The sequence below is a fragment of the Agelaius phoeniceus genome, chromosome 28 (assembly GCF_051311805.1).
Source record: "Agelaius phoeniceus isolate bAgePho1 chromosome 28, bAgePho1.hap1, whole genome shotgun sequence".
In the NCBI taxonomy this organism is placed as follows: domain Eukaryota; kingdom Metazoa; phylum Chordata; class Aves; order Passeriformes; family Icteridae; genus Agelaius; species Agelaius phoeniceus.
In genome coordinates this window covers 1815904-1956000 of record NC_135292.1, presented here as the reverse complement: position 1 = coordinate 1956000, position 140097 = coordinate 1815904, and the positions used below count along the sequence as shown (strand labels likewise).

General features: G+C 51.1%; 5 protein-coding genes, 2 long non-coding RNA genes and 3 pseudogenes across 19 annotated transcripts; 3 read left to right on the top strand and 7 right to left on the bottom strand.

Annotated features, from left to right (window-relative positions):
• Positions 1–20686: 20686 nt before the first annotated feature.
• Positions 20687–22338, bottom strand: LOC143696071 (uncharacterized; annotated as a pseudogene). Its single transcript, XR_013185494.1, has 2 exons — positions 22206–22338; positions 20687–21736 (listed from the first exon to the last, which is right to left on the bottom strand). The product of XR_013185494.1 is annotated as an uncharacterized LOC143696071 (transcript).
• An 8850-nt stretch (positions 22339–31188) lies between these two features.
• On the top strand, positions 31189–53853 carry LOC143696073 (uncharacterized; annotated as a pseudogene). Its single transcript, XR_013185495.1, has 3 exons — positions 31189–31368; positions 31840–33050; positions 50944–53853. The product of XR_013185495.1 is annotated as an uncharacterized LOC143696073 (transcript).
• LOC143696074 (uncharacterized) lies at positions 34295–88316 on the bottom strand. 5 transcript variants are annotated; one of them, XR_013185497.1, is made up of 3 exons: positions 88153–88302; positions 40928–41440; positions 34295–38870 (listed from the first exon to the last, which is right to left on the bottom strand). It is a non-coding gene; the product is annotated as an uncharacterized LOC143696074 (long non-coding RNA). The 5 variants fall into 5 exon arrangements; XR_013185498.1 differs by lacking the exon at positions 88153–88302 and adding an exon at positions 49792–50070; XR_013185500.1 differs by lacking the exon at positions 40928–41440 and having other exon boundaries at positions 88153–88316.
• Positions 54863–55987, top strand: LOC143696072 (serine/threonine-protein kinase pim-1-like). The gene is made up of 2 exons (XM_077191286.1): positions 54863–55591; positions 55817–55987. Exons 1-2 carry the CDS (start codon positions 55342–55344, stop codon positions 55918–55920), a joined length of 354 nt encoding a protein of 117 aa, XP_077047401.1. The 5' UTR covers positions 54863–55341; the 3' UTR covers positions 55921–55987.
• On the bottom strand, positions 70988–74697 carry LOC143696070 (uncharacterized). Its single transcript, XM_077191285.1, is given in 4 exon segments — positions 70988–71986; positions 71988–72428; positions 72588–72653; positions 74541–74697. Coding segments are annotated over 4 exon segments (831 nt in total). The 5' UTR covers positions 74550–74697; the 3' UTR covers positions 70988–71671.
• On the bottom strand, positions 78183–80589 carry LOC143696061 (uncharacterized). Its single transcript, XM_077191273.1, has 2 exons — positions 80556–80589; positions 78183–79893 (listed from the first exon to the last, which is right to left on the bottom strand). Exons 1-2 carry the CDS (start codon positions 80571–80573, stop codon positions 78640–78642), a joined length of 1272 nt encoding a protein of 423 aa, XP_077047388.1. The 5' UTR covers positions 80574–80589; the 3' UTR covers positions 78183–78639.
• A 110-nt stretch (positions 88317–88426) lies between the features above and the next one.
• LOC143696065 (uncharacterized) lies at positions 88427–90907 on the top strand (annotated as a pseudogene). The gene is made up of 2 exons (XR_013185493.1): positions 88427–88610; positions 89080–90907. The product of XR_013185493.1 is annotated as an uncharacterized LOC143696065 (transcript).
• Positions 90908–91799: 892 nt separating this feature from the next.
• LOC143696077 (uncharacterized) lies at positions 91800–99065 on the bottom strand. The gene is made up of 2 exons (XR_013185504.1): positions 95603–99065; positions 91800–94299 (listed from the first exon to the last, which is right to left on the bottom strand). It is a non-coding gene; the product is annotated as an uncharacterized LOC143696077 (long non-coding RNA).
• An 11795-nt stretch (positions 99066–110860) lies between these two features.
• On the bottom strand, positions 110861–113772 carry LOC143696062 (maestro heat-like repeat family member 5). The gene is made up of 8 exons (XM_077191274.1): positions 113358–113772; positions 113022–113170; positions 112639–112783; positions 112267–112460; positions 112047–112184; positions 111659–111773; positions 111331–111468; positions 110861–111130 (listed from the first exon to the last, which is right to left on the bottom strand). Exons 1-8 carry the CDS (start codon positions 113427–113429, stop codon positions 110861–110863), a joined length of 1221 nt encoding a protein of 406 aa, XP_077047389.1. The 5' UTR covers positions 113430–113772.
• LOC129132346 (atypical kinase COQ8B, mitochondrial-like) lies at positions 113411–136748 on the bottom strand. Of its 6 annotated transcripts, XM_077191266.1 has the most exons (13): positions 135750–136748; positions 135107–135173; positions 133913–133990; positions 133031–133135; positions 131258–131343; positions 128302–128442; positions 127460–127541; positions 125023–125116; positions 120871–121012; positions 119563–119670; positions 118107–118172; positions 116673–116759; positions 114884–115237 (listed from the first exon to the last, which is right to left on the bottom strand). In XM_077191266.1, the coding sequence occupies exons 1-13, from the start codon at positions 135894–135896 to the stop codon at positions 114893–114895; spliced, it is 1548 nt and encodes a 515-aa protein (XP_077047381.1). In that variant the 5' UTR covers positions 135897–136748; the 3' UTR covers positions 114884–114892. The 6 variants fall into 6 exon arrangements, with proteins under 6 accessions (XP_077047384.1, XP_077047381.1, XP_077047382.1 ...); XM_077191269.1 differs by lacking the exons at positions 114884–115237; positions 120871–121012; positions 127460–127541 and adding exons at positions 113411–113675; positions 113794–113943; XM_077191267.1 differs by lacking the exons at positions 127460–127541; positions 131258–131343.
• Positions 136749–140097: the final 3349 nt, after the last annotated feature.

Genomic DNA, 140097 nt, shown 5'->3' with positions numbered 1-140097 from the left:
TCTTCTTCTTCTTCTTCTTCTTCTTCTTCTTCTTCTTCTCCTCCTCCTTCTTTTCCTTCTCCTTCTCCTTCTCCTCCTTCTCCTCCTCCTCCTCCTCGTGTTTCGGTGGTATTGTGTAATTGGATAAAAAAGTCCCTTATGTTGGGCACGGGTGCTTGGTTATTGGGTTAAAAGTAAAAACAATTTAGGTGTCATTTCTTAATTGGACAGTTTATCCTCAAAAGACCTTGCAGAGAGAGAGATGGGGCTCCATTTTTACCTTGTTAGCGAAGTGCTGCAGAACTCACAGCTTGTGAGACTGTTCTAGAGACAAGAGCTAATTAACACCTGAATCCAAACAAGAAATGCTGTCTTGGGATTTCATCCCGACCTTGGCAGAAAAGAAGCAAAAGAATTGACTGTTACCCCACGGAATCTCATGGAACCAGGTGTCCACTGTTTCACGGTGCAGCCTCAGAGAGTGGTGAGACCCTTGTGTCACCATGGAATATCCTGAAACCACGGCTCCCTTGTGACAAACCTGGGCTTTATGAAACCAAGGACACCACTGGGATGCAATGGAATCTCAAGGAGCCAAGGGTCAGCTGTCAACACATCAGCTTCTCAGGAAACCAAGGCAAACACTGTGACACAGAGAGGGGCCTCATGGGACCCAGGAGACCATGGTGACACCGTGGTGGGATCTCATGGAACCAAGTGTGAATTGTTACAGGAGCCAGGAGACCATGGTGACACCGTGGTGGGATCTCATGGAACCAAGAGCCCAGAGTTTCACGGCTCAGCCTCATGGAGCACTGGAGACCATGGTGTCCCAAAGGGAACACATGGAACAAAGGCTCCTTAGTGACACAGCAGGGTCTCATGGAATGCAAGAGATCATCCTGATGGAATGGGAACTCATGGATTCAAGGGTCCACTCTTTTGCTGCGTGGCTGTCGTAGCGGCGGGAGAGATGCGACACACCATATGCGTGAATAGCAAATCCCGAAGTTTATTGAAACTCCACACATATTTATATTAGTGTTAATGAAGCTTATACATATTGCAAAAGCCGAGCTCATTATTGGTTAAAGCACACTTAGATCAAACACACCTACTTCTATCTCTTAACAATTATTTTGCTTCTATGTGTACATTCTTCTAATTTCTCTACCTTGGGATAGCTACATTTTCTGGCAAGCAATTTTCTCCCTCGTCTTCCCGTTTTAGAGAAGGTCACTGTGACCTTCGTCAGTAATTAGGCACCGGTTGCTCAGTTCCCAGCTTGTTTCTCTTACCCTTATCCATCGGTATCACATCGGAATGTCCTTTCTCAGCTAACCAATTCTCCAAAAAGCTCTCTACATCTCCCCTGTTTTTCTGTTGAACAAGCATAGTTTGATTAAATGCAGTAGTTATCATCTTTCGCACCATATTCTGCAAGCATATACAAAAACAAGGCAAAACTAATACTAACAACAAAACTACAATAGCTACTACAATGCTAACCTTAATAATTGAACGTAACCATGATCCTAAGTTTAAAGATTTGAGCCATCCATCAATACCAAGGCCTGATTCCACCTGTAAGTTCCCAGTTAACCTCCGTAACTCAGAGAGCTGTGAGTGTACAGATCGTGCATGATCAGAGAGATTCATGCAACACATGCCCTCAAATTCATCACAGTGTCCTTTCAGTTTGAGAAGTATCGGTCGAAGGATGATCAGCAGCTTCGTCTCCACCCGCTGACGATCCCCTTCGCTCAGCCGGTCGAGATGTTCCATCAAACACAGCTGCTCGGGTCCATTTAGCAGGTACCCACAAAGGTCCTGTAGGAGTAGAAACACAAAGATATCTGCGGCCCCAATATAACACCTTAGCAGGACTTTGCCATTGTCCTGACTTGGGATCCCTGTATCTCACCCACACATCTTTCTTTACACCATCTGCTTCACGTACATAGTGACGAATCACAGCAGGAACCTTGTTTTCCCCAAAAACACACAGGTGGTTCAAAACAAACAAGCACTTTAACAATCTCTCTTGTGGCTCTCTGGTATCCTTATATTTACTCAGATATCTTTTTAAGGTACCATTTGCTCTCTCAACAATCGCTTGTCCTGTAGGAGAATTGGGGATGCCGGTTATGTGCTCTATTCCCCACATTTGCAGAAATTGCTTTATTCTTTTGCTACTGTAAGCAGGCCCATTGTCTGTCTTGATACGCTGTGGTACTCCCATTACTGCAAAACAGCTGCTGAGATGTCTCTCTACCTGCCCTGCTTTCTCACCAGTCTGCACTGTGGCCCATATAAAATGACTGTAAGTGTCTATGGTAACATGTACATACTTCAACCTCCCAAACTCTGCCACATGTGTGACATCCATTTGCCAGGTCTCATTTGTGCTCAGCCCTCTTGGGTTAACTCCCAGACCTAAACCACAGCCTCCATTATGATGACTGCATATAGGACAGGCTTTGACTATTGCCCGTGCCTCCTCCATAGATATTTGAAATTCTCTATGGAGGCCTTTTGCATTCTGGTGGAACATGGAGTGTGCCTCTCTGGCTATGGTCTGTTTGGGAATCGGAGTTGCTTGTGTGACTGAGACTAATTTATCTGCTCGCATGTTACCTTCTCCCAGACCAATATCCCATTTGTGACTTCTGATATGGATAACACAAAAGGAATGCTTTCTTAGCCTAATTGCTCTCTGCAGTTGCATAAACAGCTCGTGTAACCTCCTGTTTTGAACCTCTTTTATGGAGGCATCCTCTATTCTCTCACACACTCCCGCAACATACAAAGAATCTGTTACAATGTTAAGAGGTCCAGAGAAATGCATCATGGCCCATACAACAGCCAAAAGCTCCATCGTTTGTAAAGTGTCCACCTCAGTAGCTCGGAGTATATGATGATGCCATTGTCCCTTTTCTCGCCAGGTCACTGCAGCAGTTTTAGATTTTCTTCCTGCATCAGTGTAGGCAGTTGTAGCATCCGATAAGGGCTTCAGTGATCTTTTTGGGCATTGAATCCAACCCTATTGTCCTACCCAATTCAATGGTACATTGGGAATATCATCAGTGGCAGTCACGCTACCGGCTCCCAGCAGGGCCTCTTGTAACTCCATACTGTTTGCCAGATACCAGGTCAATGTATCCTTTTTCATTGGTATCTGTATCTGATCAGGTTCCTTTCCCATAATCTGCATTGTCCGTTCACGACCCTTTTTAAGCAGATCAGCTAGACTTTCAATTTTCTGAAGAAGGGTTTTCTGTTGTTGAAGTGGAGGAGATATCCATTCTAAGGCCCATGTCTCCCCCGTTTTTCTGTTATGCTGAGTAAGTGCACCCAGTAAAAATCTTGGCCCGCACCAAACCGTCAGCTGTATAGGAAGGTCGAGATCACGTCTCCGAACACTGCCTTGTGTAACACAGTCCAATATCTGCTGCAGTGTCTCAGCCTGTTCAGGGGCTATACGAACAGGCTGTGCCGGATCAGTCCCCTTCAGTAAAGGTCGAAGCTCGTCCAAGAGATCATTAGGGATACCAACAATGGGGCGTAGCCACTGTAGATCCCCCAGTAATTTCTGAACATCATGCAATGTATGTAATTTGATGTTTAATTGCAATTTCTGAGGGGTAACAATTTGATCAGTAAGTGTCCACCCCAAATATTTCCACGGTGCAGACAACTGAATTTTTTCAGGAGCTACAGTCAGTCCATGGAGCTTCAGAGCATCATGTATTGCCTGAATTTGTTGACGCGCAAAAGGTTCTGGTTGTGCAAATAGAATGTCATCCATATAATGATAAATAATTGTGTCAGGCCAGGCATGTCGCAAGGGCTGTAGAGCTGCAGCGACATAAAGTTGACACAAGGTGGCGCTGTTCCGCATTCCCTGGGGAAGAGAAACCCATTCGAATCTCTTGTCCGGCTCTGCTCTGTTTAAAGACGGCAAAGTGAATGCAAACCTCCGAGTATCTCGAGGATGCAGAGCAATAGTAAAAAAGCAGTCCTTCAGATCAATAATCAAAAGTGGCCAGTCCCTTGGTAGCATAGCCGGGTTAGGTAAACCAGGTTGTAGGGCTCCCATTGGCTCCATCTGTTCATTCACAGCTCGCAAATCATGTATTAAGCGATACTTTCCCGACTTCTTCTTAATCACAAAGATGGGCGTGTTCCATGGACTTGTCGACAGCTGTAAATGTCCTTGTTTATATTGTTCGTATACCAGCATGTGAACCTGCTCGAGACTTTCCCTTTTTAAAGGCCACTGCTTAACCCATACCGGAGTGTTCGTGGTCCAGGTCAATGGGATTGGGAAAGTCCATGCAATGGCCCTTAGCCTAAAGGGTGCTCATTTGTCAAAACCACACCCATCTGAGCCAGAATGTCCCGACCGATTAGACACTGCACAGTAGGAGGCAAAGGTACAACTGACAAAACACCCCATACAGTTTTATCCTCAACCGTCACAGATAGCATGGGTGTCTTCCTTGCAAGTGTCAGGCCTCCAACTCCGGTTACTGGCATAGTAGTTGACTGCAATGGCCAATTGTGGGGCCAAAAATCCGGACTCACAATGCTGGAGTCTGCGCCAGTGTCTAACAGTCCTTCCAAGGTTCGCCTTTCGCCCTGATAGTCCAAAATGACAGTGCGCTTTGGCCGTTCATTTAAGTTCATCGTCAAAAGGGCAAGGCCCCCCGTGGATCCGAATCCATGCTCTCCTCTGGACTGTGCCTGGTGAGGGGGTACAGTCTTAGCCAACTGCTGCAAAGGAATCAATTGAGCTATCCTTTGTCCTTTTTCGATCCGCATCGGTGGAAAAAGAGTATGCACCATAATAGAAATCTCTCCTGTGTAATCAGCATCTATTACTCCAGCTAAAACAAATAATCCCATCATCGTAGCCGAGGAACGCCCTAAAAGCAGAGCCCCCATAGGTAAGCCGTCAATAATGAGTGGTCCTTTCACCCCAGTTGGAACCTTTTCCGGGCGAGTAGTCATCAAAGTCACGGCTGCTGCTGCTTCGAGGTCTAGTCCAAGGCTCCCGGCAGTTGCGGGCTGGGGGCAGGTTGAGTCGAAGTTGTGACAGCTGCTATTTGTGTCTGGGCGCGGCGGCTGGCGGGCGCGCTGGCTCTGCCGTTTCCCGAGCGGCGTCTGCAGATTCCGGTATTGTGGGTGTCCAGGCGGCAACGGCTACACCAAACACTGACGGCGGGACAGTCCCGTCGCGCATGTCCCGTTCCTCCACATCGGTAGCACCTGCATCGGCTAGTGGATGGAGCTCGTGAAGCATTTATTGCAGCTGCCTGGAGCGGGGCGAGGGCTGCCAGTACTTGGTTTTGAGAGGACTCTGCCTGCCTCTGCAACCCGGCCCCTAGCTCTTTAATAGCATCTACTAACATTGCCTGTGATCCCAGCGGGACATTAGCTAATCACTCTAAAGCTTCCTCTATAGACCAATTAGCCCCCAGGGTATTTATCACATTCTTGGTAAGCTGATTGCCGTTTTGAAGTGCGCATTGTTTGAGCATGGACCCTTTCATGAATTCAGGGACTCCTGCTCGTTCAATAGCGCTGGCTACCCTGTCTATAAAAGCTCCGAAAGACTCTTCCGTACCTTGCTTCATTCCCATGTAAGAAGGAATTCCTCCCGGGTCCTTAATTCTGTCGATAGCTAAACGTGCTAACCGCATAGCCTCCCTGCACTTTTCGGGCCCAATCAACGCTTGTGCCTCCATTCTAAGAAACGGCCCGAACCCCATTAACTCCTCCAGGGTCACCCCATATAACGGGTCTCCTGGTTGCCGTACCACTGCGACACATTGCTGACAAATCGCCTGCCAATGGGCATTAAATAAAAGCTGTTGGTGTTGAGTAAAAATGAGCCGTGTTACCGTCCTGCAATCTGCCGGCAGCAAAACCTGAGTGCCCCAGATGTAATCCAGCATTTGTTTTGTGGGTTCACTAGTTACTCCAAATTGACTAACTGTGGATCGTAACTGCAATAACAGTTTCCAGTCCAGGGCAGTTATTGTGGCTTGAAACCCTCCGCCCGGCTGGGGAGAATAGATCACCGGGCAGGCCATTTCCATGCAGCCGATCTTGCCTCCTCATCCCCCGTGTCCATAAATTCTTTAGCTACCGCCGCCCATGCCTCTCTTCGCTGCTGAGCAACGGCCCTTGCAAGGTCACCGTCCGACCCGGGGACGGTCGAACCGCTAAGCGGAGAAGGTGTAGGGCTTAACACCGGGACAGGCGGCGCGGACGGCACGGCTGGAGGACACGCGGGGGGGGGCTGCTGCCCGAAAGAGGAACTGGTAGCGGCGGGGAGCCGTTGTCTGGAGCGGGGGCTGGGGTTGGCGGGGAGCCGCCGCTTATTGCAGATGCCGGTGCCGGCGGCAGACCGCCACCTGAGGCAGGAACCAAAATCGGTGAGGGGGTGCCCATCAAAACAGGCGCCGAAGCTGGCGGGGCCGTGCTGCGTAAAGTAGGCACCGATGGGGGTGGGGAACTGCCGTTTAAGGTAGAAGGCGATGCCGGCGGCAGATTGACTGTGGACGTAACAGGAGGCAGCGGGGAACCAAACCAGTCCCCATAACTCCTGTTCCTTTCATGAGCTGCACTGGCCTGCCGGGCAGCTCTTTCCTCTGCCTGGTATTTTAGCAATTCATCATGAACGACTCGCCATAACTTCCCCCACTTTTTAGCGGTCTTATCGTCATCTCTGACTGCGTGCCACAGCTTATCCCCGAATATACGCCACTCCGACAATTCGTGCACTGTATGTGGATTACGAAAAAGCCCCTGTGCACACCCATAAGCTAACAACCCAGGAAGTTCTTTCTGTAAATCTATTCCTCTAATCTGACGCCCTCGTAAAAAGTCAGTAAATAAATCATATGCTGCTTGCCTGTCTTTATCCATTTTAACGACGATAGCGCGCTTCTTGCGGCTCTATTCAGGTCCGGCAGCACGTAGCAGCCGGGCACTCCTCTGAGCTCATCCGGGGCACTTGACACCTTCCTTTTTCAGCGGTGTTTTTTGCCATCCCCAGCCACGAAAGGACCTGCACTTGACTTTTACGCCTCCGACCGTGGCTAGTCCCGAAGGAACGCGTCCGGGGTCACCATTTGTCGTAGCGGCGGGAGAGATGCGAAACACCATATGCGATGAATGGCAAATCTCGAAGTTTATTGAAAGTCCACACATATTTATATTAGTGTTAATGAAGCTTATACATATTGCAAAAGCCGAGCTCCTTATTGGTTAAAGCACACTTAGATCAAACACACCTACTTCTATCTCTTAACAATTATTTTGCTTCTATGTGTACATTCTTCTAATTTCTCTACCTTGGGATAGCTACATTTTCTGGCAAGCAATTTTCTCCCCCATCTTCCCGTTATAGAGAAGGTCACTGTGACCTTCGTCAGTAATTAGGCACCGGTTGCTCAGTTCCCAGCTTGTTTCTCTTACCCTTATCCATCGGTATCACATCGGAATGCCCTTTCTCAGCTAACCAATTATCCAAAAAGCTCTCTACACCCAACTATGACATTACTCATCTGTAACACTGTGCAATAATGGAGCCTTGTTCCTACCAGACCTGGCAATGTCCCAGTGGCACCTGTGTCCCATGAGGCCCCACTTGGTCAAAGCAGAGCCTTGGCTTAACAACTGACCCTTGTTTCCTTGAGATTCCATTTGTGAAAAACACGTTCACTCTCCTGTGAAAATGTACAAAGTTTAATAAGGGACAATGGGAGAGCAGGACCATGGAGCAAAGGTTATTACGGCCGGGTGCATCTTGGCACTCAGCCAGGAGCACCCTGTTACCTTCAGGGATCCCCTGAAATACCTTTCCCCTTACATCAGCCTGGTGCATATTCATACACCCTCATGCATATCCATAAACTACTTTACATATTCCAGGAATGATTTTACATGGCCCCTCCCAGGGTCTGCCTTTTCAGAGCATGTGTGTTTCTTGGCTGTGGTTTTGGCTCCTTCTCTTTATCACCTCCAGTTTTTGGGCCTTGGTGCACTCTGCCTTCAGACGGGGAGTGCTGATAGTTGGCAGATCTGTACAGGTGTCCTCATCCTGGGTGCATTGGATGTTATCCCATCCAAGCAGGCAGTTTAACACAAGCACACTTCTATCAGCTATTTCACTACTATGTCTAAGCTCAATTAACAACAGAAATAAAAACTATATATTTAGAACAAAGTTACTTTAACATCACACATATAAAATCCATTTTAATATTTGCAAAAAGCCAATATTATGATATTTATCCATAACAGGGTGAAGGAGCCCTGGCCCAGGCTCTGGCCATGGGGCACACGGGGACGCTGCCGGGGGGTCCCTGTCCCCTGTGCCACCCCCAGGGCCCCGGCCCCCCGTCCCCGTGTCAGGCTCTGGGGTCGATCTCGTGGAACATCCTCTGGGGGAGGCTGCGGGGCCGGGGGCGGGGGGACCCGGGGGGACAGGGGACCCCGCTGTGCACGAGCAGGGTTGGACTGCTCTGGGGGGAGCTGTGAGGGGGCCGGGGCAGAGTGACCTCCCCAGGGACCTCACACAGCCCCCATGATGTCACACAGCCCCTGTGATGTCACACAGCCCCCATGATGTCACACTGCCCCTGAGATGTCACACAACCCCTGTGATGTCACACTGCCCCTGTGATGTCACACAATCACTCTGTTATGTCACACAACCTCCATATGATGTCATTCAGCTGCTATGTGATGTCACACAGCAGATTTGTGATGTCACAGTCACCCTGTGATGTCACAGCCTTCTCTGTGGCATCACACAGCTGCTCTGTGACTCTCTGTCACAACCCACATTGTGAGGTCACAGAGCCACCTTCTGTGATGTCACAGCTAGCTCTGTGATGTCACAACCCCCTCAGTGCTGTCACACAGCCCACTCTGTGCTGTCCCACAGCCCCTTGCTGCCATCCCAGCTGCTCTGTGGCTCTGGGACACAGCCCCAGAGGTGCTGCTGTGACACAGCCCCCGCGGGGACATCCCACAGCCCCGGCCAGTGCTGAGCCCCTGGGAGCTCTGTCTGTGCCCTGCTCGTGTCCCTGAGGGGCCCTGGCAGTGCCCCAGCCCTGCTGGGCTGTGCACAGGAGCTGCTCCTGGCCAGAGCTGTCTCTCTGCAGCTCTGCTGCCCTTGCCAGGAGCTGCCTCTGGGCCAGGAGCCCGGCCCAGCTCAGCAGCACAGACACAGCACAAGCACTTTAATCACCCTCTGGGCCTTTGCTGCTCTTTGCATCACACCCAGTCCCTCAGGGTGGGCTCAAAGACTTCTCAAGAGCTCACAGTGAGATTGAAATACTGAAGTTTCTTGTACTTTAAAGAGATCCCTGTGAGGGACAGGACTGAGAAAGTGTCCCTGGGTTCCAGGGAGAGCAGAACACTGGAGGCACTGATGGCAGCTGGGGACAAACAAGGCAAAGGTGTCTCTGGTGCTGAGCAAACCTGGATTTGTTTCAGGAATGCAAAGGGCCAAGGCCTGAGCCCCAGGGCCTGGCCAGGCAGATCCTGTCCCTCCCTCCTTGCTCAGGGCTCTTCCCGGGATGGGCCCTGGCATGTGGGGATGGGCAATGCCAAGGGCAGGAGCGTGGGGCGGCCCCTGCCAGGCTGCTGAGCAGGGACAAGGAGGCAATGAGGCCCCAGGCCTGCAAGGGTCACTTGTCCGCTCCTGGCTCAGGCCCAGGGCCAGCAGCCATGGCCAAAGCGCTGCCCACGTTGGCTCTGTCAGGGCTGTCTTGCAGCTGCTGCCCATCCCTGTGCCCTGTGCAGCCCAGGCTGTCCCACGGTGTCCCTGCCCTGGCCTCTGTCCCTGCAGGCTCTGGGCATCCCCCGGCTGCCCCACCTGGCTGGGCCCTTCCTTTGCTGACAGCTCTGCCTCCTGCCTGCCCCTGCCTGCCCACACAAAGCCTGGGGCTGCTCCAGGCTCCTGCTGGGGATGTGCTGCACCACAGCCCTGCCCTGACAGGGAAATTCCTTTCTCCTGGTGCCACTCTGGGCCTCCCGAGCTGCCCTTGGCGTTAATTCTTTCTCTCTCTGGCTGTTTTCCACTATGTCAAAAGGATCCACCAGCCCTGAAATCGCTCTTTAAACACTCTCATGGCTCTGCTCCACTGTCCTCGGCTCCACCCCACTGAGCACAGAGCTCCTTTGTCCCTATACAGTGCTCATGTTCCCAAGGCCTCCAAACCCCTCCTTGGGACATCTCTGGGCCCTCTCCAAAGTCTTTCCAAATGAAAACATTCAGCTCAGAGTCTAAAGAAATCACCAGAGGACAGGGCCAGCCCGACCTGTCTGTCCTGGCTACTTTTGTCTGGGAGCAATCCTTGGATATACAGAATTTGGGAGGCCAAATTCTAATTTTGGCCATGGTCCCTGGACAAGAAGGCCGGTTCTTTTCCATAGGAATGAAGGAACAGAGCCCCAGTGTTTCAGGGGCAGATGAGAGGTGACCACCAGAGGCCAAGGCCAGCCAGAGCTGGCAGGTTTTGTTTTGTGAGATACCCTTGCAAATAGGAATTATTTTAGGGAGAGTGCCCGTTTTGGCAATGACCATCTGAAAAGTCAGACAGCTCTTTTCCATAGCAAGGAAAGCACAGAGATCCAGTGCTCCAGGAGCTGATGAGAGGCAGCCCTTGACATGCCAAGATCAGCCAGAGCTGTCAGGTGGCCCTTGGGAGGCCAAGCCAGCCAGAGCTGTTCCATGTTCCCTGGGTTCCATGGGGCCCCACAGTGTCCCAATGGTCCCTTGCTTCCATGGAGCCCTGAGGTGTCATAATGCCCCCTTGGTGACACCAGGCCCTGAAGATTGGAATGGTCTCCATGGTTCCATCAGGCCCCACAGAGCCACAATGGTCACTGGGTCCATGGAGCCCCTCTGTGTCACAATGATTCCCTTGGTTCCCTGGGCTCCAGTGATGCCACAATGATCCCCTTGGTTCCATGGGCTCCAGTGGTGCCACAATGATCCCCTTGGTTCCCTGGGCTCCAGTGGTGCCACAATGATCCCCTTGGTTCCCTGGGCTCCAGTGGGGCCACAATGATCCCCTTGGTTCCATGAGGTCCCCACAGTGTCCCAGGGATCTCCATGGGAAGGAAAGAACCCAGCCCCACTGTTGCAGGGGCAGCCACCAGAGGCCAAGGCCAGCCAGCCTTGACGGTACTGGCAGATTTTGCCTGGGAGCAACCCTTGGATATTGAGAATTTCAGAGGTGGAATCCCAATTTCAGACATGGACACTGGAGGAGAAGGATGGTTCTTTTCCATAGGAAGGAAAGCACAGATCACCGCTGGTGTCTCAGGGGCAGATGAAAGGCGGCCATCAGAGGCCAAGGCCAGCCAGACCTCTCTGTCCTGGCAGCTTTTGTCTGAAAGCAACCCTTGGATATCGGGAATTTGGGAGGTGGAACCCCAGTTTCGGCCGTTTCTGCATGGATAAGAAGGACGGTTCTTTTCCATAGGAAGGAAAGCACCCAGCCCCAGTGTTTGGACAGCAGGGGAGAGGCACCCCCAGGAGGCCAAGGGCAGCCAGACCTGTCTGTCCTGGCAGCTTTCACCTGGGAGCAATCCTTGGATGTACGGAGTTTTGGAGGTGGAATCCCAGTTTTGGCCATGGTCAGGATGGGTGTTTTTGCCCATAGGAAAGTAAAGCACAAAGTCCAAGTGTTGAGGAAGAAGATGAGAGGTGGCCACCCTCAGGCCAAGCCAGCCAGCCCTGTCTCTCCTGGCATCTTTTGTCTAGGAACTTTCCTTGGACATTGGGCATTTTGGAGGTGGAATCTCAGTTTTGGCTGTGGGTGCCTGGACAGGAGGAAGAGTTCCTTTCATAAGGAAGGAAAGCACCCAGCCCCAGTGTTTCAGAGGCAGATGCAGGCCAGCCCTCAGGAAGCCAAGGCCAGCCAGGCTTGTCAGTCCTGGCAGCTTTTGTCTGGGAGCTATCCTTGGATATAAGGAATTCCAGAGGCAGTTGCCCAGTTTTGGCCAAGTTCTCCTTTGGGGTGCTTATTAGCACATTGGAAACAGGGGAATTTTGGGGAAGAATTATGTAAAGTTAAGTTGATTGATTATTGTAATACATGGTGGCCAGGATATGCCTTGGAGAATGGCGAAAAATGGCCAAAATACGGTACTCTGCAATATAACACTATTTCGCAGTTAATGTCATTTTGTAAACAAGAAGGAAAATGGGATGAGGTTCCGTATGTTGATTTGTTTTTCTATTTACAGGGAAAGCCAGAGTGGCAGGAGGAATGTGGATTGATGATGGTTAAAACATCTGCAAGCAGTAAGTGTGGGGTTTGTGAGGAACGTTGTTTAGAACACTTGGCGTTGAAAGAAAGCCTGAGTAGGGAAAATTATACAGATATTGATTTACAGGTAGCTCCAATAGGAACAAGAGACCCTAACCCTATCCCACCTGTTCCATCTGTCCCTATCCCACTGCCTGCTCCTACCCCACCTAGTCCTGAACCTGTCTCGTCTAGTACACCCTTCCCTCTTTATTCTCCTCTCCCATCGTCACCTGATCCCTCTTCCTCGGAAGATGAGCAAAACCTAACTGTGGCAGGAAGGAGAGAGAGAGAATCAACGATGGGGTAGCCCCCAGAACCAGGAGTCGGTCTAACCTTGCCCCAGTTATGGTTAGAAAAGACATAGGCAGACAAAAACGGACTGTAATTGCCCCCTTGTGACAAAGTGTAGGAGTGGAAGGGCCAGTATTTATAAAATTGCCTTTCTTTTCTGCAGATTTAGTTATTTGGAAACAATCAGCCAGAATTCATAGAGAAAATCCTGATAAAATGGCATGAGTATTAAACATGGTTATAAAAAACTCAAAATCCTGACTGGGATGACATACAATAATATGTATATTAATATATTATCTATATGTATATAATTATATATATATATATATATAAATGTATATATATATGTGTATATATATATATATACATATACATATATATATATGTATATGTATATATATATATGTATATAATTATATATAGTATATTAATATATCTAATATATTAATATTAGATACCTTGATGGATTCTACTGAGAAAGAGATGGTACTTAAGGCAGACAAAGAAAGGGCAAGAGAGGACATCAGAAACAGACTCGTAAAAGGGAATTTAGATGAGAATTTCCCAATTGAGGATCCAAATTGGGACCCTAATTTATTTTGCGATGTGGGGAGACTACGGAAATATCAAGAGTGGATCCAAATAGGAGCTCAGAATGCTGTGCCCAAAACTATAAATTGGTCTAAACTACATGAAGTTCAGCAGGAAGAGACAATGTCCAGACTTGAACAACCAGTTTCACCAGGGCAATCAGTGCCAGCAGGTTACCAAGGGGATGGTTTTGGGGGAGTATACCAGCTGACTAGACATAGAGCCAGTAGAACAAGTTAAGGAACCTGTTATAAATATACAATTAGGACATAAAGAGGTCAAATTTCCAATAGATACAGGAGCTACTCACTCAGTATTGAATGATCTGCAAGGACAAATTGGGGACAAGCAAACAACAATAGTCGGCGCTACAGGGAAAGAGGAAAAACGGCCATTCTTGCAACCCCGAGATTTGTGTTTTGGGAACAAAGTTATAACACACGAATTCCTATACGTACCTGAGTGTCCAATTCCACTTTTAGGGAGAGATTTGCTAGCGAAACTTGATGCGGTAATAACCTTTGAAAATGGGGAGCTTATAATGAAAATATCTGAATCAAAGACGGGACAGATTTTAATGATCAAAGAAGAACCTGTTCCCTCTATCCTTAGGGAGGTAGAAGATGCATTGATTCCCTCTGTATGGGAGACAGATATACCAGGGAAATCTAAATTGGCACAACCAGTGCATGTAGAGTTAAAAGAAGGGGCGAGGGCTCTACAAGTCAAACAATATTCCATAAAACCAGAAGCACGGCAAGGAATAAGTAAAGATTATTGAGAAATTCTTGAAATACCAAATTTTAGAAGAATGTGAATCAGAATTGAATACACCAATATTTCCGGTAAAGAAGCCAAATGGTGAATATAGATTAGTGCAGGATTTGAGAGCAATAAATAAAATAACAAAGGACATTTCTCCAGTGGTAACAAATCCTTACACATTGATAACATCCGTAAAGGAAATATATAAGTGGTTTAGGTAATTGATTTAAAAGATGCCTTTTTCTGCATCCCCCCTTGACAAAGAAAGTAGGAAACTGTTTGCCTGTGAGTGGGAAAACCCAGGGAATGGGAGAAAGACCCAGCTCACCTGGACACGATATAAGAACTCGCCGACCCTATTTGGAAACCAACTGGCAAAGGAGCTGGAGATTTGGCCTGAGAGTGGGCAAGTACCAAGAGACCAATACCTGTTGTTGCAGTATGTTGATGATATACTAATAGCTACAGAAGAAAAGCAACCTTTATAAAGGTAACCATTGAGATTTTAAATTCCCTGGGAATGGGAGGTTATAAAGTACCCAGAGGAAAGGCACAAATTGCCCAACAGACTGTGATCTACCTGGGATATGAAATTTCACAAGGGCAATGAAAACTAGGCACTAACCGTATCCAAGCTATTTGTGCTATTCCAGAGCCCCAGAATCTACATGAGCTGCGAGTCTTCCTCGGGATGGCAGGATGGTGTCGCCTGTGGATCATGGACTATGGACGGATTGTGAAACCCCTGTGTGAAGCTCAGAAGATGCAGCCATTCACCTGGGGCAAACCACAGAAAGAAGCCTTCCTAAAATTAAAGGAAGCACTGACAACTGCTCCAGCATTAGGGTTACCTGATCTGTCTAAAGATTTTCAGCTGTTTGTCCATGAAAGGCTGCGCCTAGCACTCGGAGTCCTGACCCAAGGTCTGGGAAGCTGGAAAAGGCCGGTGGGCTACTTTTCCAAACAACTTGACAGCATAAGTGCCGAGTGGCCTCCATGTCTGCGGGCAGTCGCAGCCACTGTGATGCTGATACAAGAAGCCAGGAAGCTCACGATGGGAAGGCACATAGATGTCAATGTACCACACATGGTAACCTCTGTCTTAGAGCAGAAGGGGGGCATTGGCTATCCCCAAGCAGGATGATGAAACTCCAGGTAGTCCTGACTGAGCAGGGTGATGTCACATTAAAAACAACTAACCTTTTGAATCCAGCTTTGTTCCTAGGTACCACAACTGAAGAAGGCCCACTAGAGCATGACTGTGTGGAGGTAATAGAGTACACCTACTCAGCAAGAGAAGACCTGAAAGACGTCCCACTAGAGCAGCCAGAGTGGGAGCTGTTTACAGATGGGAGCAGCTTCGTGGAAAATGGAACCAGATACGCTGGATATGCGGTAACAACAGTCAGTACAGCAGTGGAGGCAAAGGCATTACCACCAAATACATCTGCCCAGAAGGCAGAACTGGTTGCCTTAACCAGGGCACTAGAATTAAGTGAAGGGAAAAGGATAAATATCTGGACTGACTCAAAATGTGCTTTTGGAGTGGTGCACGTACACGGAGCACTGTGGAAAGAAAGAGGACTATTGTCCTTCTCGAGGTACGCACATTAAATATCAGAATGCAGTCCTGCAATTGATAAAAGCAGTACAAAAACCTGAACAAATGGCAATCATACACTGTAAAGCACACCAATCCGGAAACTCCAAAATCTGCGAGGGAAATTGAAAAGCAGACTGGACAGCCCGACAGGTTGCTCGAGAGGTGCAAACAACAATGGCATTGATACCTTTAAAGCTTCATGTATCCCAATTCAATTTGCCTCCAGAACCAAAATATTCAGTAGAAGATGAGAGACCGGCACGTTTGCTAAATGCAAAAAAGAATTCAGAAGGATGGTATGTGACTGCACAAGGACAGATAGTGGTACCCCCCTTGATAATGAGAGAAGTTCTACAAATTAAACATAACGAATGTCACTGGGGAGCAGAGGCATTGGTAAAATTGCTAAAGCAGAGTTTAATTTCGGTACGGATGTTAACAATGGCAAAATCAGTAATGTCAAAGTGTGATATCTGCTTGAAAAACAACCCAGTGCCTAGACGACAGGCACAGCTAGGAAGAATTCGGATAGGAATAGAGCCAGGAGACTATTGGCAGGTAGATTTTGTAGAACTGCCAAGAACTCGAGGATACAAATACCTGTTAGTGGGGGTTGACACATTCTCTGGGTGGCCAGAAGCCCTTCCCTGTCGCACCAACCAAGCAAAGGAAACAGTAAAGTGGTTACTACAGGAGATTATTCCCAGTTTCTGGGTACCCCTAGGAGTATAATCAGATAGGGGGCCCCATTTCATAGCTACAGTAGTAAGAGAGGTAAGTAGATTGCTGGGGATAACTTGGGACCTCCACACACCGTGGAGACCCCAGTCGAGTGGACAGGTAGAGAGGATGAATCAGACACTAGAGAGGCAAATCAGTAAAATATGCCAAGAAGCCAAATTGCAGTGGCCCCAGGCTTTGCCAATAGCACTGTTGAGGATTTGGATAAAGCCTAGGAGTGGGATGTCAGTCAGCCCTTAGGAGATATTGCATGGGAAACCATATGAATCTCCTGAGCCTAACCCTAATGTGCACGTCACAGGAAAGCAGGAAGTGTATAATTATGTTCTGTCTCTCGGGAAAACTTTAGCTCGGCTCCGGAGCATCCTCGTGTGGAATAGACCGCTGACTCTCGAGAACCCAGTTCATAACATACATCCAGGAGACGAGGTGTACATCAAGAACTGGAACGAAGAACCGCTGAAAGAAAAGTGGAGTGGGCCCCACCAGGTACTGCTGACCACCTTTACAGCAGCCAAAGTAGCCGGCGTGGACCCCTGGATTCACTATACCCGAGTGAAGAAAATCCATCCTGGATCACGGCCTGTGTAAACTGTGGAACCAACAAGGCTGCAGATAAGATGTGTTTAATCACTTTGAGAATGCTATCAGTAATTGTGCCAATGTTATGGTCATTAATGTCTTTGGGATGTGGAATGCAAAAAGATCAACTAACCACTCTTCATTCTAGAATGAAGAGAGAGGGACAAGCAGAAACACAGGTGATAAAGGTTTCTAATGCAGTTCAGGCTGAGAATGTAATGATTGGATTAGTCAAAGACTTTGCCAAAATGCAAAACACCTGTAGAATAACTGCCTGTCTGCCAATACCAAAGGCAGCAGGAGACCCAGTAAATTGAGGAATCATAACATCAAAACTACCTGAAATACAAAACAACAAAACAATTGCATGTAAACAGGTACCTGAGTCGAGGCAAGTAGTCAAGGAAACTTGGGAGAAAATAGGAACATGGATGAGACCCATGGGCCAGAAAGACTGTATTCTAAGTGATGGCACACTAGGAACCCCTATGGGAGAATCAGGAGGCATCACACAATGGCAATGCTATTTGCCACACTATAAAAAGATTATAGAAAATGTTACAGAAACCACTCTGGTATGGAAGTGTGAGGCCAAGGATCAGAAAGGTCAGACAGAGCCTTGGGACAGTGCGTGGTCTGTGAGTATCCTTCAAAGATTCCAATGTATGGCAAACACCCCTTGGTGCATTAAGTGGGAAGGCTCCGAGAATGAAACAGATCCAGCAGTAACAAACACTGCCACCAGTAGCAGAACGAGGGCAGACAAAGTAAGTTGGTGGGCATGTAATAAAACTTATGACTGCACTTCTGATGATGCAGAGATAAAGCAGATGCCACCCCTGGCAATAGCCCTACAAACTGGCTGTGCTTGCAGAGGGATCAAACATAAACAAGGCAGAGTGAATTATAAAGTAGTTGTAGGATGTACCAGGAGTACAGTCCGAGGTCCAGGACAATTTCTATGGGCAGCAAGCGATGGCACCTGGACAACACATCTGCCTGTAGATGGGAAAGTAAAGGAAATTACTTTAGGCCTCCCAACCTCATCTCCAATTTGGAAAAAGTCCCCATTTAACGGAAAACATGAACTTGTGCAGATAAGAGCAAGACGAGAAGTTCTAGACAATGAAAATCCAGATGACACTTGGCAAGAACCCTCTGGTGGAGTGAAATTTGGGTGGGCCCTAGAGTCTTTGCTTGGCCCTACAGCAAACTATCAGAGTAGAAGATGCTGTACAAACTTACAGGTCAGGTAGATAGAATGGCAAGAGTCACCTGGGAAGGATTTAAAGAATTAAACGTACAATTACAAGCCACCACAAAAATGACTTTACAAAATCGATTAGCCTTAGATTTGTTACTCCTGAAAGAGCATGGAGTATGTGGATTTTTAAAGGGACGGGTTGGTCATTGCTGCGTTCACATCCCAAATGTAACTGCAGATGTAGAATATGACATCAATCAATTGAAACAAAGAGAGCATGAAGCACAAGAAGAGCAAAAGGATTTGACTACGACCTGGCTAGGCAAAATCTTTAAAGGGTTAGGGTGGAATGTGAGTTCATGGATTAAATCTGTCATTGAGACTGTGATAATCTTACTAATTGTATTCTTAGCAATTTGGTTAGTTCACAGCATCTTAAAGGGAGAGATACAGAAGAAAACATCCTGGAACCAGAAGATAATAAAGGCACTGACACGAGATCCACACCCACCATCTTCTGGTTCTCCAGTGCGTGACAGCATCCATGACAACGTTTACATCAACCATGGACTTGAAGAATGTCAAGAATAAATTGAGAAATAAAGGACTGTATCAAGTGAAAACATTTACACCTATAGTGAAGTGAAAATGCTTTCAAAGGGGGGAGAATGATAGTGGGGCCCTGGAAAAATGTCAAAAATAGACTCTGAAAATGTTAGGCTTTGTGCTTGCCAGATCATGTGAAATTGCACCTGCGTAAGCAGAACATGATAAATGATATAATTGTTAGATGTGATGATTGTTTAGTAATTAAATATAATTATTGTTTAATCATAAGAAGAATCATGAGAAACTATGTTAGAAGTTTGAGGGGGGCCATGAGGAGCCCATGCTTGGCTGAAATCTATGTATACAATAGAACAATATAAGTTCAATCATTAACATGAAAGTTATATAAGGATAGAATATAAAAACATGTTCATCCTGAACCCATGTCGGAGTCAGATTTGGGTTGGTACCCCTGACACCCAGAGCTCTTCAATAAAAGCACCTGCATATAATCATTCTGGTGATTATGTGTTTCTGAACGCTAATATACCCAGTAAACTGTTAAACCCTTCCCAGCTGCTGTGCATGAGGCTCTATGAATATGCACCAGGCTGATGTAAGGGGAAAGGTATTTCAGGGGATCCCTGAAGGTAACAGGGTGCTCCTGCCTCAGTGCCAAGATGCACCCAGTTTACATCTTCCAAGAACTGTTTAGCATGGCTCTGCCCTGGATCTGCCTTTTTAGAGCATGCAGATTCCTTGGCTGTGGTTTTAGTCCATTCTCTTTATCGCCTCCAGTTTTTGGGCCTTGGTGCACTCTGCCTTCAGACGGGGAGTGCTGATAGTTGGCAGATCTGTACAGGTGTCCTCATCCTGGGTGCATTGGATGTTATCCCACCCAAGCAGGCAGTTTAACACCAGCAGCCTTTTCACAAGCTTAATTAACAACAGAAATAAAAACTATAGAACAAAGTTACTTTAAAAAACAGTCCCAGCCCATATTTGATCCCAGTCTGTGTGGTCCTGATCCATATGGTCCCAGTCCCTGGGATCCCAGTCCATACAGTCCCAGTCCATATTTGATCCCACTTCAGGCTATCCTGGTCTGGAGGGTTCTGATCCCCATCCATGTGATCCCAGCCCATATTTGATCCCAGCCCATATTTGATCCCAGTCCGTATTTGATCCCAGCCCGTATTTGATCCCAGCCCATATTTGATCCCAGCCCATATGTGATCCCAGTCCGTATTTGATCCCAGTCCGTATTTGATCCCAGCCCATATTTGATCCCAGCCCATCTTTGATCCCAGTCTGTGGGGTCCTGCACACACTCCCAGGGTCTGGAATTCTAGTTCCCAGCCAGGAAAAAATGTTCCTGCCCTTGAACTTCCTTCCTATCCCTTCAACAAATTGCAATAAAATTATAAACAAAGAAATAATAATTGAAATTAAATAAATTATAATAAAAACAAAATATAAAAATCTCAACTCTTCTTTACAATACTCCAACCATGATTCAAACCAAAGCAACAACTATTACTATAATATTACCAATGCATATAAATAAACAAACTATATATCAAGAAGTACCTTTTGAAAGGTTTAACTCGATGACTAATGTACTTTAGATAAAAATATCTAAAGAATCTACCATGCAATCTAACACCTCTTAGTTAAACAAATCATATTACAAATGTACTAAACACAAAACCAAACACCACTATAATTTCTCAGACATTTCAACCAAAGAATTAAACTTTAATAACATCCTTAAGTACTCCAAAACAACTAAAATTATTTTTAAAAGGTTTATTGGGGGTGCATGGTTTTATTTGGATATTGGTTTTTGGATTGTTAGAGGCTAGATGATTTAAAAAATGGGACTTTTATAGGAATTGAATAAGCTGAAAAGGTGGCACTCTGCAAACAGAACTGACTGAAAATGAACGGGACAGAAATCAGTAACTCTGAAAGTTTTATTTGCTATCAAATACATCCCACACACCCAGCCCCACACAATCCCCATCCCACTGCTCCACATTGGGATCCCACTTCTCCAAGTCCCCTTCTAACCCCATCTCACCCTGGTGGCTGTGGAATGGAGAGTTTAGCATGGGATTGAGGTTTTTTGAGGAGGGAACAAGGAATTTGAGGTAGGATTGAGCCTTTTTGGTCAGAGGGATTTGAGTGGTTTTGAGGTGACAGATCCATCCCTCTTGGCTTTTTGAGTGGAAACACTTGGAGAAGAGAAAAAAATTCAGGCCAAACCAAAGGACAAGCAGGCAGGTGTGTTCCCAACATGGATCACAGGGAATGTGAGTGACCAGGGCTGTGCCCAAAGTGCCTCCTCCAGTGGGGGATGGAGCTGCAGCAGCGCACGAAGCTCTTCCCGCACTCGGGGCACTCGCAGGGCTTCCCTTACCGGTGCCTCCGTTGGTGTCGGGTCAAGGTAGAGCTGCTGGAGAAGCTCTTCCCACACTGGGGACACTCGTAGGGCCTCTCCCCTGTGTGGATGCGCCGGTGCTTGACGAGGTCAGAGTTGCGCTTGAATCCCTTCCCACAGTCGGGGCATTGGAAGGGCCTCTCCTCTGTGTGACTCTGATAGTGCAGGAGAAGATCAGAGCTGGTCTGAAACCTCTTCCCACACTCGGAGCACTCATAGGGCCTCTCCCCAGTGTGGGTCCTCTGGTGCCTGATCAGGTGGGAGCTCCGGCTGAAGCTCTTCCCACACTCCCCACACTCGTAGGGCCGTTCCCCAGTGTGGATCCTCTGGTGCACGATTAGGTGACAGTTCCACCTGAAGCTCTTCCCACACTCCACGCACGTGTGGGGCTTCTCCCCATCATGGAGCTGCTCATGGAGCACCAGCTCCGAGCTCTGGCTCCATCTCCAGCCACCTTCCCGGCCCAGGCTGCCTCTTTCCCCCTCACATCTCCGCCATCTGCGTTTGCAGCCCCTCCTCGTGCGGCATCTCCGGGGCTTTTCCTCCCCGCTGGCTTCCTGCGCCGTGGAGCCGCTCAAAACGGCCTCTGCCACCAGGTTCTGCCACGGGCATTTGTCCTCCCTGCTCTCCATGCTCAGCTCCTGCTCTGGGCGAGGAAGGACAAGGACAGCATGGGATTTGCCTCCGTGCCACAGGCAAGGGCAACGAGATCCCCCCAGGCCGTCTCTGAGGACGCACTGCCCGCTCTTGGCTCTCCCCATTTCGGGATGCCGGGGCTGTTTGGACTCCCGGGCTCCCTTCTCCCCTCATTCTCGGCTCTGCGCTGCAGCGGCTCCAAGGAGTCCCCCCTGCCCCTCTCCAGGCTCTTGAGGCTCCCGCCAATGGCGGCGCTCCCCCCTCTCTGGCCTCCCCACTTTGGCCTCCTGGGGCACACAGGGCTCTGCTCCTCCAGGCTGCCTCTGCCAGCAGCCGCCACCGCCACCCCCCGATGTCCCCCCGAGGGGCCTTTTCCGCTCAGCCTTGCACTTCTTCATTCTCCAAACATCCCCCCAAAAACCCAACCCAGGGACCCCCCGGGATATCCAGGCCGAGCTCCCACTCCCCGCTCACCTGCGCCATGGGGGGGGGCGATGATCCCACAGGTGGGGGCTGCGAATTCAGGCAGGGCTCGAGACCGCGTGGCTCCCGCAGCTCAGCCTTGATCTGCCTTTGTCCCTCCTCTTCCGCCCGCTCCTCCTCTGTCTTATCTCCACCTCCCGCTCCTCCTCCATCCTTCCTCCCTCCCCTCCTTCCCCTAACCCTGCCTCCTTCCCTCCTCTTTCTCCTCCCACTCCTCCTCTTCCATCCCCCGTCCTCCTCCTCCCCTGTCTTATCCCCACCTCCTTCTCCTCCTCCATCCCGCCCCTTCCATCCCTTCTCCTTCTCCTTCTCCTCGTTCCATCGCTGCTCTCTCTCCCCCTTCATTCCTCCCCCTGCTCCTCTCCCCTTACCCCGCCTCCTCCTCCCTCTCCATCCCTGCCCTTCCCTCCCTCCTCCTCCTCCCCCAGCAGCAGCCACACCCTCGGTGCCCCCTTCCCGCAGCCCTCGCAGCCCGCGGCAGCAGCAGCCATGGAGCCGGGCCAGGTCGGCACGGGCAGCGCGGGGCTCTCGGCTGCTCCCAGCCGCTGCGGGCGGGGGGAACCCGGCCCGGGCCAAAGGAGAGGCAAACTGGGCAAACTGGGGGCTGCACATCCAAACTGGGCCTTGCTGGGGACCCTGCCTGGCCACTGCCAGCCCTTGGGGCTCCTCTTGGCACATCCACCAGGGGGGAACGCTCACAGGCCTGGGGGATCCCAGCAGTGGCAGCACTGCCAGGGACTGGGCTGCACTGGGATCGTACTGGGAGTGACTGGGGCTGTACTGGGTTTGTACTGACATCATAGTGGGATCATACTGGGATTATACTGGGATCATACAGGGAGCGAGTAGGAGCCTGCAGGAGGCAATTGAGACCACATTAGGGGCAAATGGGATATACTGGGAGTGACTGGGATGGTGCTGAGGGTGACTGGGAGCAGCTTTGAGCAACTGGGATCATGCCAGGAGCAACTGGGAAGAACTCGGAGTGACTGGGAGCCCACTGGGGGTGATTGGAAACTGCTGGGCTTATACTGGGATGAACTGGGATCATGCTGGAGGTGACTGGGATCATTCTGGCAGTGAGTGCCACTACACTGAGGCTGACTGGGAGTGCTTGGGAGCAAATGGGATCATACTGGATGAACTGGAAACATGCTCGAGGGAACTGGGCTACACTGGGGGATACTGGGAGTGACTGGAACAAAAGTGGGGATGAAAGAGAGCAACTGGAACCATGTGGAGCACAACTGGTTCAGACTGGCAGGGAATGGGAGCACACTGGGCTCATCTCTGGATCATACTGGGAGGGACTGAACTAATACTGGGAGGATCTGAGAGTGACTGGGAGCACACCCTGCACATCATCCCCCAGACTGGGCCTGACTGGGAGCAACTGGGAGCACGCTGGCAGCAAATGGCATCATACTGGGACTGACTGGGCTGATCTAGGAAGCAACTGGAACCATGCTGGAGGCAGCTGGGACCATACTGGGAGAGACTGGAAGCAACTGGTTTATACTGGGACCACCCTGGGAGGGCTGGCATGTGACTGGGATCAAACTGGAGCTTACTGGGATCATATTGGGGTTGAAAGGGAGCGACTGGGATCACACTTTGGGCTACTGGGAGCAGCTGAGGGAAACTGGGATGATGCTGCAAGCAAACTGGAGGAGCTGGGAAGGACTGGGCGCATGCTGGAGGCAACTGGGATCTACTGGGCATGACTGGAGGATCATACTGGGAGAACTGACACCTTACTGGGGCCACTGGCAGTGCCTGGAAATGACTGCAGACATGCTGGGGGCAACTGGGATATACTGGGAGTGTCTGGAACCATCCTGGGGGCACTGGAACCACACTGGGAACAACTGGGACCGTGCTGGGGAGAACTGGGACCACACTGGGGGCAACTGGGAGTGAGTGGGACCATGCTGGGAGGGACTGGGATCATATGGGGAGGGACTGGGACTAGAGCAGGGGCAACTGGGTCCAACTGGGACCATCCTGGGAGTGTCTGTAACCATAGGGGAGTGATGGAAGCACACTGGGAACAGCTGGGCCCATGCTGGGAGCAACTGGGATCCCACTGGGGGCACTGGCATCAGACTGGGAGTGACTGGGAGCAACTGGGATTGGACTGCAAGGGACTGGGATCATACTGGGAGTGGCCACAACCACACTGGGATTATACTGGGTGTGAATGGAACCTGACTGGGGCTTCCTGGGAGCTACTGGGCCCATGTTGGGAGGAAAATGTGACCCACTGGGAGCAACTGGGATCGGCTGGAAGGTTCTGGAACCATGCTGAGAGGACTGAGACTACAACTGGGGCAACTGGGATCATCCTGGGAGCAACTGGGGCCACCCTTTGAGCAACAGATGGAAACTGGGATGATGCCAGAGGAACCTGGGAGTAACTGGGAAAGACTGGGATCATTCTGAGGTAACTGAAACATACTGGGAGTGTCTCTAACCATCCTGGGGGCACTGGAACCACACTGGGAACAGCTGGGATCATGCTGGGAGCAACTGGGACGATGCTGGGGGAAACTGAATCTACCCTGGAGGCAACTGGGCACGACTGGGACCCTGCTGGGAGGGACTGGGACTATTCTTGGGGCAACTGGGATCATCATGGGAGGAACTGGGAACAGCTGGAATTATGCTGGGAGCAACTGGGATCACACTGGGATCCCAGTGAGAGCAGCTGAGTCCATGCTGGGTTACACTGGGATCTCATTGAGAGCAACTGGAATCACACTGGGATTGACTGGGAGTGGCTGGTTTTGTGGATTTTGGGGGTTTGGATTTTGGGGGATTTTCTTGGCATTTTGAGGGGGAGTTTTTCTGGGGGTGTATGGGGGTTTATTGAATTTTTTTGTGGCTCTTTTTGAATTTTTGGGGTTTTACTGGGATTTTGTTGGGATTTTTTGGGATTCTCAGAAATTCCTGGGGTTTTATTGGGATTTTTAGGAGATTTTGGGGCATTTTATTTGAATTCTGGTGGCATTCAGACAGATTCATTGGGGATTTGGGGTTTTTGGGGATTCTTGGTGGGATTTGGGGGGTTTTGTGGGGTTTTTTGGGTGTTGCCAGGATTTCTTTGGGTTTTGGGGGAGATTTTGTGGGGCTTTTAATGGTTTTGGGGACATCTTTGGGGGATTTGCGGAGTTTAATCAGGATTTTTGGGGTTATTGGGATTTTAAAGGATTTTGTGGACTTTTATTTGGATTCTGGGGTGTTCTAATGGGATTTTGAGAGATTTAATTGGGATTTTGTGGGTTTTATTGGGGCTTTCACGGCTTTTAAGGAGATTTTGGTGCCTCTCAGCCCTTCCCCACACCCAGGGAATGCCCCAAAGCCCCCTAAAATTCCACTAAATCTCCAAAAAATCCCTCAAAATTACACCAAACACCCTCCAAAACCCCAGAGAATCTCCAAAAATCCCAGTGGAACACAAGAATATTTTAAAAAACTCCCCAAAAATTCAATAAATCTTCCTCCAATAAACCCTCACAACCCCAACAAAACACCAAAAATCCAAAACCTCCCCAAATCAACAAAACCCCCCAAAATCACATAACCATCTCAAAACCCAATAATTCTCCCCCAAGACCCCAATAATTCCCCAAAACTCCCAAGAAAATCCCCCAAAGCCCAAAAAAAGCCACCCCCCAATCCCCAAAAACCCTCTCAAAACCCCAAAATCCCCACAAATCCCCCCAGACTCAGTGGGGCCGTCCTGGATCAGGGGGCACCGGCCGGTGGAACAGGAGCCACTTCAGGGGGCCCTGGGAGCTTTTTGGGGAGGGGGCACCATGGGAGACCCCCACAAAAACGGGGGAGGGGGGAACCCCTGCAGTGCCCCCTCCCCCCGAAACCCCCAGACCCCGGTTCAGGGTGGGCCTGGGACCCCCCGGGACCCCCGAATCTCCCCCAGGACCCCTCCAGGAACCCCAAACCCCCCAGAGCCCCCCAAGGTTGGCCCAGAGCCTCTCTGGACCCCCAAAAACCTCCCCAGGACCCCCAAAACCTCCCCAGGACCCTCAAAGCCCCCCCGTTCTCCCCAAAATTCACCCCAGACCCACCTGAGACCCTCCCAAACCCATCAGACTGCCCCAAATCCCCCTCAGACCCATAAATCCCCCCAAACCCTAGGATATCCCCTCACACTCCCGCATTTCTCAAGACACACCTCAAAACCCTCCAGATCCACTCACAACCGCCCAATTCCTCTCGCAATCCCCCAAAATCCCCTCAGACGCTCCCAATTTCCCTCAGTTCCCCCTAAACCCACCTGAGAACGCTCCACACCCTCTCAAGCTCCCCCCAAAGCTCTCTAAAGCCCCCTCAGACCCACCAAAGCCCCCTCAGATCCCCTCATTCCCCCCAAACCCACCGCACTCCCCCGTGTTTCCTGTCAATGTCCCCAAAAACACCCAATGTCCCCTCAGACCTGCCCCAAATCCCCCCCAGTTTCCCCCTGGCTCCACCTCAGCCGCTCTCCCCTCACAATCTCCCGAGTCCGCTGCGTGCTCGGGCTCCCAGCAATAGCGACGCGCCCCGCTGCGAACCAACCAATCACGCGCTGTCCATTCCCAAGCCAACCAATCACGGTGCGGCTCCCCTCAGTAAGGCCGCCTTCCCCGCACCTCCGCAGCCAATCAGAGGCGAGCTGGAAGCGGCGCCCCCTTCCCCGCCGCCGCCGGGACCCCCCGGGCTCGGGACAGGAGCGGGAGGGGCCTGAGACGGGATCGGGGGGGGGCGGGGGAGGGTCCGGGGGGTCTGGGGGGGCTTTGGGGAGGGGTCCGGGGGTTTGGGGGGGTCTGGGGAGGGGTCCTGGGGCATTGTGGGGGGACCTGGGGGGTGCGGATGGGTCCTAAGAGGGGTCTCGGCGGGGGGGGAGGGGTCGTGGGAGGGTCTGGGGGGGTTTTGGGGAGGGGTCGTAGGAAGGTCTTGGGAAGGTCTGGGGGTGTTGGGATGGTCCTGGGGGAATTTGGGGAGGGCTCTGGGGGGTCCTGAGGGTGTCCTGGGAGGGTTTTGGAGGTTTTGGGGAGGGGATTTGGGGGCTCTGGAAGGGTTTTGGGAGAGGCTCTGGTGGGGGGCGGTTTGGGGCGTTTTGGGGAGAGGTCCTGGCGGGATCTGGGGAGGGGCTGGGGGAGCCTGAGTTGGGTTTGGGGAGGGGTCAGGGTGGGGTCTTGGGAAGGGTCTGGGGGGTCTCAGGGGATATCCTGGGCTGGGCCCCATTGGGGTCTGGGGGCTCTCAGGGCGTCCTGGGCCAACCTTGGGGGGCTCTGGGGGTCCCGGGGGAGATTTGGGGGTCCTGGGGGGTCCCAGGCCCACCCTGAACCGGGGTCTGGGGGTTTCGGGGGGAGGGGGCACTGCAGGGGTTCCCCCCCCGGTTTTTGGGGGGGTCTCCCATGGTGCCCCCTCCCCAAAAAGCTCCCAGGGCCCCCTGAAGTGGCTCCTGTTCCACCGGCCGGTGCCCCCTGATCCAGGACGGCCCCACTGAGTCTGGGGGGATTTGTGGGGATTTTGGGGTTTTGAGAGGGTTTTTGGGGATTGGGGGGTGGCTTTTTTTGGGCTTTGGGGGATTTTCTTGGGAGTTTTGGGGAATTATTGGGGTCTTGGGGGAGAATTATTGGGTTTTGAGATGGTTATGTGATTTTGGGGGGTTTTGTTGATTTGGGGAGGTTTTGGATTTTTGGTGTTTTGTTGGGGTTGTGAGGGTTTATTGGAGGAAGATTTATTGAATTTTTGGGGAGTTTTTTAAAATATTCTTGTGTTCCACTGGGATTTTTGGAGATTCTCTGGGGTTTTGGAGGGTGTTTGGTGTAATTTTGAGGGATTTTTTGGAGATTTAGTGGAATTTTAGGGGGCTTTGGGGCATTCCCTGGGTGTGGGGAAGGGCTGAGAGGCACCAAAATCTCCTTAAAAGCCGTGAAAGCCCCAATAAAACCCACTAAATCCCAATTAAATCTCTCAAAATCCCATTAGAACACCCCAGAATCCAAATAAAAGTCCACAAAATCCTTTAAAATCCCAATAACCCCAAAAATCCTGATTAAACTCCGCAAATCCCCCAAAGATGTCCCCAAAACCATTAAAAGCCCCACAAAATCTCCCCCAAAACCCAAAGAAATCCTGGCAACACCCAAAAAACCCCACAAAACCCCCCAAATCCCACCAAGAATCCCCAAAAACCCCAAATCCCCAATGAATCTGTCTGAATGCCACCAGAATTCAAATAAAATGCCCCAAAATCTCCTAAAAATCCCAATAAAACCCCAGGAATTTCTGAGAATCCCAAAAAATCCCAACAAAATCCCAGTAAAACCCCAAAAATTCAAAAAGAGCCACAAAAAAATTCAATAAACCCCCATACACCCCCAGAAAAACTCCCCCTCAAAATGCCAAGAAAATCCCCCAAAATCCAAACCCCCAAAATCCACAAAACCAGCCACTCCCAGTCAATCCCAGTGTGATTCCAGTCGCTCTCAATGAGATCCCAGTGTAACCCAGCATGGACTCAGCTGCTCTCACTGGGATCCCAGTGTGATCCCAGTTGCTCCCAGCATAATTCCAGCTGTTCCCAGTTCCTCCCATGATGATCCCAGTTGCCCCAAGAATAGTCCCAGTCCCTCCCAGCAGGGTCCCAGTCGTGCCCAGTTGCCTCCAGGGTAGATTCAGTTTCCCCCAGCATCGTCCCAGTTGCTCCCAGCATGGTCCCAGCTGTTCCCAGGGTGGTTCCAGTGCCCCCAGGATGGTTAGAGACACTCCCAGTATGTTTCAGTTACCTCAGAATGATCCCAGTCTTTCCCAGTTACTCCCAGTTTCCTCTAGCATCATCCCAGTTTCCATCTGTTGCTCAAAGGGTGGCCCCAGTTGCTCCCAGTATGATCCCAGTTGCCCCAGTTGTAGTCTCAGTCCTCTCAGCATGGTTCCAGAACCTTCCAGCCGATCCCAGTTGCTCCCAGTGGGTCACATTTTCCTCCCAACATGGGCCCAGTAGCTCCCAGTAAGCCCCAGTCAGGTTCCATTCACACCCAGTATAATCCCACTATGAGTGTAGCCACTCCCAGTATGATCCCAGTCCCTTGCAGTCTAATCCCAGTTGCTCCCAGTCACTCCCAGTCTGATGCCAGTGCCCCCAGTGGGATCCCAGTTGCTCCCAGCATGGGCCCAGCTGTTCCCAGTGTGCTTCCATCACTCCCCTATGGTTACAGACACTCCCAGGATGGTCCCAGTTGCCCCTGCTCTAGTCCCAGTCCCTCTCCAGATGATCCCAGTCCCTCCCAGTATGGTCCCACTCACTCCCAGTTGCCCCCAGCATGGTCCCAGTTCTCCCCAGCATGGTCCCAGTTGTTCCCAGTATGGTTCCAGTCCCCCCAGTATGGTTCCAGACACTCCCAGTATATCCCAGTTGCCCCCAGCATGTCTGCAGTCATTTCCAGGCACTGCCAGTGGCCCCAGTAAGGTGTCAGTTATCCCAGTATGATCCCCCAGTCAGGCCCAGTATATCCCAGTTGCCCCCAGCATGCGCCCAGTCCTTCCCAGTTCCTCCAGTTTGCTTGCAGCATCATCCCAGTTTCCCTCAGCTGCTCCCAGTAGCCCAAAGTGTGATCCCAGTCCCTCCCTTTCAACCCCAATATGATCCCAGTAAGCTCCAGTTTGATCCCAGTCACATGCCAGCCCTCCCAGGGTGGTCCCAGTATAAACCCAGTTGCTTCCAGTCTCTCCCAGTATGGTCCCAGCTGCCTCCAGCGTGGTTCCAGTTGCTCCCTAGATCAACCCAGTCAGTCCCAGTATGATGCCATTTGCTGCCAGCGTGCTCCCAGTTGCTCCCAGTCAGGCCCAGTCTGGGGGATGATGTGCAGGGTGTGCTCCCAGTCCCTCTCAGATCCTCCCAGTATTAGTCCACTCCCTCCCAGTATGATCCAAATAGGAGCCCAGTGTGCTCCCATTCCCTGCCAGTCTGAACCAGTTGTGCTCCACATGGTTCCAGTTGCTCTCTTTCACCCTCACTTTTGTTCCAGTCACTCCCAGTATATCCCAGTGTAGCCCAGTTCCCTCCAGCATCTTTGCAGTTCCTTCCAGTATGATCCCATTTGCTCCCAAGCACTCCCAGTCAGCCTCAGTGTAGTGGCACTCACTGCCAGAATGATCCCAGTCACCTCCAGCATGATCCCAGTTCATCCCAGTATAAGCTCCGTTGTTATCAGTCACCCCCACCGTGCAGGCAGTCACTACCAGTTGCCCCTGGCATGATCCCAGAAGTTCACAGCTGTTCCCAGTCACTCTCATCATAATCCCAGTCACTCCCAGTATGATGTCAGTACAAAGCCAGTACAGCCCCAGTCACTCCCAGTAAGATCCCAGTATGATGTCAGTACAAAGCCAGCACAGCCCCAGTCACTCCCAGTACGATCCCAGTGCAGCCCAGTCCCTGGCAGTGCTGCCACTGCTGGGATCCCCCAGGCCTGTGTGCGTTCCCCCCTGGCCGATGTGCCGAGAGGAGCCCCAAGGGCTGGCAGTGGCCAGGCAGGGTCCCCAGCAAGGCCCAGTTTGGATGTGCAGCCCCCAGTTTGCCCAGTTTGCCTCTCCTTTGGCCCGGGCCGGGTTCCCCCCGCCCGCAGCGGCTGGGAGCAGCCGAGAGCCCCGCGCTGCCCATGCCGACCTGGCCCGGCTCCATCGCCGCTGCTGCCGCGGGCTGCGAGGGCTGCGGGAACGGGGCACCGAGGGTGTGGCTGCTGCTGGGGGAGGAGGAGGAGGGAGGGAAGGGCAGGGATGGAGGGGGAGGAGGAGGCGGGGTAAGGGGGGAGGAGCAGGAGAAGGGATGGAAGGGGCGGGATGGAAGAGGAGAAGGAGGTGGGGATAAGACAGGGGAGGAGGAGGACGGGGGATGGAAGAGGAGGAGCGGGAGGACAAAGAGCAGTGGAGGAGGAGGGGTTAGAGGGCAGGAGGAGAGGGAGAGGGAGGAGGAGAAGGAGGCGGAGGAGAAGAAGGAGGCGGAGATAGGACAGAGGAGGAGCGGGAGGAAGAGGAAGAGGAGGAACAAAGGCGGATCAAGGCTGAGCTGGAGGCGCCGCACGGCCGATCCCTGCCTGAATTCACAGCCCCCACCTGTGGGATCATCGCCCCCCCCATGGCGCAGGTAAGTGGGGAGGGGGAGCCCGGCCCGGATATCCCGGGGGGGTCCCTGGGTTGGGTTTTTGGGGGGATGTTTGGAGAATGAAGAAGTGCAAGGCTGAGCGGAAAAGGCCCCTCGGGGGGACGTCGGGGGGGTGGCGGTGGCGGCTGCCGGCAGAGGCAGCCTGGAGGAGCAGAGCCCTGTGTGCCCCAGGAGGCCAAAGTGGGGAGGCCAGAGAGGGGGGAGCGCCGCCATTGGCGGGAGCCTCAAGAGCCTGGAGAGGGGCAGGGGGGACTCCTTGGAGCCGCTGCAGCCCAGAGCAGAGAATGAGGGGAGAAGGGAGCCCGGGAGCCCAAACAGCCCCAGCATCCTGAAATGGGGAGAGCCAAGAGCGGGCAGTGCATCCTCAGAGACGGCCTGGGGGGATCTCGTTGCCCTTGCCTGTGGCACGGAGGCAAATCCCATGCTGTCCTTGTCCTTCCTCGCCCAGAGCAGGAGCTGAGCATGGAGAGCAGGGAGGACAAATGCCCGTGGCAGAACCTGGTGGCAGAGGCCGTTTTGAGCGGCTCCACGGCGCAGGAAGCCAACGGGGAGGAAAAGCCCCGGAGATGCCGCACGAGGAGGGGCTGCAAACGCAGATGGCGGGGATGTGAGGGGGAAAGAGCCAGCCTGGGCCGGGAAGGCGGCCGGAGATGGAGGCAGAGCTCGGAGCTGGTGCTCCATGAGCAGCTCCATGATGGGGAGAAGCCCCACACGTGTGTGGAGTGTGGGAAGAGCTTCAGGTGGAACTCCGAGCTGATCAAGCACCAGAGGACCCACACTGGGGAACGGCCCTACGAGTGTGGGGAGTGTGAGAAGAGCTTCAGCCAGAGCTCCAGCCTGATCGTGCACCAGAGGACCCACACTGGGGAGAGACCCTATGAGTGCTCTGAGTGCGGGAAGAGGTTTCAGACCAGGTCCCATCTTCTCCAGCACTATCAGAGTCACACAGAGGAGAGGCCCTTCCAATGCCCTGACTGTGGGAAGGGATTCAAGCACAACTCCACCCTCATCACCCACCGGCGCATCCACACAGGGGAGAGGCCCTACAAGTGTGATAAATGCAGGAAGAGGTTTCAGACCAGCTCCGTTCTCCTCCTGCACTATCGGATTCACACAGAGGAGAGGCCATTCCGCTGCCCCGACTGCGGGAAGGGATTCAAGTACAACTCTGCCCTCGTCACCCACCGGCGCATCCACACAGGGGAGAGGCCCTACAAGTGTGATAAATGCAGGAAGAGGTTTCAGACCAGCTCCGTTCTCCTCCTGCACTATCGGATTCACACTGAGGAGAGGCCCTTCCAATGCCCTGACTGTGGGAAGGGATTCAAGCACAACTCCACCCTCATCACCCACCGGCGCATCCACACAGGGGAGAGGCCCTACAAGTGTGATAAATGCAGGAAGAGTTTTCAGACCAGCTCCGTTCTCCTCCTGCACTATCGGATTCACACAGAGGAGAGGCCATTCCAATGCCCAGACTGTGGGAAGGGATTCAAGCACAACTCCGCCCTCGTCACCCACCGGCGCATCCATACAGGGGAGAGGCCCTACGAGTGTCCCCAGTGTGGGAAGAGCTTCTCCAGCAGCTCTACCTTGACCCGACACCAACGGAGGCACCGGTAAGGGAAGCCCTGTGAGTGCCCCGAGTGCGGGAAGAGCTTCGTGCGCTGCTGCAGCTCCATCCCCCACTGGAGGAGGCACTTTGGGCACAGCCCTGGTCACTCACATTCCCTGTGATCCATGTTGGGAACATGCCTGGCTGCTTCTCCTTTTGGCTTGACCTTAATTTTCCTCTGCTTCATCTTCATCCTTTAAAAACACCCAAAACTGGGTTAAATGAAGGAAATTATTCGAATATATCTGAAATTCCATAATTTCTCAGTCGTTTTAGAGGGAATTTAGTATTTGGGGACACATTCTTTGTGGAGTGCCCCTGTTGCTAAGAGGCAGGAATTTGATCTCACCCTTCTTGTGTTGCTAAGAACTCCTCCCCTGACCCAAACCCCAACTCCACCCTTGGGATACCCTATAAAAACCCCACGGTCCTGCCTTTGCCCTTTCTTTGTGGCGTAAGAAATGGATTCCCAAAGGATCAGCCCTTTCCCCCCTGGATTCCCAGAGGATCAGCCTTTTCCCACTGGATTCCCATTTGATCTGCCTTTTCCCACTGGACTTCCACAGGAGCAGTGTTTCCCACTGGATTCCCACAGGATCAGCCCTTTTCCCACTGGATTCCCAGAGGATTCTGACTCTGTCACTGTTTTTGTTTGTTTCTACTACTGCATTTTTTTTTTAATTTTTCCTAATAAAGAATTGTTATTTCTACTCCCATATCTTTGCTTGAGAGCCCCTTCATTTCAAAATTAATTATTATTTGTATAGTTATTATTATTATTATTATTATTATTCAGAGGGAGTGGGATTTACATTTTCCATTCCAGGGGATGCTCCTGAAATGGGGAGACACCCCCAAGGAGGTGCTGTGTAAAATCATTCCTGGAATATGTAAATTATTTTATGGATTTGCATAAGGATCTATGAATATGCAACAGGCTGATGTAATTAAAACCAGAATAATTAAGGGGTGTCCCCGAAAATAACTGGGGGGTCTTGGTGGCCGTAGCAACCTTTGCTCGATGGTCCTTGTCTCCCATTACATGAGCGTGTTGCATATTCATAGATCTCTTTGCATATCCATAAATTACTTTATATATTCCAGGAACAAAATTGGCTTCATCCTGTTTGGGGGTCCCATCCCCCTCCCAGCTCAATTTGAGGGTCCCATCCCCCTCCCAGCTCAATTTTGGGGATCCTGTCTCGGGTTGGCTGTTGCTGTTCTCTGCCCCGAGATGCGCAGGATGTCTCTGCCTCAGCCCGTGCAACTGAAGAACAAGTCTGGACTCTTCACTTTTCGGTCTTGAGATTGTTTATTAATTCTTATCTATAAAATTTTCTTTCTGCCCAGCTGAGGTCTGCTCAGCAGGGCAGCCACAGGCACTCTGACTGCCCCCGAGGCGGTGTTGTCTTTTTATACTATAAACTACATACATCATATTTACTCTTAATTCCCAATACCTATCACCCATGTTAGACAGTGCACTTCTACTCAACCAATCCCAAAGTGCCAACATCACAGCACAAAATGCAGAACAAGAAGAAGAAGAAAGAAGAAGGACCAGACACACCCTGATTCCTCCGTCTTGTCCCCATAACCCCCATACCAAAAATCCTAAAATCTACCTTTTCACCCTGTGAATATTTTATTATTACGCTATTTAAACCTGTGTGACTTTCATGTCCTCATACAAAGCTGGCAACTTGCTCCAAGGGTCGAAATCAAATCCCCAGGTGTTCTGGGCTGGGTGCCAGGGTGTCCAAGCCCCCCGACGGGGTTCTCAGCAACTCTGGGCATCCAAAGGGATGTGCTGAGTTCCGACATCTCCCCCTTCTCTTTGCACCAAAAACGCCTCTTTGGCGACTCCATTCATGACCCGCCACACACACAAAAAGATGCATGGCATGATGAGCATGAGAACTAAAAGTCCTACTAAAATATAAACCCCTATTTTAAAAAGTTCTTTCCACAATGGAGAAAGGTCAAAAAACCCAACCACATCATCGATCCAAGATCCAGTGATCTCTCCAAGCTTTTTTATGCTTTCCTCTCTCTTTCTGATATTTTCGTGCATTGACCTTGAGTGATCTGTCAGATTCATGCAGCACATTCCCTCAAATTCCATGTCCATGTGCTAGCAGCAGATAATCAATTGCCGCTCTATTTTGAAGAGTTGCTCGTCTCACGCTCCAATGTCTTTTAACGTCACTCAGCGCAAGAGAAACGGCTCGAGCGTGTTTGCTCAACCAACAACCCATGTGGTCCAATTGAGTCAAGGCCACCCCCGACGCTGTCTGAGGTGAGAAAATTGCAACGGCAATTCTCTGAGCCTTGTCCCAAGTGTTTACCTCATCATCACAATTTGGACTAGAGTGTTTCAATGATCTTTTCCCTTTACATTTTTGTTTCAATGATTTCGAATCAGGTGACAACAATGAAATTCTTCCAATGTTGCATGGATCACCTTTGACATTTGCAGGGATGCCATGCCAAATTCTGTCCCCACAGATGAAAAAGATCCCTCGAGGCAATTGTGCTGGAACTTGGAGCAATGCTTTGGTTGCCATCTTGGTGTATTTGCACCAAGCCGATGCATTTTTGTAAAAGGCATGATTCGGAGTGACATCAATGGTCTTATTTTTTGCTTTTGTCACATCTGAGATTTCAAATTTCATGCAAAGTTCCATTGATCATGGACCCAAAAATTTCCAATTCCTGAGGTTCAGAGGAAGCCGCAGGAAGGAGTTTTGTCCAAGAACACCACTCATTCACAGGATGCTTAATGAACTGCGAAACTTTTACAGGATTGTGTTTTGGAACTGGCCATTTGTCCACTGGCAATCCAACCATGCATGTCGAAAATGGTCTCCCTGGTCTTGAGTGTGTCAGGCAAATACTCTCTAGATTTGCTGCCTGAGCCAAAGCCTCCCAAACATTTTGTTTTGGTTGGACAATGGGCAAATTCGCCTCATTGCTTAAAGCAACAGGTGGAAAAATGAGGCACACGAACATTTCAAAGCTCATGGCTTCACCCTTGGCGAGAAGCTTTGCTATCTTTTCTGACACCCAAACCCCAAAAGACAACCCCCAAGTTCTTGTTCTTTTATGTCTTTTCTGAGTCAATGTCTGGAGTCTGGTTCTCTTCTTCCGTCTGTGTGCTCGCTTCTCTGTTTCCGAGATCAGTGGCTTCTTGCTCTCGAGTCCGATACAGCTTCACGTGTCGCGCTGACACCCACTTCAGACCTCGCCCTGTGGAAACACAAGCGAAACCCTTGCCCCACAAGATTAGTTTGAAGGGACCTTCTACTTGTCCTGTCTCTGGGTTTCTGATCAAAATGAAAGGATTCTCCCTTAGTTTTGCCTGAGTGCTGTTTGAAAAATGTCTTAAAATCGGTGGATTGGGCTCTGAAAAGGAGCTGTTGAGAAAATTCAACACATACAATGCCTTGTTCAACCTCGTGAGGTGTAGCCTCTGGCTCCCCCCTTTTTGTCTGTCCAAAAGGCATTTCAGGGTATGATGTGTTCTTTCACTGATTGCTTGACCTGTGGGGGAGTATGGAATACCAAATGTGTGTGTGAGACCCCACTTTTTCAGAAATTTGTCAAGCACCTTCCCTGTGTTTGTTGGGCCATTGTCTGTTTTTATCTCTTGAGGTACACCTAATGATGCAAATGCTTGCAAGAAAGTCGACAGGCATATTCTGCTGTTTCTCCTGTATGTGCTGATGCAAAGACTGCTCCTGAAAATGTGTCCACTGAAACATGAACATTTTTGAGCTTTCTGAATGACGGATATTTTGTGACATCAGCTTGCCACAGCTGGAGACTTTGCAATCCTCTCGGATTGACTGCTCCTGTGGATGCAGGTGGTTGCACAAGCTGACAGTCTGGGCAATGATTTCCCTCGCTTGGCTTTTTGAGATGCGAAAGGATTCCATCAGTGCCTGTGCATTTTGATGAACAAATGCATGGCTCAACCTTGCCTGCTCAAAAACATCCAGTAAAGTCTGTGAAATGGGCACAGTTAGCTTGTCTGCCTGGGCATTCCCTTCTGCTAAAAATCCTGGAAGGGACGAGTGTGCTCTAATGTGAGTAAGGAAATACTTACATTCCCTGCTTTCCAGCAGTGTTTTCATACATGATAAGTATGAATATAAGATGTCATTGCTTGTTTCTTTCAAAAGTGAACCTTCCAATTGTTTGACCACATTCGCAACATATGCTGAATCTGTGATCAGCTTGAGAGGTTGCTGGAGCAATTGAAAGACTCTGACCACTGCTGCCAATTCCACAATTTGTGGTGAACCTTGGACTGTTTCTACATCTGAGTCCCATTCCCCTGTGACCGAATTCTGCCACGTGATTACTGATTTGTGGGTCTTCCCTGAACCATCAGTAAATACTGTTATCCTATCCAATGGTTCCTCACTTATTCTTGGTTTTTCCCTGTAACATATTTTTGATTTCAGCAATCTGTGACCTGGAAAACAAATCATGCAAATGCCTGGCTACCCTAACAATGCAATTAACAAGTCCTTTGATCTCTGCAACACCCAGTCAAAAGAATCTTTTTTCAATGGTAAATGAATTGTATAAAAATTCCTGCCTGACATCGTCAGCAACCTTGTCCTTGCTTTTATGATAATTTGGGATGCCATCTCCAGGTCCGTGAGGATCGTCTTTGGAGACCTTTGCCCCCAGCACTGCCAACTGAAAGGGCAGTGATTCTACAAAACGATGTGCTTGTTTCTGCTGAATGACCTTTGTAATTTTCTCAAGTTCTTTCCACGCTTCAGGTGTAAGAGTTCTGGGAGATTTGATGTCACTGTCCCCTCTCAAAAGATCGAGCCTCTGGGATGTCTTCATTTGTGATCCCCAAGGTTGGTCTCATCCAGTTGATTTCTCTAAGAAGCTGTGGCAGGTCATGCAAATTGCTGACTTTGGAGCTGACTTCCATTTTCTGCCATCTTATTGTTCGCTCCGAGATCTTCCACCCTAGGTATTTCCATGGTGTGATCTCCTGAATTTTTGAAACACTGATTTCCAGTCCTTCTTTTTGCACCTCTGCAATCACACAGTCACGAGCTTCTTGCAGCTGCTGTTGTGTTGGTACCTTTGCAGAGGCTTCTCCCTGTTGATGCTTGGGAGAATGCAAGTTGAGGAGCATCATCTGGATGAGGCGGGATGCTGAAGAAACAGTCCTTGAGATCAATGATCACAAATGGCCAATCTCTAGGAATCACTGAGAGCAAAGGAAGACCCTGTTGAAGCTGTCCCTTGTCCTCGATGACTTCGTTGATCTTCCTGAGGTCATGCAGCAGTCTCCATGAGCCTGAAGTTTTCTTCCGAATGACGAACACTGGAGAATTCCATGGATGTGGTCTCCAGAGGGAAAGTCCTGCTGATCAAACACCGGCATGACTTGTTTCGCTGCATGTGGTGGCAAAGCGATAGCTTTGGCTACCAGGGTGTTCTCTGGAACAGTCAGTGGTGGTTGAAGAGCTTTGGCTAAAACTGTCAGCTCTTCATTCTGATTTGCCGAGATGATCCTGGGGCAAATGATAAAATGATAAGTCCAAGGATGCTGCTTCTGTCCTTACCGATTATTAAAAAGTCCTGTCTCGGTCTAAGTTCCAGTGACACCAGTGGGTATCACTGCGTGGCTCTCATCCATGAAGCAACCCAAAGTCCACAATCTTCTGTGGGTGAAGCACAAGGGTTGGAATCTCTGTGCAGTCCACATCTGTACGTCTCCTTTTCTGGTTGTGGAATGGTCAGCGTTTTCTTGCCCACGCTTCTTGTCAGCGTTCTCTTGCACTCGATGGAGTTTCACATTCTTCACTGAGATCTATCTGGACTTTTGCACCTGCTAAAACACAAACAAATCCACGTCCCCACAGGGACTGGAGGATTTTCCCAAAATCCCAGAGGTGAAGAATGGGTCCTGATATGAAAATAAAACATTGATCGGCTCTGATTCAGTCGCTATGCAATATTGCATAGGGAAATGTAAGATAACAGCAATTAGAAATCAATTAGAGAATACGCATAACCAATAACAAATCTGAAATCATACAATTATCAAGGACTAGAACACTGAACTGTAATCCCAGAGTCTGCGACAGCTGATGAACCTTAAAACAAGAGAGAACTGGAGAACTCATGTCCAGATTCATGTTTCTCCAAGCTCCCTCTGAAAACAGGCTCAGCTGTCATATATGGTCAAATTGCCAAGCCAAAAGGATATGAATATTTTTTGATGCAGACAACATCTGGGCTGATTGTCAATCACTCCATTCAAGTAGAGCTAGGGCTTGGCCAGAGCCCAAACTCCAATTGATGGATATCACTTTACACATTCTTGAAACAACACTCATAAAAACAGCAATTATGGATAGGAAACCTTAGGATTAAAGATCAATCAAACCATTAAATAATTGAATCCCTCCGGAATTTCTGTCAGGATGGAAATTCTTCAAACACAGCAAACTTCTTGAGTTCTCAGCTGGAGTACCTCTGTAATAACTGAAGAAATAATAACTGAAGAAAACCACGAAACTGGCAATCTGGATTTAAAAGAAACCCCAAAAAATGAGTAGTCAAGAAATGAAAAGACAGGATCCTGAGGAGACATGTGTCTTGTAGATGATCACACAAAGAGATAGTGAAACACATGAAAGCTGGCTGTAAATACTACAACAATACCTTGATAATAATTCTTATCATAAATTCTGAGAATTGTCATTATTATATAATCAACTTATCAACAGGAAATGTTTGAAGGGGTTAAGACAACCTTTTTAAAGTATTCATATAGCATTAACAACAATCCTTATTTATCAGTATCACCTATAAAATCCAAAAATAACAAAGGTTACGAACTCCATACCAGCAATCCCTAAAACTTTGAACCATTGGAGAATCAGCTGATGACCCCACAGATAGAATCTGATTGATGTTTCCCAAATGCTCTGTCTTCAGAGACATTTTGGGTAATTTAATCATTACTAATACTTCTATCTTTATGTGGTGGTTTCCCTCCCTGAAAGGCATTTTTCACAATAGAGGATTTCCATCTACATCATATTTGGAATAACATTGATTTGCATTGATTTCCCTTTTTTCTGTATCTTGGGCAAAATCCTGGCGCTTTCTCACTTTACTCTGATGTTTTTGGACAGCTTTTTTACATGTCCATCTTTTGCATCTGAAGCCTGATCATCTGGTAAATGCTGTGTCTGTCACTTCTGTGGGACCAGACTGTTGAGGAGTTCAGTGAACTGCCTCACGCAACATGTGCTGCACCTGCGAAAAAACTCCAACTTGAGATTTTGATGGAGGCTGAAGCTGTGTGCTGGCTGCTGCGGCTGCCTGTGTGCTGGCTGATGCCATGGCACCGGAGAAGGGCTGGTACCTCGGGCACCCTCTGCACCCTGACCATGCCCCATCTCTGCCGGTGCCGTCACGGGAGCGCGGGCGCCTCCAACACCGCGCCTCCCGCTGCCCCACGCCCCCCTCCGCCCTCCTCCCCTGAGAGTTCTGGGGTTTCTGGGCGTTCTGGGGACCCATGGGACTCCAGGGACTCTGAAGATGATGCCAATTCCTCCCACACCTGTTTGGTAGGGATTACTTTTGCCCCTCCCTGGTCGGTAAGGGCAACAGCCACCTGCTGATGGCAGGATGACTTCCCCTCCTCCCACCCTTGGGAGAACACTTGCTGCCTGCTGAGAGCTGGCAGACCCCGCAGAATTCCACGAAATTGCCTCTAACGTTACCCTTGCTGGGGATAAAAGCTTCAAGGCCATTTTATCTTTTTTCAGAGATTTTTACAGGGTGTGTGGCTGCCACGCCCTGTAGGGCTGACAAGATGCTGAGTTGTTCCTGGGAGCATGTACCCTCCATGTTCTCAATTTTGACCTTCCTTACCAAAAGCTGAATCATCTGCAAGGTCGGTCCGGAGTTTGTCTTGGTCACTGTCCAGCAGCTCGCAGGTGAGGATTTTCCAGGTGCGCTTCTGGTTCTCATCCTTCTGGGTCGAGCTTGAAACAAGTCTTCTCAGCAGAGGTCGAGATGTTCTTTCTGGATTTTTTCCTTGAGAGTGCCTGTTTTCTTTCCTTCTTGGGCTGGGTTTCAGCGGCTGATGGCTGTGGCGTGGCTGCTTGCCAACTGCCCCCTTGGGTGCCCTCTTGGAGCCCACCCAGGGACGCCAATTGTCAGGGTCTCTCGCTGGTCAGAGTGACCCCAAGAAGAGTTTGAAAGTCTCTTTTCCCAGCCTGGCGCTCGAAGGAGGAGTCAGAGCTCTTCATTTCTCGGTCTCAAGGTTGTTTATTGTATCTTATCTATAAAATTCTTTCTCCTGCCCAGCCAAGGTCGGCTCAGCAAGACATTCTATGGCATTCTGCCTGCCCCCGGGGCGGTGTTATCTCTTTATACTGCAAACTACATAAAACATGTTTACAATTACTTTCCAATACATATCACCTATGTTAGACAGTGAGCTTCTATTCTAAACCAATCCAAAAGTGCCAACATCACAGCAGAAGATGGAGGTAGAGAAGAAGGAGAAGAGAAGCTGGACACGCCCAAGTCCCTCCATCTTGTCCCCAAAACCCCTGTTCTAAAAACTCCAAAATCTACTTTTTCACTTAGTGATAATTTTATTGTTACACTACTTAAACTTCTGTGGCTTTCAGGTCTTCGTACAAAGCTGGTAATTTGCTCCACGGGTCATAATCAAACCCACAGTGTTCTGGGCTGTGTGCCAGGGTCTCTGAGCCCCCTGGCAGGGGTCCCAGCAACTCTGGACACCCAGAGGGAGGCACTGAGTTCCGACACCTAATCACCCCAATCCCTTCTCCCTTTTAAATTTTCTCTGAAATAACCAAAACAGCTCTTAAAATTCCTTTCTCTTGCTCAATCCCAGATCTTTTGGGAGCAGACTCAGGGAGAGAGCACAACATTAATCTGTTGTTATTCAGACGTGGCTTGTTGTCCGTCTTTCCCTACTAAATGACAGCAGTAGATATTGAGAATAACCAGGTATCCTGAGGATTTTTTCCTGCAGCAGGTTATTTTCCTATCACGGTCCATCTGTAATTTTTGTACTCATTAAAAGACCACTATAAATACAGAACAGCACCTTGCAATTGCTCCCCCTTCTATTTGTAAACCTCAAAGTCTTCCAGGTCTTAACAACAACAGGAAAAACCCTGTGTCACCCTTTTGGGATATGAACATCTTCCGGGTTTGGACACATGCCAGGATGGCCACTGTAAGAGCTGGATGGGCTGGAAAACCAAGGGATGTAACAGCATTTTATGGGGAGAGGTCAATCCTGCTGCTGCTGCCCCAGGAATTTCCTTTCATTTGAGAAGCATCAAGAAAGGCCAAGAGTGTTGAAACACACAGAGCCTGGGGAGGCATCAGGGTATTTATTGTAGCAGCTGCTCCCTGTAAAGAAGCCCCTGCCAGGCTCAGCTTGAGAGAAATTCTGCAATCATATCCAACCCTCGGCTTCTTTTGGGTGGGATGAGGAGCAGCCCTCAGCCCACTCCAGCCCTGGAGATGTTTCCATGCACGGAGCAGCAGCGCCTGCAGGGCAGAGACGCTTTGGCTCTGGGCTCTCTGGGCACTTTCTGCTGCAAGGCCATTCCCCTCTGGAGCCCAGCCCAGCAGCCACATGTGAAACACAAAGCTGTGTTTCGGGGCAGGTACCTACAGGCAATGTGTGCATTTGTGATTCTAATGTGTGTGGAAACCGACCATGGGACAGTCATAAAGACAAATTCTAATAATAACTGAGAATAATAAAGCATGGAAGAAGGCCTTTGAACCTATCCTTTGTTTGCAGTTACCCTTTATAAGCCTTAAGTTGATTTAGGAGCATTTGAATTAAAGCTTTAAGGATGTTGCTTTTTGACAGGAACTTTCTGCTTGTAAGCCTTAAAGAGTTTTGCAAGAATAACCTTTGGAAGTATAATTTTAGAATATTGCTTGTAGTAAGGATCTTTTGAAACTATAGCTTTAGAATATACAAAAAGGAAACATGCAGCTTGAGAAAGGAAGATGGACATCAACTCAAGGACTAACAGGTTTGACCAAGGGAAGCTGGACATCACTGTTATGAGATTTAAAGTCCTTGCAATTAAAAGTTGGCCCCACATCTGGACAACTGGACCTCACCATCTGGGATACTCCTTCCTTCTTTCGGAAACTGGACCACCACCACCACCACCACCACCTGGGATGCTCCTTTTTCTGGGACACATCCTGAGAAAAACTACATCACAATAGTGTATAGAATTGTGATGGAAAAACTGGCAATAGAAACTGCTGGTGAGGAACAATTGGCAATAGAAACTGCTGAGAAAGCTGATGAGTACCCCTATAAATACCTGTCAGCCTCAACTCTCGGTGTGCAGTTGGAGGGAAAATTTCCCCCACTGTACCCAGCGCTGTATTGCTCATACTTGACCATATTAATTAATAAATTGATTGCTGCTGGAATATTGGCCTAGTCAAGCTTCTTATTTATAACAAAATCCACCCTAAAACTCAACTGCTTGCACGTAAAATCAGCCACAGAGACCTAAAATCACCCAGACTGGCTTAAAATGCTCACAATGGAACATAGAATCACCCTTAGAGGGCTTGGCTCAAACTGAAATTATCCAAAGAGGCCTGAAATCAGCCAAAGGGATCCAAAATCCATTGTAAAACTGTCCAGTTTATTCTTAAATTATCAAAACTGGCCTAAACCCCGATAGATTCGGCCTCGAGTCAGCCAAAGGGGCCTAAAATCCCCCCGGCAAGGCTGGGAATGCCCGCAAGGGATCTGAGCCCACCCTAACCCTGCCCAGGTTGGCCCAAAATGCCCCCGAGGGGCCGAGCCTGAGGCCCAGCCCGGGATGGGCTCCGGGCTCGCTCCGGGCCCTCCGCGCTCGCTCCGGGGAGTTTTGGCTGCGGCCCCAGACGGGCCTGGGCGGGACTGGGAGGGACCAGGGAGGGCCAGGCAGGGCTGGGGCATTTGGGGCTTTCTTGGGCTGCGGGCGTTTGTGGGGAGTTCAGGGGCGATTATTGGGGTTTTCCGAGAGAAGGATTGGGTTTGGGGGACTTGGGGAATTTTGGGGGGCTTTGTGGATTTTGGGGGGTTTTATTGCCGCTTTGAGAATGTTTTTCCGGGGGTTATTGAAATCTTAAGTTTTTTTTTTTAATTTCAGGGGGTTTTATGAGGATTTTGTGAGGGGTTTTTGGGATTGTCTTGAATTTTGAGGGGTTTTATTGGTATTTTTGGGGGATTTTGGGGGGTTTTATTGGTATTTTTGGGGGATTTTGGGGGGTTTTATTGGAATTGTGGAACATTTAGTGGGATTCTTTGGAGGTTCAGGTGTTTCAAGGAATTTTTGGGGTTTTGTTTGGCAGGAGTTTGGAAGGTTTTTCTGGGTTTTTTTTTGGATGTTGCCAGGATTTCTTTGGGTCTCGGGGGGGGGGGGGGGGGGATTAGTTTGTGGGACATTTTATGGTTTTGGGGACAATTTTGGTTTAATTAGGATTTTGGTGGTTTGTTGGGACTTCAATATCCTTTGTGGGCTTTTATTGGGATTCTAGGTTGTTCTAATGGGATTTTGTGAGATTTAATTAGGATTTTGTGGGTTTTACTGGAGCTTTTTGGGATTTTATGGAGATTTTAATGCCTCTCAGCCCTTTTCACACACTTGGGGACAAGCCCAAAGCCCCCCCAGAATTCCACTAAAAATCCCCAAAACTCCCCAAAAATACCAAAAAAACCCTCAAAAATCCCAGAGAATCTCAAAAAATCCCAGTGGAACCCACCAAAATTTAAAAAAACTTCCAAAACTTTCAATAAATCCCAAGAAACCCCCCCAACACAAATAAAATTCCCTGAAAATCCAACCCCCCCCCCAAAACCCAAAAATTCTCCCCAAAAACCCCAATAATTCCCCTTAAACTCCCAATAAAATCTCCCAAAGCGCAGAAAAGCTCCCCTAAAATCCCCAAAACACCTCTCAAAACCCAAAATTCCCCAAAACCGCCGCCCAAAACCCCCCCAGACTCAGTGGGGCTGTCCTGGATGAGGGGGCACCGGCCGGTGGAACAGGAGCCACTTCAGGGGGCCCTGGGAGCTTTTTGGGGAGGGGGCACCATGGGAGACTCCCCAAAAACCAGGGGGGGGGGGGAACCCCTGCTGTGCCCCCTCCCCCCGAAACCCCCAGACCCCAGTTCAGGGTGGGCCTGGGACCCCCCGGGACCCCCAAATCTCCCCTGGGACCCCTCCAGGAACCTCAAACTCCCCAGAGCCCCCCAGTGTTGGCCCAGGACCCCCCTGAGAGTCCCCAGACGCCAATGGGGCCCAGCCCAGGATGGCCGCTGAGACACCCCCAGACTCTTCCCCAGACCCCTCCCCAAGGCCCCCCTTGTTCCTTCTCAAGACCCCACCCAGGAGCCTTCCTGGACCCCCCAGAGCCCTCCCCAAAGCCCTGTGCGAACCCACCGCAGACCCCCTAAGACCCCTCCAAGGCCCCTCCCCAGACGCCCCCCAGAGCCCCCGGAACCCTCCCCAAAGCCCCCCCAGACCCTCCCCCGATCCCCTCTCAGGCCCCTCCCGCTCCTGTCCCGGCCGCCTCAGCAGCTCCCGGAGCGCTCCCGCCGCTCCCAGCGCCTCCCGCAGGACCCGCCCGAGACCGGGGGGGCCCGGGACCGGCAGGGGAGGGGGCGCCGCTTCCGGCTCGCCTCTGATTGGCTGGGGCGGCAAGGGGGAGGCGGGCGTAGCTGAGGGGAGCCGCACGGTGATTCATTGGTTTGTGGAATGCAGTACGATGATTGGTCGGCTGGGCAGGGCGCGTCGCTATTGGCTGGGAGCCGGCGCACGCGGCGGAGGCGGGAGCAACTGAGAAGGAGCTGAGGAGGGGCCAGGGGGAAACTGGGGGGGCTTGGGGCGGGTCTGAGGGGAAATTGGGGATTTCTGAGGGCATTGACGGAAAATAGGGGGGTGTGCTGTGGGTTTGGGGGGAATGAGGGGGTCTGGTGGGGGTTTGGTGGGTCTGAGGGAGCTTTAGGGGGAGCTTGAGAGGGTGTGGAGCGTTCTCAGGTGGGTTTAGGGGGATCTGAGGGGAATTGGGAGGGTCTGAGGGGATTTTGGGGGATTGCGAGAGGAACTGGGGTGTTGTGAGTGGATCTGGGGCGGTCTGAGGTGGGGAATTTCGGGGAGTCTGAAAGGATTTCATAGGGTTTGGGGGGGACTGAGGGGTCTGAGGGGGATTTGGGGCAGTCTGATGGATTAGGGGGGCCTCAGGTGGGTCTGGGGTGAATTTTGGGGAGAACTGGGGGGAGGGTGAGGGTCCTGGGGAGGTTTTGGGGGTCCTGGGGAGGGTTTGGGGGTCCAGCGTGGTCCTGGGCCAACCTTGGGGGGCTCTGGGGGGTTTGGAGTTCCTGGAGGAGTCCCAGGGGAGATTTGGGGGTCCCGGGGGGTCCCAGGCCCACCCTGAACCGGGGTCTGGGGGTTTCGGGGGGAGGGGGCACTGCAGGGGTTCCCCCCTCCACCGTTTTTGGGGGGTCTCCCATGGTGCCCCCTCCCCAAAAAGCTCCCAGGGCCCCCTGAAGTGGCTCCTTTCCACCGGCCGGTGCCCCCTGATCCAGGACGGCCCCACTGAGTCTGGGGGGATTTGTGGGGATTTTGGGGTTTTGAGAGGGTTTTTGGGGATTGGGGGGTGGCTTTTTTGGGAGATTTTCTTGGGAGTTTGGGGGGAATTATTGGGGTTTTTGGGGAGAATTATTGGGTTTTGAGATGGTTATGTGATTTTGGGGGGTTTTGTTGATTTGGGGGGTTTTGGATTTTTGGCGTTTTGTTGGGGTTGTGGGGGTTTTGTGGGGGGAGATTTATTGAAAATTTTGTGAGTTTTTTTAAATTTTGGTGATTTCCAATGGGATGTTTGGGGATTCACTGGGGTTTTGGAGGGTTTTCTTGTAATTTTTGGGGATTTGTGGGATTTTAGTGGAATTTTAGGGGGGTTTTGGGGCATTCCCTGGGTGTGGGGAAGGACTGAGAGGCACCAAAATCTCCTTAAAAGCCACAAAACACCAATAAAACCCACAAAATCCCAATTAAATCTCTCAAAATCCCATTAGAACACTCTAGAATCCCAATAAAAGCCGACAAAATCCTTTGGAATCCCAAAAACCCCAAAAATCCCGATTAAACTCGGCAAATCCCTCAAAGATGTCCCCAAAACCAGAAGAAATCACACAAAATCTTCCCCAAGATCCAAAGAAATCCTGGCAACACCCAAAACCCCCTCAATCCCACCAAAAATCCCAAAAACCCCAAATCGCCAATTAATCCCTCTGAATGCCACCACAATTCCAATAAAATGCCCCAAAATCTCCTAAAAATCCCAATAAAACCCCAGGAATTTCTGAGAATCCCAAAAAATCCCAACAAAATCCCAGTAAAACCCCAAAAATTCAAAAAGAGCCACAAAAAAATTCAATAAACCCCCATACACCCCCAGAAAAACTCCCCCTCAAAATGCCAAGAAAATCCCCCAAAATCCAAACCCCCAAAATCCACAAAACCAGCCACTCCCAGTCAATCCCAGTGTGATTCCAGTTGCTCTCAATGAGATCCCAGTGTAACCCAGCATGGACTCAGCTGCTCTCACTGGGATCCCAGTGTGATCCCAGTTGCTCCCAGCATAATTCCAGATGTGCCCAGTTCTTCCCATGATGATCCCAGTTGCCCCAAGAATAGTCCCAGTCCCTCCCAGCAGGGTCCCAGTCGTGCCCAGTTGCCTCCAGGGTAGATTCAGTTTCCCCCAGCATCGTCCCAGTTGCTCCCAGCATGATCCCAGCTGTTCCCAGTGTGGTTCCAGTGCCCCCAGGATGGTTAGAGACACTCCCAGTATGTTTTAGTTACCTCAGAATGATCCCAGTCTTTCCCAGTTCCTCCCAGTTTCCTCTAGCATCATCCCAGTTTCTATCTGTTGCTCAAAGGGTGGCCCCAGTTGCTCCCAGTATGATCCCAGTTGCCCCAGTTGTAGTCTCAGTCCTCTCAGCATGGTTCCAGAACCTTCCAGCCGATCCCAGTTGCTCCCAGTGGGTCACATTTTCCTCCCAACATGGGCCCAGTAGCTCCCAGGAAGCCCCAGTCAGGTTCCATTCACACCCAGTATAATCCCAGTATGGTTGTGGCCACTCCCAGTATGATCCCGGTCCCTTGCAGTCCAATCCCAGTTGCTCCCAGTCACTCCCAGTCTGATGCCAGTGCCCCCAGTGTGGTCCCAGTTGTCCCCAGCATGGCCCCAGTTCTCCCCAGCATGGTCCCAGTTGTTCCCAGTGTGGTTCCAGTCCCCCCAGGATGCTTCCAGACACTCCCAGTATATCCCAGTTGCCCCCAGCATGTCTGCAGTCATTTCCAGGCACTGCCAGTGGCCCCAGTAAGGTGTCAGTTCTCCCAGTATGATCCTCCAGTCATGCCCAGTAGATCCCAGTTTCCTCCAGCAGGCATCCAGTCCTTCCCAGCTCCTCCAGTTTGCTTGCAGCATCATCCCAGTTTCCCTCAGCTGCTCCCAGTAGCCCAAAGTGTGATCCCAGTTGCTCCCTTTCAACCCCAATATGATCCCAGTAAGCTCCAGTTTGATCCCAGTCACATGCCAGCCCTCCCAGGGTGGTCCCAGTATAATCCCAGTTGCTTCCAATCTCTCCCAGTATGGTCCCAGCTGCCTCCAGCGTGGTTCCAGTTGCTTCCTAGATCAACCCAGTCAGTCCCAGTATGATGCCATTTGCTGCCAGCGTGCTCCCAGTTGCTCCCAGTCAGGCCCAGTCTGGGGGATGATGTGCAGGGTGTGCTCCCAGTCCCTCTCAGATCCTCCCAGTATTAGTCCAGTCCCTCCCAGTATGATCCAAATAGGAGCCCAGTGTGCTCCCAGTCCCTGCCAGTATGAACCAGTTTTGCTCCACATGGTTCCAGTTGCTCTCTTTCCCCCTCACTTTTGTTCCAGTCACTCCCAGCATCTCCCAGTGTAACCCAGCTCCCTCCAGCATCTTTCCAGTTCCTTCCAGTATGATCCCATTTGCTCCCAAGCACTCCCAGTCAGCCTCAGTGTAGTGGCACTCACTGCCAGAATGATCCCAGTCAGCTCCAGCATGATCCCAGTTCACCACAGTATAACCCCAGCAGTTTCCAATCACTCCCAGCATGCACCCATTCAGTTCCAGTTCCTCCCAGTTGCTCCTAGCATGTCCCCAGTTGTTCACAGCTACTCCCAGTAACACTCAGCACCATCCCAGTTCATCCCAGTAAATCCCATTTGTCCCTAACATGGTCTCAAGTGCTCCCCACAGGCTCCTACTCACTCCCACTATGATCCCAGTGTCCCTAGGTGCAATCACAGTCTGCCCTGATACGGCAGTATGATCCCAGTATGATGTCAGTACAAAGCCAGCACAGCCCCAGTCACTCCCAGTACGATCCCAGTCTGATGTCAGTACAAATCCAGTACAGCCCCAGTCGCTCCCAGTACGATCCCAGTGCAGCCCAGTCCCTGGCAGTGCTGCCACTGCTGGGATCCCCCAGGCCTGTGTGCGTTCCCCCCTGGCGGATGTGCCGAGAGGAGCCCCAAGGGCTGGCAGTGGCCAGGCAGGGTCCCCAGCAAGGCCCAGTTTGGATGTGCAGCCCCCAGTTTGCCCAGTTTGCCTCTCCTTTGGCCCGGGCCGGGTTCCCCCCGCCCGCAGCGGCTGGGAGCAGCCGAGAGCCCCGCGCTGCCCATGCCGACCTGGCCCGGCTCCATGGCCGCTGCTGCCGCGGGCTGCGAGGGCTGCGGGAACGGGGCACCGAGGGTGTGGCTGCTGCTGGGGGAGGAGGAGGAGGGAGGGAAGGGCAGGGATGGAGTGGGAGGAGGAGGCGGGGTAAGGGGGGAGAAGGAGGGGGAGGAATGGAAGGGGCGGGATAGAAGAGGAGATGGTGGTGGGGATAAGACAGGGGAGGAGGAGGAGGAGGAGGAGGGGGGATGGAAGAGGAGGAGCGGGAGGAGAAAGAGCAGCGAAGGAGGCGGGGTTAGGGGGGAGGAGGAGAGGGAGGAAGGATGGAGGAGAAGAAGGAGGAGAAGAAGGAGGGGGAGATAAGACAGAGGAGGGGCGGGAGGAAGAGGAGGGACAAGGGCGGATCAAGGCTGAGCTGCGGGAACCATGCGTTCCAGCCTTGCCTGAATTCACAGCCCCCACCTGTGGGATCTTCGCCCCCCCCATGGCGCATGTAAGTGGGGAGGGGGAGCCCGGCCCAGATATCCCGGGGGGTCCCTGGGTTGGGTTTTTTGGGGGGATGTTTGGAGAATGAAGACGTCCAAGGCTGAGCGGAAAAGGCCCCTCGGGGGGACATCGGGGGGTGGCGGTGGCGGCTGCCGGCAGAGGCAGCCTGGAGGAGCAGAGCCCTGTGTCCCCCAGGAGGCCAAAGTGGGGAGGCCAGAGAGGAGGGAGCGCCGCCATTGGCGGGAGCCTCAAGAGCCTGGAGAGGGGCAGGGGGGACTCCTTGGAGCCGCTGCAGCGCAGAGCAGAGAATGAGGGGAGAAGGGAGCCCGGGAGCCCAAACAGCCCCGGCATCCCGAAATGGGGAGAGCCAAGAGGGGGCAGTGTGTCCCCAGAGACGGCCTGGGGGGATCTCGTTGCCCTTGCCTGTGGCACGGAGGCAAATCCCATGCTGTCCTTGTCCTTCCTCGCCCAGAGCAGGAGCTGAGCATGGAGAGCAGGGAGGACAAATGCCCGTGGCAGAACCTGGTGGCAGAGGCCGTTTTGAGCGGCTCCATGGCGCAGGAAGCCAACAGGGAGGAAAAGCCCCGGAGATGTCGCACGAGGAGGGGCTGCAAACGCAGATGGCGGGGATGTGAGGGGGAAAGAGCCAGCCTGGGCCGGGAAGGTGGCCGGAGATGGAGGCAGAGCTCGGAGCTGGTGCTCCATGAGCAGCTTCATGATGGAGAGAAGCCCCACACGTGCATGGAGTGTGGGAAGAGCTTCAGGTGGAACTCCGAGCTGATCAGGCACCAGAGGATCCACACTGGGGAATGGCCCTACAAGTGTGGGGAGTGTGGGAAGAGCTTCAGGTGGAGCTCCAGCCTTATCGTGCACCAGAGGATCCACACTGGGGAACGGCCCTACGAATGTGGGGAGTGTGGCAAGACCTTCAGCCAGAGCTCCCGCCTTAACTCGCACCAGAGGACCCACACAGGGGAGAGGCCCTATGAGTGCTCCGAGTGTGGGAAGAGGTATCAGACCAGCTCCCATCTCCTCCGGCACTATCAGATTCACACAGAGAAGAGGCCCTTCCAATGCCTTGACTGCGGGAAGGCGTTCAAGTACAACGCCGAACTTGTCAAGCACTAGCGCATCCACACAGGGGAGAGGCCCTACGAGTGTGATAAATGCAGGAAGAGGTTTCAGACCAGCTCCCATCTCCTCATGCACTATCAGAGTCACACAGAGGAGAGGCCCTTCCAATGCCCCGACTGCGGGAAGGGATTCCAGCGCAACTCCACCCTCGTCAGGCACTGGCTCATCCACACTGGGGAGAGGCCCTATGAGTGTCCCCAGTGTGGGAAGAGCTTCTCCAGGAGCTCTCACTTGACCCGACACCAACGGAGGCACCGGTAAGGGAAGCCCTGCGAGTGCCCTGAGTGCGGGAAGAGCTTCGTGTGCTGCTGCAGCTCCATCCCCCACTGGAGGAGGCACTTTGGGCACAGCCCTGGTCACTCACATTCCCTGTGATCCATGTTTGGAATACACCTGGCTGCTTGTCCTTTGGTTTGGCCTGAATTTTTTTCTCTTCTCCATGTGTTTCCACTCCGAAAGCCAAGAGGGATGGATCTGTCACTTCAAAACCACTCAAATCCCACTGGAAATAACTGAATTTTAATCCAAAAAAGCTCAATCCTACCTCAAATTCCTTGTTCTCTCCTCAAAAAAAAATTCAATCCCATGCCAAACTCTCCATTCCACAGTCACCAGGGTGAGATGGGGTTAGAAGGGGATTGGGAGAAGTGGGATCTTGATTTGGAGCAATGGGATGGGGATTGTGTGGGGCTGGGTGTGTGGGATGTATTTGATAGCAAATAAAACTTTCAGAGTTACTGATTTCTGTCCCAATCATTTTCAGTCAATTCTGTTTGCAGAGTGCCACCTTCTCAGGTGATTCAATTCCTATAAAAGTCCCATTTTTTAAATCATCTAGCCTCTAACAATTAAAAAATCAATATCCAAATAAAACCACACACCCCCAATAAATCTTTTAAAAATAATTTTAATTGGTTTAGAGTACTTAAGGATGTTATTAAAGTTTAATTGTTTGGTTAAAATCTCTGAGAAATTATAGTGGTGTTTGGTTTTTTGTTTAGTATATTTGTAATATGAATTGTTTTACTCAGGTGTGTTAGATTGTATGTTAGTTTTTTAGATATTTTTTATCTGAAGTATATTAATTATTGAGTTTAAACTTTCAAAAGGTATTTCTAGATATATAATTTGTTTATATGCATTGGTAATATTATAGTAATAGTTGTTTGTTTGGGTTGAATCATTGTTGGAGTATTGTAAAGAAGAGTTGAGGTTTTTATATTTCATTTTTATTATAACCTATTTAATTTCAATTATTATTTCTTTGTTTATAATTTTATTGCAATTTGTTGAAAGGATAGGAAGGAAGTTCAAGGGCAGGAACATTTTTTTCCTGTCTGGGAAATGGAATTCCAGACCCTGGGAGTGTGTGCAGGACCCCACTGACTGGGATCAAATACGGGCTGGGATCAAATACGGGCTGGGATCAAATACGGGCTGGGATCAAATACGGGCTGGGATCAAATATGGGCTGGGATCAAATATGGGCTGGGATCACCTGGACTGGGATCACATGGATGGGGATCGTGTGGATCAGAACCCTCCAGACCAGGATAGCCTGGAGTGGGATCAAATATGGACTGGGACTGTATGGACTGGGATCCCAGGGACTGGGACCATATGGATCAGGACCACACAGACTGGGATCAAATATGGGCTGGGACTGTTTTTTAAAGTAACTTTGTTCTATAGTTTTTATTTCTGTCGTTAATTAAGCTTGTGAAAAGGCTGCTTGTGGTAAACTGCCTGCTTGGATGGGATAACATCCAATGAGCACGGGATGAGGACACCTGTACAGATCTGCCAACTATCAGCACTCCCTGTCTGAAGGCAGAGTGCACCAAGGCCCAAAACTGGAGGTGATAAAGAGAATGGACTAAAACCACAGCCAAGAAACACACATGCTCTGAAAAGGCAGACCCAGGGAGGGGTCATGTAAAATCATTCCTGGAATATGTAAAGTAGTTGATGGATATGCATGAGGGTCTATGAATATGCACCAGGCTGATGTAAGGGGAAAGGTATTTCAGGGCGATGCAGATTCCTTGGTTGTGGTTTTAGTCCATTCTTATCACCTCCAGTTTTTGGGCTTTGGTTCACTCTGACTCTGAGAAATTGAGGTTCTAGGATTTTTAGTATGATGTGGATGGAAGCAAAATGGAGGGCACAGTGTTTCGTCCTGGGTTTCTTCTTCATGCTTCTTCCTTCTTCATGGGTTTGGGTGGCTTTTTGAAATTGGGCAGAAATTCCACATTGCAGGCACTTTGGGATCAGTTATTGGGTTAAAAGGGAAAATAATCTAGGTGTCAGTTCCTAATTGGATAGTTTAGTCTTAAAAGACCTTGGAACAAGAGATTGTTGGCCATTTTGTGCCTTCTACTGAAAAGCTGCTGAACTCCCAGTAATGAGGCTGTTTTACTGATAAGAAATAATAAACACTTGAGTCTGAACATGAATTACTGTCTCAAGTGCCTTCAATCCAGAGCCTGTGAAACCAACAACTGGTACCCCACAGCCTGAGGTAGTGCCACGGCAGAACTTGTTCATGCTCTTTTCCCCTGGTGATTTTCTACTCCCATCCAGACTCTGATAGCAAAGCCGTGCTGGTGACAAAAGATTGACCTTGGCATCCTGGGGCACTTTCTGGGTGGGTGTTTGAATCTGCTTTTCCAGGCCTTGGGCTGAGCAGGGTGAGGCCGAGGCCTGGGCCCCTCCAGGCGGCGCCGGAAGCGCCCGGGGCAGCGGCGAGGGGCGGCCCTGAGGGGCGGCACAGGGGGCATTTCCCCCGAGCGGGCGGGCGGGCGGGCGGCGGGGAAAGGCGCCCTGGGCACAAGGGCAGGCACAAGGGCCCCGGCTCTCTGCAGTGCGGGCGGCCCAGCGCCGATCGCTGCTCCCGGAGCCGCTGCCAGGGCCGGGTCTCCTCCCCGCCGCTGACCCTGCACCTGCAGCGCTGCCTCCGCCTCTGCCGGGCTCCCCGGCACGGACGGCAAGGACGTGGACACGCTGCAGCAGGGGCCCAGCAGGGACACCCAGATGGTGCCGGGGCTGCAGCTCCTCTCCTGCAAGGAAAGGCTGACACAGCTCGGCTTCTTCAGCATGGGAAAGAGACCCAGCCTTGATCCAGCTGTGGCCTTCCAGTACCTGAGGGCAACACACAAGAAAGCTGGACAGGGACTTTGTACGAGGGCAGGCAAGGACAGGACAAGGGAGCATGGATCCAAATGGAGAGAGATTAGGTTTAGGTAAGGGATTCAGAAAAAAGACTCTCCTGGAACAGGTTGCCCAGAGAAGGTGGGCATGTCCCGTCCCTGACAGTGTTCAAGGCCAGGCTGCATGGAGCTCTAGACAAGCCGGTCCAGTGCAAGGGGTCCCCAGCCACAGCAGGGGGGTTGCAGCCATGGGATTTTCCAGATCCCTTCCAAGCCAAACCATGCCACGACTCCATGATTCTGAGATACTTCCCCTCCTCATCCTCTGGCAGAAAAAGAAACTTGGCCCCAAGTTCCACACTGCAGACCATGTCTTTTGGCAGCCTGCAACTGTGTCAACAGAGGATGAAAAGAGATGACATTACTGACATGATTTTCCTTTTCTATTTGAAAAGTAAATGCTCTGCTCCTGTCCACTCTGGCAAAATTGTCAGAAGAGGCAACTGTTCCCCATGAAATGCTTGGTCTCATGCAAAGAAGAAAGAAGCCAGAAGCCAACACTCTTCGTTATTGCTACATTGTTTTCTTTGGTTACTTCTCTAATAGGAATGACTTTGGGGTGTGATTTGTTTGTTTCTCTCTTTCGTTCCTGACGGCATCGCGGTCCCCCCGCACCGCAAGGGCGCCCTTGTGCCCCTGGAGCTGGCGCTGCTGTGGAAGGTGTTGCGGCCTGGCTTCCCTGGCGTCGTGCGGCTCCTGGACTGGTTCGAGGTGCCCGAGGGCTTCACGCTGCTCATGGAGCGTCCGCAGCGCTGTCAGCACCTCTGGTACTTCCTGCACGAGCGGCGGTTCCTGACGGAGCCCGTGGGGCAGGGGCTGTTCCGCCAGGTGCTGGAGGCCATGGGGCACTGCAGCAGCCGCGGCGTCCTGCACCCCCACATCAAGGCCGAGAACGTCCTCGTCAACCTGGCCATGGGCGAGGCGAAACTCATCGACTTCGGCTGTGGCACGATCCTCCAGGACACGTTCTACACCCGGATGTCAGGTGAGCCCAAAGCCAGGGCCCAGCTGGGCAGTGGAGTTCCCCCCTTGGCTGGCAGAGGGGGAAGAGGGGGGGAAGGAAGGAGGCAAGGAAGGAGGGGGAATCCATCTTCAGCCAGCTGCAGCCAAGTTGCTTTGTGGCAGGGCAGGGGCTGGCTGTTGTGGAACGGGAGCTGGCTGGGAGGGAGGGAGCAGCATGGGCCTGATGAGCTGCACCCGTGTCCCATAGGAACGCCGGAGTACAGCCCACCGGAGTGGATCCTCTCTGGCTGCTACCATGGCCAGCCAGCCACCATCTGGTCCCTGGGCATCCTGCTCTATGAGCTGCTCTGAGGGCACCTTCCTTTCCACAGCAACAAGGACATCGTCCGGGGCCAGCTCTTCTTCCTGCCCCGGGTGTCTCAAGGTGGGGATGCGCCTTCAAGGCAGGCACGAGGGGAAGAACGGGGTTGGGAGGGGCGGCTGGCACATAAGCGTCCTGCTCTTGCAGCTGGTGAGGAGGTGGATCTCCTGGGCTTAGCTGGAGGAGGTGGCACCTGTGCCTCTGTGCTGGTGTCCTCTGCAAGAGAGGATCGATAGGAAGCTTTTGGCTGCAGCTCTGAGCACTCCTGGTGTGGCCTGGGCGCTGCGGAATGTGGGAGAGCATGGACAGGAGCCTTGTCCTGCTGAGCGGCGGTTTCTGGTTTCTCTCTGCAGAGTGCCAGCACCTCATCAGGTGGTGTTTATGCATGGAGCCCACAGACAGGCCAGCACTGGAGGACCTTTTTGAGCATTCTTGGCTGCAGGAGCCCTGCCTGGCCCAGGAGACAGCAGAGATGCCTCCCTGTGCACAGGAGGATCCAGGAGCCCAGCCAGCAGCAGCGGCACACGTCTCGTGGCGCTGGAAGAAAACCTCGGAGCGTTTCCCTGCGGCCGCAGTGCGGAGGAGAGAGCGCAGCCGAGGAGATGCTGCTTCTGCTGGTCCCCGCGAGCTGTGGAGGGAGCGGCTCCGTGCTGCCCGTCCCATTGGAGAAGTGGTGGCAGTGCGGTGAAGGTGCCACGGACTGGGACAGGGGAAACATCCCCCTGCAGCTCAATGGCATCGTGATGTCCCTGCAAGCCGAGGCACAGCTGGCGCGTTCTTCTGGAGCACGATGTGGAGCTGGGAACACCATCCTGGAGCTGGCCGCTGGCGGGGCAGAGCCGATTGGCTTTGGCTGCGGCCCCTGCCTGGAGGACACGCTCTGCGCCCCGATGGAATCAAGATGAGTCCCCAGCCGGCGCAGGGGCGGGGGGATGCTGGTGCTCCCAGGCACGGCAGGGCTCGGCCTGGCCACGCGCCGGAGGTTCCCCGCTTGGCGGCGCTGGGGAATATTAATTTTTCCGCCGGCTGGCAAGCTGCTTTTTGGCAGGACAGGGGATGGATGTTGTGGAAGGGGAGCCGGCTCCTGGCCTTGCTGACAGCTTCTGCCAGCCAGCCTGGCACGGGCTGAGGCGGGGGCAGCCAGCCTGACATAAGCATCCATCCATGTGGATGGGGGCGGCAGAAGGGGACGGGTTCCGAAGCCGTGCCCCAGCTGGTCTGCTCTGCAGGCCCTTGAGGAAGGGGTGCATTTATGGGCAGGAAAGGTGCGGATTTTCCCCACCCGTCGACAGGTTTAATTCTCACATGGAGTGGTCAGACCCTCCTCAGGCCCATGAAACGGTGACAGGCTTTGTGCTTTTACTTGCTTCCAGGTCTTGTTTTGAATTGACTTTCATGCAATTGTTCTTTGTTTTTCTAAGGAGGATTACACCTGGTGCCTGGACCGGACGGGGAAGCGCCTGCAGCGTCCATGGAGCGCGTCCAGTGCCAGCGCTGCCCCAGGGGCCACGGTCTGCAGGGACAGCCCCTTCCAGAAGGACGAGGACCTGGTTTGGGATCGGCTCCTCTCCTGGCAGCAGCTCTGCAGAGGTGGGCACCCGGCTCCACAGCTCGGCTGGCAGAAGGGCTCCGGGCAGGCGGCAGCGGGCACACGGGCATCCCGCTCTTGCAGCTGCTGAGGAGGTTGCTGTGCCGGGATTAAGCAGAGGAGGTGGAACGTGGCCTGCCCCGCTGCCCTTCTCTAAAAACAGAGAATGGGTCGGGAGGTTTGGGCTCTGAGCACAGCCAGCAGCCTGGCCCGGGCACAGGCCCTGGCGGGACAGGGGGACAGGAGCCTGCTGCCACTGACCGTGGCTCTCTGGTTTCTCTCCGCAGGCTGCCAGCACCTCATGCCATGGGAACGGCACCGCTCGGCCTGCCAGGCTGGGAGGGCTGGAGGGTGGCCGGTGTTCATTTGCTATCAAAAATAAATTGGGTTTTTTTGTCATTGTCATCATCGGAGCGTTTCTTTCCTCCTTTTCCAAGCTCTTGGCCTCCCTTCCTCCAGGGTAATCTTTTTTGTCCTTCCTCAACCGCTTGATGGCATTTGGCAGGGGGGGTTAAGCAACGTGAAAAATTCAACAACAGCTCCTGTTGCCAACTGCAGCAGCCCCTCCAAGAGCCCTGAGCTTCCACCAAGGTCAGTGTGCGCCTAGCAAAAGGAAGTGGTTTGCAGTGACGGGGTTGTTGCCCTGCTGCAAAAGCTGGGAGGAAATCAGAAATGGGGAAAATGCCAATTTGGCTCAACCACCGCCCAGGTTCTTCAACTTTTCCCTCTTCTCTGTGACAGGCAGGCAGGGCTGGACTCCAGCAAGGTTCAAGTTCTTGGTGCTCTCTGGCATCAAAGGGATCAAGGAAACTCTTGTACGCAGGGACTACAACAGGGCTACTTGTCAGAACCCAGGAAATTCCTCTGGCTGCCCTGGAGGACTCCAGCCCCTGCCCAGGGGGCTCAGAGACCCTGGCACAGAGCCCAAGACCCCTGTGCCTTTGATTTAGCCCTTGGAAAAATCAATTACCAACCTTGTAGGAAGAATCACAAGCTGCCAAAGTTTCAGTAGAATGATAGTGAATTTATCCCAGGGTGAAAAATAGATTGTTGGGGTTTCTAGAATGGGGCTTCAGGGGGCAAGATGGAGGAATCTGGGTGTACCCAGCCTTTCTCCTTCTTCTTCTTCTTCTTGGCCTCCATCTTCTGCTATGATGGTGGCACTTTTAGATTGGTTTAGAGTAGAAGCTCACTGTCTAGGTGATAGGTATTGGAAAGTCATTGTAAATATTGTACAGGTAGTTTTTAGGATTAAAAGATAACATTGCCCTGGGGCAGGAGAAAGAATTTTATAGATAAGATACAAGAAACAACCTTGAGAGCCAGAAATGAAGAGCTCTGACTTCTTCTTCGAGCACCAGGCTGGGAAAAGAGACTTTGGAACTTATCTCGGGCTCACTCTGACCAGCGAGAGACCCCGAGAGCATGAGTCCGTAGGACAAAATACTGAAGGATTGGCTCCAAAACATAAATATCCTTGTTGGTCATGTCTTCTTGACCAAGAAATCCTTCAAAGCTCTTGTAACTACAAGTCTTGCGGCCCTGTGAGCCATGCGGTGCAGATGGGAGCCAAACTCACCCTTCCTGTCTATGGAGAAGAGAAGAAAAAGCAATGGCATCATCTGAAAAACTCAGAGGTCCGCTCTCTAGCTCCTTCCAAACTCCTTCAATTCCCCCAAACTTTGATTTAGCTACAAATAGGTGTCAAGGACTCTTAGTGCTGGCTCTTGGACTCCAGAGCAGCTGCTTTAGAATCTTTCACAGAACCCTGTGCAGTTCTGTGGTGCCAGAAATGGATCATTTGAAGAAACTTTCCCAACTGACTTGCATGGAGGTTTGTTTGAAGGGTATTTGAGGAGAAAGGCTCCCGGCAGAGCTCTGGGCTTTGGCCTAGCTGTGTCCCCTGCTGATTGTGAAGTGTGCCATCAGCTGCAGGGCTTTCTGGGCTAAAAATATCATCAAGTCACTGGGACTTTGTGGAGAGCTTTGTGGATAATTGGCTAGCTGAGAAAGGCCACTTTGATGTGATACCGTTGGATAAAGTTCAGGGAAACAAGCTGGGGATTAAGTAGTCAGTGTCCAATCACTGACAAGGGTCATGGTGACCTTGCTGCAACATGAAGATAGGGGAGAAAATCTTTTGCCAGAAAAATGAAGATAGCCTAGGTAGAATAGCCACAGGAATGTAAACATAGAAACAAAATAATCATTAGAGCATAGAAGTAGGTGTGGTTGATTCATGTGTGTTTTAACCAATAATGAGCTCAGCTTTGCAATATGTATAAGCTTCATTAACACCAATATAAATATGTGTGAGCTATCAATAAACTTGGAGATTTGTTGATCACGCATATTGTGTGCTGCAATTCTTCCGCTGACCCTACCAATGGTGATCCCGACGTGATTGCCGGTAGCCACGGTCGATCGGTGTAAGGAGTTCGGGTCCTACCGCAGCCAAGGACGGCGAAAGCACCGCTGAAAAAGGGAAAGTACCGTGCCTCGGGTGAACTCATCGGAGACCCTGGCCGATACGTGCTGCCGAGACCTTGAAGGGCTGCAAGAAGCGCGCTGTTATTTTTAACAGGGATAAAGAAAGGCAAGCAGCATATGATTTATTTACTGGCTTTTTACAAAAGCGTCAGGTTAAGGGCATAGATTTGCAGAAAGAGCTTCCTGGGTTGTTAGCTTATGGGTATGAACAGTGACTTTTTCAAAATCCTCACACAGTACGTGAGTTAACAGAGTGGCGCAAATTTGGGGATAAGTTGTGGCAGGCAGTCATAGATGATGATAAAACTGCAAAAAAGTTGGGAAAGTTGTGGCGAGTCGTGCATGAGGAATTGTTGAAATATCAGGCAGAGGAAAAGGCTGCTCAGCAAGCTAGTGTGGCGCATGAAAAGAACAGGAGTTATGGGGACTGGTTTAGTTCCCCGTTACCCCGTTACGTCCACAGTCAATCTGCCACCAGCATCGGCTTCTGCTTTAAGCAGCAGCTCCCCGCCAGCATCAGCTCCTGCTTCAGGCAGCAGCTTCCCCCCCGCGTGTGCTCTAACAGCACCGTCCGCACCGCCTGTGCCTGTGTCAAACCCTACACCTCCTCCTCCTAGTAATGCGCCCATCCCTGGGTCAGAAAATGACCTAGCGGGGGCCATTGCACAGCAGCAAAGGAAGGCATGGGCGGCGGTAGCAAAAGATATCATGGATATGGGGGATGAGGAGGCTATAAAAGCTGCCATGGATGTTGCCTGTCCAGTGATTTATTCTCCCCTGGCGGGGGGAGGGTTTCAGGCTACAATAACTGCTTTGGATTGGAAATTGTTGTCACAGTTACGGTCCACAGTTAGTCAATTTGGGGTAACTGGTGAGCCCACAAAACAAATGCTGGATTATATCTGGGGCACTCAGGTTCTGCTGCCGGCTGATTGCAGAGGATTAGTGAAGCTTATCTTCACTCAGCATCAGCAGCTTTTGTTCAATGCCCACTGGCAGACACTCTGTCAGGAATGTGTGGCAATAATACGGCAACCAGGCGACCCGTTACATGGGGTAACCCTGGAGAAATTAATGGGGCTCGGGCCTTTTCTTCGGATGGAAGCAAAAGCACTAATTGGTCCTCATAAGTGTCAGGAGGCTATGCGTCTGGTACGGTTGGCTATAGATAGGATAAAAGAGCCGGGGGGAATTCCTTCTTACATGGGAATAAAGCAAGGTAGAGATGAGTCATTTGGAGCTTTTATAGATAAGGTGGCCAACGCTATTGAACGGGCAGGAGTCCCTGAGTTAATGAAAGGGACCTTGCTAAAGGAATGTGCTCTCCAGAACAGCAATCAGGCTACTAAGAATGTGTTAAATACCCTGGGAGATAATTGGTCTATAGAGGAAGCTTTAGAACGATTGGCAAATGTTCCCGTGGGCTCTCAAGCAATGTTAGTAGATGCTATTAAGGAGTTAGGAGCAGGGTTAAAAAAAAAGGCAGAATCATCACAAAGCCAGATGTTAGCCGCCCTCGCCCCGCTGCAGGCAGCAGCAATAAATACTCCACGAGCTCCATCTACTGGCTGATTCAAATGCTACCAGTGTGGAGGTATAGGGCACACGCGACGGGGCTTGTCCCGCAATCAGTGTTTGGTGCCAAAACTGTCGCTTGGATACCCACAACACCGGAGCCTGCAGACGCCGCTCGGGAAACGGGAAAGCCAGCGTGTCCACCAGCAGCCATGCCCAGACACAAGTAGCTGCTGTCAACACCTCAGCTCAACTTCCCATCAACCAGCCACCACCGGGAGCCTCAGATTGGATGTGGCAGCTGCAGCAACAATAACCTTGATGACCACCCACCCAGAAAAGGTTCCAACTGGAATAAAAGGACCACTCATTATTGATGGATTACCTATGGGAGCTTTGCTTTTAGGTCGTTCCTCGGCTACCATGATGGGATTATTTGTTTTATCTGGAGTAATAGACGCTGATTATACAGGGGAGATTTGTGTTATAGTGCATACACTTTTTCCACCTATGCAAATCGAAAAAGGACAAAGAATAGCTCAATTGATTCCTTTGGAACAGTTGGCTAAAACTTTACCCCCTTGTCAAGCACAGTCGAGAGGAGAGCATGGGTTTGGTTCCACTGGAGGACTTACTCTTTTAACAATGAACCTGAATGAGCGACCAAAGTGCACTGTAATATATGATTATCGGGGTGAAAGGCAATCCTTGGAAGGATTATTAGATACTGGCGCAGACTCCAGCATTGTGAGTCCGGATTTTTGGCCCCACAATTGGCCATTGCAGTCAACCACAGTGCCAGTAACCGGAGTTGGAGGCCTGACACTTGCAAGAAAAACACTCATGCTATCTGTGACTATTGATGGCAAAACTGTGTGGAGTGTTTTCTCAGTTGAACCTTTGCCTCCTACTGTGCAGTGCCTTGTTGGTCGAGACATTTTGGCTCAGATGGGAGTAGTACTGACAAATGAGCACCCTTTGGGCTAAAGGCCATTGCATGGACTTTCCCAATCCCATTAACCTGGACCACGGACGTTCCAGTATGGGTTAAGCAGTGGCCATTAAAAAGGGAGAGTCTCGAACAAGTTCACATACTGGTACATGAACAATATAAACAAGGACATTTACAGTTGTCAACAAGCCCATGGAATACCCCTATCTTTGTTATTAAAAAGAAGTTGGGGAAGTATCGCTTAATACATGATTTGTGGGCTGTAAATGAACAAATGGAGCCTATAGGAGCCTTACAACCAGGATTACCTAATCCAGCTATATTGCCAAGGGACTGGCCACTTTTGATTATTGATCTGAAGGACTGCTTTTTTACTATTGCTTTACACCCTCGAGACACTCGGAGATTTGCATTCACTCTGCCGGCCCTAAACAGGAGAGAGCCGGACAAAAGATTTGAATGGGCTTCTCTTCCCCAGGGCGTGCGCAACAGCGCCACCTTGTGCCAACTGTATGTTGACAATGCTTTACAACCCTTACGGCAAGCCTGGCCTGAAACAATCATCTATCACTATATGGATGATATTTTATTTGCGCAGCCACAACCTTTTACAGGTCAACAAATTCAAGCAATATATGATGCTTTGAAGTTTTATGGACTGACTGTAGCTTCTGAGAAAATTCAATTATCTGCACCTTGGAGATATCTGGGGGGGACACTTACTGATCAAATTGTTACCCCTCAGAAATTGCAATTAAACATTAAATTACATACATTGCATGATGTTCAGAAATTACTGGGGGACCTGCAGTGGCTACACCACATTGTTGGTATCCCTAATGAAGTGTTAGATGAACTTCGACCTTTGCTAAAGGGAACTGATCCGGCACAGCCTGTTCATATAACCTCTTAACAGGTTGAGACACTGCAGCAGATATTGGACTGTGTCACACAAGGCAGTGTTCAGAGACGCAATCTTGATCTTCCTATACAGCTGACAGTTTGGTGTGGACCAAAATTTTTACTGGGTCCACATACTCAGCATAACAGAAAAACGGGGGAGATATGGGCCTTGGAATGGATATCTCCTCCACTTCAACAACATAAAACCCTTCTTCAAAAAATTATAATTTTAGCTGATTTGCTCAAAAAGGGTCGTGAACGGGCGGTACAGATTACGGGAAAGGAACCTGATCAGATACAGATACCAATGAAGAAGGATACATTGACCTGGTACCTGACAAACAGTATGGAGTTACAAGAGGCTCTATTGGGAGCCGGTAGTGTGACTGCCAATGATGATATTCCCAATATACCATTGAATTGGATAGGACAGTGCGGTTGGATTCAGTGTCCAAAAAGATCACTAAAGCCCTTATCGGATGCTATAACTGCTTACACAGATGCAGGAAGAAAATCCAAAACTGCTGCAGTGACCTGGCAAGAAGAAGGACAATGGCATCATCATATACTCCAATCTACCGAGATGGACACTTTACAAATGATGGAGCTATTGGCTGTTGTATGGGCCATGATGCATTTCTCTGGACCTCTCAACATTGTAACAGATTCTTTGTATGTTGCAGGAGTGTGTGAGCGAATAGAGGATGCCTCTATAAAAGAGGTTCAGAACAGGAGGTTACATGAACTGTTTATGCAGTTGCAGAGAGCAATCAAGCTAAGAAAGCATTCTTTTTGTGTTATCCATATCAGAAGTCACAAATGGGATATTGGTCTGGGAGAGGGTAACATGCGAGCAGATAAATTAGTCTCAATCGCACAAGCAACTCTGATTCCCAAGCAAACCATAGCCAGAGAGGCACACTCCATGTTACACCAAAATGCAAAAGGCCTCCATAGAGAATTTCAGATATCTATGGAGGAGGCACGGGCAATAGTCAAAGCCTGTCCTATATGTAGTCCTCATAATGGAAGCTGTGGCTTAGGTCTGGGAGTTAACCCAAGAGGGCTGAGCACAAATGAGACCTGGCAAATGAATGTCACACATGTTGCAGAGTTTGGGAAGTTGAAGTACGTGCATGTTACCATAGACACTTACAGTCATTTTATATGGGCCACAGCACAGACTGGTGAGACAGCAGGGCAGGTAGAGAGACATCTCAGCAGTTGTTTTGCAGTAATGGGAGTGCCACAGCGCATCAAAACAGATAATGGGCCTGCTTACTGTAGCAAAAGAATAAAGCAATTCATGCAAATGTGGGGGATAGAACACGTAACAGGCATCCCTAATTCTCCTACAGGGCAAGCGATTGTAGAGAGAGCAAATGGTACCTTGAAAAGATATTTGAGTAAATACACGGATATCAGAGAGCCACAAGAAAGATTGTTAAAGTGTTTGTTTGTTTTGAACCACTTGTGTGTTTTTGGGGAAAACAAGGTTCCTGCTGTGATTCGTCACTACGTACAAGAAACAGATGGTGTAAAGAAAGATGTATGGATAAGATACAGAGATCCTAAAACAAGACAACGGCAAGGTCCTGCTAAAGTGTTATATTGGGGCCGCAGATATCTTTGTGTTTCTACCCCTACATGATCTCTGTGGGTACCTGCTAAATGGACCCGAGCAGCTGTGTTTGATGGAACACCTCAATCAACTGAGCGAAGAGGATCATCAGCGAGTGGAGATGAAGCTGTTGATTATCCTTCGACCGATACTTTTTAAACTGAAAGGACAGTGTGATGCTGCCATCGATCGAGCAGTTGATCGGTGCAAATCTCTTGATAACATATTAAGCTTGCATTCAATGTTTTCTGATTTTGAATCTGAAGGGCCTAGGGATTTAGCTTGTATTAAGTGTCAAGATAGACATTGTGCTGCATGGACACTGCTTTTTTGTGGAGGTTGTCAGGAGACTAAGTGGGTACATCAATCTCAATTAGCTGAAATGTGGTGTGAAAAGTGTAGTTTCTATTGGCGGTTTAACTCTTGGCAGAGAGAACTTAAATCGTTTACAGGACTATCTGGTTTCCAAGGGTTACAGTTGTATGAGTCCCCAGAACAGAAAATCCTTGCATGGTTTAGATGGGAAATACAACATTTAGTCAAACGTGTTTTGGGGCTATCTCAGTCGTGTATTTTGCAGACTAAGTGTGGTAGAAATATTCCTCTGTCACAGTCAAGTGTGATAGGTCCTATTTCGGGAGGTCAGGAACCCAACCAAGTGTGGGAGGATTGTTTGAAGAACCTAAAGAAGCTAAATCTGAGAAAGAAGAGATATTCTTAAAAGTTTGTGACAGACATGATGGCCGGGTGGCTCAAAAAAGTGCCTGGAAAGATCAGGGTGATATGGAAACTTTATGCTATTGCTTTATTAATTTTCACTTCTTTTGTGGACAGTGTAGACCATCAGGCATGGGCCCCACTTCAGCCCAAGACTAACATAGGGGTCACCCTGGCAAACTTAACTAAACAGGAGGCTATTTGCCTGTCATTGTCTTCTCCTGGTAATCCATTCACAACCTGTTTGGTTGGATTGCCGGCAGATCCCTGGCTGTGCCCTTCACATATACCAACTTGTAAGGTCAGCAATGCTAGGACGAGTGTGGATAATTGGGACCAGTGGGTTTCCCACTTTCCTATAGCACCACAGGAACCCCAAGAGTTGGAGTTGTTAGGGTCAGTGATCGCAGATGCATGTATTTATTTTAACCATAGAAGCCTGCTGTCAGTCAAGAACCATTCTAATGTTGTAACTTCCAGCATGGCTGTCTACCGTAATGCATCGGCCTGGTGCAATTATACAACCAAGAGAGTGTCAGTCTCATCAAATGACCCTATTCAATTGCCAGCAGGATACTTCTGATATGCAGAGACCGTGCTTGGGCCGGTATCCCATCAATGCTGCACAGGGGACCACGTACACTTGGACGGCTGTCTCTACTCACACCCAACATGTCGATGATACTTAACGTGAGCCGCCATCGTAGAGGCAAACGAATGGCTCATGCATTTGCAGCAGACTGCCGGGATGATGTGAAGTTTTGGTCCCCAGCGGCCATAGAGTCAGCATCTTTCTTAACTCCAGGGGTATCAGCAGCAGGTGCTCATGCTATTTTAAATAGGTTAGGGTGTTGGCTTGCTAAACAAACAAATGCAACTTCTTTAGCGATTTCTAGTCTTTTGCTTGATGTTGATTCTATTCGCCATGTGACACTTCAAAATAGAGCTGCAATTGATTTTCTCTTACTTGCACAAGGCCATGGTTGTGAAGAATTTGAAGGCATGTGTTGCATGAATCTTTCTGATCATGCACAGTCTGTACACTCACAGCTCTCTGAGTTGCGGAGGTTAACTGGGAACTTACAGGTAGAATCAGGCCTTGGTATTGATGGATGGCTCAAATCTTTAAGCTTAGGATCATGGTTACGCTCTATTGTTAAGGTTAGCATTGTAGTAGCTATTGTAGCTTTGTTGTTAGTATTAATTTTGCCATGTTTTTGTATATGCTTACAGAATATGGTGCAAAAGATGATATCTGCCACATTCAATCAGACCATGCTTGTTCAACAGAAAAACGGGGGAAATGTGGAGAGCTTTGTGGATAATCGGCTAGCTGAGAAAGGCCACTTTGATGTGATACCGTTGGATAAGGTTCGGGGAAACAAGCTGGGGATTATGCAACCAGTGTCCAATCACTGACAAAGGTCATGGTGACCTTCGCTGAAACAGGAAGATGGGGGAGAAAATCGCTTGCCAGAAAATGAAGATAGCCTAGGTAGAGTAGCTATAGGAATGTAAACATAGAAGCAAAATAATCATTAGAGCACAGAAGTAGGTGTGGTTGATCTAAGTGTGCTTTAACCAATAATGAGCTCAGCTTTTGCAATATGTATAAGCTTCATTAACACCAATATAAATATGTGTGAGCTTTCAATAAACTTTGGGATTTGATGTTCATGCATATTGTGTGCTGCAATTCTTCTGCCATTCACGACACAGGTACCTGAGTCAAGGCAAGTAGTCAAGGAAACTTGGGAGAAAATAGGAACATGGATGAGACCCATGGGCCAGAAAGACTGTATTCTAAGTGATGGCACACTAGGAACCCCTATGGGAGAATCAGCAGGCATCACACAATGGCAATGCTATTTGCCACACTATAAAAAGATTATAGAAAATGTTACAGAAACCACCCTGGTATGGAAGTGTGAGGCCAAGGATCAGGAAGATCAGACAGAGCCTTGGGACAGTGCGTGGTCTGTGAGTATCCTTCAAAGATTCCAATGTATGGCAAACACCCCTTGGGGCATTAAGTGGGAAGGCCCCGAGAATGAAACAGATCCAGCAGTAACAAACACTGCCACCAGTAGCAGAACAAGGGCAGACAAAGTAAGTTGGTGGGCATGTAATAAAACTTATGACTGCACTTCTGATGATGCAGAGATAAAGTAGATGCCACCCCTGGCAATAGCCCTACAAACTGGCTGTGCTTGCAGAGGGATCAAACATAAACAAGGCAGAGTGAATTATAAAGTAGTTGTAGGATGTACCAGGAGTACAGTCCGAGGTCCAGGACAATTTGTATGGGCAGCAAGCGATGGCACCTGGACAACACATCTGCCTGTAGATGGGAAAGTAAAGGAAATTACTTTGGGCCTCCCAACCTCATGTCCAATTTGGAAAAAGTCCCCATTTAACGGAAAACATGAACTTGTGCAGATAAGAGCAAGACGAGAAGTTCTAGACAATGAAAATCCAGATGACACTTGGCAAGAACCCTCTAGTGGAGTGAAATTTGGGTGGGCCCTAGAGTCTTTGCTTGGTCCTACAGCAAACTATCAGAGTAGAAGATGCTGTACAAACTTACAGGTCAGGCAGATAGAATGGCAAGAGTCACCCGGGAAGGATTTAAAGAATTAAACGTACAATTGCAAGCCACCACAAAAATGACTTTACAAAATCGATTAGCCTTAGATTTGTTACTCCTGAAAGAGCATGGAGTATGTGGATTTTTAAAGGGACGGGTTGGTCATTGCTGCGTTCACATCCCAAATGTAACTGCAGATGTAGAATATGACATCAATCAGTTGAAACAAATAGAGCATGAAGCACAAGAAGAGCAAAAGGATTTGACTACGACCTGGCTAGGCAAAATCTTTAAAGGTTAGGGTGGAATGTGAGTTCATGGATTAAATCTATCATTGAGACTGTGATAATCTTACTAATTGTATTCTTAGCAATTTGGTTAGTTCACAGCATCTTAAAAGGAGAGATACAGAAGAAAACATCCTGGAACCAGAAGATAATAAAGGCTCTGACACGAGATCCACGCCCACCATCTTCTGGTTCTCCAGTGCGTGACAGCATCCACGACAACGTTTACATCAACCATGGACTTGAAGAACGTCGAGAATAAATTGAGAAATAAAGGACTATATCAAGTGAAAACATTTACACCTATAGTGAAGTGAAAATGCTTTCAAAGGGGGGAGAATGATAGTGGGGCCCTGGAAAAATGTCAAAAATAGACTCTGAAAATGTTAGGCTTTGTGCTTGCCAGATCATGTGAAATTGCACCTGCGTAAGCAGAACATGATAAATGATATAATTGTTAGATGTGATGATTGTTTAGTAATTAAATATAATTATTGTTTAATCATAAGAAGAATCATGAGAAACTATGTTAGAAGTTTGAGGGGGGCCATGAGGAGCCCATGCTTGGCTGAAATCTATGTATACAATAGAACAATATAAATTTAATCATTAACATGAAAGTTATATAAGGATAGAATATAAAAACATGTTCATCCCGAACCCATGTCGGAGTCAGATTTGGGTTGGTACCCCTGACACCCAGAGCTCTTCAATAAAAGCACCTACATATAATCATTCTGGTGATTATGTGTTTCTGAACGCTAATATACCCAGTAAAGTGTTAAACCCTTCCCAGTTGCTGTGCATGAGGGTCTAGGAATATGCACCAGGCTGATGTAAGGGGAAAGGTATTTCAGGGGATCCCTGAAGGAAACAGGGTGCTCCTGGCTGAGTGCCAAGATGCACCCAGCCATAATAACCTTTGCTCCATGGTCCTGGTCTCCCATTGTCCCTTAATAAACTTTTTAGATTTTCACAGGAGAGTGAACATGTTTTTCACACTTTTGAATGGTTGAAGTTTTTTCATTTTTCACGGGAGGCAGTTTTGAAGAGCTGCAAGTGGCCAATCTGCCTGCAACAAGGACCATTCCACGGGTTCTTGTCACCTTTCCCGACACGTCTGCTGCAGCTCATGGAGGGTAAAGCCCTGGAGGCTCCTTATGGGCGGTTATGGACGATTGCAGGCAGCGCCTCCATGCCCTGGATCAGCGGTGCCCCCTCCTGGGAACCCCCACGTTTCCAGTTTCTGTGAAGCTGCCTGTGAAAAACACGTTCACTCGCCTGTGAAAATGTAAACAGTTTAATAAAGGACTTTAATAAAAGTTTAATGGGAGACCAGGACCATGGAGCAAAGGTTATTACGGCTGGGTGCATCTTGGCACTCAGCCAGGAGCACCCTGTTACCTTCGGGGATCCCCTGAAATACCTTTCCCCTTACATCAGCCTGGGGCATATTCATAGACCCTCATGCACAGCAAACTTTTCCCCCAAAACTAGTTTACATCTTCCAAGAAGTGTTTAGCATGGCTCTTCCTTGGATCTGCCTTTTCAGAGCATGTGTGTTTCTTGGCTGTGGTTTTGGCTCCTTCTCTTTATCGCCTCCAGGTTTTGGGCCTTGGTGCACTCTGCCTTCAGACGGGGAGTGCTGATAGTTGGCAGATCTGTACAGGTGTCCTCATCCTGGGTGCATTGGATGTTATCCCATCCAAGCAGGAACTTTAGCACAAGCAGTCTTTTCACAAGCTTAATTAACGACAGAAATAAAAACTATAGAACAAAGTTACTTAAAAAACAGTCCCAGCCCATATTTGATCCCAGTCTGTGTGGTCCTGATCCATATGGTCCCAGAAACCTGGGATCCCAGTCCATACAGTCCCAGTCCATATTTGATCCCACTTCAGGCTATCCCAGTCTGGAGGGTTCTGATCCACACGATCCCCATCCATGTGATCCCAGCCCATATTTGATCCCAGTCCATCTTTGATCCCAGTCCATCTTTGATCCCAGTCTGTGGGGTCCTGCACACACTCCCAGGGTCTGGAATTCCAGTTCCCAGCCAGGAAAAAATCTTCCTGCCCTTGAACTTCCTTCCTATCCCCTCAACAAATTGCAATAAAATTATAAACAAAGAAATAATAATTGAAATTAAATAAATTATAATAAAAAAAAATCTCAACTCTTCTTTACAATACTCCAACAATGATTCAACTCAAACCAACAATAATTATTACTATAATATTACCAATGCATATAAATAAACAAATTATATATCAAGAAATACCTTTGGAAAATTTTAACTCGATGACTAATGTACTTTAGATAAAAAATATCTAAAGAATAGATATTTAAATATCTAAAGAATAGATATATAATTTCTCAGACATTTTAACCAAACAATTAAACTTTAATAACATCCTTAAGTACTCTTGAAAAATTAAAATTATTTTTAAAACATTAATTGTGTGTGGGTGGTTTTATTTTGATATTGGTTTTTGGATTGTTTGGGTTAGATGATTTAAAAATGGGACTTTTATAGGAATTGAATCAGCTGAGAAGGTGGCACTCTGCAAACAGAACTGACTGAAAATAAATGGGACAGAAATCAGTAACTCTGAAAGTTTTATTTGCTATCAAATACATCCCACACACCCAGCCCCACACAATCCCCATCCCACTGCTCCAAATTGGGATCCCACTTCTCCCAATCTCCTTCCAACCCCATCTCAACTTGACAGCTGTGGAATGGAGTGAGTTTGGCCTGGGATTGAATTTTTTGAGGAGGGAACAAGCAATCTGAGGTGGAATTGAGCCTTTTGGGGTTAAAATTCAGTTATTTTCAGTGGGATTTGCGTGGTTTTGAGGTGACTGTTCCATCCCAATGGACTTTTGGAGGACAGAGAGATGGAGAAGAGAAAAAAATTCAGGCCAAACCAAAGGACAAGCAGCCAGGTGTGTTCCCAACATGGATAACAGGGAATGTGAGTGACCAGGGCTGTGCCCAAAGTGCCTCCTCCAGTGGGGGATGGAGCTGCAGCAGCGCACGAAGCTCTTCCCGCACTCGGGGCACTCGCAGGGCTTCCCTTACCGGTGCCTCCGTTGGTGTTGAGTCAAGTGAGAGCTCCTGGAGAAGCTCTTCCCACACTGGGGACACTCGTAGGGTCTCTCCCCAGTGTGGATGCGCTTGTGAATGATGAGGTTGGAGTTGTGCTTGAATCCCTCCCAGCAGTCTGGGCAGCGGGAGGGCCTCTCCTCTGTGTGACTCGGAAAGTGCAGGAGGAGATGGAAGCTGGTCTGAAACCTCTTCCTGCATTTATCACACTCGTAGGGCCTCTCCCCATTGTGGATGCGCTGGTGCCTGAGGAGGTTGCAGTTGAGCTTGAATCCCTTCCCGGGGATTCAAGTCGGGGCATTGGAAGGGCCTCTCCTCTGTGTGACTCTGATAGTGCTGGAGGAGATGGGAGCTGGTCTGAAACCTCTTCCTGCAGTGATCACACTCGTAGGGCCGTTCCCCAGTGTGGGTCCTCTGGTGCCTGATCAGGTCGGAGTTCCACCTGAAGCTCTTCCCACACTCCACGCACGTGTGGGGCCTCTCCCCATCATGGAGCTGCTCATGGAGCACCAGCTCCGAGCTCTGGCTCCATCTCCGGCCGCCTTCCCGGCCCAGGCTGGCTCTTTCCCCCTCACATCCCCGCCATCTGCGTTTGCAGCCCCTCCTCATGCAGCATCTCCGGGCCTTTTCCTCCCCGTTGGCTTCCTGCGCCGTGGAGCCGCTCAAAACGGCCTCTGCCACCAGGTTCTGCCGCGGGCATTTGTCCTCCCTGCTCTCCATGCTCAGCTCCTGCTCTGGGCGAGGAAGGACAAGGACAGCATGGGATTTGTCTCCGTGCCACAGGCAAGGGCAACGAGATCCCCCCAGGGCTGTGCTGCAGCCGGGGGCCGTGCTGGGCTGGGAGATGGAGCAGCACAGAGGGGAAAGGGGCACTGACTTCCTCCTCACCTGTTTCAGTGTCCTGGGGCATCTTCCTCTTTCTCGCAGCCTCCCAGGGGTTGGCAATGGGAAATCCTGGTTTGGGGAAAACAAGGGATGAGCACGTTTGTAGGAGCATCAGGGGTAGCACAGTCGGGATGGACGGAGATGAGAGATCTCTGCAGCCAGGTCGTGGAACTTGCGGTTTATTGCAAAGGGCCTGGGTGCAGGGCCCTGCTTGGAGCTGCCAGCCACAGCTTGGAGCAGGCCTGAGAGAAGAGAGGGGGAGAGAGGATGAGAGGGTGAGAGAGTAAGAGGGTAAGAGTGTAAGAGAGTAAGGTTCCCGTTACAATAAAATGAATCTTCTTCTGTGTTGAATATTCTATTTCTCACTAACCATTCCAGTTCAAGACACAAATCCTTTAGCATTTACATACAGCCTATAAAAATCATTACATCACCATACTGTAATAAGAAGCAATACATTTGTTCATTAATTAAATCCATAGCTAAATAATTATACAATATAAAAGCAATAACTAAATAGCTAAAACCGCTTGATTCTTAAATGTGCAGCCACATATGGTTGCTTCGCTTGCAGGAATCATATAGTGCTTTGGGAATTCCTTGGTAAAGATATACCTTGTAAGGAAAAGTTCACCCAGAGGTCACAGAGGGAGGCCGTAACAACAATTCCTAAACGCGCAAGAATTGCTTAGGCTTGCAGGAATCGTATAGTGTTCTGAAAATTCCACTGTAAAGGTACGCCTTATAAGGAAAAGTTCAGTCAGCGGTTAAAGAGGAAGACTTGGAGCCTTCATCCCACAACCACCAGAAGGCAGAAAAAGACCCCCTAGCAACTGAACGAGCAAGCGCAAAAGACAGACCACGTCATCCCTGGACCCGGGAGAAGAAGGCAATAAAAGGTGAACTTTGGGGATAGGAACGGTGCGAGCCTAGAGGAGCGGAGACTCCCAGCCGCCCAGCGCTGAACTTTGCTTGCTCTCGCTTGCAAAATAATAAAAAAAAAGTATGATCCTTAAATCCAGTGAACTCGTTTATCACCATACTGTGTTACATTTTGAACCCTAAAAACTCCTCTTTGGACCCCTTCTGCTGAGCTAGTAGGGTCTGCTCTGACCCTTGGACCTGTCTGCAAGCAGTGGGAATTGTTTCTTCAGAAGGGGATTACCTTCAGTCAGGCCACACCATTGTTTTCCATTTGTTCAGTAACTAAGGTATCTAACAGCTTGCTTTCATTCCAATCCTGCTTATAGTTTCTATATTCTTAAAAGCTTTTGAGAATATAGTAACTATAAGCAAGATTGGAATGAAAGGCCAGACAATAATATTTATAAGGCTTTCCTGTTTCATCTACCCCAACACACGTTGAATTTGAAGGTCCCTCTGCCCCCCAGAAAACCCTCCCAAACACCAAGATTCAGCCCGGAAAAAGCCTCCCAGGAGTTCCCCGTCCCTGGCCCTTTCTCTCTGGTGTTCAGGGGTTCCCCCCTGTCCCAGCTGTTGGGGTCACCCTGGCATTGGGGATCCCCCTTCTCCTGGGTGCCTGCCCTGCCCAGGCTGCTGGCAGTGCCAGCAATCCCAAAAGCTCCCCCCTCTTGGCTCTCCCCATTTCGGGATGCTGGGGCTGTTTGGGCTCCCGGGCTCCCTTCTCCCCTCATTCTCTGCTCTGGGCTGCAGCGGCTCCAAGGAGTCCCCCCTGCCCCTCTCCAGGCTCTTGAGGCTCCCGCCAATGGCGGCGCTCCCCCCTCTCTGGCCTCCCCACTTTGGCCTCCTGGGGCACACAGGGCTCTGCTCCTCCAGGCTGCCTCTGCCGGCAGCCGCCACCGCCACCCCCCGATGTCCCCCCGAGGGGCCTTTTCCGCTCAGCCTTGGACGTCTTCATTCTCCAAACATCCCCCCAAAAAACCCAACCCAGGGACCCCCCGGGATATCTGGGCCGGGCTCCCCCTCCCCACTTACCTGCGCCATGGGGGGGGCGATGATACCACAGGTGGGGGCTGCGAATTCAGGCAGGGCTCGAGACCGCGTGGTTCCCGCAGCTCAGCCTTGATCCGCCCTTGTCCTTCCTCTTCCTCTTCCGTCCGCTCCTCCTCTGTCTCATCTCCCCCTCCTTCTTCTCCTCCTCCATCCCTCCTCCCTCTCCTCCTTCTCCCCCCTAACCCCGCCTCCTTCCCTCCTCTTTCTCCTCCCGCTCCTCCTCTTCCATCCCACCCCCATCTCCTCTTCCATCCCGCACCTTCCATTCCTTCTCCTCCTCCTCCTCCCTAACCCCACCTCCTTCTCCTCCTTCCATCGCTGCTCTCTCTCCACCTCCATCCCGCCCCTTCCATCCCTCCTGCCTTTTCTCCTCCCCCCTAACCCCGCCTCCTCCTCCCCCTCCATCCCTGCCCTTCCCTCCCTCCTCCTCCTCCCCCAGCAGCAGCCACACCCTCGGTGCCCCGTTCCCGCAGCCCTCGCAGCCCGCGGCAGGAGCGGCGATGGAGCCGGGCCAGGTCGGCACGGGCAGCGCGGGGCTCTCGGCTGCTCCCAGCCGCTGCGGGCGGGGGGAACCCGGCCCGGGCCAAAGGAGAGGCAAACTGGGCAAACTGGGGGCTGCACATCCAAACTGGGCCTTGCTGGGGACCCTGCCTGGCCACTGCCAGCCCTTGGGGCTCCTCTCGGCACATCCGCCAGGGGGGAACGCACACAGGCCTGGGGGATCCCAGCAGTGGCAGCACTGCCAGGGACTGGGCTGCACTGGGATCGTACTGGGACTGACTGGGGCTGTACTGGCTTTGTACTGACATCAGACTGGGATCGTACTGGGAGTGACTGGGGCTGTACTGGCTTTGTAGTGCCATTATAATGGGATCATACTGCCATACCAGGGCAGACTGTGATTGCACTGATGGATACTGGGATCGTACTGGGAGTGAGTAGGAGCCTGTGGGGGGCACTTGAGACCATGTTAGGGACAAATGGGATATACTGGGATGAACTGGGATGGTGCTGAGTGTGACTGGGAGTAGCTGTGAGGAACTGGGGACATGCTAGGAGCAACTGGGAGGAACTGGGAGTGAATGGGTGCATGCTGGGAGTGATTGGAAACTGCTGGGGTTATACTGGGATGAACTGGGATCATGCTGGAGCTGACTGGGATCATTCTGGCAGTGAGTGCCACTACACTGAGGCTGACTGGGAGTGCTTGGGAGCAAATAGGATCATACTGGAAGGAACTGGAAAGATGCTGGAGGGAACTGGGCTACACTGGGAGATACTGGGAGTGACTGGAAGGAAAGTGAGGGTGAAAGAGAGCAACTGGAACCATGTGGAGCACAACTGGTTCATACTGGCAGGGACTGGGAGCACACTGGGCTCATCTCTGGATCATACTGGGAGGGACTGGACTAATACTGGGAGGATCTGAGAGGGACTGGGAGCACACCCTGCACATCATCCCCCAGACTGGGCCTGACTGGGAGCAACTGGGAGCACGCTGGCAGCAAATGGCATCATACTGGGACTGACTGGGTTGATCTAGGAAGCAACTGGAACCACGCTGGAGGCAGCTGGGACCATACTGGGAGAGACTGGAAGCAACTGGGATTATACTGGGACCACCCTGGGAGGGCTGGCATGTGACTGGGATCAAACTGGAGCTTACTGGGATCATACTGGGGTTGAAAGGGAGCGACTGGGATCACACTTTGGGCTACTGGGAGCAGCTGAGGGAAACTGGGATGATGCTGCAAGCAAACTGGAGGAACTGGGAAGGAGTGGATGCCTGCTGTAGGCAACTGGGATCTACTGGGCATGACTGGGGGATCATACTGGGAGAACTGACACCTTACTGGGGCCACTGGCAGTGCCTGGAAATGACTGCAGACATGCTGGGGGCAACTGGGATATACTGGGAGTGTCTGGAACCATACTGAGGGGACTGGAACCACACTGGGAACAACTGGGACCATGCTTGGGAGAACTGGGACCACACTGGGGGCAACTGGGTGGGAGTGGGATCATACTGGGAGGGACTGGGATCATATGGGGAGTGACTGGGACTATAGCAGGGACACCTGGATTCAACTGGGACCATACTGGGAGTGTCTGTAACCATTGGGGAGTGATGGAAGCACACTGGGAACAGCTGGGCCCATGCTGGGAGCAACTGGAGTCACTCTGAGGGTGACTGGAATCATGCTGGGATTGACTGGGAGCAACTGGAATGGAGCTGAAAGCAACTGGGAGGAAGTGGGAGTGACTGGGAACACGCTTGAAGCAACCGGGATAAACTGGGAGAGACACTGAGTTACTGGGATCATACTTGAGGGTACTGGGTCATGCTGGCATTGACAGAGAGCAACTGGGATCACACTGGAGGCACTGGAATTGTACTGGGAGTGTCTGGGAGCAACTGGGATTAGACTGCAAGTGGCTGGGATCATACTGGGAGTGGCTACAACCATACTGGGATTAGAGTGGGTGTGATTGGACCCTGACTGGGGGTTACTGGGAGCTACCAGGCCCATCCTGAAAGCTGACTGGGGACTTAATTAGCAGAGCTGGGAGCAACTGGGGTAAAACTGGGGGCAAGTGAAACACGCTGAGGTAATGGGGAGTGCCTGGCAATGACTGCCAGAATGTTCAGGGCAACTGGGATAGACTGGGAGGGTCTCTGACCATCCAAGTGGTGATTGGGACCAAACTGGGAGTGACTGGGAAGGTGTTGGGGGAATTGGGAACATACTGGGGTCAAGTGGGAGTGACCGGGGCCCTGCTAGGAGAGACTGGGATCATAGTGGCAGTGCCTAGGACTATGCTAGGGACAACTGGGAGAACTGGGAACACACTGGATGAAAGTGCGAGGAACTGGGAGCAACTGGGACTGTGCTGGTAGTAAATTGCATGATCATACGGAAGGACTGGCAGGGACTGTCTTCATACTGGGAGCAACTGGAATCCTGCAGGGAGTGAGGGGATGTGACCAGGATTATACTGGGAGTGCCCAGGCCTATACTGGGAGCAAGTGGGCTCATACGGGGAGCAGCCACTGCCTGAACCTGGACCCCCCAAAAACACCTCCCAGGGCCCCCTGATGTCCCCCTGAGGGCCATCTGCGGCTCGGCTTTGGAGCCCTGCCAGCTGCAAACATCCTCCCCAAAAAACCCCAAACTCAGGCACCCCCCGGGATATTTGGGCCGTGCTCCCGCTGCCCGGGCACCAGCAAAATGGGGGGCGATGCTTCTGGGACTGCGGCGCCTCCAGGGAGCGCCCAGGCCACGAGATTCTCCCTCTCCTCTTGTGCTGCGGCCGCTCGGCCTCTTCCTCCCTCCCTGCTCCTCCTCCCCTGTTCCTGAAGGCCGAACTGTGAGAGCAAATGGGGCAGGGAAAGGCCGGAACCGTGAGGGGAAAGGGGGCGAGGAAAGGGCGGGAACCGTGAGGGGAAAGGGGGCGGGGAAAGGGCGGGAACCGTGAGGGGAAAGGGGGTGGGGAAAGGGCGGGAACCGTGAGGGGAAAGGGGCGGGCTCAGGCCAAGGGCGGGAACCGTGAGGGGACACTCTGGGAGGCGGCACCCTGCAAACAGAACTGCAACGGACTGAACAAGAACGGGAAAGAAATCAGTAAGTCTGAGAGTTTTATTTGCCATCAAATACATCCCACACACCCAGCCCCACACAATCCCCATCCCACCTGTCCAAAAAGGGATCACACCTCTGCCTGTCTCCTCCCAAACCCATCTAAGCCTGGTGGCTCTGGAATCGAGTGAGTTTGGCATGGAATTGAGGTTTTCTGTGGTGGGAATGAGCTCTTTTGGGGTAATATTGAGCTGTTTTCAGTGGGATTAGGGTTGTTTTGAGGTGACAGATCCATCCCTCTTGGCTTTTGGAATGCAAAGAGATGGAGAAGAGAGAAACATTAAGGTGAAAAAAAAAGGAAAACAAGCCACGTGTGTTCCTAACATGGACCACAGGGACTGTGGCTCACCAGGGTTATGCCCAAAGTGCCTCCTCCAGTGGGGGATGGAGCTGCAGCAGTGCACAAAGCTCTTCCCGCACTCGGGGCATTCGCAGGGCTTCCCTTACCGGTGCCTCCGTTGGTGTCGGGTCAAGTTAGAGCTCCTGGAGAAGCTCTTCCCACACTGGGGACACTCATAGGGTCTCTCCCCAGTGTGGATGCGCTGGTGAATGATGAGATGGGAGTTGTGCTTGAATCCCTTCCCACAGTTGGGGCAGCGGAATGGCCTCTCCTCTGTGTGAATCCGATAGTGCCGGAGGAGATGGGAGCTGGTCTGAAACCTCTTCCTGCATTTATCACACTCGTAGGGCCTCTCCCCTGTGTGGATGCGCCGGTGCCTGACGAGGGTGGAGTTGTGCTTGAATCCCTTCCCACAGTCGGGGCATTGGAAGGGCGTCTCCTCTGTGTGACTCGGAAAGTGCAGGAGGAGATGGAAGCTGGTCAGAAACCTCTTCCTGCATTTATCACACTCGTAGGGCCTCTCCCCTGTGTGGGTCATCTGGTGCCTGATTAGGTCAGATCTCTGGCTGAAGCGCATCCCACACTCCCCACACTCACAGGGTCTCTCCCCAGTGTGGATCCTCTGGTGCTTTATAAGGGCAGAGCTCCTCCTGAAGGTCTTCCCACACTCCCCACACTCGTAGGGCCGTTCCCCAGTGTGGGTCCTCTGGTGCATGATCAGGTCGGAGTTCCACCTGAAGCTCTTCCCACACTCCCCACACTCGCAGGGCCGTTCCCCAGTGTGGAGCCTCTGATGCTGGAACAGGTTCCCTTTGTGTCCAAAGCTCTTCCCACATTCCACACATTGGTAGGGCCGTTCCCCAGTGTGGATGCGCCGGTGCCTGACGAGGGTGTAGTTGCGTTGGAATCCCTTCCCACAGTCAGGGCAGTGGAAGGGCCTCTCCTCTGTGTGACTCTGATAGTGCCGGAGGAGATGGGAGCTGGTCTGAAACCTCTTCCTGCAGTGATCACACTCGTAGGGCCGTTCCCCAGTGTGGGTCCTCTGGTGCCTGATCAGGTCGGAGTTCCACCTGAAGCTCTTCCCACACTCCACGCACATGTGGGGCTTCTCCCCATCATGGAGCTGCTCATGGAGCACCAGCTCCGAGCTCTGGCTCCATCTCCAGCCACCCTCCCGGCCCAGGCTGGCTCTTTTCCCCTCACATCCCCGCCATCTGCGTTTGCAGCCCCTCCTCGTGCGGCATCTCCGGGCCTTTTCCTCCCCGTTGGCTTCCTGCGCCGTGGAGCCGCTCAAAACGGCCTCTGCCACCAGGTTCTGCCACGGGCATTTGTCCTCCCTGCTCTCCATGCTCAGCTCCTGCTCTGGGCGAGGAAGGACAAGGACAGCATGGGATTTGCCTCCGTGCCACAGGCAAGGGCAATGAGATCCCCCCAGGGCATCCCCGGCAGGACGGCACTGCCCCCCGATGTCCCCCCGAGGGGCCTTTTCTGCTCAGCCTTGGACGTCTTCATTCTCCAAACATCCCCCCAAAAACCCAACCCAGAGACCCCCCGGGATATCCGGGCCGGGCTCCCCCTCCCCGCTCAGCTGCGCCATGGGGGGGGCGATGATCCCACAGGTGGGGGCTGCGAATTCAGGAAGGGCTCGAGACCTCCTGGTTCCCGCAGCTCAACCTTGATCCATCCTTGTCCCTCCTCTTCCATCCCCGCTCATCATCCTCCTCCTCGCTAACCCCACCTCCTTCACCTTCTCCCCCCTCCTCTTCCATAGCCCCATCTCCCCCTTCCTAACCCCGCCTCCTCCTTCCCCTCCATCTCTGCCCTCCTCCTCCTGCTAAGCCTTGATCTGCCTTCATCCCTCCTCTTCCTCTCACTCCTCCTCTTATCTCCACCTCCTTCTTCTCCTCCATCCTTCCTCCCTCTCCTCCCCCCCCTCACCCCGCATCCTTCATTACTCTTTCTCCTCCTGCTCCTCCTCTTCCATCCCCCCTCCTCCTCATCCCCTGTCTTATTTCCCACCTCCTTCTTCTCTTCCATCTCGCCCCTTCCATCCCTTCTCCTCCTTCTCCGCCCTAACCCCACCTCCTTCTCCTCCTTCCATCGCTGCTCTCTCTCCGCCTTCATCCCTCCCCCTCCTCCCCCTTAACCCCGCCTCCTCCTCCCCCTCCATCCCTGCCCTTCCCTCCCTCCTCCTCCTCCCCCAGCAGCAGCCACACCCTCGGTGCCCCGTTCCCGCAGCCCTCGCAGCCCGCGGCAGGAGCGGCGATGGAGCCGGGCCAGGTCGGCATGGGCAGCGCGGGGCTCTCGGCTGCTCCCAGCCGCTGCGGGCGGGGGGAACCCGGCCCGGGCCAAAGGAGAGGCAAACTGGGCAAACTGGGGGCTGCACATCCAAACTGGGCCTTGCTGGGGACCCTGCCTGGCCCCTGCCAGCCCTTGGGGCTCCTCTCGGCACATCGCCAGGGGGCAACGCACACAGGCCTGGGGGATCCCAGCAGTGGCAGCACTGCCAGGGACTGGGCTGCACTGGGATCGTACTGGGAGTGTATTGGGGCTGTACTGGGGGGACTGGAACCACACTGGGAACAACTGGGACCACACTAGGGACAACTGGGAGTGAGTGGGACCATGCTGGGAGGGACTGGGATCATATGGGGAGTGACTGGGACTATAGCAGGGGCAACTGGGTCCAACTGGGACCATCCTGGGAGTGTCTGTAACCATAGGGGAGTGATGGAAGCACACTGGGAACAGCTGGGCCCATGCTGGGAGCAACTGGGATCACACTGGGGGCACTGGCATCAGACTGGGAGTGACTGGGAGCAACTGGGATTAGACTGCAAGGGACTGGGATCATACTGGGAGTGGCTACACTCATACTGGGATTATACTGGGCATGAATGGAACCTGACTGGGGCTTCCTGGGAGCTACTGGGCCCATGTTGGGAGGAAAATGTGACACACTGGGAGCAACTGGGATCGGCTGGAAGGTTCTGGAACCATGCTGAGAGGACTGAGACTACAACTGGGGCAACTGGGATCATACTGGGAGCAACTGGGGCCACCCTTTGAGCAACAGATAGAAACTGGGATGATGCTAGAGGAAACTGGGAGGAACTGGAAAAGACTGGGATCATTCTGAGGTAACTCAAACATACTGGGAGTGTCTCTAACCATCCTGGGGGCACTGGAACCACACTGGGAACAGCTGGGATCATGCTGGGAGCAACTGGGACGATGCTGGGGGAAACTGAATCTACCCTGGAGGCAACTGGGCACGACTGGGACCCTGCTGGGAGGGACTGGGACTATTCTTGGGGCAACTGGGATCATCATGGGAGGAACTGGGAACAGCTGGAATTATGCTGGGAGCAACTGGGATCACACTGGGATCCCAGTGAGAGCAGCTGAGTCCATGCTGGGTTACACTGGGATCTCATTGAGAGCAACTGGAATCACACTGGGATTGACTGGGAGTGGCTGGTTTTGTGGATTTTGGGGGTTTGGATTTTGGGGGATTTTCTTGGCATTTTGAGGGGGAATTTTTCTGGGGGCGTTTGGGGATTTATTGAAATTTTTTGTGGCTTTTACTGGTATTTTCTTAGGATTTTTTGGGATTCTCAGAAATTCCGGGGGTTTTATTGGGATTTTTAGGAGATTTTGCGGCATTTTATTGGAATTGTGGTGGCATTTAGTGGGATTCCTTGGGGATTTTGGGGATTTTTGGGATTTGGGAGGGATTTGAAGGTTTTTGTGGGGATTTTTGGGTGTTGCCAGGATTACTTTGGGTCTTGTGGGAGATTTTGTGGGGCTTTTAATGGTTTTGGGGACATTTTCTGGGGATTTGCAAAGTTTAATTTGGATTTTTGGGGTTATTGGGATTTCAAAGGATTTTGTGAGCTTTTATTGCGATTCTAGGGTGTTCTAATGGGATTTCAAGAGATTTAATTGGGATTTAGTGGGTTTTATTGGGACTTTTGTGGCTTTTAAGGAGGTTTTGGTGCCTCTCAGCCCTTCCCCAAGCCAGGGAATGCCCCCTAAAATTCCACTAAAACCCCACAAAATCCCCAAAAAATTACAAGAAAACCCTCAAAAACCCCAGAGAATCTCTTAAAATCCCAGTAGAACACAAGAATATTTTAAAAAACTCACTAAATTTTTCAATAAATCCTTCCCCAAAACACCCCCACAACCCCAAGAAAACACCCAAAATCCAAAACCCCCCAAATCAACAAAAACCCCCCAAAATCACACAACCATCTCAAACCTCAACAATTCTCCCAAAAACCCCAATGATTCCCCCCAAGCTCCCAACAAAATCCCCCAAAGCACAAAAAAGCCACCTCCAAATCCCCAAAAACCCTCTCAAAACCCCAAAATCCCCACAAATCCCCCCAGACTCAGTGGGGCCGTCCTGGATCAGGGGGCACCGGCCGGTGGAACAGGAGCCACTTCAGGGGGCCCTGGGAGCTTTTTGGGGAGGGGGCACCGTGGGAGACCCCCCAAAAACGGGGGGGGGGGGGGAACCCCTGCAGTGCCCCCTCCCCCCGAAACCCCCAGACCCCGGTTCAGGGTGGGCCTGGGACCCCCTGGGACCCCCAAATCTTCCCCGGGACTCCTCCAGGAACCCCAAACCCCCCAGAGCCCCCCAAGGTTTGCCCAGGACCACTCTGGATCCCCAAACCCTCCCCAGGACCCCCAAAACCTCCGCAGGACCCTCAATCCCCCCCCCAGTTCTCCCCAAAATTCACCCCAGACCCACCTGAGACGCCCCCAAATCCATCAAACTGCCCCAAATCCCCCTCAGACCCCTCAATCCCCCCAAACCTCATGAAATCGCCTCAGACTCCTCGAAATTCCCCAGACCCACCTCAGAACCGCCCAGATCCACTCATAACCGCCCAGTTCCTCTCGCAATCCCCCAAAATCCCCTCAGACTCTCCCAATTTCCCTCAGTTCCCCCTAAACCCACCTGAGAACGCTCCAGACTCTCTCAAGCTCCCCCCAAACCCACCGCACACCCTCGTGTTTCCCGTCAAGGGCCCCAAAAATCCCCAATTTCCCCTCAGACCCACCCCAAACCCCCCCAGTTTGCCCCCGGCCCCACCTCAGCTCCGCTCTCCCTCACAATCTCGCGCCTCCACCGCGTGTTCGGGCTCCCAGCAATAGCGGCGCGCCCCGCCCCGAACCAACCAATCAGCGCGCCTCACGTCCCGAACTAACCAATCACGGCGCAGCTCCCTCAGCAATGCCCGCCTCCCCCGTGCCGTCCAAGCCAATCAGAGGCGAGCCGGAAGCGGCGCCCCCTTCCCCGCTGCCGCCGGGACCCCCCGGGCTCGGGACAGGAGCGGAAGGGGCCTGAGAGGGGATCGGGGGGGGGGGGGGGGGGCGGGGGAGGATCCGGGGGGTCTGGGGAGGCTTTGGGGAGGGGTCCGGGGGTTTGGGGGGGTCTGGGGAGGGGTCCTGGGGCATTGTGGGGGGACCTGGGGGGTGCGGATGGGTCCTAAGAGGGGTCTCGGGAGGGCGGGGGGGGGTCGTGGGAGGGTCTGAGGGGGTTTTGAGGAGGGGTCGTAGGAAGGTCTTGGGAATGTCTGGGGGTGTTGGGATGGTCCTGGGGGAATTTGGGGAGGGCTCTGGGGGGTCCTGAGGGTGTCCTGGGAGGGTTTTGGAGGTTCTGGAGAGGGGCTTTGGGGGCTCTGGAAGGGTTTTGGGAGAGGGTCTGGTGGGGGGGATTTTGGGGAGAGGTCCTGGCGGGATCTGGGGAGGGGCTGGGGGAGCCTGAGTTGGGTTTGGGGAGGGGTCTGGAGGGTCCTGGGTGGGGTCTTGGGAAGGGTCTGGGGGGTCTCAGGGGACATCGTGAGCTGGGCCCCATTGGAGTCTGGGGTCTCTCAGGGGGGTCCTGGGCCAACCCTGGGGGGCTCTGGGGGTCCCGGGGGAGATTTGGGGGTCCCGGGGGGTCCCAGGCCCACCCTGAACCGGGGTCTGGGGGTTTCGGGGGGAGGGGGCACTGCAGGGGTTCCCCCCCCCCCCCGTTTTTGGGGGGTCTCCCATGGTGCCCCCTCCCCAAAAAGGTCCCAGGGCCCCCTGAAGTGGCTCCTGTTCCACCGGCCGGTGCCCCCTGATCCAGGACGGCCCCACTGAGTCTGGGGGGATTTGTGGGGATTTTGGGGTTTTGAGAGAGTTTTTGGGGATTTGGAGGTGGCTTTTTTGTGCTTTGGGGGATTTTGTTGGGAGTTTGGGGGGAATCATTGGGGTTTTTGGGGAGAATTGTTGAGGTTTGAGATGGTTGTGTGATTTTGGGGGGTTTTTGTTGATTTGGGGGGTTTTGGATTTTGGGTGTTTTCTTGGGGTTGTGGGGGTGTTTTGGGGAAGGATTTATTGAAAAATTTAGTGAGTTTTTTAAAATATTCTTGTGTTCTACTGGGATTTTAAGAGATTCTCTGGGGTTTTTGAGGGTTTTCTTGTAATTTTTGGGGATTTTGTGGGGTTTTAGTGGAATTTTAGGGGGGCTTTGGGGCATTCCCTGGGTGTGGGGAAGGGCTGAGAGGCACCAAAACCTCCTTAAAAGCCACAAAAGTCCCAATAAAACCCACTAAATCCCAATTAAATCTCTTGAAATCCCATTAGAACACCCTAGAATCGCAATAAAAGCTCACAAAATCCTTTGAAATCCCAATAACCCCAAAAATCCAAATTAAACTCCGCAAATCCCCAGAAAATGTCCCCAAAACCATTAAAAGCCCCACAAAATCTCCCACAAGACCCAAAGTAATCCTGGCAACACCCAAAAATCCCCACAAAAACCTTCAAATCCCTCCCAAATCTCAAAAATCCCCAAAATCCCCAAGGAATCCCACTAAATGCCACCACAATTCCAATAAAATGCCGCAAAATCTCCTAAAAATCCCAATAAAACCCCCGGAATTTCTGAGAATCCCAAAAAATCCTAAGAAAATACCAGTAAAAGCCACAAAAAATTTCAATAAATCCCCAAACGCCCCCAGAAAAATTCCCCCTCAAAATGCCAAGAAAATCCCCCAAAATCCAAACCCCCAAAATCCACAAAACCAGCCACTCCCAGTCAATCCCAGTGTGATTCCAGTTGCTCTCAATGAGATCCCAGTGTAACCCAGCATGGACTCAGCTGCTCTCACTGGGATCCAAGTGTGATCCCAGTTGCTCCCAGCATAATTCCAGCTGTTCCCAGTTCCTCCCATGATGATCCCAGTTGCCCCAAGAATAGTCCCAGTCCCTCCCAGCAGGGTCCCAGTCGTGCCCAGTTGCCTCCAGGGCAGATTCAGTTTCCCCCAGCATCGTCCCAGTTGCTCCCAGCATGATCCCAGCTGTTCCCAGTGTGGTTCCAGTGCCCCCAGGATGGTTAGAGACACTCCCAGTATGTTTGAGTTACCTCAGAATGATCCCAGTCTTTCCCAGTTCCTCCCAGTTTCCTCTAGCATCATCCCAGTTTCTATCTGTTGCTCAAAGGGTGGCCCCAGTTGCTCCCAGGATGATCCCAGTTGCCCCAGTTGTAGTCTCAGTCCTCTCAGCATGGTTCCAGAACCTTCCAGCCGATCCCAGTTGCTCCCAGTGTGTCACATTTTCCTCCCAACATGGGCCCAGTAGCTCCCAGTAACCCCCAGTCAGGTTCCATTCACACCCAGTATAATGCCAGTATGAGTGTAGCCACTCCCAGTATGATCCCAGTCCCTTGCAGTCTAATCCCAGTTGCTCCCAGTCACTCCCAGTCTGATGCCAGTGCCCCCAGTGTGATCCCAGTTGCTCCCAGCATGGGCCCAGCTGTTCCCAGTGTGCTTCCATCACTCCCCTATGGTTACAGACACTCCCAGGATGGTCCCAGTTGGACCCAGTTGCTCCTGCTCTAGTCCCAGTCCCTCCCCATATGATCCCAGTCCCTCCCAGCATGGTCCCACTCACTCCCAGTTGCCCCCAGTGTGGTCCCAGTTCTCCCCAGCATGGTCCCAGTTGTTCCCAGTGTGGTTCCAGTCCCCCCAGGATGGTTCCAGACACTCCCAGTATATCCCAGTTGCCCCCAGCATGTCTGCAGTCATTCCCAGGCACTGCCAGTGGCCCCAGTAAGGTGTCAGTTATCCCAGTATGATCCCCCCGTCATGCCCAGTAGATCCCAGTTGCCTACAGCAGGCATCCACTCCTTCCCAGTTCCTCCAGTTTGCTTGCAGCATCATCCCAGTTTCCCTCAGCTGCTCCCAGTAGCCCAAAGTGTGATCCCAGTCGCTCCCTTTCAACCCCAGTATGATCCCAGTAAGCTCCAGTTTGATCCCAGTCACATGCCAGCCCTCCCAGGGTGGTCCCAGTATAATCCCAGTTGCTTCCAATCTCTCCCAGTATGGTCCCAGCTGCCTCCAGCGTGGTTCCAGTTGCTTCCTAGATCAACCCAGTCAGTCCCAGTATGATGCCATTTGCTGCCAGCGTGCTCCCAGTTGCTCCCAGTCAGGCCCAGTCTGGGGGATGATGTGCAGGGTGTGCTCCCAGTCCCTCTCAGATCCTCCCAGTGTTAGTCCAGTCCCTCCCAGTATGATCCAGAGATGAGCCCAGTGTGCTCCCAGTCCCTGCCAGTATGAACCAGTTGTGCTCCACATGGTTCCAGTTGCTCTCTTTCACCCTCACTTTCCTTCCAGTCACTCCCAGTATCTCCCAGTGTAGCCCAGTTCCCTCCAGCATCTTTCCAGTTCCTTCCAGTATGATCCTATTTGCTCCCAAGCACTCCCAGTCAGCCTCAGTGTAGTGGCACTCACTGCCAGAATGATCCCAGTCAGCTCCAGCATGATCCCAGTTCATCCCAGTATAACCCCAGCAGTTTCCAATCACTCCCAGCATGCACCCATTCACTCCCAGTTCCTCCCAGTTGCTCCTAGCATGTCCCCAGTTCCTCACAGCTGCTCCATCCCAGTCACACTCAGCACCATCCCAGTCACTCCCAGTATATCCCATTTGCCCCTAACGTGGTCTCAATTGCCTCCTGCAGGCTCCTACTCTCTCCCAGTATGATTCCAGTACGATCCCAGTATCCATCAGTGCGATCACAGTCTGCCCTGGCATGGCAGTACGATCCCAGTATGATGTCAGTACAAACCCAGTCCCATCCCAGCATGATACCAGTATAATATCAATAGAAACCTAGAATTGTCCCAGTCACTGCCAGTACAATGCCAGTATATTCCCAGCCACTCCCAGTACAATCCAAGTACACAGCCAATACGTCCCCGTACATTCCCCATATGATCCCAGTATGATCCCAGTACAAAGCCAGTACAGTCCCAGTCACTCCCAGTATGATCCCAGTCTGATGTCAGTACAAAGCCAGTACAGCCCCAGTCAGTCCCAGTACGATCCCAGTGCAGCCCAGTCCCTGGCAGTGCTGCCACTGCTGGGATCCCCCAGGCCTGTGTGCGTTCCCCCCTGGCGGATGTGCCGAGAGGAGCCCCAAGGGCTGGCAGGGGCCAGGCAGGGTCCCCAGCAAGGCCCAGTTTGGATGTGCAGCCCCCAGTTTGCCCAGTTTGCCTCTCCTTTGGCCCGGGCCGGGTTCCCCCCGCCCGCAGCGGCTGGGAGCAGCCGAGAGCCCCGCGCTGCCCATGCCGACCTGGCCCGGCTCCATCGCCGCTGCTGCCGCGGGCTGCGAGGGCTGCGGGAACGGGGCACCGAGGGTGTGGCTGCTGCTGGGGGAGGAGGAGGAGGGAGGGAAGGGCAGGGATGGAGGGGGAGGAGGAGGCGGGGTAAGGGGGGAGGAACAGGAGAAGGGATGGAAGGGGCGGGATGAAAGAGGAGATGGGGGTGGGGATAAGACAGGGGAAGAGGAGGAGGGGGGATGGAAGAGGAGGAGCGGGAGGAGAAAGAGGAGGGAAGGAGGCGGGGTTAGGGGGGAGGAGGAGAGGGAGGAGCGATGGAGGAGAAGAAGGAGGAGGAGATAAGACAGCGGAGGAGCGGACGGAAGAGGAGGAACAAAGGCGGATCAAGGCTGAGCTGCGGGAACCATGCGTTCCAGCCTTGCCTGAATTCACAGCCCCCACCTGTGGGATCATCGCCCCCCCCATGGCGCAGGTGAGCGGGGAGGGGGAGCCTGGCCCGGATATCCCGTGGGGTCCCTGGATTGGGTTTTTGGGGGGATGTTTGGAGAATGAAGAAGTCCAAGGCTGAGCGGAAAAGGCCCCTCGGGGGGACATCGGGGGGTGGCGGTCGCGGCTGCCGGCAGAGGCAGCCTGGAGGAGCAGAGCCCTGTGTGCCCCAGGAGGCCAAAGTGGGGAGCCCAGAGAGGGGGGAGCGCCGCCACTGGCGGGAGCCTCAAGAGCCTGGAGAGGGGCAGGGGGGACTCCTTGGAGCCGCTGCAGCCCAGAGCAGAGAATGAGGGGAGAAGGGAGCCCGGGAGCCCAAACAGCCCCGGCATCCCGAAAGGGGGAGAGCCAAGAGGGGGCAGTGCATCCCCAGAGACGGCCTGGGGGGATCTCGTTGCCCTTGCCTGTGGCACGGAGGCAAATCCCATGCTGTCCTTGTCCTTCCTCGCCCAGAGCAGGAGCTGAGCATGGAGAGCAGGGAGAACAAATGCCCGCGGCAGAACCTGGTGGCAGAGGCCGTTTTGAGCGGCTCCACGGCGCAGGAAGCCAACGGGGAGGAAAAGGCCCGGAGATTCTGCACGAGGAGGGGCTGCAAACGCAGATGGCGGGGATGTGAGGGGGAAAGAGCCAGCCTGAGCCGGCAAGGCGGCCGGAGATGGAGCCAGAGCTCGGAGCTGGTGCTCTATTAGCAGCTCCATGATGGGGAGAAGCCCCACAAGTGCGTGGAGTGTGGGAAGAGCTTCAGGTGGAACTCCGAGCTGATCAGGCACCAGAGGACCCACACTGGGGAATGGCCCTACGAGTGTGGGCAGTGTGGGAAGAGCTTCAGGTGGAGCTCCAGCCTTATCGTGCACCAGAGGATCCACACTGGGGAGAGGCCCTATGAGTGCTCCGAGTGTGGGAAGAGGTTTCAGACCAGCTCCCATCTCCTCCGGCACTATCAGAGTCACACAGAGGAGAGGCCCTTCCAATGCCTCGACTGCGGGAAGGCGTTCAAGTACAACGCCGAACTTGTCAAGCACCGGCGCATCCACACCGGGGAGAGGCCCTACGAGTGTGATAAATGCAGGAAGAGGTTTCAGTCCAGCTCCCATCTCCTCCAGCACTATTGGATTCACACAGAGGAGAGGCCCTTCCAATGCCCAGACTGCGGGAAGGGATTCAAGCACAACTCCACCCTCGTCACCCACCGGCGCATCCACACAGGGGAGAGGCCCTACGAGTGTCCCCAGTGTGGGAAGAGCTTCTCCAGGAGCTCTCACTTGACCCAACACCAACGGAGGCACCGGTAAGGGAAGCCCTGCGAGTGCCCCGAGTGCGGGAAGAGCTTCGTGCGCTGCTGCAGCTCCATCCCCCACTGGAGGAGGCACTTTGGGCACAGCCCTGGTCTCTCACATTCCATGTGGTCCATGTTAGGAACACACCTGGCTGCTTGTCCTTTGGTTTGGCCTGAATTTTTTTCTCTTCTCCATGTGTTTCCACTCCAAAAGCCAAGAGGGATGAATCTGTCACTTCAAAACCACGCAAATCCCACTGAAAATAACTGAATTTTAATCCAAAAAGGCTCAATCCTACCTCAAATTCCTTGTTCCCTCCTCAAAAAACCTCAATCCCATGCCAAACTCTCCATTCCACAACCACCAGGGTGAGATGGGGTTAGAAGGGGACTGGGAGAAGTGGGATCCCAATTTGAAACTGTGGGATGGGGATTGTGTGGGGCTGGGTGTGTGGGATGTATTTGATAGCAAATAAAACTTTCAGAGTTACTGATTTCTGTCCCATTCACTTTCAGTCAGTTCTGTTTGCAGAGTGCCACCTTCTCAGCTGATTCAATTCCTATAAAAGTCCCATTTTTTAAATCATCTAGCCTCTAACAATTAAAAAACCAATATCCAAATAAAACCACGCACCCCCAATAAACCTTTTAAAAATAATTTTAATTGTTTTGGAGTACTTAAGGATGTTATTAAAGTTTAATTTTTTGGTTAAAATGTCTGAGAAATTATTGTGGTGTTTGGTTTTGCCTTTAGTATATTTGTAATATGAAGTGTTTTACTAAGGTGTGTTAGATTGTATGTTAGTTTTGTAGGTTTTTTTTATCTGAAGTATATTAATTATTAAGTTAAAACTTTCAAAAGGTATTTCTTGATATATAATTTGTTTATTTATATGCATTGGTAATATTATAGTAATAGTTGTTGGTTTGAGTTGAATCATTGTTGGAGTACTGTAAAGAAGACTTGAGATTTTTATATTTCATTTTTATTATAATTAATTTAATTTCAATTATTATTTCTTTGTTTATAATTTTATTGCAATTTTTTGCGAGGGCAGGAAGGAAGTTCAAGGGCGGGAACATTTTTTCCTGGCTGGGAACTGGAATTCCAGACCCTGGGAGTGTGTGCAGGACCACACGGACTGGGATCAAAGATGGACTGGGATCAAATATGGACTGGGATCACATGGACTGGGATCACATGGATGGGGATCGTGTGGATCAGAACCCTCCAGACCAGGATAGCCTGGAGTGGGATCAAATATGGACTGGGACTGTATGGACTGGGATCCCAGGGACTGGGACCATATGGATCAGGACCACACAGACTGGGATCAAATATGGGCTGGGACTGTTTTTTAAAGTAAATTATATATATTTTTTAATATATATATATATATATATATATATATTTAAATATATATGTAAATTTTATATATATTTTGTTATATAGTTTTTATTTCTGTCATTAATTAGACTTGTGAAAAGAACTGCTTGTGTTAAACTGCCTGCTTGGATGGGAGAACATCCAATGCACCCAGGATGAGGACACCTGTACAGATCTGCCAACTATCAGCACTCCCCGTCTGAAGGCAGAGTGCACCAAGGCCCAAAACCTGGAGGTGACAAAGAGAAGGAGCCAAAACCACAGCCAAGGAATCTGCATGCTCTAAAAAGGCAGATCCAGGGCAGAGCCATGCTAAACAGTTCTTGGAAGATGTAAACTGGGTGCATCTTGGCACTGAGGCAGGAGCACCCTGTTACCTTCAGGGATCCCCTGAAATACCTTTCCCCTTACATCAGCCTGGTGCGTATTCATAGAGCCTCATGCACAGCAACTGGGAAGGGTTTAACACTTTACTGGGTATATTAGCGTTCAGAAACACATAATCACCAGAATGATTATATGTAGGTGCTTTTATTGAAGAGCTCTGGGTGTCAGGGGTACCAACCCAAATCTGACTCCGACATGGGTTCGGGATGAACATGTTTTTATATTCTATCCTTATATAACTTTCATGTTAATGATTAAACTTACATTGTTCTATTGTATACATAGATTTCAGCCAAGCATGGGCTCCTCATGGCCCCCCTCAAACTTCTAACATAGTTTCTCATGATTCTTCTTATGATTAAACAATAATTATATTTAATTACTAAACAATCATCACATCTAACAATTATATCATTTATCATGTTCTGCTTACGGAGGTGCGATTTCACATGATCTGGCAAGCACAAAGCCTAACATTTTCAGAGTCTATTTTTGACATTTTTCCAGGGCCCCACTATCATTCTCCCCCCTTTGAAAGCATTTTCACTTCACTATAGGTGTAAATGTTTTCACTTGATACAGTCCTTTATTTCTCAATTTGTTCTTGACGTTCTTCAAGTCCATGGTTGATGTAAACGTTGTCGTGGATGCTGTCACGCACTGGAGAACCAGAAGATGGTGGGCGTGGATCTCGTGTCAGTGCCTTTATTATCTTCTGGTTCCAGGATGTTTTCTTCTGTATCTCTCCCTTTAAGATGCTGTGAACTAACCAAATTGCTAAGAATACAATTAGTAAGATTATCACAGTCTCAATGACAGATTTAATCCATGAACTCACATTCCACCCTAACCCTTTAAAGGCTTTGCCTAGCCAGGTCGTAGTCAAATCCTTTTGCTCTTCTTGTGCTTCATGCTCTCTTTGTTTCAACTGATTGATGTCATATTCTACATCTGCAGTTACATTTGGGATGTGAACGCAGCAATGACCAACCCGTCCCTTTAAAAATCCACATACTCCATGCTCTTTCAGGGGTAACAAATCTAAGGCTAATCGATTTTGTAAAGTCATTTTTGTGGTGGCTTGCAATTATACGTTTAATTCTTTAAATCCTTCCCAGGTGACTCTTGCCATTCTATCAACCTGACCTGTAAGTTTATACAGCATCTCCCTACTCTGATAGTTTGCTGTAGGGCCAAGCAAAGACTCTAGGGCCCACCCAAATTTTACTCCACTAGAGGGTTCTTGCCAAGTGTCATCTGGATTTTCATTGTCTAGAACTTCTCGTCTTGCTCTTATCTGCACAAGTTCATGTTTTCTGTTAAATGGGGACTTTTCCCAAATTGGACATGAGGTTGGGAGGCCTAAAGTAATTTCCTTTACTTTCCCATCTACAGGCAGATGTGTTGTCCAGGTGCCATCGCTTGCTGCCCATACAAATTGTCCTGGACCTTGGACTGTACTCCTGGTACATCCTACAACTACTTTATAATTCACTCTGCCTTGTTTATGTTTGATCCCTCTGCAAGCACAGCCAGTTTGTAGGGCTATTGCCAGGGGTGGCATCTGCTTTATCTCTGCATCATCAGAAGTGCAGTCATAAGTTTTATTACATGCCCACCAACTTACTTTGTCTGCCCTCGTTCTGCTACTGGTGGCAGTGTTTGTTACTGCTGGATCTGTTTCATTCTCGGGGCCTTCCCACTTAATGCCCCAAGGGGTGTTTGCCATACATTGGAATCTTTGAAGGATACTCACAGACCACGCACTGTCCCAAGGCTCTGTCTGATCTTTCTGATCCTTGGCCTCACACTTCCATACCAGAGTGGTTTCTGTAACATTTTCTATAATCTTTTTATAGTGTGGCAAATAGCATTGCCATTGTGTGATGCCTCCTGATTCTCCCATAGGGGTTCCTAGTGTGCCATCACTTAGAATACAGTCTTTCTGGCCCATGGGTCTCATCCATGTTCCTATTTTCTCCCAAGTTTCCTTGACTACTTGGCTCGATTAGGGTACCTGTTTACATGCAATTGTTTTGTCCTCTTGTATTTCAGGTAGTTTTGATGTTATGATTCCCCAATTTACTGGGTCTCCTGCTGCCCTTTGGTATTGGCAGACAGGCAGTTATTCTACAGGTGTTTTGCATTTTGGCAAAGTCTTTGACTAATCCAATCATTACATTCTCAGCCCAAACTGCATTAGAAACCTTTATCACCTGTGTTTCTGCTTGTACCTCTCTCTTCATTCTAGAATGAAGAGTGGTTAGTTGATCTTTTTGCATTTCACATCCCAAAGACATTAATGACCATAACATTGGCACAATTACTGATAGCATTCTCAAAGTGATTAAACACATCTTATCTGCAGCCTTGTTGGTTCCACAGTTTACACAGTCCGTGATCCAGGATGGATTTTCTTCACTCGGGTGTAGTGAATCCAGGGGTCCACGCCGGCTACTTTGACTGCTGTAAAGGTGGTCAGCAGTACCTGGTGGGGCCCACTCCACTTTTCTTTCAGCGGTTCTTCGTTCCAGTTCTTGATGTACACCTCGTCTCCTGGATGTATGTTATGAACTGGGTTCTCGAGAGTCAGCGGTCTATTCCGCACGAGGATGCTCCGGAGCCGAGCTAAAGTTTTCCCAAGAGACAGAACATAATTATACACTTCCTGCTTTCCTGTGACGTGCACATTAGGGTTAGGCTCAGGAGATTCATATGGTTTCCCATGCAATATCTCATAAGGACTGACTGACATCCCACTCCTAGGCTTTATCCGAATCCTCAACAGTGCTATTGGCAAAGCCTGGGGCCACTGCAATTTGGCTTCTTGGCATATTTTACTGATTTGCCTCTTTAGTGTCTGATTCATCCTCTCTACCTGTCCACTTGACTGGGGTCTCCACGGTGTGTGGAGGTCCCAAGTTATCCCCAGCAATCTACTTACCTCTCTTACTACTGTAGCTATGAAATGGGGCCCCCTATCTGATGATACCCTAGGGGCACCCCGAACCTGGGAATAATCTCCTGTAGTAACCACTTTACTGTTTCCTTTGCTTGGTTGGTGCGACAGGAAAGGGCTTCTGGCCACCCAGAGAATGTGTCAACCCCCACTAACAGGTATTTGTATCCTCGAGTTCTTGGCAGTTCTACAAAATCTACCTGCCAATAGTCTCCTTGCTCTATTCCTATCCGAATTCTTCCTAGCTCTGCTTGTCACCTTGCCACTGGGTTGTTTTTCAAGCAGATATCACATTTTGACAATACTGATTTTGCCATTGTTAACATCTGTACTGAAATTAAACTCTGCTTTAGCAATTTTACCAATGCCTCTGCTCCCCAGTGACATTCGTTATGTTTAATTTGTAGAACTTCTCTCATTATCAAGGGGGTACCACTATCTGTCCTTGTGCAGTCACATACCATCCCTCTGAATTCTTTTGTGCTTTTAGCAAATGTGCCAGTCTCTCATCTTCTACTGAATATTTTGGTTCTGGAGGCAAATTGAATTGGGATACATGAAGCTTTAAAGGTATCAATGCCATTGTTGTTTGCACCTCTCGAGCAACCTGTCGGGCTGCCCAGTCTGCCTTTCGATTTCCCTCACAGATTTTGGAGTTTCCTGATTGCTGTGCTTTGCAGTGTATAATTGCCACTTGTTCAGGTTTTTGTACTGCTTTTATCAATTGCAGGACCGCATTCTGATGTTTAATGTGCGTACCTTGAGAAGGACAATAGTCCCCTTTCTTTCCACAGTGCTCTGTGTACATGCACCACTCCAAAAGCATATTTTGAGTCAGTCCAGATATTTACCCTTTTCCCTTCACGTAATTCTAGTGCCCTGGTTAAGGCAACCAGTTCTGCCTTCTGGGCAGATGTATTTGGTGGTAATGCCTTTGCCTCCACTGCTGTACTGACTGTTGTTACCGCATACCCAGCGTATCTGGTTCCGTTTTCCACAAAGCTGCTCCCATCTGTAAACAGCTCCCACTCTGGCTGCTCTAGTGGGACGTCTTTCAGGTCTTCTCTTGCTGAGTAGGTGTACTCTATTACCTCCACACAGTCATGCTCTAGTGGGCCTTCTTCAGTTGTGGTACCTAGGAACAAAGCTGGATTCAAAAGGTTAGTTGTTTTTAATGTGACATCACCCTGCTCAGTCAGGACTACCTGGAGTTTCATCATCCTGCTTGGGGATAGCCAATGGCCCCCTTCTGCTCTAAGACAGTGGTTACCATGTGTGGTACATTGACATCTATGTGCCTTCCCATCGTGAGCTTCCTGGCTTCTTGTATCAGCATCACAGTGGCTGCGACTGCCCGCAGACATGGAGGCCACCCAGCACTTATGCTGTCAAGTTGTTTGGAAAAGTAGCCCACCGGCCTTTTCCAGCTTCCCAGACCTTGGGTCAGGACTCCTAGTGCTAGGCGCAGCCTTTCATGGACAAACAGCTGAAAATCTTTAGACAGATCAGGTAACCCTAATGCTGGAGCAGTTGTCAGTGCTTCCTTTAATTTTAGGAAGGCTTCTTTCTGTGGCTTGCCCCAGGTGAATGGCTGCATCTTCTGAGCTTCACACAGGGGTTTCGCAATCCGTCCATAGTCCATGATCCACAGGCGACACCATCCTGCCATCCCGAGGAAGACTCGCAGCTCATGTAGATTCTGGGGCTCTGGAATAGCACAAATAGCTTGGATACGGTTAGTGCCTAGTTTTCATTGCCCTTGTGAAATTTCACATCCTAGGTAGATCACAGTCTGTTGGGCAATTTGTGCCTTTCCTCTGGATACGTTATAACCTCCCATTCCCAGGGAATTTAAAATCTCAATGGTTACCTTTATACAGGCTGCTTTTCTTCTGTAGCTATTAGTACATCATCAACATACTGCAACAACAGGTATTGGTCTCTTGGTACTTGCCCACTCTCGGTCCAAATCTCCAGCTCCTTTGCCAGTTGGTTTCCGAATAGGGTCGGCGAGTTCTTATATCGTGTCCAGGTGAGCTGGGTCTTTCTCCCATTCCCTGGGTTTTCCCACTCACAGGCAAACAGTTTCCTACTTTCTTTGTCAAGGGGGATGCAGAAAAAGGCATCTTTTAAATCAATTTCAGTGAACCACTTATATATCTCCTTTACGGATGTCAGCAATGTGTAAGGATTTGTTACCACTGGAGAAATGTCCTTTGTTATTGTATTTAATGCTCTCAAATCCTTCTCTAATCTATATTCACCATTTGGCTTCTTTACTGGAAATATTGGTGTATAAAATTCTGATTCACATTCTTCTAAAATTCGGTATTTCAAGAATTTCTCAAAAATCCTTACTATTCCTTGCCATGCTTCTGGTTTTACGGGATACTGTTTGACTTGTAGAGCCCTCGCCCCTTCTTTTAACTCTACATGCACTGGTTGTGCCAATTTAGATTTCCCTGGTATATCTGTCTCCCATACAGAGGGAATCAATGCATCTTCTACCTCCCTAGGGATAGAGGGAACAGGTTTTTCTTTGATCATTAAAATCTGTCCCGTCTTTGATTCAGATATTTTCATTATAAGCTCCCCATTTTCAAAGGTTATTACAGCATCAAGTTTCGCTAGCAAATCTCTCCCTAAAAGCGGAATTGGACACTCAGGTATGTATAGGAATTTGTGTGTTATAACTTTGCTCCCAAAACACAAATCTAGGGGTTGCAAGAATGGCCGTTTTTCCTCTTTCCCTGTAGCGCCAACTATTGTTGTTTGCTTGTCCCCAATTTGTCCTTGCAAATCATTCAATACCAAGTAAGTAGCTCCTGTATCTATTAGAAATTGTACCTCTTTATGTCCTAATTGTATATTTATAAGAGGTTCCTTAACTTGTTCTACTGGCTCTATGTCTAGTCAGCTGGTATACTCCCCCAAAACCATCCCCTTGGTAACCTGCTGGCACTGATTGCCCTGGTGAAACTGGTTGTTCAAGTCTGGACATTGTCTTTTCCTGCCGAACTTCATATAGTTTAGACCAATTTATAGTTTTGGGCACAGCATTCTGAACTCCTATTTGGATCCACTCTTGATATTTCTGTAGTCTCCCCACATCGCAAAATAAATTAGGGTCCCAATTTGGATCCTCAATTGGGAAATTCTCATCTAAATTCCCTGTTACGAGTCCTTTTCTGATGTGCTCTCTTGCCCTTTCTTTGTCTGCCTTAAGTACCATCTCTTTCTCAGTAGTATCCATCAAAGTATCTAATATTAATATATTAGATATATTAATATACTATATATAAATATATATTAGATATATTAATATTATATATATATATATATATATATATATATACATTTTATTGTATGTCTTCCCAGTCAGGATTTTGAGTTTTTATAACCATGTTTAATACTCATGCCATTTTATCAGGATTTTCTCTATGAATTCTGGCTGATTGTTTCCAAATAACTAAATCTGCAGGAGAGAAAGGCACTTTTATAAATACTGGCCCTTCCACTCCTACACTTTGTCGCAAGGGGGCAATTACAGCCCGTTTTTGTCTGCCTATGTCTTTTCTATCCATAACTGGGGCAAGGTTAGACCGACTCCTGGTTCTGTGGGCTACCCCATCGTTGATTCTCTCTCTCTCCTTCCTGCCACAGTTAGGTTTTGCTCATCTTCCGAGGAAGAGGGATCAGGTGACGATGGGAGAGGAGAATAAAGAGGGAAGGGTGTACTAGACGAGACAGGTTCAGGACTAGGTGGGGTAGGAGCAGGCAGTGAGATAGGGACAGATGGAACAGGTGGGATAGGGTTAGGTTCTCTTGTTCCTATTGGAGCTACCTGTAAATCGATATCTGAATAATTTTCCCTACTCAGGCTTTCTTTCAATGCCAAGTGTTCCAAACAACGTTCCTCACAAACCCCACACTTATTGCTTGCAGATGTTTTAACCATCATTAATCCACGTTCATCCTGCCGTTCTGGCTTTCCCCATAAATAGAAAAACAAATCAACATACAGAACCTCATCCCATTTTCCTTCTTGTTTACAAAATGACATTAACTGCGAAATAGTGTTATATCGCAGAGTCCCATATTTTGGCCATTTTTCACCATTCTCCAAGGCATATCCTGGCCACCATGTATTACAATAATCAATCAACTTAGCTTTACGTAATTCTTCCCCAAAATTACCCTGTTTCCAATGTGCTAATAAGCACCCCAAAGGAGAACTTTGGGGAATAGAGGTGTTGCTGCCCAAAATCCCTTTAAGTTTCTCCATTCCAAATATTCCACAAATTGCCGAACCCGCAACGCTCTCGCGATTGTCTTATGGGACGGCGCCTGGGCTTGTACCAGCAGGAATTCCTTTAGCCCAACCAAGCGTAGCTTTTGCTGCGTCTCATTGGCAGGCACCCAAACCAAAGTAAAAAGCACCTTACCTTTCTCCCGGGGACGTGGCGAGCGGCAGAAGCGGTCGCGGCCGATCGAGCTCCCCGAGAATCCCTCAGTGCCGGCTGGAGCGCGGTCGAGTTGCGAAACTCGCTCAGCAGCACCCGCAGGGTCCCATCCGGGGTCGCCAAAATGTTAGCGTTCAGAAACACATAATCACATCAGCGATTATATGCGGTGCTTTTTATTCAAGAGCTCTGGGAATCGGGGTAGTTTCCACCCAAATCTGATTCCGACCACACATTCGAGGTGAACATGTTTTATCCTCTATCATTACATAACTTTCATGTAATTATTAAACTTATATTGTTCTATTGTATGGACAGATTTCAGCTAAACATAGCCCCCTTTAAATTTCCAACATAGTTTCTCACGATTCTTCTTATGGTTATATAATAATTATATTTAATTACTAAACAATCACCACATCTAACAATTATATCTTTTATCGTACTGCTTATGCAGGTGCAGTGACCTGAGAAAACACAAAGCCCAATATTTGCAAAGACTATTTTTAACATTTTCCAGGGCTCCACTATCACTTTTATTTCTTGTGGGAAAAAACCCTCCATCTGAACCAGGCACTCATTGCCAAAATTGGGCATCTGCCTCTGGAATTCCTTATATCCAAGGATAGCTCCCAGACAAAAGCTGCCAGCACTGACAAGTCTGGCTGGCCTTGGCTTCCTGAGGGCTGGCCCTCATCTGCCTCTGAAACACTGGGGCTGGGTGCTTTCCTTCCTTATAAAAAGAACTCTTCTTCCTGTCCAGGCACCCACAGCCAAAACTGAGATTCCACCTCCAGAATGCCCAATGTCCAAGGAAAGCCCCTAGACAAAAGGTGCCAGGAGAGACAGGGCTGGCTGGCTTGGCCTGAGGGTGGCCACCTCTCATCTTCTTCCTAAACACTGGGACTTTGTGCTTTACTTTCCTATGGGCAAAAACACCCATCTTGACCATGGCCAAAACTGGGATTCCACCTCCAAAACTCCGTACATCCAAGGATTGCTCCCAGGTGAAAGCTGCCAGGACAGACAGGTCTGGCTGCCCTTGGCCTCCTGGGGGTGCCTCTCCCCTGCTGTCCAAACACTGGGGCTGGGTGCTTTCCTTCCTATGGAAAAGAACCGTCCTTCTTATCCATGCAGAAACGGCTGAAATTGGGGTTCCACCTCCCAAATTCCTGATATCCAAGGGTTGCTTTCAGACAAAAGCTGCCAGGACAGAGAGGTCTGGCTGGCCTTGGCCTCTGATGGCCGCCTTTCATCTGCCCCTGAGACACCACCGGTGTTCTGTGCTTTCCTTCCTATGGAAAAGAACCATCCTTCTCCTCCAGTGTCCATGTCTGAAACTGGGATTCCACCTCTGAAATTCTCAATATCCAAGGGTTGCTCCCAGGCAAAATCTGCCAGTACCGTCAAGGCTGGCTGGCCTGGGCCTCTGGTGGCTGCCCCTGCAACAGTGGGGCTGGGTTCTTTCCTTCCCATGGAGATCCCTGGGACACTGTGGGGACCTCATGGAACCAAGGGGATCATTGTGGCCCCACTGGAGCCCATGGAACCAAGGGATCATTGTGGCACCACTGGAGCCCAGGGAACCAAAGGGGCCATGGTGACACAGAGGGGCTCCATGGACCCAGAGACCATTGTGGCTCTGTGGGGCCTGGTAGAACCATGGAGACCATTCTAACCTTCAGGGCCTCGTGTCACCAAGGGGGCATTATGACACTTCAGGGCCCCATGGAAGCAAGGGACCATTGGGACACTGTGGGGCCCCATGGAACCCAGGGAACATGGAACAGCTCTGGCTGGCTTGGCCTCCCAGGGGCCACCTGACAGCTCTGACTGATCATGGGGTGTCAAGGGCTGCCTCTCATCAGCTCCTGGAGCACTGGGGCTCTGCGCTTTCCTTGCTATGGAAAAGAGCTGTCTGACTTTTCAGATGCCCATTGCCAAAATGGGTACTCTCCCTAAAATAATTTCCTCTATGCAAGGGCATCTTGCAAAACAAAACCTGCCAGCTCTGGCTGGCCTTGGCCTCTGGTGGTCACCTCTCATCTACCCCTGAAACACTGGGGCTCTGTTCCTTCATTCCTATGGAAAAGAACCAGCCTTCCTGTCCAGGGACCATGGCCAAAATTAGAATTTGGCCTCCCAATTTCTGTATATCCAAGGATTACTCCCAGACAAAAGTAGCCAGGACAGACAGGTCGGGCTGGCCCTGTCCTCTGGTGATTTCTTTAGACCCTGAGCTGAATGTTTTCATTTGGAAACACCTTGGAGAGGGCCCAGAGATGTCCCAAGGAGGGGTTTGGAGGCCTTGGGCCCATGAGCACTGTATAGGGACAAAGGAGCTCTGTGCTCAGTGGGGTGGAGCCTGAGGACAGTGGAGCAGAGCCATGAGAGTGTTTAAAGAGCGATTTCAGGGATGGTGGATCCTTTTGACATAGTGGAAAACAGCCAGAGAGAGAAAGAATTAACACCAAGGGCAGCTCGGGAGGCCCAGAGTGGCACCAGGAGAAAGGAATTTCCCTGTCAGGGCAGGGCTGTGGTGCAGCACGTCCCCAGCAGGAGCCTGGAGCAGCCCCAGGCTCTGTGTGGGCAGGCAGGGGCAGGCAGGAGGCAGAGCTGTCAGCAAAGGAAGGGCCCAGCCAGGTGGGGCAGCCAGGGGATGCCGAGAGCCTGCAGGGACAGAGGCCAGGGCAGGGACACCGTGGGACAGCCTGGGCTGCACAGGGCACAGGGATGGGCAGCAGCTGCAAGACAGCCCTGACAGAGCCAACGTGGGCAGCACTTTGGCCATGGCTGCTGGCCCTGGACCTGAGCCAGGAGGGGACAAGTGACCCTTGCAGGCCTGGGGCCTCATGGCCTCCTTGTCCCTGCTCAGCAGCCTGGCAGGGGCCGCCCCACGCTCCTGCCCTTGGCATTGCCCATCCCCACATGCCAGTGCCCATCCCGGGAAGAGCCCTGAGCAAGGAGGGAGGGACAGGATCTGCCTGGCCAGGCCCTGGGGCTCAGGCCTTGGCCCTTTGCAATCCTGAAACAAATCCAGGTTTGCTCAGCACCAGAGACACCTTTGCCTTGTTTGTCCCCAGCTGCCATCAGTGCCTCCAGTGTTCTGCTCTCCCTGGAACCTGGGTACTCTTTCTCAGTCCTGTTCCTCACAGGGATCTCTTTAAAGTACAAGAAACTTCAGTATTTCAATCTCACTGTGAGCTCTTGAGAAGTCTTTGAGCCCACCCTGAGGGACTGGGTGTGATGCAAAGAGCAGCAAAGGCCCAGAGGGTGATTAAAGTGCTTGTGCTGTGTCTGTGCTGCTGAGCTGGGCCGGGCTCCTGGCCCAGAGGCAGCTCCTGGCAAGGGCAGCAGAGCTGCAGAGAGACAGCTCTGGCCAGGAGCAGCTCCTGTGCACAGCCCAGCAGGGCTGGGGCACTGCCAGGGCCCCTCAGGGACACGAGCAGGGCACAGACAGAGCTCCCAGGGGCTCAGCACTGGCCGGGGCTGTGGGATGTCCCCGCGGGGGCTGTGTCACAGCAGCACCTCTGGGGCTGTGTCCCAGAGCCACAGAGCAGCTGGGATGGCAGCAAGGGGCTGTGGGACAGCACAGAGTGGGCTGTGGGACAGCACTGAGGGGGTTGTGACATCACAGAGCTAGCTGTGACATCACAGAAGGCGGCTGTGTGACATCACAATGTGGGTTGTGACATAGAGTCACAGAGCAGCTGTGTGATGTCACAGAGAAGGCTGTGACATCACAGGGTGACAGTGACATCACAAATCTGCTGTGAGACATCACATAGCAGCTGAATGACATCATATGGAGGTTGTGTGACATAACAGAGTGATGGTGTGACATCACAGAGATGGCTGTGTGACATCACAGGAAGCATTGTGACATCACAGTGGCTGAGTGACATCACAGGGGCAGTGTGACAGCACAGGAGCATTGTGACATCACAGCGGTTGTGTGACATCACGGGGGCTGTGTGAGGTCCCTGGGGAGGTCACTCTGCCCCGGCCCCCTCACAGCTCCCCCCAGAGCAGTCCAACCCTGCTCGTGCACAGCAGGGTCCCCTGTCCCCCCGGGTCCCCCCGCCCCTGGCCCCACAGCCTCCCCCAGAGGATGTTCCACGAGATCGACCCCAGAGCCTGACACGGGGACGGGGGGACGGGGCCCTGGGGGTGGCACAGGGGGACAGGGACCCCCCGGCAGCGTCCCCGTGTGCCCCAGGGCCAGAGCCTGGGCCAGGGCTCCTTCACCCTGTTATAGATAAATATCATAATATTGGCTTTTTGCAAATATTAAAATGGATTTTATATGCGTGGTGTTAAAGTAACTTTGTTCTAAAGATATAGTTTTTATTTCTGTCGTTAATTAAGCTCAGTGAAATAGCTGCTTGTGTTAAACTGCCTGCTTGGATGGGATAACATCCAATGCACACAGGATGAGGACACCTGTACAGATCTGCCAACTATCAGCACTCCCTGTCTGAAGGCAGAGTGCAGCAAGGCCCAAAACCTGGAGGTGATAAAGAGAAGGAGCCAAAACCACAGCCAAGAAACACACATGCTCTGAAAAGGCAGACCCTGGGAGTGGCCATGTAAAATCATTCCTGGAATATGTAAAGTAGTTTATGGATATGCATGAGGCTCTATGAATATGCACCAGGCTGATGCAAGGGGAAAGGTATTTCAGGGGGATCCCAAAAGGTAACAGGGTGCCCACGTTTTCCAGTGGCCCCAGTGAGGTGTTAGTTATCCCCCAGTCATGCCCAGTATATCCCAGTTGCCTCCAGCAGACAACCAGTCCTTCCCCGTTCCTCCAGTTTGCTTGCAGCATCATCCCAGTTTCCCTCAGCTGGTCCCAGTAGCCCAAACTGTGATCCCAGTCACTCCCTTTCAACCCCAATATGATCCCAGTAAGCTCCAGTTTGATCCCAGTCACATGCCAGCCCTCCCAGGGTGGTCCCAGTATAATCCCAGTTGCTTCCAGTCTCTCCCAGTATGGTCCCAGCTGCCTCCAGCGTGGTTCCAGTTGCTCCCTAGATCAGCCCAGTCAGTCCCAGTATGATGCCATTTGCTCCCAGCGTGCTCCCAGTCAGGCCCAGTCTGGGGGATGATGTGCAGGGTGTGCTCCCAGTCCCTCTCAGATCCTCCCAGTATTAGTCCACTCCCTCCCAGTATGATCCAAATATGGCCCCAGTGTGCTCCCAGTCCCTCCCAGTATGATCCAGAGATGAGCCCAGTGTGCTCCCAGTCCCTGCCAGTATGAACCAGTTGTGCTCCACATGGTTCCAGTTGCTCTCTTTCACCCTCACTTTCCTTCCAGTCACTCCCAGTATCTCCCAGTGTAGCCCAGTTCCCTCCAGCATCTTTCCAGTTCCTTCCAGTATGATCCTATTTGCTCCCAAGCACTCCCAGTCAGCCTCAGTGTAGTGGCACTCACTGCCAGAATGATCCCAGTCAGCTCCAGAATGATCCCAGTCAGCTCCAGCATGATCCCAGTTCATCCCAGTATAACCCCAGCAGTTTCCAATCAGCCCCAGCGTGCAGCCAGTCACTACCAGTTGCTCCTGGCGTGATCCCAGTTATTCACAGCTGTTCCCAGTCACACTCAGCACCATCCCAGTCACTCCCAGTATATCCCATTTGCCCCTAACGTGGTCTCAATTGCCTCCTGCAGGCTCCTACTCTCTCCCAGTATGATCCCAGTGTCCATCAGTGTGATCACAGTCTGCCCTGGCATGGCAGTATGATCCCAGTATGATCCCAGTATGATGTCAGTACAAACCCAGTCCCATCCCAGCATGATACCAGTATAATATCAATAGAAACCTAGAATTGTCCCAGTCACTGCCAGTACAATGCCAGTATACTCCCAGCCACTCCCAGTACAATCCAAGTACACAGCCAGTACATCCCCAATACACTCCCAGTATGATCCCAGTACGATCCCAGTATGATGTCAGCACAGACCCAGTACAGCCCCAGTCAGTCCCAGTACGATCCCAGTGCAGCCCAGTCCCTGGCAGTGCTGCCACTGCTGGGATCCCCCAGGCCTGTGTGCGTTCCTCCCTGGCGGATGTGCCGAGAGGAGCCCCAAGGGCTGGCAGGGGCCAGGCAGGGTCCCCAGCAAGGCCCAGTTTGGATGTGCAGCCCCCAGTTTGCCCAGTTTGCCTCTCCTTTGGCCCGGGCCGGGTTCCCCCCGCCCGCAGCGGCTGGGAGCAGCCGAGAGCCCCGCGCTGCCCATGCCGACCTGGCCCGGCTCCATCGCCGCTGCTGCCGCGGGCTGCGAGGGCTGCGGGAACGGGGCACCGAGGGTGTGGCTGCTGCTGGGGGAGGAGGAGGAGGGAGGGAAGGGCAGGGATGGAGGGGGAGGAGGAGGCGGGGTAAGGGGGGAGGAGCAGGAGAAGGGATGGAAGGGGCGGGATGGAAGAGGAGCAGGAGGTGGGGATGAGACAGGGGAAGAGGAGGAGGGGGGATGGAGAGGAGGAGCGGGAGGAGAAAGAGCAGTGAAGGAGGCGGGGTTAGGGGGGAGGAGGAGAAGGAGGCGGAGATAAGACAGAGGAGGAGGCGGAGGAAGAGGAGGAACAAAGGTGGATCAAGGCTGAGCTGCGGGAGCCACGCGGTCTCAAGCCCTGCCTGAATTCGCAGCCCCCACCTGTGGGATCATCGCCCCCCCGGTGACTTGTAGAGATGGACTCGGGCAGAGGGAACTTCAAACTCAATGTGCTCATCCCTTGTTTTCATGGCGCAGGTGAGCGGGGAGGGGGAGGCCGGCCCGGATATCTCGGGGGGTCCCTGGGTTGGGTTTTTGGGGGGATGTTTGGAGAATAAAGAAGTCCAAGGCTGAGCGGAAAAGGCCCCTCGGGGAGACATCGGGCGGTGGCGGTGGCGGCTGCCGGCAGAGGCAGCCTGGAGGAGCAGAGCCCTGTGTCCCCCAGGAGGCCAAAGTGGGGAGACCAGAGAGGGGGGAGCGCCGCCATTGGCGGGAGCCTCAAGAGCCTGGAGAGGGGCAGGGGGGACTCCTTGGAGCCGCTGCAGCGCAGAGCAGAGAATGAGGGGAGAAGGGAGCCCGGGAGCCCAAACAGCCCCAGCATCCCGAAATGGGGAGAGCCAAGAGAGGGGAGCTTTTGGCATTGCTGGCACTGCCAGCAGCCTGGGCAGGGCGGGCACCCAGGAGAAGGGGGACCCCCAATCCATGCGTGACCGCAGCAGCTGGGACAGAGTGGAACCCTGGACACCAGAGGGGAGGGACCAGGGACAGGAAACTCCTGGGAGGCTTTTTCAGGGCTGAATCTTGGTGTTTGGGAGGTTTTTATGGAGTCCAGGTGGCCGGTGACTTGTAGAGATGGACTCGGGCAGAGGGAACTTCAAACTCGATGTGCTCATCCCTTGTTTTCTGCAAACTGGGATTTCCCATTCCCAACCCCTGGGAGGCTGTGAGGAAGAGGAAAATGCCCTGGGACACTGAGGCAGGTGAGGAGGAAGTCAGTGCCCCTTTCCCCTCTGTGCTGCTCCGTCTCCCAGCCCAGCACGGCCCCCGGCTGCAGCACAGCCCTGGGGGGATCTCGTTGCCCTTGCCTGTGGCACGGAGGCAAATCCCTTGCTGTCCTTGTCCTTCCTCGCCCAGAGCAGGAGCTGAGCATGGAGAGCAGGGAGGACAAATGCCCGCGGCAGAACCTGGTGGCAGAGGCCGTTTTGAGCGGCTCCACGGCGCAGGAAGCCAACGGGGAGGAAAAGCCCTGGAGATGCCGCACGAGGAGGGGCTGCAAACGCAGATGGCGGGGATGTGAGGGGGAAAGAGGCAGCCTGGGCCGGGAAGGCGGCCGGAGATGGAGCCAGAGCTTGGAGCTGGTGCTCCATGAGCAGCTCCATGATGGGGAGAAGCCCCACACATGCGTGGAGTGTGGGAAGAGCTTCAGGAGGAACTCCGAGCTGATCAGGCACCTGAGGACCCACACTGGGGAACGGCCCTGCGAGTGTGGGCAGTGTGGGAAGAGCTTGAGAGAGCTCCAGCCTGATCAAGCACCAAAGGATCCACACTGGGGAGAGGCCCTATGAGTGTTCCGTGTGGGAAGAGCTTCAGGCGGAGCTGTGACCTGATGGGCACCAGAGGATCCATGATGGGGAACGGCCCCATGAGTGTGGGGAGTGTGGGAAGAGCTTCTGCCACCATTCCCAGCTGATCTGCCACCAAAAGATCCACACTGGGGAGAGGCCTTACAAGTGTCCCCAGTGTGGGAAGAGCTTCTCCAGCAGCTCTCACTTGACCCAACAACAATGGGTCAGGAGTGATCGATCTGTCACCTCAAAACCATTCAAATCCCACTGAAAATAACTGAATTTTAACCCCAAAAGGCTCAATTCCACCTCAGATTGCTTGTTCCCTCCTCAGAAAAACTCAGTCTCAGGCCAAACTCACTCAATTCCACAGCTGCCAGGGTGAAATAGAGTTAGGAGAAGACTGGGAGAAGTGGGATCTCAGTTTGGAGCAATGGGATGGGGATTGTGTGGGACTGGGTGTGTGGGATGTATTTGATAGCAAATAAAACTTTCAGAGTTACTGATTCTGTCCCGTTCATTTTCAGTCAGTTCTGTTTGCAGAGTGCCACCTTCTCAGCTGATTCAATTCCTTTTTTAAATCATCTAACGCAAACAATCCAAAAACTAATATCCAAATAAAACCACCCCACACAATTAAATGTTTAAAAATAATTTTAATTTTTTAAGAGTACTTAAAGATATAATTAAAGTTTAATTTTTTGGTTAAAATGTTTGAGAAATTATAGTGGTGTTTGGTTTTGTGTTTAGTATATTTGTAATATGAATTTTTAACTAAGGTGTGTTAGATTGTATGTTAGTTTTTTAGATATTTTTTATCTGAAGTATATTGGTTATTGAGTTAAAACTTTCAAAAGGTATTTCTTGATTTATAATTTGTTTATTTATATGCATTGGTAATATTATAGTAATAGTTGTTGGTTTGGGTTGAATCATTGTTGGAGTATTGTAAAGAAGACTTGAGATTTTTATATTTCATTTATATTTTAATTTATTTAATTTCAATATTATATCTTTGTTTATAATTTTATTGTATTTTGTTGAGAGGATAGGAAGGAAGTTCAAGGGCAGGAACATTTTTTCCTGGCTGGGAACTGGAATTCCAAACCCTGGGAGTGTGTGCAGGACCCCACAGACTGGGATCAAATATGGGCTGGGATCAAATATGGGCTGGGATCAAATATGGGCTGGGATCCTTTGGATTTGGGCTGCACAGGCTGGGACCATATGGATCAGGACCACACAGGCTGGGATCAACTGGACTGGGATCAAATATGGGCTGGGACTCTATGGAATGGGGCCATACAGATCAGGATGATCGAGACTGGGATGAACTGGGTTGAGATTATAGGGACTGGGATTGCACAGCCTGGGAAAAAGCTTTGGCTGCCTTTGTCTGCCTTTGGCTGCCATCCCCGTCTGAAGGTGGCCACATCAAGTTGGTTTGATCCTGTTTGGGGGTCCCATCCCCCTCGTTCCTGCTGCTCTCCCGCCCCTTCCCCATCGTTCCCCCAGTCCCCAATCCCCTCCCCCGTGCTTGGTTTTGGGGGTTCCAGGCCCCTCCTGCTCCCTTTGGGGGTCCCGACCCCCCTTTGGTTGAATTTGGGGCCCCCCCGCCCCCCTTCTCCCCGCGCCCCCCGCTCCCCCCGCGGCCGGGGGGGCTCCCAGCGCCCCCAGTGCCACCAGTGCGGCCCCAGCTGCCCCCGCACGCCCCATCCCCATCGCCGGGGTCACCGCCCCCCGCCCCAAATTCCGCTCCTGGGCACTGAGAGCCATCAGCGACAAACGCTCTGATTGGCTGGGAATGGCCCCTGGAGCAGCGGCACAGGGACCTCTGCAGCCTGAGCTGCCCTTGCTCCTCTCTGTCCGTGCCCAGAACGCAGCGCGCAGGGGAACGGCAGCAGGGCCCTGCGCCTCCCCGGCCTCTGGTTTTGCGTCGCTTCAGCTCCACGGAGACGCGGCTCAAGTGAAAAACTCAAACAGTTTATTAAGGGAAAGCGAAGGGGAGGGCTGAGCTGGGAGGCAGAAAAGGAGATGGGCAGGGCCTGAGGGCTGCAGGGAGGGAGCTGCCAACAGGGAGAGAGATGGCAGGAGCTCCTGGAGCTTGCCAAGGGCTCAGCTCTGAGCAGTCAGAGCTGTGCCTGGAGCTCCAGCTGGTCCATCCTGCTCTGCAGGTGCTCCCATCTTCAATGGGCACTGGAAATCGCCGATGGATGTCGGTACATCTGATCCAGCAGACCAACAAAGTCCTGCAGATCTTCTTTCAAAGGTCATCTGAAGCAGTTTGCTCATGCACGATGGGCTCTCATCTTCCTTCAGGGCTTGAAGAGCTGGAAGAGAGAGGAACAGAGGCACGGTCAGAGGCCAGATTGAGGGAATCCAAGGAAAGCCTCCTGCCAGGGCCATCCCAGCCGGCTCTTGCCATGGCCAGGAGGGAGCGGGAGACAAGGGCTTGGGCCGGAAGGTGCTGGCCACGGATCGCCCACGTTTCCCTGACAGCTCTCTGGGCTCTGGCCCCGCCGCCCCTGGTCCGCACGGGGAGCAGAGCCCTCCGCAGCCCGGGCACGGAGTGTAGCTGCGGGGCCGGGATGTGCAGCTGCCCCCGGCGGTGCTCGCTGCCACGCGGCTGCCCTGACTCACCCTCAGTGAGGACCTGGAGCTCCTCCTTCTGCCCCATCATGAGCACTCCGGCGAGCCCTGGCAAGACAGAGCCCGTGGCGGCGCCAGGCGGCACAGCTGCCCGGCACGGGCGCTGCCAGCCCTGCGGCCGCACGCCCTCCGGCCCGGGCAGGGCTCCTGCCGGCCCCTGCCGCACGCTGCCGCCCGAGGGCTCGGCTGCGGGAGGGCGGCGGCAGCGCCGAGGGCGGCCGGGGCTGCGGCGGCCCGGGCGCGGCTCCCGCTGTAGCCGGGGCAGCAGCCGGGCCGGGGGCAGACAGGGGCGCCGGGCTCGGGGCTCACCGATGAACCTGACGGCCGCCTCTCGCAGGGGCCTCTGTGGGCTCCGCAGGCGCGGCAGGGCCCAGCGCAGCTGCTCGGCCGCTCGGCTCTCGTCCTGCAGCAGCTGCGGGGAGCGCCGGCAGGGAAGGCTCGGCACGGGCTCTGCCCCTCGGCCGGGCGCTCCCTGCGCCCAGCAGCGGCCGAGCCGGCCCGCACGGCCCGGGGCAGGGAGCGGCGGGGGCGGCGCAGGCTGGCGGGCCCGGCTGCGGCGCCGGGCAGGGCCACAGCTGCCAGCGCCCCGCACCGAGCACCGGGGGCAGGGCTCGGGCTCCCGGGCTGGCCTTACCAGGCTCTCGGCGAACTTCGTCCGCCGCTCCTTCGTCAGCAGCTCCTCCAGGTCCCTCCTCCTCAGGAAGCGTGCCGCACAAAGCAGGGCTTGGCCGGAGGCCTGGAGAGCGGCAGAGAGCCGCAGGTGGCACCAGAGCCCAGGGCGCGGGACCCGGGTCCCTGTGCCACGGCCAGGGGAGGCTGGAGCCCGCCAGGCGCCGGGGCAGGAGGCGGCCGAGCCCCCTGCCAGGGATGCGGCAGCGTCACAGAAAACCTCACCTTGGCCACCTGCAGGTTCTCATCGTGCCAGCGCAAGAATAGAGGGAGCAGGCTCTGGTTCACGACTGTTGTGAGAAGCTCTTCCCCCTCTTCCACTACCGGCTCCATCACCTTGCAGAAAAGCTGAATGGAGAACAGCTGCACGTGGCTGTTGTCCTGGAAGGAAAGGAAACTACTCCAGGCCCATTGGGGCAAAGGCCCAGAACTGCACATGGCACAAAGTTTCCAGGTAGCATCCAGTGCCCTTGGCTGGGGCACAGAGCCTTACGTTCTCAAAGTGTGGCAGGAGGGGCTCAGCCAGCTTCAGGGCGGTGAAGGGTAGCAGGAGGTCTTTGTCCTGGAGCATATGTGTGAGCACACAGAGGCTCATCCAGACCACCTCTGCATCTGGATCATCCAGCTGCTGCACCAGGTGTTGATAGAGGCCACGTATTCCTTCTCCCTGTGTGCAAGACCAGGCTGTGCTGTGAAGCCGTGAATGGCCGCAGCACCAACAGCTGCTTGGGGCACTGGGGCAGCTGAGGCGGGAGGCAGGAGAGCTGGGAGCAGCTGCCTCTGCTGCCAAAGGCCAGCCAAGCCCAGAGGTCTGCATTGCCCAGTCCCATGCTGCCAGCGGGGCTTCAGCCACTGCCCCCTTCTCACCAGCGAGGGCTCCTTGCTGAGCACCACGAGGCCTCTGAGCACCAGGCGCAGCCTGTCCCTGCACTGGCTGGGCAGGTGCCTGGATACCACCAGCAGGGCACTGGGACCGTGTTTGCTCAAGTCCAGGCACTCGAGGAGCTGAAAGGCACAGGCCAGTGATGGGGGAGCCGGCCGGCAGGAGCCCGGAGCCGCACAGGGCTGGGCCCAGGCAGCAGCAGCAGCAGCAGCAGCAGCACAGGGCGCGGGCAGCGTCCCAGGCGGCTGCGGCTCCCAGAGGGCAGAGAGCTGGGAGGCAGCTCAGCCAGGCAGCGCTGCACACCCGGCTCACCTCCACAAGGAACGCCAGGGCGGGCAGATGCCAGCGGCGCTGCTTCCCCATCAGCAGGCTGAGCAGGTGTGAGGCCATGTAGGGACACAAGGGGCTCAAGCCACGGCGCATCTCCCTGCCAGGGGAAAAAGGCACCAAGGCCCTGAGCTGGGCGGGCAAACCTCTCTCTGACTCACAGAGGGCTGATCTTTCCCCAGCACTCTGCAAGGGCACATGGGCCCCTTGGGAGGCAGCTGCTCCTGGGCATCCTCCTCTCCCAGCCTTTTCCAGTCTTCTCGGCCCTCCCTTGCTGACAAGGCCCTCTCGCTGACAACCCCGGGGACTGTGTGGGGCACTCTGGGCAGGGGGCACAAACGCTGGCAGTGGTGGCAGGAGTAAGGGATCTCACCTGGCCAGCAGACCCGCTGCATAGTGCTGGGTGTTGGCACAGAGCAGGGTGTCCCAGAGCTGCTTTTGCTCCAAAGCCAACAGATTCTTGCCAAAGCCCAGGCGGGAGAGCAGAGCCTTCATGGTCTGCGCTGCAAACCTGTGTGCCGAGCAAAGGCCAGGTCACTCTGGGAGCGCTGGCCCTGGTCACGAGGACGTGGGAAGGACGGGGTGACTGGCACCTGTTGGGGTGGCAGGGAAGGCCGTGTTCCTCCTGGCACGCCCTCCAGAAGCTCCAGGTCTCAATGTCCCCTGGCATCTGCTCTGTGGCAGTGACAATTTGCAAGAACAGAGCCACGAACAGTTGGGGAGAATGAAGCAGAATGGCATAGTGCCACTCGGACATGGGGGCAATCCTCCACAGCACCAGAGTGGCCTGCAAGAGACAAAGCAGCCCAAGGCAGCGCTCAGTGCCAGGGTGTCCATGAAGCACCCGGCTTGCTGCCCCTAGGCCGGCTTTGAGCCCAGGCAGGGAGCTGCAGGCTGGGGAGAGCAGGGAGAGCTGCTGGAGAGGCGACCGGGAGGGCGCGCAAAGGCCAGCTCCAGAAACTCACAGCCAGGGCAAAGACGGCCTTGTTGTCCCCGCAGGAGAAGCTGCCGTAGGGCGGCTGCTCCTCCATGGCAGAGAGCAGCGCTGGAAGCACCTCCTGGGCGGCCACTCCCGACGTGCCCATGGCTCTCCACATCAGCGCGGCGGCTCTGTGGGAGCAGAGCTGTGCGTCAGCACCGTGTCCCGTGCGGCTGCGTGGGGCCGGGGGACAGAGCCCCGGTGCCCTGAGGGGCAGGGAGGGAGCGTGGCAGAGGCTCAGGAAACTGAGGGGCCCGAGGCTCCCGCAGCTCTCCACCTGTCTGGCAGAGCCCGCTGGACAGGCTGGACAGGGCCAGGGGCCCTACGGGCCGGTGAGCACCGAGCTCTTGAGGCAGTTGTGCCCTGTACCTGTCACACGTCGGGGCACAGCACAGGAGGCTCATCACCACTTGAGCAGGGTGTTCCTCCGTCAGGCTCAGAATCTCCATTTGCAGCCCAGCGTCCACGGTGACACAGGACGCCAGTCTCTGGAGAATGTCCCTGACCGTGGCTAACACCTGGAGGAGGCGGCATGGGGAAGACTTGGAGTGCTGTCCAAGGGAGCAACTTGCCCAGCTTGCCCCAAGAAGTGCTTGCCTTCCCAGCCCACTGTGATGGCCTCAAAGGCTGAGGGGGTCCAGCGGACGTAGCTTGAGGGGCCAGGTGATCCTGGGAGGCCTTCAGCCCTGGCCCCAGGCTGCTTACCTGCTGTGGAGAAGCAGCTCCCTTCTGGAAAACCTCCAGAGTGGCTGCAGGAGTCCCGGTCAGTGTGGGCATGGCCTGAGTCTCTGGCACGCCCTGAGCCTGGGTGTGGGTGGTGGCCGTGCCCTCAGTCAGGGCCGTGTCAGCCTCCGCCCTGCCCTGGGCCGTGTCCTGCTCAGAGGCTGCTGCGAGCTCCGAGGATGCTGAGCTGGCAGCAGCCTCTGCCCGCAGCTCGCCGGGCCTGGGGTCGGGCTGGGCCGTGCCCTCGGTGCCGGTGCCGCCGGTCTTTGTGCGGCCAAGGCGCAGGAGCCTCCGCAGTGCCTGCAGCAGAAGGAAGGGCGGGAAGAGAGGGACATTCCATGGCCTGCTCCAAGCGCGGGGCTCGGCCCGCCCAGGTGGGGCGAGCAGGCCCAGCCCAGGTGGGGACGGCTGCAGGTACCTGCGCTGCTCTGCGGAACAGGCCAGGGGTGGGCTCTGGCTCTTGAGTCCGGTCCTTGGCTGCACCTTCCCTTTTTCAGCGGTGCTTTCGCCGTCCTTGGCTGCGGTAGGACCCGAACTCCTACACTGATCGACCATGGCAACCGGCAATCTGTCGGGGTCACCATTGGTCGTGAACGGCGGAAGAATTGCAGCACACAATATGCGTGATCAACAAATCTCCAAGTTTATTGATAGCTCACACATATTTATATTGGTGTTAATGAAGCTTATACATATTGCAAAGCTGAGCTCATTATTGGTTAAAACACACATGAATCAACCACACTTCTATGCTCTAATGATTATTTTGTTTCTATGTTTACGTTCCTGTGGCTATTCTACCTAGGCTATCTTCATTTTTCTGGCAAAAGATTCTCTCCCCCATCTTCATGTTGCAGCAAGGTCACCATGACCCTTGTCAGTGATTGGACACTGACTACTTAATCCCCAGCTTGTTTCCCCGAACTTTATCCAACGGTATCACATCAAAGTGGCCTTTCTCAGCTAGCCAATTATCCACAAAGCTCTCCACATCTCCCCAACCCCAAATTCACCCCGAACCCCCCAAATCTCCCCCTCCCCAATCCAGAACACCCCAAAACCCAGAACCCCAAACCCAGAACCCCAAACCCAGAACCCCCAAAAACCCAAACCCAGGCGGATTTTGGGCTCCAATCCCCCTTTATTGGGAGTCGTCCCTAAGGGATTCCCCTGGGGTTTTTGGGGTTCCCCCACCCCAAATTTCACCTAGAACCCCCCAAATCTCCCCCTCCCCAATCCAGGACACCCCAAACACTGTGACCCCAAACCCAAACCCCAAAAATGAAGCCCCCAGCCCCAATTTTTGGGCTGCAATCCCCCTTTATTGACCCTGGGTTTACCCCCTGGTTTTTGGGGTTCCCCTGGGGTTTTTTGGGTTCTCCCCACCCCAAATTCTCTCCGAACCCCCCAAATCTCCCCAACCCCAAACCCAGAACCCCAAAAATGAAGACCCTAGACCCCCATCCACAATTCTTCCCCCCCACTCCCCCTTCACTGCCTCCCACTCCCCTCTCCCTTTACATTTCGGGTCTCCCCGCATTTTGGGTTCTCCCCGCATTTTGGGGTCCCCCCGTTTCCCGGGGTCGGTTTTCGGGGTGCCAGTAGGAGCTGTAGAGCTGCAGGAAGAGCTCCCTGCAGGGCACGCGCCCCCCGAGGTGGGCGCAGGCCATGAAGACCCCCCCCAGTTTGCGGTGCAGGGCGTAGCTGGGCTCGGGGGGCGGCCCCAGGCGGTCCCGCAGGATTTGGGGGAGCAGCCCCCGAACCCCCCGGGCTGTGGCCTGAACCCCGAAATCGAAGGGTTGGGAGCCCCAAAAGGGCTCCCCCAGCAGCAGGACGGCCTGGAGGTGCAGGGACTCCATGGCCTGATGGGGAAAAGAGAGAGATTTGGGGAAAAACGACCAAAAATTTGGGGAAAAAACCGAGTAAAACTTGGGAAATAAACGACCAAAATTTGGGGAAAAAAACCAGAAAAATTTGGGGGAAAAAACAACCAGAATTTGGGGAAAAACCAGAGAAATTTGGGGGAAAAACGACCAAAATTTGGAGGAAAAAACAGAGAAATTTGGGGAGAAAACAGAGAAATTTGGGGAAAAAACCAACCAAAATTTGGGGAAAAAACGACCAGAATTAGAGGGAAAAAACGACCAAAATTTGAGGGAAAAACAATCAAAATTTGGGGAAAAAACAGAGACATTTGGGGAAAAACGACCAAAATTTGGAGGAAAAAACAGAGAAATTTGGGGAGAAAACAGAGAAATTTGGGGAAAAAACCAACCAAAATTTGGGGAAAAAAACGACCAGAATTAGAGGGAAAAAACAACCAAAATTTGAGGGAAAAACAATCAAAATTTGGGGAAAAAACAGAGACATTTGGGGAAAAACGACCAAAATTTGGGGGAAAAAAACCAGAGAAATTTGGGGACAAACAGCCAAAATTTGGGGGAAAACAGAGAAATTTGGGGGAAAAACAGAGAAATTTGGGGAAAAAATGACCAAAATTTGGGGAAGGCAAAAGGGTGAAAATTGGGGAGTTTTGCCCCAAAATTGGGAGGTTTGGCCTCAAAACGGGGGAAGAGAAAAGGCCTAAAATTGGGGGTTTTGGCCCCAAAATTGGGGTGAAAAGGGGACTCAAAATGTGGCTGAAAGGGGCCCAAAATTGGGGGGTTTTGCCCCAAAATTTGGGGTTTTTTTTGGCCCAAAATTGGGGTGGAAAGGGACTCAAAACGGGGTTGAAAGGGGCCCAAAACTGGGATTTTTTGGCCCAAAATTTGGGGGGTTTTGGCCCAAAATTGGGGTGAAAAGGGGACTCAAAAAAGGACCCAAAATTGGGATTTTTTTGCCCCAAAATTTGGGGGTTTTTTTGCCCCAAAAACTGGGGTGAAAAGGGGACTCAAAACAGGGTTGAAAGGGACCCAAAAATTGGGATTTTTTTGCCGCAAAATTAGGCTGAAAAGGGGACTCAAATAGGGGTCCAAAATGGTTTTTTTTTGCCCCAAGATTTGGGGGTTTTTTGGCCCCAAAATTGGGATGAAAAGGGGACTAAAAACAGGGTTGAAAAGGGCCCAAAATTGGGATTTTTTGCCCCAAAATTTGTTTGTTTTTTTTTTTTCCCCCAAATTGGGGTGTAAAGGGGACTCAAAAGGGGGATGAAAGGGGACCAGAATTGGGATTTTTTTGGCCCAAAATTTGTTTTATTTGGCCCAAAATTGGGGTGAAAAGGGGACTCAAAACAGGGTTGAAAGGGCCCCAAAGTTGGGATTTTTTGCCCCAGAATTTGGTTTTTCTGCCCCTTCTCACCGGGGACTCGAAGCCCGTCAGGAATTTCAGCTCCCGGGATTTCCTCAGGATTTTCTCCTCGTCCCTGTCGGCCGCAGCCCGAATCACCTGCAACCCAAACATTCTCAATTTTTACCCAAATTTTGGGTTTTTTACACCATTTTCAGCTTTTTTTTTTTTTTTCTGGGCTATTTTCCCATCAAAATTCCACAAAATCCCCCCAAAATCTGCTAAAATTCCCCCAAAATCCCCTCAAAATCCCTGAAAATCCCCCCAAAAATTCCCCCAAATTCCCCATTTTTCCTCCTTTATTCCTATTTTCTCCTGTTCTTTCCAGTTTTTCCCATATTTTCCCCCATTTTCCCTCCATTTTCCCCCCTTTTTACCATATTTTTCCCCCATTTTGCCCCATTTATTCCCATTTTTCCACATTTTCCCCTTTCCCCGTTTTTTCTCACTTTCCCTTTTTTTCCCCATTTCTCCCCTTTTTAAATTTTTTTTTCAAATTTTCACATTTTTCCTGTTTTATCCCATTTTCTTCCCAATTTTCCCATTTTTCCTATTTATTCCCCATTTTTTCCCGTTTTTTTTCTCATTTTTCTGAGATTTTTCTCCCATTTCTTTCCCTGATTTTTTTCCATTTTCCCCATTTTTCTATTTTTTCCCATTTTCCCCCATTTTTCCCCTTTTTTCCCCCTTTTTTTCCTTTTTCCCCATTTCTCCATTCTTTCCCCCCTGTTTCTCATTTTTTCCCATTTTTTCCTGGGGTTTTTCCCCATTTTCCGCCATTTTTCTAATTTTTCCCATTTTCCCCCATTCCCCCCCAATTTTTCCCCATTTTTCCTTTTCCCCCTTTTCCCCCATTTTTTCTCCCATTATTTCCCCCTTTATTCCTATTTTCTCCTGTTTTTTCCAGTTTTTCCCCATTTTTCCAGTCTTTCCCATATTTTTCACCCATTTTCCCCCTATTTTTCCCAATTTTCCCCCCTTTTTCCCATTTTCCCCATATTCTTTCCCTCACATTTCTCATTTTTTCCCATTTTTTCCTGGGGATTTTCCCCATTTCCCCCATTTTTCCCCCCACATTTCTCATTTTTCTCCATTTTCCCCAGGGTTTTCCCCCATTTTCCCGAGGATTTTTCCCCATTTTTCCCTCACATTTCTCATTTTTTTCAATTTTTCCCGCGTTTTTGCCCATTTTCCCCCATTTTTCCCAGGTTTTTTTTCCCCATTTTCCCCCATTTCCCCCATTCTTTCCCTCACATTTCTCGTTTTTCCCCATTTTTCCCCATTTCCCCCCATTCTTTCCCTCACATTTCTCATTTTTCCTGTATTTTCCCGTTTTTTTGCCCATTTTCCCCCATTTTCCCCCATTCTTTCCCTCACATTTCTCATTTTCCCCATTTTTCCCGGTTTTTGCCCATTTTCCCCCATTTTTGCCCCATTTTTCCCCACCTCTATGTAGAGATCCGTGAATTCCTTCTCGAAGCTCCGGCAGGCCCCGAAATCCAACAGCGTCACCTGGGGGGGCCAAAAATCCCCCAAAATCCAACGAAATCCCCAAAAATATCCCAGAGGTGGAGGGGAGGGCAAGGAGTTGGGATCTCCCAAAAAAATCCCCCAAAAATTTGCCCCAAATCCTAAAAAAAAATCATTAAAAAAAAAATCCTAAAAAATAAAAAAAAAACCCCAAAAAACAAAAAAAAATCCTGAAAATATCACAAAAACCTCAAAAAATCCCCCCCAAATCCTCAGAAAATGCTGAAAAAATCCTCAAAAAATCTTGAAAAACTCCCCCAAAAAATCCAGAAAAACTTAAAAAAAAATTCCCCAAAAAATCCTGAAAAAATCCTGAAAAAACTCCCCAAAAATCCTGAAAAAATCCTCAAAAAATCCCGAAAAAACCCTCAAAAATACTGAAAATAATCCCAAAAAATCCTGAAAAAACTGTCAAAAATATTTAAAAAATCTAAAAAAAATCATCCCCAAAAAGTTCCCAAAAAAACCCTGAAAAAAAAATCACAAAAAATTCTCAAAAAGTCCTGAAAAAAACCCTCCAAAAATCCTGAAAGTAATCCCAAAGAATCCTGAAAAAATCGTCAAAAATACTCCAAAAAAAAATCTAAAAATAAATCTCCAAAAAGTCCCCAAAAAAACCTGAAAAAAATCCCCAAAAAAACCTGAAAAAAATCCCCAAAAAATCCTCAAAAAAATCCCCAAAAAAACCTGAAAAAATCCCCAAAAATTCTCAAAAAATCCCCTAAAAAAACCTGAAAAAATCACAAAAAATTCTCAAAAAAAAAAAAAAATCCCCCAAAAAACCCTGAAAAAATCACAAAAAAAAATCTCAAAAAACCTTGAAAAAAATCTCAAAAAATCCTCCAAAAATCCAAAACAAATCCTGAAAAAAATCACAAAATATTCTCAAAAAATCCCCAAAAAACCCCCACAAAAATTCTCAAAAAATCTCCCCAGAAAATCTGAAAAAAACCCCCACAAAATTCTCAAAAAATCCCCCCCTCCCCACCAAAAAAATCCAACAAAATCCCCAAAAAATCCTCAAAAAAACTCCAGAAACCCTGAAAAAAAATCACCAAAAAATCTCAAAAAAATCCCCCAAAAACCTGAAAAAAATCACCAAAAATTCTCAAAAAATCCCCCCAAAAAACTGAAAAAACTCCCCAAAAAAATCTCAAAAAAATCCCCAAAAAATCCCCCTTCCCCACCAAAAAACCCCCCAACAAAATCCCCACTAAAACCCCAAAAATTTACCCTTAAATCCCCTCAAACCCCCCAAAATCCCTTCAAATTCCCCTAAACCCCCCCAAAATCCATTTGAATTCCCCCAAACTCCCCTCGAACCCCACCGGACTCCCTCAAAAGCCCCAAAATTGGGGATTTTCCCCCTCACTTGGTGGCTGTCGCTGTCGTAAAGGAAATTGGCCCAGTTGGGATCGGTTTGCATGAAACGGAACTGGAAAAGCTCCTGGAGGCACAGGCGGAGCAGCTCTGTGCAGATCTGGGCGGGAAAGGGTTAAAATGGGCAGGGAAAGGGTTAAATTGGGAGGAGAAGGGTTCAATTGGGCACTGAAAGGGTTAAATTGGGGCATAAAGGGTTTTATTGGGGAGGGAAATGGTTAAATTGTGCAGGAAAGGGTTAAAAGGGGTGGAAAGGGTTAAAATGGGAGAGAAAGGGTTAAAATGGGGGAAAGGTTAAATTGGGATGGAAGAGGTTAAAATGGGCAGGAAAGGGTTAAATAAGGCACTGAAAGGGTTAAATTGGGAGGGGGAAGGGTTAAAATGGGCATGGAAAGAGTTAAATTAGGACAGAAAGGCTTAAAATGGGTGGGAAACGGTTAAATTGGGAGGGGAAGGGTTAAATTGGGCACTGAAAGGGTTAAATTCCTGGGGCAGGGGCAGTTCAAAGCCAAAAAATCCCAAATCCACCTCAAAGTCCCCAAATCTCCCTAAAACCCCCCCCGAAAAATCCCCAAATTTCCCCCACCCAAATCCCCAAAAATCCTCCCCAAAAATCCCCCCCCCCAAAATCCCCAAACGCCCTCAAATACCCCAATTTTTGGGTCCCACCCCAAATCCCCCCAAAATCCTTCCAAAAAAATCCCAAATCCTCCCCAAAGCCCCCAAATCCTCCTAAAATCTTCCCCAACCCCCCCCAATCCCCCCTATAATCCCCCCCAAACCCCCCCTCAAAAATCCCCCAAAGTCCCAAAAATCGGCCCTAAACCCCCCTAAAAATCCCCAAAGTCCCCAAGTCCCCCGAATTCCCCCAAATGCCCCCTAAAATCTCCCCCACCCCCCCTCAAAAATCCCAAAATCCGCCCCAAAATCCCCAAAATTCCCCCAAATCCGGGTGCCCCAGAGCTTCTGGGGGAGGCTCTGGCACCACCCAAAGACCCCAAAATACCCCCAAAATCCCCCTAAAATCACCCCCAAACCTCCCCAAAAATTCCCCCAAATCCCCCCAAATCTCCCCTAAAATCATCCTCAAACCCCCCCCCAAAAAAACCCAAAATCCCAAAATCTGCCCCAAACTCCCCTAAAAATCCCCAAAAGCCCCCAACCTCCCCAAATCTCCCCCCAAAAAAACCCAAAAATCCGCCCCAAACACCCCAAAAATCCCTCAAAAATCCCAAAATCACGCCCCAATCCCCCCCCCCAAATCCCCAAATCCCCCCAAATTCTGCTGCCCCCCCCACACCCGGTCCCGCCGCTCCTGGGGGAGGCTCCGGCAGCGCTCCAGGGGCTCGCCCCTCCCCCACTCGGTGCAGAGCACGCGGCGCGCGCTGAGCGCGGGAACCACGGCGGGAACGCGGAAAAAGCGATCGGAGCCCAGCAGGGACCTGGAACGGCCAAAAACATCCGAAAAAAACCCAAAATACACGTGGAAATCGCAAAAAAAAATCCATAAAATTCGGCCAAACCCCCCCCAAAAAATCCGCCCAAAATCCGTGAAAATCCCCCCCAAATGGGCACAGAAAAAGGGGTCGGAACTCAGGAGGGAACTGGGAAATCCCAAAAATCCCAAATCCCGAAAAATCCCAAAAATTCCAAGTGAAAATCACAAACAAAACCCAAAAAATCCAGCCAGAAATGGCCCCAAAAGGGCAAAAACCACCCCAAAAATCCCAACCGCAACCCCCCAAAAATCCATCCAGAAATGGCCCCAAAAGAGCAAAATACCCAAAAAAAGGCAAGATACCCAAAAAGGGTAAAATACCAAAAAAATCTGGGGCCTCCCAGAAATGGCCCCAAAAGGGCAAAAATTGCCCCAAAAATCCCACCCAGAAATGGCCTCAAAAGGGCAAAATCGCCCCCCAAAAATCCCACCCAGAAATGGCCTCAAAAGGGCAAAATCGCCCCCCAAAAATCCACCCAGAAATGGCCCCAAAAGGGAAAAAATCGCCCCAAAAATCCACCCAGAAATGGCCCCAAAAGGGCAAAAGTTGCCCCAAAAATCCCAACCAAAACCCCCCAAAAATCCCTCCCAGAAATGGCCCCAAAAGGCAAAAATGGCCCCAAAAATCCCTCCCAGAAAAAGTGATCAGAGCCCAGCAGGGACCTGGAACGGCCAAAAACACCCCAAAAACCCCAAAATCACTGAAAACCACCCGGGAAAATCCACCCAGAAACGGCCTCAAAAGGGCGAAAAACGCCCCAAAAATCCCAACCAAAACCCCCCAAAAATCCCTCCCAGAAATGGCCCCAAAAGGGCAAAAATCGCCCCAAAAACCCAACCCAGAAGGGACCCAAAAGGGGAAAAACGGCCCCAAAATTCCCAACCAAAACCCCCCTAAAATCCACCCAGAAATGGCCCCAAAAGGGCAAAAATCGCCCCAAAAATCCCTCCCAGAAATGGCCCCAAAAGGGCAAAAATCGCCCCAAAAATCCCAATCAAAACCCCCCAAAAATCCACCCAGAAATAGCCCCAAAAGGGCAAAAATGGCCCCAAAAATCCTTCCCAGAAATGGCCCCAAATGGCCAAAATCGCCCCAAAAATCCCACCCAGAAATGGCCCCAAAGGGGCAAAAATCGCCCCAAAAATCCCTTCCAGAAAAAGGGGTCCAAACCCAGCAGGGACCTGGAATGGCCAAAAACCTCAAAACTGCCCCAAAACTGCACCGAACCCCCGAAATACCCAAATTTGCCAGAACCCACTGGAATTTGTGGGCGCTCTGCGCCTCCCTCTCGTAGTCGCACTCGAGCTCCAGCTCCCTGAAATCCCCTAAATCCCCTAAAACTGCCCCAAAACTGCCCCTAAATCCCCTGAACTGCCCCTAAATCCCCTAAACCTGCCCTAAAAGTGTCCTAAAATCGCCAAAAATCCCCTCAACCTGCCCCAAATCCCCTCTAAAACCGTTCCTAAAATCCCCAAAAACCGGCCCTAAACCCCCTAAACGTGCACCTAAATCCCCTAAACCTGCTCTAAAAGTGTCCTAAAATCCCCCAAAACTGCCCCCAAATCCCCCAAAACCACCCCGAAACTGCCACTAAATCCTCTAAACTGCCTCTAAACTGCTCCAAAACTGCCCCAAAACTGCCCCTAAATCCCTGAAATTCCCTAAATCCCCTAAACCTGCCCAAAAAACTGCCCTAAAACCGCCCCCAAACCTGCCCCAGAATCCACCCTAAAAACCCCAAAACTGCCCCGAAACCACCCCTAAAAACCCCAAAATCGCCCCAAAACTGCTCCTAAATCCCCTAAACTGCCCCTAAATCCCCTAAAACTGCCCCCAAACGGCCCCAAAAAGCCCCAAAACCGCCCCAAAAGTGCCCCTAAATGCGCCCTAAAAACCCCAAAACTGCCCCGAAATTGCTCCAAAATCCCCTAAACATGCACCTAAATCCCCTAAACCTGCCCAAAAATCCCCCTAAAATCCACAAAAACTGCCCTAAAACCACCCCTAAACCTGCCCTAGAATCCCCCCTAAAAACACCAAAACTGCCCTGAAACTGCCCCGAAACCACCCCTAAAAACCCCAAAATCGCCCCAAAACTGCTCCTAAATCCCCTAAACTGCCCCTAAATCCCCTAAAACTGCCCTTAAACGGCCCCAAAAAGCCCCAAAACCGCCCCAAAAGTGCCCCAAAACCTGCTCTAAAAACCCCGAAACTGCCCCTAAAGAGCCCCTAAATCCCCTAAACACCCAAAAAGCCCCAAAAAGCCCCAAATTTGCCCAAACTCACCTGAATGTGCGGGCGCTCTGCGCCTCCCTCTCATAGTCGCACTCGAGCTCCAGCTCCCTTAAATCCCCTAAATCCCCTAAAACTGCCCCAAAACTGCCCCTAAACCTGCCCAAAACTGCCCCTAAATCCCCTAAAACTGCCCCTAAATCAGCCCCAAAAAGCCCCAAAACCGCCCCGAAACTGCTCCAAAACCACCCCAAAATGGCCCCGAAACCGCCCCTAAAATCCCCCAAAACCGCCCCAGAAGAGCCCCTAAATCCCCTAAACCTGCCCCAAAATTGCCCAAATTTGCCCGAACCCACCGGAATTTGCGGGCGCTCTGTGCCTCCCTCTCGTAGTTGCACTCGAGCTCCAGCTCCCTGAAACCACCCCTAAATCCCCTAAACCTGCCCCAAAATCCCCTAAAACTACCCTAAAATCCCCTAAATCCCTTAAACGTGCCACTCAATCCCCTCAACCTGCCCAAAAATCCCCCTAAAAGCCCCAAAACTGCCCCCAAAGTGCCGCTAAAACCGCCCCTAAAAACCCCAAAACTGCTCCAAAACCGCCCCAAAACAGCCCCTAAAATCCCCAAAATTGCCCCAAAACCCCCTAAACTGCCTCTAAACAGCTCCTAAATCCCCTAAACTGCCCCTAAATCCCCTAAAACTGCCCCTAAACGGCCCCAAAAAGCCCCAAAACTGCCCCAAAAGTGCCCCTTAACCCGCCCCTAAAAACCCCGAAACTGCTCCAAAACTGCCCCAAAACAGCCCCAAAACTGCCCCAAAATCCCCCAAAACCGCCCCTAGATCCCCTAAACTGCCTCTAAACTGCCCCAAAATCCCCTAAACTGCCCCTAAATCCCCCAAAACCGCCCCAAAATGGCCCCAAAAACCCCAAAACCTCCTCAAAACTGCCCCAAAACTGCCCCTAAAATCCCCCAAAACCGCCCCAAAATGGCCCCAAAACTGCCCCGAAACCGCCCTGAAACCCCCCTAAAAACCCCAAAATCGCCTCAAAACTGCCCCTAAATCCCCTAAACACCCAAAAAGCCCCAAAACCGCCCCAAATCTTCCCCGAAATTGCTCCAAAACCGCCCCAAAACCTCCTCTAAAAACCCCAAAAACTGCCCCGAAACTGCCGCTATAAACCCCAAAACCGCCCCAAAAGTGCCCCATAAACGGCCCCAAAAGAGCCCCTAAATCCCCTAGACACCCAAAATTGCCCAAAATTGCCCAAATTTGCCCGAACTCACCTGAATGTGTGGGCGCTCTGCGCCTCCCTCTCATAGTCGCACTCGAGCTCCAGCTCCCTTAAATCCCCTAAATCCCCTAAAACTGCCCCAAAATCCCCTAAACTGCCCCTAAATCCCCTAAACCTGCCCAAAAATCCCCCTAAAATCCCCAAAAAGTGCCCTAAAACCGCCCTAAAAGTGCCCCTAAACCGCCCCTAAAATCCCCAAAAGTGCCCCAAAACCGCCCATAAAAAGCCCAAACCTGGCCCAAAACTGTGCCGGAATCTCCACAAAACCGCCCCAAAACTGCCCCAAAATCCCCTAAACCCCCTAAACGTGCACCTAAATCCCCTAAAACTGCCCTAAAAGTGTCCTAAAATCCCCAAAAACTGCCCCAAAACCGCCCCAAAACACCCAAAAATCCCCGAATTTGCCCAAATTTGCCCGAACTGACCGGAATTTTCGGGCACTCTCGGCCTCCCTCTCGTAGTCGCACTCGAGCTCCAGCTCCCGCTGCAGCGCCCGCAGCGCCGGGGCCGCAAAGAGCCCTGGGAAAAATGGGGCAAAAAACGGGGAATTTGGGAAAAATGGGGAGAAAAAGCGGGAATTTGGGGAAAATGGGGGAAAAAACCGGGAATTTGGGCAAAATAATGGGGATTTGGGGGGAAAAATTGGGAATTTGGGAAAAATGGGAAATGGGGAGAAAAAAAGGGGAATTTGGGAAGAATAATGGGAATTTGGGAAAAACTGGGATTTTGGGAAAAATAACGGGGATTTGGGAAAAATGATGGGGACTTTGGGGGGAAATAACGGGAATTTGGGAAAAAAAGGGGAATTTGGGGAAAATAATGGGGACTTGGGAAAAAGAATGGGGATTTTGGGGGGAAAAATGGGGATTTGGGGGAAATAATGGGAATTTGGGAAAAATGGGAAATGGGGAGAAAAAAGGGGAATTTGGGAAAATGAGAATTTGGCGGGGAAAATGGGGAATTTGGGAAAAATAATGGGGATTTGGGGGAAAATAAGGGAATTTGGGAATAAAAAAAAAGGGATTTTTGGGGAAGTATAGTGGGATTTTGGGCAAAAATAAAGGGATTTTGGGCAAAATAATGGGATTTTGGGAATTAAATATTGGGATTTTGAGGGAAAATTAAAGGGATTTGGGGAAAAAATAAAGGGATTTTGGGAATTAAATAATGGGATTTTGGGGATAAATAATGGGAATTTTTGGGAAGATGAAAAAAGGGATTTTGGGGGAAAATAATGGGAATTTTGGAATAAAAAAGGGATTTTTGGGGAATTAAATAATGGGAATTTTGGGTTTAAATAATGGGAATTTGGAAAAGTAATGGGATTTTTGGGAAATATAGTGGGAATTCGGGGGAATTAATAATGGGATTTTGGGGGAAAAATAATGGGAATTTGGGGATAAATAATGGGAATTTGGGAAAAAAAAAGGGATTTTGGGGAAAATAAATAATGGAAATTTGGGGATAAATAATGGGAAATTTGGGGAATTAAATAATGGAAATTTGGGGAATTAAATAATGGGAATTTGGGGGATAAAATAATGGGAATTTGGGAATTAAATAAGGGGATTTTGGGGAAAATAAATAATGGGAATTTGGGGAATAAATAATGGGAATTGGGGAAAATAAATAATGGGAATTTGGGGATAAAAAAGGGGATTTTGGAAAATAAATAATGGGAATTTGGGGATAAAAAAGCGGATTTCTGGGAATTAAAAACTGGGATTTTGGGGGAAAAGAATGGGATTTGGGGGAATAAAAAAGGGGATTTTGGGGAAAGAGCAGGAATTTGGTGGGAAAAGGGGGATTTGGGTGAGTTTGGGTCATTTTGGGTTGATTTTGGGTGATTTTATGGGATTTTGGGGTGATTTGGGTCAATTTTAGGTGATTTGGGGTCAATTTCCGTTTGCTTTGGGGTGGTCTGAGCTGATTTTGGGGTGATTTGGGACGATTTTGGGTTGATTTTGGTTTGGGTGATTTTTGGGTGATTTTGAGGTGATTTTGGGGTGATTTCAGGTGACTTGGGGTGAATTTCTGTTGATTTTGGGGTGATTTCAGGCGATCTGAGGCAATCTTGGCTGGGTTTGGGTGATTTTGGGGTGATTTTAGGTTGATTTGGGGCATTTTGGGGCTGATTTCAGGGGATTTTGGGCGAATTTGGGGGTGATATGAGGTAATTTTGGGTATTTTGGGGGTGATTTTAGGTAATCTGGAGTGATTTCAGGGTGATTTGAGCTGTTTTGGGGGGTTTTAGGGGGTATTTGGGGTGATTTTCGGATCTTTTTGGGGTATTTTGGGTGAATTTTGGGCTGTTTCAGGGGGTATTTTGGGGTGTTTTAGGGGTGATTTTGGGCTGGTTTTGGGGCTTTTTAGGGGGGTATTTTGGGGTGATTTTGGGGTATTTTGGGTGAATTTGGGTGATTTTGAGGTGTTTTGGGTGATTTGGGGCTGTTTTGGGGGGTATTTTGGGTAAATTTGGGTGGTTTTGGGCTGTTTTTGGGGTATTTTGGGTGATTTTGGGGTGTTTTAAGGGGTACTTTGGGTGATTTTGAGGTGATTTTGGGGTGATTTGACGTAATTTTGAGTGTTTGGGGGGTGATTTTGGGGTGTTTTAGGGGGGATTTTAGGTGATTTAAGTTGATTTTAGGTGATTTGGGGCAATTTTAGGGTGAAATTGGATCGATTTGGGGGTGATTTGGGGCTATTTTGGGTGATTTGGGGCTGGTTTTGGGGAGTATTTTGGGTGATTTGGGGCTGGTTTTGGGGTATTTTTTGGTGATTTGGGGCTGGTTTTGGGAGTATTTTGGGTGATTTTGTGCTATTTTTGGGGTATTTTGGGTGATTTTTGGGTGTTTTTGAGACCTTTAGGCAGCCCCGGGCTGAGGCTCAGCAGGGTCAGGAGATTTTCGACGTCGCTGCCGATGCTGAGGGCGACGCCCGGGTACTGGGGGAACCCGAAAATCCCCAAAATTCCCACCCAAATTCCCAAAACTTCCACCCAAATCCCCAAAATTCCCACCCAAATTCCCAAAACTTCCACCCAAATCCCCCAAATTTCCCAAAATTCCCCAAATTCCCACCCAAATCCCAAAATTCCCAAAATTGCCCAATTTCCACCCAAATTCCCACCCAAATCCCAAAATTCCCACCCAAATCCCAAAATTCCCACCCAAATTCCCCACAAATTCCCCAATTTCCACCCAAATCCCCCAAATTCCCACCCAAATTCCCAAAATTCCCGAATTCCCCAAATTTTACCAAATCCCCCAAATTCCACCCAAATATTTCAACCCAAATCCCCCAAATTCCCCACGAATTCCCAAAATTCCCACCCAAATTCCCCAAATTCCCACCCAAATCCCCCAAATCCTTGCCCAAATTCCCACCCAAATTCCCCAAATCCCCAAAATTCCACCCAAATTCCCCCCAAACCCCCAAATTCCCTCCCAAAAAACCCAAATCACCTATAAACCCCAAAATTCCCCCAAACCTTTTTAAAACCCCCAAAAATCCCCCAAAAACCCCAAGAAAACCCCCCAAAAAATCCCCAAAAATCGAAATTTCCCCCCCCAAAAATAAAAATCCCCCAAAATTCCCCAACACTCCCCAAAAATCCACCAAAATTCCTTTAAAAATCCCCCAAACCCCCTCGATTTTTGCTGGAAATTGCCCAAATTCGGGGTTTTTTGCCCCAAATTCGGCACCTGGACCTTGATGGCGACGTCGGCGCCGCTGCGGAGCCGCCCCCGGTGCACCTGGCCCAGGGAGGCGGCGGCCACAGGAACCTCCTGGAACTCCTGGAGCTGCTCCCGCCAGCCCCGGCCCAGTTCTGCATCCAGGACGGCCTGGGGGAGAATTCCCAACAGTTGCAAAGAATTCCCCAAAAAATCCGGAGAAAAATGGCCAAAATATGGCGAAAATTCGATAAAAATCCCATAAAAACCCCAAATCCTGGAACTCCTGGAGCTGCTCCCGACCCAGCTCCGAGTCCAGGACGGCATGGGGGGAGAATTCCCAACAATTCCCAAAAAAAATTCCCAAAAAAAAATCCCCAAAAAATCCGGGGAAAAATACCCAAAATATGGGGAAAATAGCCCAAAAATCTCATTAAAATCCTCTAAAAACCCCAAATCCTGGAGCTGCTCCCGCCAGCCCCGGCCCAGTTCTGCATCCAGGATGGCCTGGGGGGAGAATTCCCAACAATTCCAAAAAATTCCCAACAATTCCAAAAAAAAAATCCCAAAAAAATCCGGGTGAAAATTCCCAAAATATGGGGAAAATAGGCCAAAAATCCCATAAAAATCCTATAAAAATCCTATAAAAACCCCAGCTCCTGGAACTCCTGGAGCTGCTCCCGCCAGCCCCGGCCCAGCTCTGAGTCCAGCACGGCCTGGGGGAGAATTCCCAACAATTCCAAAGAATTCCCAAAGAATTCCCAAAAAAATCCAAAAAATCTGGAGAAAAAAGGCCAAAATATGGGCAAAATTCGATAAAAATCCTATAAAAAATCCCATAAAAATCCCATTTAAATATCCTATAAAATCCCATTTAAAATACTATAACAATCCTATTAAAATCCTATTAAAAAAGCCTATAAAAATCCTATTAAAAAAACCTATCAAAATCCTATTAAAAAAATCTTATTAAAAAATCCTATTAAAATCCCATAAATATCCCATAAAAATCCTATTAAAAATCCTATAAAAATCCCATAGAAATCCCATCCAAACCCCAATCCTGGCACTCCTGGAGCTGCTCCCGCCAGCCCCGGCCCAGCTCCGAGTCCAGTATGGCCTGGGGGGAGAATTCCCGAGAATTCTCACAATTCCCAAAAAAATCCCCAAAAAATCCGGGGAAAAACGGCCAAAATATGGGGAAAATATGGTGAAAATCCCATAAAAATCCTATTAAAAAAACCTATAAAAATCCGATTAAAATCCAATTAAAAAATCCTATTAAAATCCTATAAAAATCCTATTTTTAAAACCTATATAAATCCTATAAATCCCATAAAAATCCTACTAAAAACCCTATAAAAATCCTATTAAAATGCTATTAAAAATCCTATAAAAATCCCATAAAAAATCCGATAAAAATCCCACAAAAAAATCTCATAAAAAATCCTATAAAAATCCCACAAAAATCCTATTAAAACAATCCCATAACAATCCCATAACAATCCTATTAAAAATCTTATAAATATCCCATAAAAATCCTATTAGAAAACCTATAAAAAAAACTATTAAAAATTCCACAAAATCCTATTAAAAGAACCTATAAAAATCCTATAAAATCCTATAACAATCCTACAACAATCATTTGAAAAAATCCTATAAAAATCCCATAACAATCCTATTAAAAATCCTATAACAATCTTATTTAAAATCCTATAAAAAACCCCACAAAATCCTCCCCAAATCCCCCAGGCCTGGGTTTGGGGTTTTGGGGGTTTTTGAATCTTTGGGATTTTTGGGGTTTGGGGTTTTTGGGATTTTGTGTTTGGGATTCGGCTTTCCGGGTGTTTGAGGTTTGGGTTTTTGGGGTTTGGGATCTTGGGGTTTTGGGGTTTGGGATTTTGGGGTTTTTGGGGTTTGGGGTTTTGGGGGTTTTTGGGATTTTGGGGTTTGGGATTGGGTTTTGGGGTGTTTGGGGTTTTGGATTTTTGGGTTTGGGGTTTTTGGGATTTTTGGGCTTGGGGTTTCTGGGGTTTGGGGTGTTTGGGTTTTAGGGGTGTGGGGGTTTTGGGAGATTTGGGATTTTGGGTTTTGGTGGTTTGGGGTTTGGGGTTTCGGGGGTTTTTGGGTTTGGGGGTTTGGGATTTTTGGGTTTGGGATTTGGGGGGGTTGGGGTTTTCAGGGGTTTTTGGGTTTGGGATTTTGGAGGTTTGGGATTTGGGGTTTTGGGGTTTTTGGGGTTTGGGTTTCGCAGGTTTGGAGTGTTTTGGGTTTGGGATTTGGGTTTCGAGGTGTTTCGGATTTGGGATTTTGGGGTTTTTAGGATTTGGGGTTTTGGGATGTTTGGGATTTCGGTTTTGGTTTTTGGGGTTTGGGATTTTGGCCTTTTGGGGGTTTGGGATTTGGGGTTTTTAGGGTTTGGAGTTTTTAGGATTTGGGATTTTTGGGGGTTTTGGGATTTGGAGGTGTTTGGGGTTTGGTGTTTGGGATTTGGTGTTTGGAGTTTGGGATTTTGGGATTTGGGGTTTGGGATTTTGGGGATTTTGAGGTTACGGGGTTTTAGGATTTTGGGCTGTTTTGGGATTTAGGGGTTTGGGGTTTTTAGGATTTAGGATTTTGGGATTTTGGGGTTTGGGATTTGGGGTTTTGGGATTTGAGGATTTTGGGGTTTGGGATTTTGGTGTTTGGGGTTCGGGATTTTGGGATTTTGGTGTTTGGGGATTTGGGGTTTGGTGTTTAGGATTTAGGATTTTGGTGTTTGGGGATTTGGGGTTTGGTGTTTGGGATTTGGGATTTTGGTGTTTGGGATTTGGGGTTTGGGATTTTGGCATTTGGGGATTTGGGGTTTGGTGTTTGGGATTTGGGATTTTGGGATTTGGTGTTTGGGATTTTGGGATTTGGTGTTTGGGATTTGGGATTTGGGATTTAGGATTCAGGATTTGGGATTTAGGATTCAGGATTTGGGATTGCAGTTCCCGTCCCTCACCCGGCTCTGCCAGCCTGGCATGGGCTCCGCACTCTGCCTCAGCCGGGCCAGGATCCGCTGCAGCTGCGGGGGCAGCAGCTCCGAGTCTGGGATTGAGGGGATTTAGGGGATTTTATAGGGTTTTATGGGGTTTGGGGGGAAAAAGGGATGAGAGACCCCAAATCCACCCTAAATCCACCCCAAACCCCACCCAGCACCTGCAGGGGCAGCAACTCTGAGTCTGGGGAAAGGGGATTTAGGGGATTGAGGGGATTTAGGGGATTTTATAGGGTTTTATAGGGTTTTATGGGGTTTTATAGGGTTTTATAGGATTTGGGAGAAAAAGGAGATAAAAGACCCCAAATCCACCCCAAACCACCCCAAATCCCACCCCAAACCACCCCAAATCCACCCCAAATCCCACCCAGCACCTGCAGGGGCAGCAGCTCCATGTCTGGGATTAGGGGATTGAGGGGATTGAGGGGATTTTATAGGGTTTTATGGGGTTTTATGGGATTTGGGGGACAAAGGGATGAGAGACCCCAAATCCACCCCAAACCCCACCCTGCAGCTGTGGGGGCAGCAGCTCTGAGTCTGGGATTAGGGGATTGAGGGGATTGAGGGGATTTTATGGGGTTTTATGGGATTTTATAGGATTTGGGGGACAAAGGGATGAGAGGACCCCAAATCCCACCCCAAACCACCCCAAATCCACCCCAAATCCCACCCAGCACCTGCAGGGGCAGCAGCTCCAAGCCTGGGGAAAGGGGATTTAGGGGATTTAGGGGATTTTATAGGGTTTTATGGGGTTTTATAGGATTTTAATAGGATTTTTATAGGATTTTAATAGGATTTTAGGGGATTTAGGGGATGAGAAACCCCAAATCCCACCCTGCAGCTGTGGGGGCAGCAGCTCCGAGCCTGGGGGGTTTAGGGGGATTTTTGGGGCATTTTGGGGGTTTTTATGGGTTTGGGGATGGTTTTTAGGGGATTTTTGGGATTTTCTTGGGGTATTTTTGGGATATTTTGGGGATCATTTTTGTTTCTATTTCTGGGGTGGATTTGGGGGATTTTGGGGTGGTTTTGGGGTATTTTTTGGGGTATTTTTGGGGTGGTTTTTGGGATGGTTTTGGGGTATTTTTGGGGTGGTTTTTGGGATGGTTTTGGGGTATTTTTGGGGTGGTTTTTGGGTATTTTTGGGGTATTGTGGGGGTATTTTTGGGGTGGTTTTGGGATATTTTTGGGATGGTTTTGGGGGTTTTTGGGGTATTTCAGGGGTGGTTTTTAGGGTATTTTTAGGGTCTCACCGGCTCCGCTGAGCAGCTGCCCCACCTTGAGGGATTTGGGGCATTTTGGGGAGGTTTAGGGGTTTTTGGGATATTTTTGGGGTGGTTTTGGGTTTTTTTTGGGGTATTTTAGGGTATTTTTGGGATATTTTAGGGGTATTTTGGGGGTATTTTAGGGATATTTTTAGGGTATTTTTAGGGTATTTTTACGGATATTTTGGGGGTTTTGGGCTCTCACCTGCCATGCTGAGCAGCTGCCCCACCTTGAGGGGTTTAGGGATATTTTTGGGGTATTTTAGGGATATTTTGGGGGATATTTTGGGGATTTTTTTTGGGGAATTTTAGGGATATGTTTGGGGTATTTTGGGGATATTTTTGGGATATTTCAGGGATATTTTGGGTCTCATCTGCCATGCTGAGCAGCTGCCCCACCTTGAGGGGTTTGGGGTATTTTGGGGGTGGTTTTTGGGGTATTTTTGGGGTATTTTTGGGATATTTGGGCTCTCACCTGCCATGCTGAGCAGCTGCCCCACCTTGAGCGCCGCCCCCCGGGCCCGGCTGAGCACGGCCACCAAACGCTGAGCGCTGCCCTCAGAGAGAGCCCAGGCGGGAACTGCGGGACAGGGACCACAAAATGGGGATGGGACCCCCGAAAATGGGGATGGGGACATGAAAATGGGGATGGGGACCCTGAAAATGGGGATTGGGGACCCAAAAATGGGGATTGGGGACCCAAAAATGGGGATGGGACCCCGAAAATGGGGATGGGGGGGGATTTAGGATGGGTGAGACCCAAATTGGGTCTGGGGTCTCAGGGGGGATTTGGGGGTTCAGACCCCAATTGGGTCTGGGGGATTTGGGGAGTATTTGGGGGGCATTTGCCCCAATTGGGTCTGGGGTCCCGGGGGGGATTTGGGGGATCAGCCCCAATTGGGTCTGGGGGATTTGGGGGGATTTTGGGGGGGAATCGACTCCAATTGGGTCTGGGATCCTGGGGGGGATTGGCCCCAATTGGGTCTGGGGGATTTTGGGGGGGGATCGGCCCCAATTGGGTCTGGGGTCTCTGGGGTTTCAGCCCCAATTGGGTCTGGGGTCCCGGGGGTCTCTGGGGGATTTTGGGGGGGGATCGACTCCAATTGGGTCTGGGGGATTTGGGGAGGATTTGGGGGATCAGCCCCAAATTGGGTCTGGGGTCCTGGGGGGATTTTGGGGGGGGATTTGCCCAGTTGGGTCTGGGGGATTTGGGGGGGATCTGGGGGGGATTGGCCCCAATTGGGTCTGGGGGAATTGGGGGGATTTGAGGTTTCAGACCCCAGTTGGGTCTGGGGGATTTGGGGAATTGGCCCCAATTGGGTCTGGGGTCCCGGGGGTCCCAGGGTCCCTCACTCACCCTGGCGCCGTTCCTGCCCCCGCAGCCGCGTCCGGGCGGCCTCAGCCAAAGCCCCCAGACCCAAATCCAGAGCCAGACCTGGGAGACGCCCCAAAAACTGAGAGACCCCAAAGCCCCCCAGACCCAATTCCAGAGCCGGACCCCTCCCAGTTCCCTCCCATTTCCCCATTTCCAGTCCCTCCCATTCCCTCCCAGTCTGTCCCAGTTCCCATTCCCAGTCTGTCCCAATGCTCCCAGTTCCCCAATTCCCCATTCCCAGTTGCTCCCAGTGCTCCCAGTCCATCCCAGTTCCTCCAGGTCTCTCCCAGTTCCCCCATTTCCCATTCCCAGTCCCCCCAGTCCCTCCCAGTTTCCCCATTTCCCGTTCCAGTCTGTCCCAGTTCCCATTCCTAGTGCTCCCAGTTCCCCATTCCCAGTTGCTCCCAGTCCGTCCCAGTGCTCCCAGTTTCCCCAGTTCCCATTCCCAGTCCCTCCCAGCCTCTCCCAGTCCTTCCCAGTCCCCATTCCCAGTTTGTCCCAGTTTGTCCCAGTACCCCCCAGTCCCCCATTCCCAGTCGCTCCCAGTCTGTCCCAGTTCCCCATTTCCCATTCCCAGTGCTCCCAATTCTCTATTCCCAGTCCCTCCCAGTCCATCCCAGTTCCCCAATTCCCCATTCCCAGTCCTTCCCAGTCCATTCCCAGTTTGTCCCAGTCCTTCCCATTTCCCATTCCCAGTCCCTCCAAGTCCATCCCAGTCCCCATTCCCAGCCCCTCTCAGCCCCCCCAGTCCCTCCCAGTGTGTCCCATTTCCCATTCCCAGTCTGTCCCAGTGCTCCCAGTTCCCCCATTTCCCATTCCCAGTCCCCATTCCCAGTCTGTCCCAGTGCTCCCAGTTCCCCCATTTCCCATTCCCAGTCCCCATTCCCAGTTTGTCCCAGTCCCCATTCCCAGTCCGTCCCAGTGCTCCCAGTTCCCCCATTTCCCATTCCCAGTCCCCATTCCCAGTTTGTCCCAGTCCCCATTCCCAGTCCGTCCCAGTGCTCCCAGTTCCCCCATTTCCCATTCCAGTCCCCATTCCCAGTTTGTCCCAGTCCCCATTCCCAGTCCGTCCCAGTTCCCATTCCCAGTCCATCCCAGTCCCCATTCCCAGTCTGTCCCAGTCCATCCCAGGCCCCATTCCCAGTTTGTCCCAGCCCCTCCCAGTTTCCCCAGTACCGGCCATGTTCGCCGCCCGTCTCGCTCTCCCCACGGGCACCGGGCGCCCCCGGCCCCACCCAGACACCTTGGGGGGGGGGCACAGAGTGAGAGACCCCCGGGACAGCCCAAAACTGGGACACCCCAAAATCTCGGGCACCCCAAAATCGGGGCCACCCCAAAATCCAGGACCCCCAAAATTTGGAACCTTAAAACGCCCCAAAACTTGGACACCCGAAAATCCGGGACCCCAAAACTGGGACACCCCAAAATCGGGGACCCCCAAAATCCGGGACACCCCAAAATCCGGGACACCCCAAAATCGGGGCCATCCCAAGACTAGGACACCCAAAATCGAGGATCCCCCAAATCCGAGACCCCCAAAATCCGGGACCCCCCCAATAAAAGGGCCGGGACCCCCAAAAAGATCAGGACCCCCCCCCCCCGCAAATCTGGGACCCCTCCCCAAATTCCCAGACCCCCCCCCCAAAAAATATCGGGGACCCCCCCCCTATAAACACTGGGAACGCCCCCAAAACAAAGGACGGGGACCCCCCCCCCAAATCTCGAGACCCCCCCCAAAAAGGGACAGGGACCCCCCTCCCCCCCAAAATTTGGGGACCCCTCCCCAAAAAAGAGCCGGGACCCCCCTCAAGTCACTGACCTGATTTTGGGGGGGGTCTCGGCTGCTTTTGGGGGGGTCCCCGTTTTTGGGGGGGTCCCCGTTTTTGGGGGGGTCCCGGCCGAGCCCCCCCAGGGCCCCCCCCGAGCCGTGCAAGGCCCGGGGGGACCCCCGGGACAGGAGGAGCATTGGGGGGGGAGGGGGGAAACGAGAAATTTGGGGGGATTTGGGGGTTCAGGGGGTCAAGAGGGGCTCAGGAGATTTGGGGGGGGTCCGAGGAGGATTTTTGGGGGGGTCCCGGGGCCGATTTTGGGGGATTTGGGGGGGATTTTGGGGGGGGGTCCCGGGGCCGATTTTTGGGGGGATTTTGGGGGGGTCTCGGGGTTATTTTGGGGGGGTCTCAGGGGGATTTTTGGGGTTGTTTTTGGGGGGTCTCGGGGCGATTTTCGGGGAGCTCAGGAGGGCTCCGGAGGGATTTTTGGGGGAATTCTGGGGGAATTTCGGGATGGTTTGAGGGGTCCCCGGGGAGATTTTTGGGGTTATTTTGGGGGGTCCCGGGAGGTGTTCGGGGGGGATTTTTGGTGTTATTTTGGGGGGGGGGTCTCGGGTGAGTTTTGGGGTTATTTTTAGGGAGTTTAGGGGGATTTGGGGGAGATTATTTTGGGCGGGGTATTCTTGGGGTGAGTTTGGGGGTTTTTTGGGGAGGTCCCGGGGTGGGTTAGGGGAGGGTCTCGGGGGGAGTTTCGGGGGATTTGGGGAGGTTTCGAAGGATTTTGGGGCTCCCGGGGTTGGTTAGGGGGGTCTCGGGTGCGTTTTGGGGATATTTCGGGCGGGATTTCGGGGGATTTTGGGGGGCGTTTTGGAGGGGATTCCGGGGTGGGGTAGGGGAGGGCCCCGGGGTGGGGTAGGGAAGGGTCGGGGGGGGGGGGGTTTCAGGGATATTTTGGGGCGGTTTCGGGCGATTTTGGGGCTCCCGGGGGTCCCCGCTCGGCTCCGTTCCCGCGCTCCCCGCGTGCCCTTGCGCCGCTTCCGGGTCTGAAGGCCCCGCCCTCAGCCCCGCCCCTTCCCCGTCGCAGCCAATCAGAGCCGAGCGGCTGGCGCAGGCCATGCCCACTGGTGAGACAGCACCCCCTGGCGGATCCCGGGGAAAGCGACGGGGACCCCTCCCCAAAATCACCAAAACCGCCCGGAACGCCCCAAAAAACATCAAAAAACCCAAATTCCCCGAAATCCCAGAAAATTCCCCGAAAAATCCCCGGAAAAACAAAAAAAAAATCCCTAAAAATCGCCAAAAAAATCCCTAAAAATCGCCAAAAAATCCCTAAAAATCACCAAAAAAAATTCCCCAAAAATCACCAAAAAAACCCCCCCAAAAATCGCTAAAAATCGCAAAAAAATCCCTAAAAATCACAAAAAAATCCCTAAAAATCACCCAAAAATCCCTAAAAATCGCAAAAAATCCCTAAAAATCACCAAAAAATCCCTAAAAATCACCAAAAAAATCCCCAAAAATCACAATAAAATCTCAAAAAATCACCAAAAAATCGCTAAAAAACACCCCAAAAATCGCTAAAAATCACCAAAAAAATCTCTAAAAATCACCCAAAAATCCCTAAAAATCACCAAAAAAATCCCTAAAACCCCCATTTTTTATTTTGTGGAGGGGTCTTCAGGGGTGTTTAATTTGGGGTCACTGAGTCCGTTTGGGACCCCAGACCCAAATCGCGACCCCAGACCCAAATGGAGCCCCCAGATCCAAATCGAGACCCCAGACCCAAATTGGGAGCCCCCAGACCCAAATCGCGACCCCAGACCCAATTCAGGAGCCCCGACCCCATTCGGGACCCCAGACCCAAATTTTGGAGCCCCCAGACCCAAATTGGGAACTCCCCTCAGTCTGAGACCCCTCCCCAAATTGGGAGCCCCCAGACCCAAATCGAGACCCCAGACTCAATTCAGGAGCCCCCAGACCCACATCGGGAGCCCCAGTTGGGGACCCCAGACCCAAATCGGGAGCCCCAACTGGGGACCCCAGACCCAATCGGGGGTCGCTGAGTCCGTTTGGGACCCCAGACCCACATTGGGAGCCCCCAGACTCAATTGGGGACCCCAGACCCAAAGCGGGAGCCCCCAGACCCAAATCCCCGGGGAATTGGGGAGGGGGCTTCAGAGGGAGACCCCTGGAATTGGGGATTTGGGGGGTTTGGGGTTTTTTGGGTTTTTTGGGGGAGATTTTGGGGTTTTTGGGGGGGATAATTCCTGAATTGTTGGGTGAATTTGGGGGATTTTGGGGGGAGATTTGGGGGGGATTTTGGGGGGTTTGAGGTGAACTCAGGGATGTTTTTGGGGAGATTTTGGGGATTTTTTACGGGGATTTTTTGGGAATTTTGGGGGATTTTGGGAATGAGCCTCAACCCCATTCGGGACCCAAGACCCAATGCAGGAGCCCCCAGACCCAAATCGCGACCTCAGACCCAAATCGGGACCCCCGACCCAAATCCCGCAGCTCCTGGTGCGCCTGAGACCCCTCCCTAAATTGGGAACCCCCAGACCCAAATCGAGACCCCAGACTCACATTGGAAGCCCCCAGACTCAAATCGAGACCCCAGACCCAAATGGAGCCCCCAGACTCAATTCGGGAGCCCTAAATCGCGACCCCAGACCCAATTCCGGACCCCAGACCAAATTCGGGACCCCAGACCCAATTCAGGAGCCCCCAGACCCAAATGGAGCCCCCAGATCCAATTCGGGACCCCCGACCCAAATCCCGCAGCTCCTGGTGGGACTGAGACCCCTCCCCAAATTGCGACCCAAATCGCGACCGACCCCAGACTCAATTCGGGGTCACTGAGTCCGTTTGGGACCCCAGACCCAAATCGCGACCCCAGACCCAAATGGAGCCCCCAGATCCAAATCGAGACCCCAGACCCAAATTGGGAGCCCCCAGACCCAAATCGCGACCCCAGACCCAATTCAGGAGCCCCGACCCCATTCGGGACCCCAGACCCAAATTTTGGAGCCCCCAGACCCAAATTGGGAACTCCCCTCAGTCTGAGACCCCTCCCCAAATTGGGAGCCCCCAGACCCAAATCGAGACCCCAGACTCAATTCAGGAGCCCCCAGACCCACATCGGGAGCCCCAGTTGGGGACCCCAGACCCAAATCGGGAGCCCCAACTGGGGACCCCAGACCCAATCGGGGGTCGCTGAGTCCGTTTGGGACCCCAGACCCACATTGGGAGCCCCCAGACTCAATTGGGGACCCCAGACCCAAAGCGGGAGCCCCCAGACCCAAATCCCCGGGGAATTGGGGAGGGGGCTTCAGAGGGAGACCCCTGGAATTGGGGATTTGGGGGGTTTGGGGTTTTTTGGGTTTTTTGGGGGAGATTTTGGGGTTTTTGGGGGGGATAAATTTGGGGAAGATTTTGGGATGAATTTGGGGGGGAGTTTGGGGTGAATTGGGGGGGGGAATTTGGGGTGAATTTGGGGGATTTGGGGAGAATTTTGGGGGGATTTTGAGGGGTTTGGGGTGAACTCAGGGATGTTTTTGGGGAGATTTTGGGGATATTTAGGGGGATTTTTGAGATTTTGGGGGATTTTGGGAATTTTAGCGGTGAATTTTGGGGGATTTCGGGGATTTTTTAGGGCCATTTCTGAGGATTTTGGGGTTTTTTGGGGGGCATCTTGGGGTGAATTTGGGGGGGGTTTAATTTGGGGGGGATTTTGGGGCGAATTTGGGGGGGATTTTGGGGGCGTTTGGGGTGAACTCAGGGATGTTTTTGGGGAGATTTTGGGAATTTTTTGGGGGGATTTTTTTGGATTTTGGGGGATTTTGGGAATTTAAGGGGTGAATTTTGGGGGATTTCGGGGATTTTTTCGGGGCATTTCTGAGGATTTTGGGGGGATTTGGGGGAGATTTTGGGGAGGATTTGGGGGTTTGGGCGTTTTTGGGGTGGATTTTGAGTATTTTAGGGGTGAATTTGGGGGATTTGGGTTTTTTTGGGGGGAATTTTGGGGATTTTTTTGGGAGATTTTGGGGGGGATTTGGGGGAGATTCCAGGGATTTTGGGGGGAAATTTTGGGGGAAATTTGGGGATTTTTGGGGGATTTTTTGAGGGGGATTTTTGACGATTTGGGGGCGATTTTTAGGGCTGGTTTTGGGGTGATTTTGGGGATTTTTTAGGGGGATTTTTTGGGATTTTGAGGGATTGGGGGAATTTTAGGGGTGACTTTTGGGGGATTTCAGGGATTCTTTAGGGCCATTTCTGAGGATTTTGGGGGGATTTGGGGGAGATTTTGGGGGATTTGGGGGGGGATTTTGGTTTTTTTTGGGGGGGGATTTTGGGGTCTTTTGGGGTTTTTTAGGATAAATTTGGGGGGGATTGTTGGGT

Coding starts and splice junctions, on each gene's coding strand:
- LOC143696062 (XM_077191274.1), bottom strand. CDS start 113,429: ATGCCCACACTGACCGGGACTCCTGCAGCCACTCTGGAGGTTTTCCAG. Junction 112,784..113,021: donor TGTGCCCCGACGTGTGACAG/GTACAGGGCACA, acceptor CTGCTCCCACAG/AGCCGCCGCGCTGATGTGGA. Junction 112,185..112,266: donor CTTCCCTGCCACCCCAACAG/GTGCCAGTCACC, acceptor CTCGGCACACAG/GTTTGCAGCGCAGACCATGA.
- LOC143696072 (XM_077191286.1), top strand. CDS start 55,342: ATGGAGCGTCCGCAGCGCTGTCAGCACCTCTGGTACTTCCTGCACGAG. Junction 55,592..55,816: donor GTTCTACACCCGGATGTCAG/GTGAGCCCAAAG, acceptor CGTGTCCCATAG/GAACGCCGGAGTACAGCCCA.
- LOC129132346 (XM_077191266.1), bottom strand. CDS start 135,896: ATGCTCCTCCTGTCCCGGGGGTCCCCCCGGGCCTTGCACGGCTCGGGG. Junction 133,991..135,106: donor ACGGGCGGCGAACATGGCCG/GTACTGGGGAAA, acceptor GGCGTCTCCCAG/GTCTGGCTCTGGATTTGGGT. Junction 118,173..119,562: donor ACGACAGCGACAGCCACCAA/GTGAGGGGGAAA, acceptor TGGCCCCCCCAG/GTGACGCTGTTGGATTTCGG.